The following is a 144,179-nucleotide window of genomic DNA, read 5'->3' as shown; positions in this document are numbered from 1 at the left end:
GAATAAGATTTAATCTTATTTCAAATCTAAGCAAGATGCTTAAAATGAAAATAACTGGGTTAAATTAGATAATGAGAACTGAATAGAAAAACTTGCACCTCCCATCAGATCCAAACAGTTCTATTAGCACAGAACATAGTCAGATGGAAGATTCTCTGTCAACGGAGTTCTTTTTTAAAAAGTTCCTTCCCTCATTGTGCCTATATTTTGAAATGTATAGATTAATTAAAATAATAACTATCTAATGAAAGCTTGTGATGGTTTGCCATGGGCTGGAGCTCTGATTATATAAAAATGCATAAGTCATAGGTATTCCCTCAGGGGATGTTCAAAGTAGTCATGCAGTAGATGAGTAAAATGGTAACACTATGGGAAGTTTCTAGCTGAAAAAGTTTCAAAATATATGCATTTATCTTCACTCCCAATTAAAACCCTAATAAAATTACAGTAAAGGATAAAGGAAAATTTAATTTAAAAAATTGAAAGGTATAAACCTACATGGAAAGTATAACAGAAGAAGAAATTATGGCAATAAAATTTATAAAGATGAAACACAGACAGATGAGTAATGAATAATTCTGCAAACCTAAAGTATCATAAATTAAAGATTACTCCAAAAGTTACCATGTTGTTGAACAGTTTCAGAACTCCCTGTTCAATCTGTCAAGGCTGCAATGTTGAAAGCTGACAAGACACACGCCGCTCAATACTTGAAGGAGTCTTTTGGGCCTAGAAAAGAGAACAACAGTCTCAAAGGCCCCTTGCTGAATCATCTAACTTAGGAGAAAACAAAGCATAACTTTAGTTCCATCCTGATGCTCCAGGCCAGCTGCATCTATCTGGGACTTATCACCCCCTGTCCGGAAACCTACCACCCCCTACACCCGCCCAGAAGACTTATCACCCCCTGCCCAACTACAAGTGTCATCTCAACAAAAGAATACTCAAAATATCCCGCCTGATTGACGTTTCCCTTATCGCTTCCACAAACCTCCCTATAAGTATGAAGCTTCCCTGATCCCTTTCGGCGCTCAGCCTGGTCGTTAGGCCGACTGTCGCCCCTCCTTACCTGAATAAAGGTAACCTACTTCTGTTGAGGTCGTCTTTCCTTTTCTGCCTCGCCGGAACCATGCCTTACAATACTCCTTTTTAGAGATACTTCTTTTGACATTTAACTTAATTTTTTCAATTGAGAAGTATTTTTCACTAAAATATTTTAATGTCTGCATACACCTTTTCTGGTTGAGTAGGTGCATATTTAGGAGTGAAGACTAGCATAATAATTGACAGCAAGAGACATTTAGAGTCTTCATTCTTAGGTTTGTAATATCTTTGCCTCCTACCAGAATCAGGGCATGTATTTCATAAACTGTATTTTATATGCACCTTGAAAAATTCCAAAGATTCAACAATATCTCATCTGCCCACATCTCTCAGAACTATTGGTGGAAATAGGTCAAAATATGATTGTGAAAAGTGAACTCATTACGACTATATAGAAACCAGACATAATGCCTGTGGCTCATATGAGCATGAAATTATCTCTCAGAAAAAAATGTTCATGAACAGGCCCATGAAACTCTGTTTATATAAAATGATGAGCCTGGTTGGAATTAGCCCATGCCATGAACAGATGGACAGGAAATGGTACAGAGAAGAAAAAGTTCCTACATTTTAAGTTTGACTGTTCCTTGTCTGTAGTCTGCATCTGTAAATAATTAATCACAAATCTGGTTTAAACAAGCTGCAGCCAATCAATCAATCACACATCTGGTTTGGTACTCCCACTCTGAAAATCAGCCAATCACTAAACTCCACACTAAACATCATCCAATTCTTAAGAAAATATCACTTCTGAAAATAAGCCAACCCCTACCCTTCATGTTGTCCCAAATTCTTTAAAGTTCCTTTTTTGTTTTGTTCAGAAAGACAATGGCCTAAAAACATATCTCTATCTTCTTCAGCAAGTAATAAATTTAACCTAGTTTCAGATATATTAGTGATCTTTGCTGTTGAAAGAACAGAGTAGAAAGTTCAAAAACAGAGCAAAATTCACACTTAGACTTAATATGTCATAAAAGTTGTATATCAAAAGCCCCAAATTGGACTTTTTAATATGTGATGTTTGAATAATTAGAACCCTATAGGAAAAAATAAAACTAGATCTATCCCATCAACTAAACATGAGTAAATTCTAAATGACTCAAATATATAAATATAAAACATGAAAAGCACAAGAAAGAATTCCTTTATAACCCTGGACTTGGAAAGGCCTTTCTAAGACAACATTTAGAAGCCATAAAAGAACAACTAAGTTAAGAAGAAACAATCTCCTCACTGGCAAATATATACCACAAGGAAAACTTAAGCAAATGACAAACACTGAGAAAAATAAATATTTGCACCTCATAGCACAAGATCCAATCTCTCTGATTATAAACATTTATCAAATATAAATTTAAAAATTAAATAAATTTATAGAAAAATAGGTAAAAGGCAACAAGAGTTCACAAAAATTAACAATTATAATACATGAGAAATTGTTAAACTGACTCATAAATGAAAAACTATACATGAAACTGCACTAAACTATCACTTTATTATAGTGTCAAAAATCCAAATTTTCAAACACATGTAAAATTGTGCTGTAAAAAACACTTGTGGCAAAGCTAGAGGCAAAAGCATTCTATTTCTTAGGAGGAAGAAATTGTACAATCTATCTTGAAATAAATCTGATGATATCTGTCAAAATTACAAATGCATTTACCCTTTGACCTATTAGTTACACTTCTGGGAACTTATACTGCAACTAAACCAATATGTATACCAAGTAAAGGATCTATAAGTTTCTTCATTGGAACACCATTATAATAACAAAAGATGTGAAATAACCCAAGTATTCATCAAGAGGTGACTGGTTAAATAAACTATGACATATTCATATAAAGAAATACTACTTAATACTATATCAATGTTCAGGTGAAAAGATCTCAAGGCTATATTATTAGGGTTTGTTTACTTTTTTAAAAAGCAAAACGAAGGGCATTCTACACATTGTGCTAACATTTACATTAAAAAGGAGGGAGTAAAAATCACATTTACAGATTTGCTTTTGTTTACCTTATAAAAAGCACTTGAAAGATTACACAGGAAACTAGGAGAGGGGAAGAGTGAACATGAGTGTTGGCTGAGAAGAGAGCAATTATTGCAATCATTTTCTTTTCTTTTTTTTTTCATTTTCAACATATACTTTTTGTATCATTTTGATGTTGAACTATGATAATATTCAAAAATTATTCAGTGTTTAAAAAATTCAGAAAACTATGGGCCTGTGCCTAGTTTTATTACTATGCCTCCTTTTCTTGGTTCTTTACACTGCAACAAAACTAAACAAATCATTCTCTGAGCTATCAAAAAAAATGTGTAAAACGCTTACATTTCAAAAGTTAAGTGACATACATCTTAGAACACTGATGAAAAGCCCCTATGACGTTAAGGCTTCACAGCTGAGAAAATACTCGGAAGAGCTGGAGGCCCTTGCTGTAGAGGCCTCATAGGACTGACTTTTCCCTTCACGTCAGTGAGGCAAGCACAGAGAGGCCTGTCTTCTCTCAGCAGCTGGCGTGCTTGGACTAAGGCTCTGTGTCAGCAGTGGCACTCTGTCCCTAAAGCAAGCACAAATTCCTTCGCCCATGCTAAAACTGTGAACTTTGTAGGTCCTAAAGCCACTTTGATTCTGAGAAAACTTACAGTTTTAGAAAAAGAAAATACGACACCCACAGGAACCCTTTTTATTTGCAGAACCCATGCACAGCCATGACTGCCTTGAGATGGACTGGGCTTCTGCTACTTGAATTATCTGCCCCCACTGTGTCATATTCCCTAAATGAAAGCACTGCTGCATTTGGAATTGAAGCACATTAACATGGAGGATATAATGATCCCTACACGCGTGGTTGAAAGCCCTTCGAGATAAAGAATCTTAAGAACACGACTGTTTCCCCAAACCTGCCCATAGCTGCGATTGCGGTCATCAGCTTGCTAAAAAGTTGCACTAGAATTTCCAGGAAGAGTTTACACTCTTAACAGCAAAGATTTCTGTGCCTACATACCTGAAAAGTCAGACTCTTTCCCTGATTTACTGAATTATACACAAAAGAAAATAAAAATATTGGACCTATTTACATGGACAGATAGCCTTTCAAGGAATTAAAGAAGAAAAATTATATATTTACTAATTTGGAGAAGAGTTATTTATTTAGTTAGGATGAAAATACATATAAAAGTATAAAGTTGTAACCTTAAATAAGCATACCACGAGCCTTTTCACCTGAGGCATGGAGTGCATACTTTGTGTGGTATTTAGGAGAAGTCTGAGAAATGAAGTCTGAAGGATAAGAAGTAAGGAATCCTATGCTGGAAAGCATTTCCAGCGTGCCACGCAGAGAGGGAAATCAGTGACTTCAGCAGTCTTGTTGAGTTGAGGGGATGGGGTTGGAAATTCAAAGGCCGAGGCAGCTAGAATTTGGGTTGGGGGAGGGACAGAAAGGAGCTTCATAGAGAGAGACCTCAAGATCTCCCAAGGGGTTCCCTTGGGTCTTTGGATGAGTATTGATTAATGCATGCATGTGAAGAAGCCACCTAAGTCTGAAGAAAAGGGCTGGAATTTCTACCAATCAGGATGAAAAGATTTCCTAATACATGGGTCAGCTGAATAGAATCATCAGAAATTTATCACTTTAGTAGTGAGGCTAAATTAGCCCTAGACTAATCTTGCTCTGGACTCAGCTTAACCAAGCTTTAAAGCAAGCCTCAAAACAAGCCAACTCTTTCCAAATAACCTAACTGGCCCAGGTTAAAGTTCAAACATATTTAAAGATATAATTTTTTAAAACTTCATCAACCAACAATGTAAAATTAAAATGCCTGGTATCCAATCTAAAATTGTCAGGCATGAAAAGAGGGAAGAAAATAATGTCCCAGAAAAAGGAGTGAGCTTAGTAGTAAAAACAGGCACATAAACTAAAAAGATGATAAAATTAGGAGAAAAGTACATTAAAATAGCTACTATATATAATACATGCTTGAAAGATATAAGAAAACATAAACATTATACAGAGAGAAGTGAAAGATTTTTTTAAAAAATAAAATAAATAATATAAAAATAAAATAAAAAATAAAAATTTTTACTGAAAAACAAAATACCTGAAATAAAAATTTCACTGGATAGGATTAATAACAGAGTAGACACAGAAGAATAAAAATACTGCTAAAATACATCAATTTACCAAGAGGCCATAATCCTGAATATGTGTACCTAATACAAGAGGCAAAAAACAGATGAAGGTGGAAAAAGAAATAGACAAACCCACAATAGTTAGAGACTTTAACACCCTCTTTTCAATAATTTATGGACAAGAAGAAAACATCAGTACATATATATTTTAAAAACATTATCAAGCAACATCAGCTAACTAAAACAATAAAACACCTAAAATCAAGAGTGGAACAGGGTTTTCCTGGTGAGTCAGTGGTAAAGAACTCACCTTCCAACACGGGAGGGACTTCCCTGATAGCTCAGTGGGGGAGACACAGGTTTGATTCTTGCTCCAGGAAGATCCCACATGCTGCGGAGCAACACAGCCTGAGTGTCAAGAGAAGCCACTGCTAGGAGAAACGTGTGAACTGCAACTAGAGAGAAGCCTCCACTTGCCACAGCTAAAGAAAAGCCTGCACAGCAACAAAGATCCAGCAGAGCCTCCCAGAAAATAAATAAACAAAAATTTTTAAAAATTAGTTACTTAAAAAATATTTTAGGAGTGGAACAAAACAAACGGGAAGGGCATAATCAAATTTAAAAGCCTTCGCACAGTGAAGGAAGTCATCAACAAAACAAAAAGGTAATCTGGATGGGAGAAAATATTTGCAATGTCCAATAAGGGGCTAAATCCAAAATATATAAAGAACTCAGAAAATCAATATCAAAAAACACAGCTCCATTAAAAATGGGCAGAGGACATGAATAGGCATTTTTCCAGAGAAGACAAACAGATGGCCAGCAGGCTCATGAAAGGATGCTCTAATCAGTAATTATCAGGGAAATGCCAATCAAAACAGCAATATTATTACCTCATAGCTGCAAGAATGGAGAAAAGGAAACCTTAGCTCATTGTTGGTAGAAATGTAGATTAGTACAGCCACCAAGGAAAACAGTATGTAGATTCCTCAAAAAATTAAAAAAAAACTACCATTCAGTTCAGTTCACTCAGTAGCTCAGTTCTGTTTGACCCTTTGTGACCCCATAGACGGCAGCTCACCAGCCCCTCCTGTCCCTCACCAACTCCTGGAGTTTACTCAAACTCATGTCCATTGAGTCAGTGATGCCATCCAACCATCTCATCCTCTGTCATCCCCTTTTCCTCCTGCCTTCAGTCTTTCCCACCATCAGGGTCTTTTCCAATGAGTCAGCCCTTCGCATCAGGTGGCCAAAGTATTGGAGTTTCAGCTTCAACATCAGACCTTCCAGTAAATATTCAGGGCTGATCTCCTTTAGGATGGACTGGTTGGATCTCCTTGCAGTCCAAGGGACTCTCAAGAGTCTTCTCCAACACCACAGTTCAAAACCATCAATTCTTTGGCGCTCAGCTTTCTTTATAGTCCAACTCTCACATGACTCATGACTACTGGAAAAACCATAGCTTTGACTAGATGGACCTTTGTCAGCAAAGCAATGTCTCTGCTTTTTAATATGCTGTCTAGGTTGGTCATAACTTCTCTTCCAAGGACCAAGCATCTTTTAATTTCATGGCTGCAGTCACCATCTGCAGTCATTTTGGAGCCCAAGCAAATAAAGTCAGCCACTGTTTCCCCATCTATTTGCCATGAAGTGATGGGACCAGATGCCATGATCTTAGTTTTCTGAATGTTGAGCTTTAAGCCAGCTTTTTCACTTTCATCCAGAGGCTCTTTAGTTCCTCTTTCCTTTCTGCCATTAGGGTGGTTTCATCTGCTGATCTGAGGCTATTGATATTTCTCCTGGCAATCTTGATTCCAGCTTGTGCTTCCTCCAGCCCAGCGTTTCTCATGATGTACTCTTCGTGTACGTTAAATAAGCAGGGTGACAAAATACAGCCTTTATGTACTTCTCTTCCTATTTGGAACCAGCCTGTTGTTCCATGTCCAGTTCTAACTGTTGCTTCCTGACCTGCATGCAGGTTTCTCAGGATGTAGGTCAGGTGGTCTGGTATTCCCATCTCTTTCATAATTTTCCATAGTTTATTGTGATCCACACAGTCAAAGGCTTTGGCATAATCAATAAAGCAGAAATAGATGTTTTTCTGGAACTCTCTTGCTTTTTCTATGATCCAACGGATGTTGGCAATTTGATCTCTGGTTTCTCTGCCTTTTCTAAAACCAACTTGAACATCTAGAAGTTCACAGTTCATGTATTGCTAAAGCCTGGCTTGGAGAAATTTTGAACATTACTTTACTAGCATGTGAGATGAGTGCAATTGTGTGGTAGTATATATATACACACACACACACATACATACATATACATACATAATGAAATATTAACCATAAAAAGAATGAAATTTTGCCAGTTGCAACAATATGAATGGACCTAGAGGATATTATGCTTATTGAAATAATTCAGAGAAATATTGTATGTTTTTACTCCTATTTAGACTCTAAAAAACAAGACAAATGAACAAACATAACAAAACAGCAACAGACTCACAGATACAAACAAGTGGTCACCAGAGGAGATGCGGGTGGAGAGAAGAGCAGAATAGGTGAAGGGGATCGAGCAGCACAGAGCACAGGCAGAAAACACACTAGATGGATGCAACATACAGCAGAGGGGCAAGGGCAATATCTACACTCGCTCTGTGCGATACGTTAAGTCGCTTCAGTTGTGTGCAACTCTTTGGGACCCTCTAGACTCTGCAGCCCTTCAGGCTCCTGGTCCATGGGATTCTCCAGGCAAGAACACTTGGGTGAGTCACTGTTTCCTTCTCCAGGGGATCGAACCTGTGGTTCTTATGTCTCCTCCAAGCACCACCTGGGAAGCCAACTTTATATAGAGGAGTATAATCTATGAAAAATATCAAATCATTATGTTGTACACTTGAAAGTAATATAATATTGTAAGTCAACTACACAAATAAAAATTTGTTTTTCTAAAAAAGGCATGGAAAAAAAAATCATCAGGAGGAAAGGGCCTGGCAATTCCAAATATTCCAATATTTGTGGAGATTTTCCTTCTCATTCTAAATATTCACTTTTATTCTTTAAAAAAAGATGTGAATAAAAACATTTTCAGACTTTCAAGGTCTCACATGAATCTCTCCATACTCACCCTTTCTTAGGAAGCTTTGAAAGGAGATGTTCATTACCAGAAAATAAACTAAGAAAGGAGAAAACATAGGACACGTAAAATACAGAATCCAACACAATGAGAGAGATGGGAATCCACAGAACCTAGAACAGCAGCTGAGCTCCTGACAGAGAGAATCACTTAAGAGCCCAGTGGGCTCCAGGAGAGGGGAATAAACAGAGATGAAATTCACTGAAATGTCTATTGTTTAAATAACGGACAGAAATTTTTTAAGGTAGGTAGAGAGTGTACAGACAATTTAGTAATAGCTACACAGAAAAACTAAGACAAGAAAATAAAACATTTATTATCTTCTCCAAGAAAAACAGAAGATTATACAAGAAAAGAAATGCAATCATAGTGTATTATGTGCTCAGTTGTGAGACACTGTGTCATATTTGTATCAGAAGGATTGTGGAAGATATGTGCGTGTGTGTGTCTTTATTTGGTGGGCTGTGGAGAGAGCAAGAAAAAGAAAAAAAAAATTAAATTCTTATTTTCCACAGAGAGAGAGGTGAAAAATTAAGAAATGGCAGTATGAGCAATAAAATCTTGTCATGTGGATATATGGAGTTAGAACCAAAAGACGAAGTCGTAAGGTTTGAAAGTAGTTGATTTAGACAGTGGGACATTATTTTTCATAATAAAACTTGTGAAACTTTTTGTTTAAATCATATGCATGTATAACCTTGATGAAATTTTAATAATTTTACATAATAAATAGACCTTATTTGAGACGTTCTATAAGAAAGAGCAACACTGTAGTTCAGCAAAGAGTTGGGGCAGAGTTCAGGGAAATCTTTTCAGAGAAAATAATTCTTTATATTCTTTACCTCATTATAAACTGGAGTTAATGACCAGTTGAGGGACAGAAAGTCCTGTTGGGCAGAGGAACACTCCTGGGCAGCAGCCTGTGAGGCTGCCAGGGTTAATACCATGACGGGCGGCCTGGACCTAAGTTTTAGCTTCCCCCGAAATGGTAAGATTCCCTACCCCCATCAGGTAACCTGGAGCCAGCCAATCAATATGCGCCCAGTAAGAACAAAGGGAGAGCTGAAAAGCCCGCGAAAGTCTGTACCGATAGAATTACTTTGCAAACATGTAACCAATCCGCTTAAGCCAGCTACTAACCGCTTTTGCATATCTTATAAATTTGTGTACCAAGCTTGAGCTCGGCGCTTTCTGACCCTGCACCACTGTGATGTTTGTGGCAGAAAGCCCTGGCTCGAGACAGTAATAAACTTCCCTTTTTGCGAGTTGCATTGTCTTGGAAGCCTTCTCTCTTCCCGCTCGGGGATTCGGACATCGGGCATAACATTTGGGGGCTCGTCCGGGATCCCTTGACAGGGAGAAGAGAACGCTTACAGGACAAAGGGGAAGGATAAATAATAACACCGGTGCTCAGGAAGCAGGGGGAGCAAGCCGGCGTAAGGCCGGGGCCAGCGGACGCGCTGGGCAGCAGCCGACTCCGCGAGAAGGCTTTTTATAAAGGGGGAGCCAAGCCGGCGTAAGGCCGGGGCCAGCGGACGCGCTGGGCGGCAGCCGACTCCGCGAGAAGGCTTTTTATAAAGGGGGAGCAAGCCGGCGTAAGGCCGGGGCCAGCGGACGCGCTGGGCGGCAGCCGACTCCGGGGGAAGGAAAGTTCCTCTCCCGACCCCGAGCCTGGTGAACAGCAGACGTCATTCGGTAAAGTGAATCTGCTACCGGGAGGCAAGAAAATTCAGGGGGCCCGAAAACCCAGCGCTGTGTCGTCGGCCGACGTTTGTTTGTCCGTGTGTTTGTCTTTGGCTCTCCGTGTTTTTGTGTGTGTGTGCCGGCATTGTCTCTAGTCTCGTTCTCTTCTGGTGCATCGTTCTTTCTCACTTCTGACTTATTCTCTCTCTTCCTTACCGTTTATTCTTTGACCATGGGGCAGGGAGAATCTACCCCACTTTCTCTCATGACTGACCATTTTTCGGATGTCAGGGCCAGGGCCCATGACTTGTCTTTGCTAGTCAAAAAAGGTAAATTAATAACTCTTTGTTCTGCAGAGTGGCCCGCCTTTCAGGTTGGATGGCCTCCGGAAGGCACCTTTCAACCGTCCATCATACAGGCTGTGAAGGAGAAGATTATGGCTCCTGATCCCTGGGGCCATCCGAGTCAAGTCCCCTATGTCATGGTCTGGCAGGATCTAGTGGAAAATCCGCCTAAATGGTTAAAACCTTTTGTTTACAAACTTCCTAGTTCCTCCAGTTCACAGGTCCTGGTGATGGAGACCCCCCCGGAGGAAACCAAAAAGAAAGAGGACCCAAAACCAGTCCTTCAGGAATCATCTTATCCAAACCTGATAGATCTAGAAACGGAGATAAGGCCTCCGCCATATGTGCCCTCCTTGCAATCCCCTCCGAGGAGAGAAGCTCCCACAGGTGAACCAAGAGGATTAAGAGGGCCAACAGGAACCGACCATGAGGGGGGACCGGCATTGGGGACCCGGGGGAAAACTAAGGGAGATAAGGGTAAGCAAGACCCTGGGGACCCAGAGTTACCTTCATCCACTGTTCAGGCGCTCCCCGTCCGAGTGGGACCAACTAACCCGGACGGAGAGCGAACCTATCAGTACTGGCCCTTTTCCACGAGTGACCTCTACAATTGGAAGACCCAAAACCCTCCTTTCTCAGAGAAGCCCCAAGGCCTCATTGACCTCTTAGATTCCATTTTGTTTACTCATAATCCCACCTGGGATGATTGTCAGCAGCTGTTGCAGGTGCTCTTCACCACGGAAGAACGGGAGCGAATTCTGGCAGAGGCGCGGAAACGGGTACCAGGGGTCGACGGGAGGCCAACCGCCCAGCCTCATCTTGTGGACGAGGGGTTTCCTCTGTTGCGGCCTAACTGGGATTTTGAGCGGGTGGAAGGTAGGGAGCGTCTCCGAGTGTACCGCCAGACTCTAATGGCTGGCCTGCGGGCTGCAGCAAGAAAGCCGACAAATCTGGCAAAGGTAAATTTAGTAAGGCAAGAGCCCACTGAAAGCCTGGCAGCCTTCCTAGAGAGGCTGATGGAAGCTTTCAGGCAATATACACCTATGGACCCCCAGGCTGAGGAGTCACGCGCTGCAGTTTTGTTAGCGTTTGTGAATCAGGCAGCCCCAGATATTAGGAAGAAATTACAAAAGGTAGAGGGATTAGGAGAACAGACAATACAGGATTTACTGAAAGTAGCTGAAAAGGTATTTAATAATAGGGAGACCCCAGAGGAAAGGGAAGAGCGAATTCGGCGGGAGGAAAGGGAATTAGCGGAAAAGATCAGGAAAGAAGAGAGGGAACATAGGGCGAGGGAAAACCGGAAGAACCAGAAGGAGCTAGCCCAGATTCTTTTTGCGGGGTTAAAGGCCGGAACAGAATTGAGGGAACCTCGAGACCCCCGGACGGGAGAAAAAGAAAAACCAAAAAGGCAGGCCCTAAAGAAGGATCAGTGCGCCTACTGCAAAGAACAGGGGCACTGGAAAAACGAGTGCCCTAAGAGGGACTCAAGGAGAGGAATGACCCAGAGAGAGAAAACCCCCCCTGGAACTCGAGTTCTGTGTGCGGGGGAAGACAGTGACTAGGGGAGTCGAGACTCGGCACCCCTCCCCGAGTCCTGGGTAACCATACATGTGGAGGGGAAACCCGTTGGCTTCATGGTAGATACTGGCGCCCAACACTCTGTTTTAAATCAAAAACTGGGACCAATGTCTAAGAAAGCCAGCTTAGTGCAAGGAGCCACGGGGACAAAAAGATATTGTTGGACCACAGAACGGAAAGTAAATCTAGGGACCCACCAGGTGTCCCATTCGTTTTTGGTGATACCAGAATGCCCAGCCCCTCTACTTGGAAGAGACTTGTTGACTAAAGTTAATGCTCAGATCCATTTTGACCCCGGGGGAATGTCAGTCACGGATGGACTTGGACAACCGATACATGTCTTGTCCCTAGCCTTAAGGGATGAATACAGACTTTTTGCGCCTAAGCCCTCAGAGACCATAGCACTAGATGTACAACCGTGGGTCCATAAATATCCATTGGCCTGGGCAGAAACAGCAGGAGTGGGACTAGCTAAACAGAGACATCCGGTCGTCATCGAGCTAAAGGCCGAGGCAGTTCCTGTGAGGGTGAGACAGTACCCTATGAGCCAAGAAGCTCGGCGGGGGATCACTCCCCACATTCGATGGCTCATGGAGGCCGGAATTCTCAGGCGATGCCGATCCCCTTGGAACACCCCCTTACTGCCGGTGAAGAAGCTAGGGGGGACAGATTACAGACCTGTCCAAGACCTGCGAGAAGTCAACAAACGGGTGAGTGACATACACCCAACTGTCCCTAACCCGTATACCCTCCTGAGCAGTTTACTGCCTGAGTACACTTGGTACACTGTGCTGGACTTGAAGGATGCCTTTTTCAGCCTACCCCTGGCAGTCCAGAGCCAAGAGATATTTGCCTTTGAGTGGACTGAGGAGGAGGGCCAACCAGTAGTACAATTAACTTGGACCCGCCTCCCACAGGGGTTCAAGAACTCCCCTACCTTGTTTAATGAAGCTCTGAGTGAGGACCTCTACGAATATCGGGCTTGCCACCCAGAGGTCATTCTGCTACAATATGTAGATGACCTTATGTTGGCTGGAACCACAGAGGAAGCTTGCAGCCGTGCCACTGGGGACCTATTACAGACCCTAGGCATCTTGGGGTATCACGCTAGCGCAAAGAAGGCACAAATAGCCCGGCAAGAGGTCACCTATTTGGGGTATAAGATCAGGCAGGGGCAAAGGTGGCTAACCCAGGCCATGAAAGAAACAATATTGCAGATACCAGAGCCCAAAAACCCCCGCCAGGTGGGAGAGTTTCTAGGGACTGTTGGATATTGCAGGCTGTGGATTATGGGGTTTGCTGAGAAGGCCCGGCCTTTATATGAGGGAAGTAAAGAGACCCCAAAGTGGACTTGGACTGAGCCAATGAAACAGGCTTTCCAGACACTCAGACGGGCCCTACTAGAAGCCCCAGCCCTTGCCCTGCCTAACCCAAATAAGCCATTCCAGCTGTTTGTAGATGAAAAGCAAGGAATAGGAAAGGGGGTCTTGACTCAACAATGGGGACCATGGAAGCGGCCGGTAGCATACCTTTCGAAGCGATTAGACCCGGTGGCCGCTGGGTGGCCCCCTTGCCTTCGCATCATTGCAGCTACAGCCCTCCTCGTCCGCGACGCTGACAAGTTGACGTATGGACAGCAACTCTCGGTTTACACCCCCCACGCCGTGGAAGGGGTTTTAAAGCAGCCGCCGGGTAAGTGGATCTCCAATGCCCGCTTGACACACTACCAGGCCTTGCTGCTCGATGCCCCACGGGTGCGTTTTCAGACCCCTTGCTTCCTAAATCCGGCCACACTCCTACCCAACCCAGAGAAGGACAGCCCTCTCCATGATTGCAGTGAGATACTGGCTGAGGCCCTGGCGGCACGAAAAGACTTAACTGATGTACCCCTAAGCAACAGTGAGCTAGTATGGTTCACCGATGGGAGCAGTTATGTAAAAGATGGGCAAAGGAAGGCGGGAGCAGCCATAGTTGATGATTCAGAGCAGACGATATGGGCTGAGACACTACCCCCAAACACTTCTGCACAAAAAGCAGAATTGATTGCCCTAATACAGGCTCTGGAGCAAGCCAAAGGGAAGAGAGTCACCATTTTTACTGACAGCCGATATGCTTTCAGCACTGCCCATATTCAAGGTCCCGTATACCAAGAAAGGGGATTTCGGACAGCTGAGGGAAAAGAGGTCAAAAATCTGCCTGAGATTCGCAGGCTCTTGGAAGCTGTCCAGCTGCCCCGGGCAGTAGCTATAGTACATGTCCCCGGTCACCAGAAGGGAGAAGACCCTAAGGCGCGGGGCAATCATGCCGCTGATGCGGCCGCTTGAGAAGCGGCTAGCTGGGACTACGCCGCCCCCATATTAGCCGTGGGACTTCCACCCCCTGGTATGGGGACCTTGCCACCAGTTCCCGAATATTCCCTCCCTGATCTCGCCTGGATCAACAAGGATACCACCCTCCAGAAAGATGACCAAGATGGATGGTACCGAGACCAAAACAACAACCTGATCTTGCCTGCCACCCTGGGTCGTCACCTGTGTGAACACCTGCACACAACTACACACTTGGGAGAAAAAAAGACCCTAACACTTCTCCAGACGGCCTGCCTGAGGTTCCCTCGACAAAATGCAACTGTACGAGAGATAATTCAAGCCTGCGAAGCGTGCCAGCTGATGAGGGCAGAGAAGAAGCAGCACTCGGGAACGAGGTACCGAGGGGAAAAGCCAGGGCAACATTGGGAGATAGATTTCACCGAGGTAAGGCCAGGCAAGTATGGGTACCGCTATCTGTTGGTACTGGTAGATACCTTCTCGGGGTGGGTGGAAGCTTTCCCCACTAAGGGAGAGACAGCAATAGTGGTTGCTAAAAAGATCTTAGAGGAGATAGTGCCTAGGTATGGGCTGCCAGTGACTATGGGCTCTGATAATGGACCTGCCTTTGTGAGCCAGATTGTACAAGGGCTGGCCCAAGCTCTGGGGACGAAATGGAAGTTACATTGCGAATATAATCCCCAGAGCTCAGGACAGGTTGAGAGAATGAATCAGACCCTAAAAGAAACTTTGGCAAAGTTGGCAATAGAGACTGGCGGGGACTGGGTGACCCTCCTTCCCTTTGCACTCTTTCGGGCACGTAACACCCCTTATAAGCTGAATCTTACTCCTTTTGAGATTCTGTATGGAAGACCCCCTCCTGTGTATCCTATTTTCGAAGGAAAATATCTGCCACCCCCTACTTTGGGACAATTCCAGCAAACTCTGATAGCATTAAGTAAGGTGCATAACCATGTTTGGAAATTGATTCGAGAGATACATGAGGGCCAAAACAAGAGGGCCCTCCCCTCACATAATATTGGCCCAGGTGATTGGGTTTGGGTAAAACGACACCAATCTAAAGTATTAGAACCTAGATGGAAAGGCCCTTATGTTGTTCTTCTTACCACTCCTACCGCTGTCAAGGTCGAAGGGATTGGACCCTGGGTTCATTGCAATCACGTGCGGCAAGCCACATCGGAAGAACAGGAAAAAGCGCGAGCAGAATGGAAGGCGAGTCCTCACCCGTCAAATCCTTTGAAACTGAAACTCGTCCGCTGGGAGACCTCCTAATTCTCCTGCTGATGGCAGCTCTCATTGACCCAGGAGCGACCAGTCATAACCCCCATCAACCTGCTAAGATCACATGGAAACTCAACGACGGGCAAACTCATGAGCTGCTCAATGAGACCTCAGGAATCCACCCTCCAAACACCTGGTGGCCGGACCTGAACTTCGACCTCTCAAGCCTCTTCGCAAAGCAGGACGGTCTCTATGATAAGTACTATAGGGATGGGATAAAAAACCATAGGTTGGGGTTTTGGGCTTGCCCGGGCTATGTAAAAAATAACTGGAAAACCTGTGGTGGCATAGAAAGCTATTATTGCAGGAGCTGGAGTTGTGTGACCTCTTGTGATGGACCCCAGAGGTGGGATGTTGGAAACAGAGATCTAGTTAGCTTCACCTTCAAGGACCGTAGACACCAGGGGCCTCAGGTACGAGTACGATTTAACCAGGAACGGGCGAAGAAAGAAAACCGCTGGACCTCAGGACTGACTTGGGGTTTTCAGCTCCACGTAAATTGGCCCGGCCCCTACCCAGGCGAGCTTTTAATCATTAAACAGGTTATTGAGCCGGTGCAGGTACATAGTTTAGGTCCCAATCTGGTCAAAGCATTACAGGGGCACAAGGCGACCCCCAAGCCAACCCCCTTCAGACCAAGCTTTCCAGGAACATTTAACATCTCCTCTACCCCGAGCCTCAGAGGCAAACTGACAGAAACCCCTGGCCCTCTGGCTGTTACCATTAGCTCAGCAATTCAGGACCCCCTATGGGCCTTAGTGAATGCAGCCTTTACGGTCTTAAACCATACCAACCCTAATGCAACCCAGTCCTGTTGGCTTTGTTATAATCTTCACCCCCCCTTCTATGAGGCCATAGGCCTCAATGTCTCTTACCACTTATCTTCAGGCCAGAACCCACCCCCATGCCGATGGGAAGAACGCAAGGTTGGCCTCACAATGAATGAAGTTTGGGGACAGGGACTCTGTTTGGGCACAGTGCCACGTGATAAAACTTCCCTCTGTGCCCGGACTATTAGTAACCTACGCTTATATGGCAAAAATTGGATTGTGCCAGAGGTTGGGGGCTGGTGGATTTGTTCACATACTGGGCTAACCCCATGTTTAAATGTGAAGGTTTTTAACCAGAGTCAAGAATTCTGTGTTCTGGTTGCTGTAATGCCAAAAATCTTATACCACTCTGAAGAGGTTATGTACTCACATTGGGACCGAGAATTGCCAAGACAAAAGAGAGAGCCAATCAGTGCAATCACCATGGCAGCCTTGTTCAGTCTTGGGCTGGCAGGAGCAGGGACAGGAATAGCTTCACTATCTCTGCAAGGCCAAGGGTTTTCTTCCCTACGAGCCGCCATAGATGAAGATATAACTCGCATAGAAGAATCAATCAGCCACTTAGAGAAGTCTCTGACTTCCTTGTCTGAGGTGGTCTTGCAGAATAGGAGAGGATTGGACTTGATTTTTCTCCAACAGGGTGGGGTCTGCGCGGCTCTGGGAGAAGAATGTTGTTTCTATGCAGACCATACAGGAGTGGTAAGAGAATCTATGGCAAAAGTGAGAGAAGGGCTGGCGCAACGAAAGAGGGAACGGGAGGCCCAACAGGGATGGTTTGAGTCTTGGTTTCAACGCTCCCCCTGGCTGACCACCTTAGTTTCCACCCTCCTGGGCCCGCTTATAGTGCTATTATTAACACTCACGTTTGGCCCTTGCATTTTAAACCGGCTAATGTCATTTATTAAAGAACGTCTAAATACCATTCAGATTATGGTATTGAGGCAGCAATATCAGATGGTAGCCCAGGATGAAGAGAAGGATTCCTCTACAGGAACAAGAAGACGGGGGGGAATGTGAGGCTGCCAGGGTTAATACCATGACGGGCGGCCTGGACCTAAGTTTTAGCTTCCCCCGAAATGGTAAGATTCCCTACCCCCATCAGGTAACCTGGAGCCAGCCAATCAATATGCGCCCAGTAAGAACAAAGGGAGAGCTGAAAAGCCCGCGAAAGTCTGTACCGATAGAATTACTTTGCAAACATGTAACCAATCCGCTTAAGCCAGCTACTAACCGCTTTTGCATATCTTATAAATTTGTGTACCAAGCTTGAGCTCGGCGCTTTCTGACCCTGCACCACTGTGATGTTTGTGGCAGAAAGCCCTGGCTCGAGACAGTAATAAACTTCCCTTTTTGCGAGTTGCATTGTCTTGGAAGCCTTCTCTCTTCCCGCTCGGGGATTCGGACATCAGGCATAACACAGCCCAGCGGGATCCGCAGAGACGCTCCCCCGGGGACCCCGGCGGTCAGCGGGAGGATCCCCGCGGTCAGCGGGAGGACCCCGGCGGTCAGCGGGAGCGCCGCGGAGCGCGGCGGGAGGGGCTGGAGGCACGCACCCGCCCGGCTCAGACGAGGCTGGGAAGCGGACTGACAGGGCCGGTTTGCGTTCCTGAGGCAGGAATGATCTTTCGAAGGGGCCGTGTGCTGGGAACTGAAAGCACTGTGGACACACAGGTCTCTTCTGAGGCTGGTGCGCTACCTCAGTGCCGAGGGCGGAGCGGAGGGGCGGCCCGCGGGGCTGGAGGAACCCGGGAGAGCGGCGTCTCAGAAATCCGAGGAGTACGTTCAAGACACAGGAAGCAGCAGACTGTGAGAAACGCCACAAAAATAAGACGAGGACAAAAAATCTGTTTCTTGGCTTTCACAGGAATAAAATAAAGGCCGACTTCGGCGAGGACAGCCACTGCCTCTCAGCAACGACAGTGGAACCTCCGCTACAGAGAACTGGAGGGAGGAGGTGGATGGAGTAAGGGCGCTCTTCTTCTGACTGGACACAGCCCACGGAGACCCAGGTGATGCTGGCCCTTCTGACAGCCCACTGTATGTTCTTAATACTCAAAGATTAATAGAAAGATTAAACTATGGACAGAGGTTCCTGACATTGTACAGGAGGCAGTGATAAAGACTATCTCAAAGAAGAAGTGAATTCACTCAGTCGTGTCTGACTCTTTGCGACCCCATGGACTGTAGCCTACCAGGCTCCTCAGTCCATGGAATTTTTCAGGCAAGAGTACTGGAGTGGGTTGCCATTTCCTTCTCCAGGGGATCTTCCCGACCCAGGGATCGAACCCAGGTCTCCTGCATTGTAGGCAGACGCTTTACAATCTGAGCCACCAGGGAACTCATCTCAAAGAAAAGGAAATGCAAAAGGCAAAATGGCTGTCTGAGGAGGCCTTACAAATAGCTGAGAGAAGAGAGGCAAAAAGCAAAGGAGAAAAGGAAAGATATTCCCGTTGGAATGCAGAGTTCCAAAGAATAGCAAGGAGAGATAAGAAAGCCTTCCTCAGAGATCAATGCAAAGAAATAGAGGAAAACAACAGAATGGGAAAGACTAGAAATCTCTTCAAGAAAATTAGAGATACCAAGGAAACATTTCATGCAAAAATGGGCTCAATAAAGGACAGAAATGGTATGGACCTAACAGAAGCAGAAGATATTAAGAAGAGGTGGCAAGAATACACAGAAGAACTGTACAAAAGACATCTTCATGACCCAGATAATCACAATGGTGTGATCACTCACCTAGAGTCAGACATCCTGGAATGTGAAGTCAAGTGGGCCTTAGGAAGCATCACTATAAACAAAGCTAGTGAAGGTGATGGAATTTCAGTTGAGCCACTTCAAATCCTGAAAGATGATGCTGTGAAGGTGCTGCACTCAATATGCCAGCAAATTTGGAAAACTCAGCAGTGGCCACAGGACTGGAAAAGGTCAATTTTCATTCCAATCTCAAAGAAAGGCAATGCCAAAGAATGCTCAAACTACCACACAACTGCACTCATCTCACACTCTAGTAAAGTAATGCTCAAAATTCTCCAAGCCAGGCTTCAGCAATACGTGAACCGAGAACTTACAGATGTTCAACCTGGTTTTAGAAAGGCGGAGGAACCAGAGATCAAATTGCCAACATCTGCTGGATCATAAAAAAGTGAGAGAGTTCCAGGAAAACATCTATTTCTGCTTTATTGACTATGCCAAAGCCTTTGACTGTGTGGATCACAACAAACTATGGAAAATTCTTTAAGAGATGGGAATACCAGGCCACCGACCTGCCTCTTGAGAAGTCTGTATGCAGGTCCGTAAGCAACAGTTAGAACTGGACATGGAACAACAGACTCGTCCCAAATAGGAAAAGAAGTACATCAAGGCTGTATATTGTCACCCTGCTTACTTAACTTATATGCAGAGTACATCATGAGAAACACTGGGCTGGAGGAAGCACAAGCTGGAATCAAGATTGCCAGGAGAAATGACAATAACCTCAGATATGCAGATGACAGCACACTTATGGCAGGAAGTGAAGAACTAAAGAGCCTCTTGAAGAAAGTGAAAGAGGAGAGTGAAAAAGCTGGCTTAAAGCTCAACGTTCAGAAAATTAAGATCATGGCATCTGGTCCCATCACTTCATGGCAAATAGCTGAGGGGAACTAATTCAGTTAGTATACACTCTCAGTTGAACCAAGAAGGTTAGGTGAGTTGCCCAAAGCCACAGAACTACTAAACTTGAGGCCTGAGTGTGCAAGTCCTACTCCTTGCCTCTCAGTCAGTTCAACATACTTCTTAAGCAACGATATTCAAAACAGTCCAATGCATAGAACACACAGCTTTTCTTGTCTGAAAGAGCCAGAGCATTCCAACTAATCAGATGTATTATCCAACCTTGTTTTAATACAACATACTCCCAAAGTTAAAAAATTAAATTACTTTGATCTGAAATAACTTCTTGGACCATACACATCTCCAAATCAGATTCTCCTAGGAAGAATGACAAAGATCCTAATATACTATGCCAATTTCCCTTGTTTAAAGCTGGAAAGGCTAGCCAAGGATAGAGCTGGGGATTATATTATAAAATAGTCCAATTCTTTCTATTCTGGAAATTATATAAGGCAGCCTAGGCTAACGAGCAGACAAACCTGCATGTGGAACTGGGTGAGAATACAGTTCTCACCTCTGGACGTTCTTCCTTCTCCCCCCATTTCCCCCTCCTGCTCCTGCCTGTCTCATCCTCTCTCTCCCCTCCTGCTCCTCCCTCTCCCCCCTCCTCTGAGCTCTCCTCCTGCTCCTCCCTCTCTCTCCTCCTCTGAGCTCTCCTCCTGCTCTCCTTCCTTCTCTCCTCCTCTGAGCTCCCCTCCTGCTCCTCCCTCTCTCTCCTCCTCTGAGCTCCCCTCCTGCTCCTCCCTCTCTCTCCTCCTCTGAGCTCCCCTCCTGCTCCTCCCTCTCTCTCCTCCTCTGAGCTCTCCTCCTGCTCTCCTTCCTTCTCTCCTCCTCTGAGCTCCCCTCCTGCTCCTCCCTCTCTCTCCTCCTCTGCGCTCCCCTCCTGCTCCTCCCTCTCTCTCCTCCTCTGAGCTCCCCTCCTGCTCCTCCCTCTCTCTCCTCCTCTGAGCTCTCCTCCTGCTCTCCTTCCTTCTCTCCTCCTCTGAGCTCTCCTCCTGCTCTCCTTCCTTCTCTCCTCCTCTGAGCTCCCCTCCTGCTCCTCCCTCTCTCTCCTCCTCTGAGCTCCCCTCCTGCTCCTCCCTCTCTCTCCTCCTCTGAGCTCCCCTCCTGCTCCTCCCTCTCTCTCCTCCTCTGAGCTCCCCTCCTGCTCCTCCCTCTCTCTCTCCTCCTCTGAGTCTCCTTCTATTTTCAGTCTTTTCTTCTTCTCACCCTCCCTCCCTTTAATTTGTCTTTCCTTTCCTTCTATTTCTCATTATCTTCTTAATTCTTATCAAAAATAACATGGTGTTTTAACAACACTGAATTATGATCCTGAATGTCATCAGCAATGGCACAATCTAGAAAAAACAAAAACAAAATACCCAGCCCATCAGTCCTATCTGGAGATTCCAGCTCTGAGATAGGAAGCTTAAAGTCCCTGTTGGTATTGTCAGGCGAGTGTATGCTCCTCGGTTCTGTCTCGTCACAACAAAGATTTGGAGTGAGGGACATTCAAGCCCTTGGCATGTCACAGCTCTCGGGTCTTGGATAGACTGTGTTATAGCTCTCAGGTCTAGAACGGACCCTGTTATAGCTCTTAGACAAATCAGTGCTACAGCTCTGTGTTACAGCTCTATTTTATTTAGATAATAGCAGGAAAATCCATCCTCAAGGCGTGAGGGCTTGTTGACCCAAAGACTTGAAGAGAAGAGAGCACCAGGGTGCGGGAGAGAGGGAGAGATCCCCAGCCCTTTGGCTCCTCTGTTTATATGTTTTTCCTCCCCCCGGGCCTGCCCTATGTAAATGGGGCTAGCCAGGAGTGCTGTTTGTTCTACCTGAGATCCTCACTCTGGTCCTCGGACCTTCCTTTGTTCTATTTCCACAGGCTTTTCCCTTCCTTGTCTTTTAGCCACTGCCATTCTGGACTCCTGTTTCCTATTCTAACTACCTAACAGTATCAACTTATTTCCCTAGGCAGTCCACCTGTATACTGGCTTTTAAATAAGTTCACATTATTTATAAGATTATTATTATTATAAGATTTTTTTTTTTTTGCCTACTGTGTTGATGAGTTTTACAGAGTCTATGCTTTGATTCTGCCAGCAAGTTCACCAGATAAACGTAATAAGTTCTTTAACAGGATGGAGACAAACCACCAGGTGCCTGTCTCTATTTTCAAAAGCTCTTTTCTGTTGTCTTTAGATAATGAAAATAAACACTAGAAAGAACTGCATAGACCATAAAGTTTTAGGGATAGCCAATAATAAAACACATTTTTCTTTCCAGTAAAACTTCAAGACACAGAAATGTTTAACAAAAAAAAAAAAAAAGAACTAAAGTGTGAACTAAAGACTCAAAACAGCAATATAGTTCTAAGTACCATTCATGGAGGCTGCCACATGTTCGAACTCCACTCCAAGGCTCAGAGAACAGAACCAATGTGTGGGGTGGAAAGGTGGGGGAGTACTAAAAGCTATGTGACTCATCAAAATGCATAAAAGACCTAAATGTAAGGCCAGAAACTATAAAACTCTTAGTGGGGGACACAGGCAGAACACTCTGACATAAATGGCAGCAAGATTCTCTTTGACACACCTCCTAGAGTAAGGGAAATAAAAACAAAAATAACACATGGGGCCCAATTAAACTTAAAAGTTTTTGCACAGCAAAGGAAACTATAAACAAGGTGAAAAGACAACCCTCAGAATAGGAGAAAATAATGGCAAATGAAGCAAATGACAAAGGATTAATCTCCAAAATATACAAGCACCACATGCAACTCAACATCAGAAAAACAAGCAACCCAATCAAAAAATGGGCACAAGACCTAAACAGACAGTTCTCCAAAGAAGACGTAGTGGTCATTTAGTCGCTAAGTTGTGTTTGACTTTGCGGCCCCGTGGACCGCAGCCTGCAGGGCTCCTCTGTCCATGGGATTCTCCAGGCAAGAATGCTGGAGTGGGTTGCCAACTCTTTCTCCAAGAGATCTTCCCGACCCAGGGATCAAACTCGGTCTCCTGCAATGCAGGCAGATTCTGTACCGACTGAACTACAAGGGAAGCCCAGAAAGAAGACGTACAGATGGCCGATAAACACCGGAAAAATTCTCAACATCACTTATTCTTAGACAAATGCAACTCAAAACCACAAAGAGATAACACCTCACACCAGTCAGAATGGCCATCATTAAAAAATCTACAAACAATGAATGCATGCTGGAGAGGATGTGGAGAAAGGGGAATGTAAACTGATACAGCCATTATGGAGAACAGTATAGAGGTTCCTTAAAAAAACTAGGAATAAAAAAAAAAAACAAAAAAAAAAACTAGGAATAAAACTACCATATGACTCAGCAATCCCACTACTGGGCATATACCCTGAGAAAACCATAATTCAGAAAGATACCTGTACCCCAGTGTTCACTGCAGCACTACTTACAATAGCCAGGACAGAGAAGCAACCTAGATGTCCATCAACAGATGAATGGATAAAGAAGTTGTGGTATACACACACACACACACACACACACACACACACACACATCTATAACATGGAATACTGCTGCTGTTGAGTTGCTAAGTTGTGTCTTACTCTTTGCAACCCGTGGCAGGCTCCTCTGTCCATGGGATTCTCCAGCTAAGAACACTGGAGTGGGCTGCCAATACTGGAGTGGTTGCCGGGGCACCTCGGGACTGAAACCCTGCCCCTTGTGGCTCTTGCACTGCAGGTGGGTTCTTTACCACGAGCGCCACCTGGGAGTCTCCCAGAGTTTGCGCAAATGCATGTCCATTGAGTCGGTAATGCCATCTAACCATCCCATCCTCTGCTGCCCTCGTCCTGCTCTGCCCTCAATCTTTCCCAGCATCAGGGTCTTTTCCAATGAGTCAACTCTTCGCATCAGGTGGCCAAAGTATGGGAGTTTCAGCTTCAGCATCAGTCCTTCCAATGAACACCCAGGACTGATTTTCTTCAGGATCCATTAGATTTGTGCTCCTTGCAGTCCAAGGGACTCTCAAGAGTCTTCTCCAACACCACAGTTCAAAAGCATCCATTCTTCGGCACTTAGCCTTCTTTATGGCCCAACTCTCATATCCATACATGACTACTGGGAAAACCATAGCTTTGCCTAGATGGACCTTTGTCAGAAAAGCAATGTCTTTGCTTTTTAATATGCTGTCTACATTTGTCATAGGTTTTCTTTCAGGGAGCAAGCGTCTTCTACTTTTGTGGCTGCAGTCACTGTCCACAGTGATTTTGGAGCCCAAGAAAATAAAGTCTGCCACTGTTTCTACTTTTTCCCCTTCTATTTGCCATGAAGTGATGGGACCAGATGCCATGATCTTTGTTTTCTGAATGCTGAGTTTTAAGCCAACTTTTCCACTCTCCTCTTTCACACTCATCAAAAGGCTTTTTAGTTCCTTTCACTTCTGCCACTGGAGTGGTATCATCTGCATATGTGATGCTGTTGGTACTTCTTCTGGCAATCTTGATTCTAGCTTGAGATTCACCCAGCCCAGCGTTTCGCATCATGTACTCTGCATAGAAGTTAAGTAATCAGGGTGACAACATACAACCTTGTTGTACTCCTTTCCAATTTTGAAACAGTCAGTAGCTCCATGTAAAGTTCTAACTGTTGCTTCTTGACTTGCATACAATTTTCTCAGGAGACAGGTAAGATGGTCTAGTATTCCCATCTATTTAAGAATTTTCCACGGTTTGTTGTGATCCATACAATCAAAGGGTTTCACAGAGTCAATGAAGCAGAAGTAGATGCTTTTCGGGAATTCCCTTGCTTTCTCTATGATCCAATGAATGTTGGTAATTTGATCTCTGATTCCTCTGCCTTTTCTAAACCCAGCTTGCCAGCTTGTGCATCTGCAAGTTCTTGGTTCATGTACTGCTGAAGCCTACCTTGAAGAATTTTGAGCACAACCTTACTAGTCAAAGAAAGTACAACTGGCTGGTAGCTTGAACACTCTTTGGCATTGCCTTTCTTTGGGATTGGATTGAAAACTGACATTTTCCAGTCCTGTGGCCACTGCAGAGGTTTCCAAATTAGCTGACGTATTGAGTGCAGCACTTTATGGAATACAACCCAGCCATAAATGGAACAAATGTGATTCAGTTCTAGTGAGATGGATGAACCTAGAGCCTGTTACACAGAGTGAAGTAAGTCAAAAAGAGAAAAATAAACATTGTAAGTTAATGAAAATACATGGAATCTAGAAAAACGGTACTGATGAGCCTATTTGCAGGGCATGAATAGAGACTCGGACACAGAGAAGAGGCTTGTGGACACACTTGGGGAAGGAGTGAAAGTGAAAGTGAAGTCGCTCAGTCGTGTCCCACTCTTTGGGACCCCATGGACTGTAGCCCACCAGGCTCCTCTATCCATGGGATTTTCCAGGCAAGAGTACTAGAGTGGGGTGCCATTGCCTTCTCCAGGGGATCTTCCTGACCCAGGGATTGAACCTGGGTCTTCCGCCTTACAGGCAGACGCTTTACCGTCTGAGCCACCAGGGAAGTTCGGGCACAAACTGAGAGAGGAGCATTGAAACATACACGTGACCGCGAGTAGGACAGCCAGCCGGCGGAGAGCGGCCCACAGTGCCGCGCTCAGCCAGGTAACAGCTCGGAGGGGAGGAGGGGGAGCGGGGCTGAGGGCTGGGGGTTCACGGGGCAAAGGCCATATGTGCACCCATGGCTGGTTCCTGCTGCCGCGTGGCAGAAACCAACACAACGTCGTAAAGCAATTATCCTCCAATTAAAAACAAATGAAAACAGAAAGGCTGTGAGACTGGTGTGCAGCAGGGACTCTTTCAGTAAGCATTACATCCCAAAAATAATATTCTCATTTCCACATAAGAGAAGCAATAATTAGGTAAATTCAGCCCAGAAATTCATAGACACAGGGTAGCAATGGCTGAAACAAAAGATTAAAAAAAAAAATTCTGTCTAGTTGCAGTGTTAGCCACTCATTCCAGGAAACAAACTCACTCAGAAGGACAATGGAGATAGTGGAGTGCAGTTTATTATTACACCAGCGGGCCCCAGGCAGAGTCTCCTCTTAGCCAAGGACCCCGACCAGTTTTTGTGAAAACCTTATACACCCTAAGTGTACGTGCACAAACCCACCTCCCCAAATTCCCTGACAATCAAAGTTAACCCGTGATTCACATGCCTTAAGCCTGGGTAGTTAACAGTGGACAGTTATCAATAAGCATAATAGAACTTATGATTCTGTTTGGTTACGCAGATAATCAGGGTATTCTTTTAGCCACAGAGAGCCCTGGGGCTCTTCCATCCGGGGACCTGGTTTTCCCGTTGATATGTCGTTTCCATAGATACTGGGCATAGAGCTCGAAGTCCACAGTCCAGCCCAAGATGGAGTCCTGCTTTCAAGATGGAGCCTGTTCTGTTTCTTCCTTCAGCAGGATCGTATACTTGGACCTCATCCATGTCTTATGGTTGTCTAGTTCACCTAGCCAATCAGTCATTCAAAACCAAAGCTTATTAAAGAACGGCTAGACTCACAACAAAGACTGCCTTGTAGAGTAAATAAACATATACATAACCCCCCCCCACACACACACACACATGATTCTGGTTTTTTAAGTGAAAATGGAAGAGGATGGCTGGATAACTTAGAAAGGACCAGTAATGGGAATGAGAAATAGAGAAGTCATTGTCCACTTAAGAAGTTCTCAGTAAAAGGAGAAAGAAAAGAGACTTAAAACAAAGAAAGGAATGGGACAACATAAAGAATAGACTTTTAGGGGCTTCCCTGGTGGCTCAGTGGTAAAGCATCTGCCTGCCAGTGCAGGAGACACAGGTTCGATCCCTGGTCCAGGAAGATCCCATGGGCCGCAGGGCCCAGGAGCCACAACTGCCGGGCCTGGGCTCTGGAGCCTGGAGCCACAGCCGCAAGCCTCTCGCCGCAGCTCCTAATCCTGTGTGCCCTGGAGCCCACACTCACAATGAGAAGAGCCAACGCCATGAGAAGCCGAGGACCACAACTGGAGAAAAGCCCCTGCAGCAACAAAGTCCAGCAGACCAATAAACAAAGAAGTACTGTTAAAAATTATAAAACAAGAATAGATTTTTAAAAAATAATCATGATGCCTCAATAGTGCTGTAAGACTTCTTGTTTTGATGGAATAATCAGCAACCTTACATCTCCATTTAAATCTGTGTCTGTCTAATCAGAAAAAATAGTTTATCTTAAGAGATAACCCAGAGGTGGATTAAAAAAATACAGAATCTGAAGTTATAAAATATATGACTTATTCCCATAAGGCATAATTAACTTATAGAACCTTCAACTGACAGGGAAAATAAATTTTAAATCATGTTTGAAGTTTGCTTCATGAGGTAACCTGTAACAGTAGCAGCCTAGCCTCCCTTCTGCACGTCCCGTCACTCACTACTGAAAGTACACGCCCCGCTTCCCTTGTGATCTAAATCAATGTTCATGCAGTTTCATAAAACTACCAGTCTTATATTACTCAAAAAAAATCCTAGAACCTTTTCTAAGTCATAATGATTCCTGAGTTTGTCTGCCCAAACAGGACAAGGCTTTCTGTAACCAACCACAGTCTACATCTCAAGACCTACATTATGCAGATGCATGCTTTTCTAGAGAAATTTAGATCCTAAATTTTTTTGAAAAATGCTTTCCTTTTTAGATAATTTTCTGAAATGTATTCACTTTTAAGAACAAATCACAAATATACATTAAAAAAATGTATGGCCATAGCTCTTAATTATGAGCAAGGGATTCTCTTTTAAGGAAAGAAAAAGGAACTTACTGTAGTGAGATTTCATCGATCTAAGAATCTCAGAATTGGATGGAGAAGGTGGATATAGGCCATGCAGATGGGACCAATACTTAGAATCACTCACAGAAGCACTGCTGAAGCTGCTAACGCCGTCAGTGCTCTGGCAGACACCGAGCCTGCAGCTCCCGCCGCCAGCATCGCGGGCCCTGGGGCCCCGACGGCCTCTCGCTGCACCACCTCTGCTGCCCGCGCTACCAGCCAGAGCGGGCAGACGGGTCGGGTGCATCTGACTGGCAGAGCTGGGCCGCACGTTCACGTTCTTGCTACAGGGAGGCTGGGAGGGAAATACATGGTACCTTCAACCTCTGTATTTGAAGGTCAGTTCTCCTCATAGCAAAATTCATCAGGTAGGAAGTTCCTCAATCATAGAAAGAGGGCTGAGATACTTGGTAGGCTGAAGAATGATAAATGCCTATCCCTGTAGTTATGAACGTACTCCTATATTCATGCCAAGTTATTCCCGACCTCCTTCACAGGCCCCTGTTCCAAACGCTGGCATTTCCTTCTCTGCATGTTTTCATCTGCACACATTCTCCTGAGATTTCACCTGTGTCATAGTTTTATGGCTCCTAAATGTACCTCTTTAGCCTCATTCACATCATCACTGTGGTCAAGTCTGCTTAAGGTTTGCCAAAATCCATTACCCTTTTCTTCTGGAGAAAGATAATTTTAGCTTGGCATGAAGCTTTCCGAACATACAAAATTTCCTAGTCTTTCTTGAAGTTAGTTCTGACTACACTGCTAATTCCTCTTTAAAGGAATGTGAACAAATGCGATGAGTACCACTTCCAGCTCTGAGACTTCAGATGTTCACATCTGTTTACTCCATGTTTCATCTCCCTTCCCTTTTGCAAACTCTGCAGTCTGTGGAAAGCCCACCTCAGCCATGCAAGTGACAACAAAAGGCAGCCGAGGAACCTGGATCACTGAGGAGCAGAGCTGCCCACAGTTTGAAGCGCTGAGATTGAACTGATAAATGAGACAGAAATAAAGGTTTATATTTTGTAAGCCACAAAAATTTTGGGAGGTGCGTAGCTTTTTTAATAGCTTCTGAGCCTTTTGCTAACTTAGACACACACACACACACACACACACACACACACACACACACTCCCAAGTTTCCCAACTTGCATTAGAAATCTTGGGGCTGGCTTAGATTTCTCCTTCTCCCTTATTCCCCCAATTCAGGAGATCACTAAATTATTTATAGTTCATTTATTTGTCTCTTTCTCTAAACCCAAAGTGACCACCTCAGTTTGGGTTCTTGGTTTCTCTCTTGATGTGAGTTCATTGCTATATGAGCTCAGGCTACCAAAACAAAACACCATAGACTGGGTGGCTTAAACAACAGAAATTTATTTTCTTACAGTTTTGGGGGCTATAAGTCCCACTTTCTCCTCCTCATCTCTTCTTGACCTAACCGTCTGCAGCTAATGCCCCCATAAGTTTCAACAGAAACCATGACATTTAAAACAGAACAACTAAGTTTCCTCAAGGAGAGTTTCCTGAGTATTGAAGCTAGTCCCCTGGGGAAAATGCTAATGGAAAAGATCCTGGTTACAGCAAAGATATCTGTGGACTTCACACAAGACAATCACTCCTAGAAATGGCCCTACAGTTGGGATTAAAAAGTAAGAGGAAAACAAAATTTAGATCAATTTTCTTGAGTTTTCCATGTCTGCCCTCAATTAAAATTTGTCAGATAGCCAGGTGACGGAAGACTTTAGTATGTGGCTTCCTTGCTTTTGGTATACACGTTTAAAGCCCTGGCCCAGCACATAGAAACAATAGAAAATTCCCATACGATGCTTCTGACTGGAAGGAATCAGCCTTGTAAATACTAAGTAATGCAGCTCCTAGAGGACTGACTGATTTTTGTGATCTTTCCAGGTTATCACCATTGACCATGGCTAAACTTTTTCATGGAAGTCATGGTGGTTATCAAATTATAGAAAATAACAGACAATAATGTCTCCTGTGGCCACACTGACCCAACTGTCTCATTTTACTTAAATTTTAACTTCCGGTCTTTTTTAAATGTGTGTCGACTTCAACCTAATATAAAAAAAGAAAACTAAAGTCTATCAAAAATTGAGCAATTTCTCCATAATCACCCTATTTAGTTGGATAGTGGCAGGATTTACTAGAACCGAGATTTCACTTACCAATCTCTATGACTCCCTTTCAATTCTGTTTCCTTTTACCATTAACCAACATTTTACAGTAGTTAGCTAAAAAAAGCAGAAAGTTTGAAGTTCAGGGTAAGTTTAGAACATGGTATTTCAAGTCATTTAAGCTCAGTTTTTTACCTGTAGAATGGAATAATAAATCTGAATCCATAAGGATGTTGTGTGTAAGCATCTAGATTACTGCTGCTGCTGCTGCTGAGTCGCTTCAGTCGTGTCCGACTCTGTGCGACCCCATAGACGGCAGCCCACCAGGCTCCCCCATCCCTGGGATTCTCCAGGCAAGAACGCTGGAGTGGGTTGCCATTTCCTGCTCCAATGCATGAAAATGAAAGGTGAAAGTGAAGTCCCTCAGTCATGTCCGACTCTTAGCGGCCCCATGGACTGCAGCCCACCAGGCTCCTCCGTCCATGGGATTTTCCAGGCAAGAGTGCTGGAGTGGGTTGCCATTGCCTTTTCCGATCTAGATTACAGCAGGTACTAAATAAATATAAATCATCTTTACACCAATCAAACAGTTATGGTTTCTATTTAGCCAACAATTTACTGGCCAATTGTTAATAAAATATTTTGGAGTAACAAACAAGAAAATTAAAAAAAATCTGATTTCCTTTCTACTCTTTCCCTCCTAATCTGCACACACACACACAGACACACACACATGAGTACTTGCAAACACACTAATCCCTTCCTCTGAAAAACATCTGTGAAGCAACTCTACAGTCATTCTTCCAACACGAATATGATTACTCATGCAGAGGCTACGTCTAGGTAGGGTGGTGGCTACAAACATAGAGTATTCTTTGGCATCCCAGGAGGAAATCTCCCAAATACACCATTAAGTGCTCTCCACCCCACATCCATTACCTCCCCAGCCTGCTTGCTTACTTCTGGGATATAAAACATTGTATATTGTGATTTCTTGCTTGTTAAAGTAGCCTTACTTGGGAGGGGTTTTGCATTTGCCCATTTTGGTTGGTACCAAAGTAACTGCAGTTTCAGACCATGAATTTTAAATCATATAACTAGGCTCAAACACATCTTTATTAACCAAAATAGGAACCATTACAATCAACACATTTTTGCCAATGAGAAATAAGTTTGCTTATTCCCATAGAGTAAAAATCCGTGTTTTAGCATTCGAAGAACTCTTGGAAAGCATTTTCTGCTTCCTGCTGGTTGTGAAAGTGTTTTGCCTACAAAAAGTTGTAGAGATGCTTGAACAAGTGGTAGTTGGTTCACCAGAGGTCAGGTGAACGTGGCAAATGAGGCACAACCTGTCCAACTTTTGAAGTGCTGGCTGCGTGACGTCAGCTGGGGGTCTTCAGGCAGAAGGCCTGGGCCCCCTCTGTGGTCCAGCGCTGGCCACAGGCGCTGCAGTTTTCCATGACCTGCATCACTCTGCTGAACACACTTCCCAGATGCAACGCTTTCGCTGGGATCCAGAAAGCTATAGTGCATCAGACCAGGAGCAGACCACCAACAGTGATGATGACCTTTTTTTGGTGCAAGTTTGGCTCTGGGAAGTGTTTTGGAACTTCTTCTCCGTTCAACCACTGAGCTGGTCATCGCCGGCTGTCGTATAAAATCCACTTTCTGTCGCGCATCACACTCTGATGGAGAAACGGCTGGTTGTTGTAGCAAGCAGTGAGAGAAGACAACACTTCAAAATGACGATTTTTTTTTTTTTTTTGGTCCGCTCAGGAGGCACTCATTTATTGAGCTTTTTCATCTTCCAATTTGCATCAAATGCCGAATGGGCTGTAAAACGTCGAGTGAAGAATGGCCGACACTTCAGTTCTTCAGCAGCTTCTCGCGTCGCCGTAAGCGGATCAGCTGTGACGGCTGCTCTCCTTCTGTCACGGTCACCTTCCGACGGCTGGTCACTGTGCTCCTCGTCCTCAAGGCTCTCGTCTCCTTTGCAAAACTTCTTGAACCACCACTGCACTGTACCTTCGTTAGCAGCTCCTAGGCCAAATGCGTTGCTGATGTCTCGAGTTATCCCCACTGCTTTACGACCCATCTGACTCAAATTAAAAAATCACTCAAATTTTCTTTTTGTCTAACATCATTTCTATAGTCTAAAATATAAAATAAACAGCAAGCAATGTTATCAGCAAAAAAATAAAGAGAGAAATGTGTATTAAAATGATGTATAACATAACCACATTTATTTAAAAATGTATTCCAAAGGTTATGACAAAGGTCAACAATGCAAAACCACAATTACTTTTGGACCAACCTAATAGTTCAATCTATTGGCTCACTCAGCAATCAACTCGGTCAGAAAGTTGGTCCAGGTGTACTAGAGTCTTAAAGGAAAAATGGGAGAGCTAATAATGACTATTGGTTAGTACAGTTATCAACTTAGTAGCGTATGTCATAGAGTTCAAATAATAAAGAAATTAAGTAAGTGACCAAAGTCTTAAAAGATACCAACTCACACAAATATACAAATGGTGAAATGCAGTAAGACTTCAGAGATGTATGAGAATATGTTTATCAGTTACAATTTGCAAATAACAGAGAACAACTGTGCTTCCTTAAGCAGGAAGAGAGTGTATTGAAGGAATAACAAGTGGTTAGGGAAGAGACAAGACGCTGGAGAACCTAGTCTGGGTGTGAGAGGGACGAGGCAGGGCTGAGAGCGCTCCGGCCTGCAGACGCAGCTGTCCTTTCCGTCTGCACGCCTCCCTGCGTAAGTCCAGGGAGAAATTAACCCACTGGCCTAGTTTGGAGCAAGTGCACAAAGAATAAAATGCCTAATTTACAGCCCCACCAAAGCTACAGAGGCTAAATGACTCTTCCACAGGAAGTGAGGTGGTTCCCAGGAAGATGGAGTGCTCAACAGTGTGCTTCTGCTAGAGCAGAACACAGGGCCAGCTGGTCTGGTGGGAAGGGAAAGAGACTAATTTAGGGAAGACTTTCTTTATCAGGTACTGTGCGGTTTCACACACTGTGTCATTTAATTCTTATACCAATCTTGTAAATCAAATACTATTTTCGCCACTTTCTATCTGAGAAAACTATAGCCAGGTTAAGGAGACGGCTCCAGATCAAAAACCAACAAGCATGTGGGCCAGGACCTGAATTCATGTCTGCAAGCTCTACAGCTGTCCTGTTTTGAGTTGGAAGATAAGACAAGACGTGGGCGCCGCTAGCCTCCGGGAAGAGCAGGCCGTTTAGATGACACTCAGGGGGCCCGGCAGGATGGTGGTCCTCCGAAACGAGAGCAGGAGAGCAAATAGGCGCCACGACGGAACTGGCTCCTGCAGGGAAGCCCCTTCCGGGGGGTCTCAGAGGAAGGGCAGCAGCTACAGAAACCTCCTGCTCTGCGGGGCGGTGATTAGCCTTTGGTTTGTTTTTAAAAATAAATAATAAACACACAAAAATATACCTGACCTCCAGTTTGGCAGGATAAAAGGAGGGCAAACGGTGGATATAAAGGTGGAAAGGGGTCCCAGAGCATGAGCACAGTTGAGGGTCTGACTTCGCCCAGTGTCTGCGGTCTCGATACTTCTTGTGGATAGGCAGACACTTTGTCTTCTAATAACTTGCCACTGAAAAATGCTTACAGACTATATGCTCTACAAACTACAGTGATAAAGACTGCTGTAAATTGAGGTTTGAGAAACAGGCAGGAAATCAAATGGGCCTGGTATAACATGGCAAGGAGATGGAGACTACTGAAGGACTTCAAACAGGGGAGTGACATGATCCCATTTTATCAAAATTACCCTGGCTGCTGGGTGGCCAATAGAACTAAACAGGGAAAAAATGACAGCAGAATATTTCGTTATTCTCACTTAGTCACTTCCTGAGTGAAAGAGAAAGGCTTCCTTAATGGAACTCTGTCCTTTTGCTGTGTTCAGGGCAAAATTGTGTAATGGGCTTTCTGGCCCTAGTACCCTGCTCTCTGTTAATGTCCTTCTTCCCTCTTCAGTCCCCATTTATATCTACAAATCAGGGGCTGCCACTTTCTTTATTTCTGCTCCCCACTCAACCACCGGACTAGGAAGGCACTGCTATACCAAAGGCTGCCGACGTTTCAAGGTGATGCTTCACTTCTGGGACTGATGTTCACATTTTAATCAGTGCTGTTCATTGAACCAACAAGAGCATTAATGCTAAAGCTTCAGTAAACGAATGGGCCTATTAAAATATCTGGATTGGGAATTTCTCTTAGCACTCAAATCCATCACCAAGTATGAAAGTTCTATGATGGTGTCTGGCCTCCAGTGAAAGGTTATTTTTGATGTTGAAAAGCACCTTTTCATGAAGAGAAGTGAAAGGCAAAGCAGAAAAGGAAAGATATACCCATTTGAATGCAGACTTCCAAAGAATATCAAGGAGATATAAGAAAGCCTTCCTCAGTGATCAGTGCAAAGAAATAGAGGAAAATAGAACGGGAAAGACTAGAGTCTCTGCAAGAAAATTAGAGATACCAAGGGAACATTTCATGCAAAGACGGGCTCAGTAAAGGACAGAAATGGTATGGACCTAACAGAAGCAGAAGATATTAAGAAGAGGTGACAAGAATACACAGAAGAACTATACAAAACAGATCTTCACAACCCAGATAATCATGAAGGTGTGATCACTCACACTCACCTAGAGCCAGACATCCTGGAATGTGAAGTTAAGTGGGCCTTAGGAAGCATCACTATGAACAAAGCTAGAGAAGGTGGTGGAATTCCAGCTGAGCTCTTTCAAATCCTCAAAGATGATGCTGTGGAAGTGCTGCACTCAATATGCCAGCAAATTGGGAAACCTCAGCAGTGGCCACAGGACTGGAAAAGGTCAGTTTTCATTCCAATCCCAAAGAAAGGCAATGCCAAAGGATGCTCAAACTACCACACAACTGCACTCATCTCACACGCTAGCAAAGTAATGCTCAAAATTTTCCAAGCCAGGTTTCAACAGTATGTGAACCGTGCACTTCCAGATGTTCAAGCTGGATTTAGAAAAGGCAGAGAAACCAGAGATCAACTTGCCAACATCCGTTGGATCATAGAAAAAGCAAGGAAATTCCAGAAAAACACCTAGTTCTGCTTAATTGACTACAATAAAAGCTTTGACTCTGTGGATCACAACAAACTGTGGAAAATTCTTAAAGAGATGGGAATATCAGACCACCTTAGCTGCCTCCTAAGAAATCTGTATGTAGGTCAAGAAGCAATGATTAGAACCAGATATGGAACAATGAACTGGTTCCAAATTGGGAAAGGAATACATTGAGGCTGTATATTGTCACCCTGCTTATTTAACTTAGATGCAGAGTACATCATGAGAAATGCCGGACAGGATGAAGCACAAGCTGGAATCAAGATTGCCGGGAGAAATATCAATAACCTCAGATATGCAGATGACACCACTCTTATGGCAGAAAGCAAAGAGAAACTAAAGAGACTCTTGATGAAAGCGAAAGAGTTGGCTTAAAGCTCAACATTCAGCAAACTAAGATCATGGCATCTGGTTCCATCACTTCATGGCAAATAGATGGGGAAACAATGGAAACAGTGACAGACTTTATTTTCTTGGACTCCAAAATGACTGCAAATTGTGACTGCAGCCATGAAATTAAAAGATGCTTGGTCCTTGGAAGAAAAGCTATGACCAGCCTAGACAGTTTGTTAAAAAGCAGAGACATTACTTTACCAACAAAGGTCCATCTAGTCAAAACTATGGTTTTTCCAGGAGTCATGCATGGATGTGAGAGTTAGACCATAAAGAAAGCTGAGTACTAAAGAACTGATGCTTTTGAACTGTGGTGCTGGAGAAGACTCTTGAGAGTACCTTGGACTGCAAGAAGATCAAACCAGTCATTCCTAAAGGAAATCAGTCCTGAATATTCATTGGAAGGACTGATACTGAAGCCGAAGCTCCAATACTTTGGCCACCTGATGCGAAGAACTGATTCACTGGAAAAGACCCTGATGCTGGGAAAGACTGAAGGCGGGAGGAGAAAGGGACGACAGAAGATGAGATGGTTGGATGGCATCACCAACTCAATGGACATGAGTTTGAGCAAGTTTCAGGACTTGGTGATGGACAGGGAGGCCTGGTGTGCTGCAGTCCACAGGGTCACAGAGTTTGACACGACTGAGCAACTGGACTGGACTGAACTGAATTCATGACCTTTATGATCTGGTGCATAAATGACGCACCATCTAAGCTGCATGTTTTGAAGCATGAAGGGGCTCCCCAGGCTGCAGCATTCCTTTTTGCCATTGATCACATGTGGATGAAGAGAGATCAGTGCAAGTGAAATAGTGAGATCCAGTATTCATGTTACACAGTGTCAATACACAAGTGTTGGAGGGGTCTAGGCGTGAGAATGGGCGTTTATTTCAGGCCGCGTCCTTTATGAACCTCACAACGTGCCCTCTCAGTCTTCCTTAGATGCGTGTCTTCAGGTTCTGGAATCAGACTGTCTGAGTCCAGACCTTGGTTCTTCCTTTATGGGATGTGAGACCTTGAGCAAGCTATGTCACTTTTCTGGGCCTTAGTTTCCTCATCTACACATGGATATATTACTAACACCTACCTCATATGTACCTCCTAAGGAATTTTTAAGGATTAATTCAAAGTCAAAAAGCACTGAGCACAAAAGCAAGCACAGAGCGCTCAGCAGACATGAGGGACTGTGAGTTATATTACTGGCATAGCAGAGGAGTTACTGTTTTACACCACTGTTCTGCAGCCATGACGCAGGTCTTTGGGCTCCTTCAAAGTGTGATTCATGGCTCATTTAACTTGACATCCTCAGTGGAATAGCTGGCACTTGGTAATTGGTCAGCAAATAACTGCTCAGGGAATGAATGGATTTTTTTTGGACTTTGTGCTTGTACATGTCTCTGTTTAAAAGTCATATTATCAAAGTGGTTTGAAATTTTTGGAGGCTTCGTGGGACTAAAGAGGCAGACTAAGTGTCAGAACGATCATTAGAGTGTATCCGACAGCGGGGTCTGGATTGTGCAGGCTTCCGCGCTGCGCTGTCAGGCTTCTGAGAGCTCTCTCCTACAGTCTATCCTGTACTCCTCAGTACAGCCCTAAGAGAGAACACTTCCAGATAATGCACAAGAATACAGACGTGGAGCCAGCTAAGTTGCTGAAGGCATTGCACTCCTAAGGGGAATAGATATAAACGAGAAGGGAAGTGCAGTAGTCACAGCGCAAATAGTTCGGTCCCACGCCTCATCGGCCGGGTAACCTTGGGGAGTCACTGAAGCACAGCGCTCAGCTGCCTCGCGTGCAGAATGACAACGCGAGCGCTCTCTCACTGGCTGTTGTGAACACTAACTGAGGAAAAGCCCGTTCAGCCTCCCTGTCTGCACCCAGCATAACTCACCTCCACACCGCAGGCCGCTGGGGCCCCGACCCCGAGCTCACGGCCACGGCGCCCAAGGCCACAGCCCTTGGTCACTCCGTCCCCGATATGCGCGAAGCCCAAAACTTTCGTGTCCCTCTTACACAAAGAATACTTACCGGAAAATGACTAACATAACAAACAGCAAAGTTGAATCAAGCGTCAAGTCTGATTTTTGTGAGTTTATTGTTTAAAATATTTCTCTCTGCAGTGGTGAAATGTGTCCGTCACGGAGACACGCACACGCAGAAGCTTCTCTGCAGCGCAGAGCCGCAGCCCGCCTGGTTCCACGGACACCGCCCAGCGGGTGACCGCGCGCTCGGCACCGGGGCAGCCCGGTCCGCTCAGGCGGCTGACCGCGGCCCGAACTAGTGACGGCCACAGGCCGGCGGGGCGCCCTCACGCTGGCTGCCGACAGAATCGCCCGTGAAACTTAAAATAGCTGATGCTTAGGTTACACCTCAGACTAATTAAATCAGAAGCTCCTGGATAAGGCTAAGGCATCAGTAATTTTTTTAACTGCCTTAACGATTACTACGTACAGCCAAGATTGGAAACTTGGCTGAAAGTTTTGTGGCCACAGCAGCTAAACTCACCTAATCAGTTTTCCACTGGTTCCTCTACAAGATACCTTGTTTATCTGGGAAATTTTTCTCATTTATAATTTTTATGTATATTCTTAACTCATATATATAAATCATTCGCATTGTCTTTAATATTTTCTTGCAATATTAATTACCACTAATGAAAAATTGAGTATATGCAACTAAACACTGATGCTTGTATTACTATTCAAACATGTATATCTCACTGTAAGTAAAATCAACTAGTAAAGGGTCCAAATAACAATTGATGACAGAAAATACTGATTCCTATTCCATTCGCAAACTTCAGGGATTTCTGGTCAGGAATCCCCACCGGCTAGACAGGTGTCGCCATCTACTGGCAGTGTGTGATATCGCGCCTGATTCCCTGCATCCAGAGGAGACTGCCTCCGTCTGTAACAGGCAGTGTTACCTCCACAAGGAACCAATGCAGAGGAAGGAACCTTATTATCAGCCTGGAAGGACACTGTAAGAAACACTGAGTCCCGCCTTCACCATTTCTATTCGCCTTTTCTCACTGTAGAACTCCAGCTTTGTTCCAAGCTACAAAACTCAACGTCTAGCACTTCCCCTCAGCTGGGGTCTCCACACGACACGATTCCCACCAACAGGGTGTAAGGAACACTGTCTAGTTTTCTACTCAATAACCTCACTCCTTACCACCAGAAGCCAGTTCTGTTCACACTAGCAGTATGCCCAAGAGCTGGGAATACTGGTCAGTTTCCCCATTCACGTTAACTTCTAGGAGACTGAGCCACGTGTGTGGCTCTTCTCTAATGAGGAGGGCTCTGCAGAGTGCAGTATTTCTACTTTGACTTTCTACCTCCACCCGAGATTTCCATTTATCTTTTTCACCTACTTTCACACATACTATCTTGTTGCCCTTCTCCCATGAAACCACCCTAAAATCTTTCTAAAGTAAACCATGTAGAAGCCGCAGCAAGGACAGTCAAGAGAAGCAGAAAAAGAAGAGAGGGAAAGAGAAAGAGAAGAAGGGACAGGCCAGGAAACAGGAAAGAAAGGGAGGGGAGGGGGAAGATGAAAAGGGAGGAGGGAAGGGAAGGTGGGAAGGAGAAAGGGCAGATCATGCAGACAGCGAGAAAGGCAGAGGAAAGCCAGGGAAGAGGAGAGACGGCGGGGCGGAGCGGAGCGAGCAGGACAAACACGACGGGTGAAGCGGAGCCGTGCCGGCCCAGACGGGTGAAGGGACAGTGGCCGCCACGACCATCGGTGACTCCCTGTGAGTCAGACAGGCTGATCAAAGGTGGGGGCTGATAACGGGATACCAACAGAAAACCAGCTGCCTGTGGGGTGTGAGTCTAGTCCCAAGCTTCTGAAACGTGTTTCTCTCCATTCCTGTTGTCAGGTGAGCAGTTAGCTCGATACAAAGGTTCCCGTGTGTTCACTACCCAGGGGCAAGTGCCTCGGCCGCAGTGTAGCGCGACAGTCGGCTTGATGAGCAGCGCTGGGTTCTTATCCGGCACTCATGAGCAGCTGGTCTCGGCTCTCACAAACACTGAGCTTCCCAGGCTCAGCTGTGCCGTGTGTACGCAGTCGCTCAGTCGTGTCCGACTCTGCGATCCCACGGACGGCAGCCCACCAGGCTCCCCTGGCCATGGGGATTCTCCAGGCAGGAATGCTGGAGTGGGTTGCCATGCCCTCCTCCAGGGGATTTTCCTGACCCAGGGACTGAACCCAGGTCTCCCACATTGCAGGCAGATTCTTTACCAGCTAAGCTACCAGGGAAGCCCAAGAATACTGGAGTGGGAAGCCTTTCTCTTCTCCAGGGGATCTTTCCAACCCAGAAATCGAACTGGGGTCTCTGGCATTGTGGGCAGATTCTTTACCAGCTAAGCTACCAGGGCAGGCCGTGTACAGCTAGCACATGATAAATATTTAGAGACTATTTGTTCCTTCCCTTTCTGTGTTGACACACAATCTTTCTACTTCCTTTATTTGTCTAACATATCTCTTGGGTCACCAACCTACTTATTGCTTAACAAAGACAAGCTTCTTCCATCAGTTTTTTAATCTCATTCTCTACGGCAAAATTTAATATCCTCAAATAAAGGGTAAAACTCGTATTATATCTGGCATTTTTTTTTAATCTTAACAATGCTCCTTTCTACATTCTGATGTCAAAAGAGGGAAATGTCTAGCTTTGAATTTAGCTTAATGTAGGTCACTAAAATAACTACATAAAACAATTTTAACAGAAGCCTAGCACACATAATACATATAAATGTCCCTCTAAACCTTTATTTGGGGCTTTCCTGGTGGCTCAGTGGTAAAGAATCCGCCTGCAGGAGATGTGTGTTACATCAGTGGGTCGGGAAGATCCTCGGGAGAAAGAAATGCCAACTCACTCCAGTGTTCTCGGCCTGGGAAATCCCACGGACAGAGGAGCCTGGCGGGCTACAGTCTATGGGGTTGCAAAGAGTTGGACATCACTTAGCAACTAAACAATAACAACAATACTTTATTTGGCTTCTCGACCTATTTTGCTATGCAATAATTCTCTTTTTTCAAAGAGGAAGCACTGAATTTCTCTAGGTAGCTCCTTGTAAATCTATACCAATTTTATACACAAATGGCTATAGTTCAACTTTCTCAACTGAGTATTTTGTGAAAGTACAAGATGATCTTGGATGAAAAAAACTGAACTTTTACAATTCAGTAAATTCTTAAGAATTATTTAAGTCTTTCTTCACTGTTTTGAATCATAATACAGTTTCTGATCATATCCCTGCTATCAATTTCTGATCCTATAAAAAGAAACAATGGGATAGACAACCTATTTCATCTATAAATAGATATCAGATTATTTCTGCTCCCTCAGAATTTCTGTTTTCCAACAGATAATTGTAATTCTCAGTTACTAGGGCTAGGCAGGTGACAGAGCACATTCCACTACAAAACAGCGTGGAATGGTTTTATGTCCTAGTTCCATTTTTCTGTGGTCAAAATGATAATATATTTTTTAGAAGAACTAGCTTCTTAGCTTCCAGCCATGGCTAAGTAGACAAATGCTCTGTTCTATGTTTATGTCATAGAAACCAAGTGTGGTTTCAAGAAGAAACAAACTTTCCAGTCAATTGTTGTTGGAAGAGATAACTATCAATAATTCACAATAAAACCATGGCTGATATCAGACACTTAGGATTCACATGGGCAATAAAAGTAAAGGTTAACACTATGTAAACTGCATGCTATGCTCCAGGCAGTAAATTCAGTTCAGTTCAGTTCAGTTCAGTCGCTCAGTCGTGTCTGACTCTTTGCGACTCCATGAATAGCAGCACACCAGGCCTCCCTGTCCATCACCAGCTCCTGGAGTCTACCCAAACCCATGTCCACCGAGTCGGTGATGCCATCCAACCATCTCATCCTCTGTAGTCCCCTTCTGCTCCTGCCCCCAATCCCTCCCAGCATCAGGGTGTTTTCCAATGAGTCAACTCTTTGCATGAGGTGGCCAAAGTATTGGAGTTTCAGCTTCAGCATCAGTCCTTCCAACGAACATTCAGGACTGATCTCCTTTAGGATGGACTGGTTGAATTTCCTTGCAGTCCAAGGGACTCTCAAGAGTCTTCTCCAACACCACAGTTCAAAAGCATCAATTCTTTGGCACTCAGCTTTCTTCACAGTCCAACTCTCACATCCAGACATGACCACTGGAAAAACCATAGCCTTGACTAGATGAACCTTTGTTGGCAAAGTTATGTCTCTGCTTTTTAATATGCTATCTAGGTTGTACATAACTTTCCTTCCAAGGAGTAAGCATCTTTTAATTTCATGGCTGAAATCACCATCTGCAGTGATTTTGGAGCCCCCCCAAAATAAACTCAGCCACTGTTTCCACTGTTTCCCCATCTATTTGCCATGAAGTGATGGGACCAGATGCCATGATCTTAGTTTTCTGAATGTTGAGCTTTAAGCCAACTTTTTCACTCTCCTCTTTCACTTTCATCAAGAGGCTTTCTAGTTCCTCTTCACTTTCTGCCATAAGGGTGGTGTCATCTGCATATTTGAGGTTATTGATATTTCTCCCAGCAATCTTGATTCCAGCTTGTGTTTCCTCCAGCCCAGCATTTCTCATGATGTACTCTGCATATAAGTTAAATAAGAACTCTATTAAACAGGTCAAATGTGAAGGCACATTTGACAATTTACTCATCTGAAGGTAAAGATTTCTGTCCAAAATCGATCACTATATAGATACTGTCTTAATCTGGGTTGCTATTAATAGAATATCATAGATGGGGTGGCTTAATAATAGACATTTATTCCTCACAGTGCTTTAGGCTGGAAGTCCAAGGTAGAGCAAGCAGATCTGGTATCTGGTGAAGACTCTCTTCCTTTTTCACAGGTGGCTGTCTTCCCTTGTATCCACCATGGCAGAGAGTAAAGAGAGAGGAAACTAGCTCTCTCTTGTCTCTTCTTAGAGACTAACCCCATTAAGAAGGCCCAGTGATCAGTGCAAAGAAATAGAGGAAAACAACAGAATGGGAAAGACTAGAGTCTCTTCAAGAAAATTAGAGATACCAAGGGAACATTTCATGCAAAGATGGGCCCAATAAAGGACAGAAATGGTATGAACCTAACAGAAGCAGAAGATATTAAGAAGAGGTGGCAAGAATACACAGAAGAACTGTACAAAAAAGATCTTCATGACACAGATAATCATGAAGGTGTGATCACTCACACTCACCTAGAGCCAGACATCCTGGAATGTGAAGTCAAGTGGGCCTTAGGAAGCATCACTATGAACAAAGCTAGTGGAGGTGATGAAATTCTAGTTGAGCTATTTCAAATTCTAAAAGATGACGCTGTGAAAGTGCTGCACTCAATATGCCAGCAAATTGGGAAAACTCAGCAGTGGCCACAGGACTGGAAAAGGTCAGTTTTCATTCCAATCCCAAAGCAAGGCAATCCCAAAGAATGCTCAAACTACTGCACAACTGCACTCATCTCACACACTAGCAAAGTAATGCCCAAGATTCTCCAAGCCAGGCTTCAGCAATACATGAACTGTGTGTGAACTTCCAGATGTTCAAGCTGGCTTTAGAAAAGGCAGAGGAACCAGAGATCAAATTGCCAACATCCACTGGATCATTGAAAAAACAAGAGAGTTCCAGAAAAACATCTATTTCTGCTTTATTGACTATGCCAAAGCCTTTGACTGGGTGGATCACAATAAACTGTGGAAAATTCTGAAAGAGACGGGAATACCAGACCACCTGACCTGCCTCTTGAGAAATCTGTATGCAGGTCAGGAAGCAACAGTTAAAACTGGACATAGAACAACAGACTGGTTCCAAATAGGAAAAGGAGTACGTCAAGGCTGTACATTGTCACCCTGCTTATTTAACTTATATGCAGAGTACATCATGAGAAACACTGGGCTGGATGAAGCACAAGCTGCAATCACGATTGCCGGGAGAAATATCAATAACCTCGGATATGCAGATGACACCACCCTTATGGCAGAAAGTGAAGAGGAACTAAAGAGCCTCTTGATGAAAGTGAAAGAGGAGAGTGAAAACATTGGCTTAAAGCTCAACATTCAGAAAACTAAGATCGTGGCATCTGGTCCCATCACTTCATGGGAAATAGATGGGGAGACAGTGTCAGACTTTATTTTTTTGGTCTCCAAAATCACTGCAGATGGTGATTTCAGCCATGAAATTAAAAGATGCTTACTCCTTGGAAGGAAAGTTATGTACAACCTAGAGAGCATATTAAAAACCAGAGACATTAGTTTGCCAACAAAGGTCCATCTAGTCAAGGCTATGGTTTTTCCAGTGGTCATGCATGGATGTGAGAGTTGGACCATAAAGAAAGCTAAGTACTGAAGAATTGATGCTTTTGAACTGTGGTGTTGGAGAAGACTCTTGAGAGTCCCTTGGACTGCAAGGAGATCCAACCAGTCCATCCTAAAGGAGATCAGTCCTGGGTGTTCATTGGAAGGACTGATGCTGAAGCTGAAACTCCAATACTTTGGCCACCTGATGTGAAGAGCTGACTCAGTTGAAAAGACCCTGATGCTGGGAGGGATTGGGGGCAGGAGGAGAAGGGGACGACAGAGGATGAGATGGTTGGATGGCATCACTGACTCAATGGACATGAGTTTGAGTAAACTCCGGGAGTTGGTGATGGACAGGGAGGCCCGGCGTGCTGTGGTCCATTGGGTTGCAAAGAGTCGGACACAACTGAGCGACTGAACTGAACTGAATCATTTAAGGCTCCATCCCTTGACACCATCACACTGGCGGAGGTGTTGGGGGGTGGTTTAGGATTTCATCACATGTATTTGGGGGAAACACAACTATTCAGTCCATAACAGTTGCTCTAGGGCATGGATTGGCTTCAGGAATGTTATTTGTGGTGTCACGTGAAGGTGCCCAGTTAGTGACAACTGACTTCAGCTGGCCATATTCCAGGCCTGAGTGTTTTCTTTTCTATTGCATGGATGCTTGTTTTTTTTAGGATTTTTGGTGTCCTGATAAACAATAACTGTTAAGAAGAGTACCCACACTTGCAAATAGAGCAAAAAAAAAAAAAAAAAAAATCACTTCATGCCTTTTGAAAGCTTTCTGTCTAAGAAGCTATGATATCTAACAAGGGTAATCTGATATATGGAAAGATGACTTGGACATGTTATCTACTTTTGATTAATGCCCTGATTCTGTAAAGCTATTTATTTACTTGGAAAAGATAAGTTACATTTTTTTTTTTGTCCTGTAGAGATGCAAGTAATTTCTTTTCAGAAGAAATGATATCCCAAAGTTTGAAATTTATTGCTCTATAGAACATTGGCTAGTTTTGTATCTAGCTGAGAAACTGGTCTTAGCTGTCTTTTACTTTCTTCAGTCTCTTACATCCTCTTTGAACCAGCTTTACTTTCCTGGTATTTCCATCATTAATTAGTGAACTGTATCTTTCCTGTGTATTCATCACATATTTGTATGAATTACATATATTTTAAAATTATATTTTATCATACCTCTCTTCCCCACCCTACTGCAAATTAGGAAACATAAAAGTTTAGCAAAACTGATATGCTTAAAGATAATACACTCAAAATATCTACTTTCTTTACTGGAAAATTTGACTGTATAACATAGCTTTAGAGCGGAAGCCAAACAGTCTTGTCATTATTTCACTGGTGAATTTAACTCACTTATTCATGCACTTCCTGGCAGAACTGGACAGCTTCAGCCCTCTGTCTCACCTCTCCAAAGGCAGGTCACTTTTACTATGTGGCAGACTGTAGATAGTAACACCCTCTAAAGGCTGAGGAATGGAAAGAAAAGCTGAGCTGAATATGCACAACATCTCCTCCCATATCCATCAACCAAGTAAGTCGTTCATCCTTCCCTGGGGAGGAGTTAAAGAACAGAAGTTCGATGCATGAGACAGGGTGCTCGGGGTTGGTGCACTGGGATGACCCAGAGGGATGGGATGGGGAGGGAGGTCGGGGCGGGGATTGGGATGGGGAACACATGTACACCCATGGCGGATTCAAGTCAATGTATGGCAAAACCAATACAATATTGTAAAGTAAAACAATAAATAAATAAATAAATAAAAAAGAACAGGAGAGAAGAGGCCAGAAATGAGGACAGAAAGTTAAATCACTGCTGCCACAGTTCAGTGCCTCTGATTACCCTATTCCTCTGGGGAAATAGAGTGACCCTCCAGTTTGGAAAAAGCACAACCGGGTCTTTGCCGTAACGAATCAAGTGACTGCTACCTGCATGTTTAGCATCTTAACTCTAAACCAAGCAATAACAGAGAATACTTTCTATTGGGCCCTTGTAAGAGACATCAACCAATTCATATAATATCAAAAGAAGTAAGTTTTATTCAACTTTAACTTCAAGCAAAGTTGGTACACAAGACTGTGTTAAATGAACAAATAACTGAATAATGAGGCATAGGGTGCTATTTCAGCATATCAAGGGAAGCCAAAGTTTTTCTTAAAAGTAAAGTAGAGAGTCTAGTCGAAGAGCAGAGCACATGTCCGCACCATGGCAGCTAAGGAAGTAGTTTTTTGAAAGAATGGTGGCGAAATCAGCGTGGGGCTAAAAATTACGTCTGAAATATACTGATTTGATCCTTCCCTGCGCCTCTGAATTTCATCTAAATTATCCCAAATCAATCAGAATGAGTATCATTAAGGTCCTTCAGTAAAGGAGATGCCGCATGATCTCTTGGAATACAATTCCGTGTTCCCCAGATCTTACAGCTGAGAATATTTAGAAGTCCATGTGAAATCCTCTCTGCTCCAAAACAAATGCAATTTTATTTTCTCTTCAGAAAAGGAAAGAAGCTTTGTTAGAGAAATCTCCTCTTTATAAAATATATTCTTCTCTTTTACAATTTTGCATGAAATCTACCCCAGATAATCTGAATCGTTTTAAAAAAGAAAATCTAAACAAGCCCAAACTAGAAACAACCATAAAGTCTATAAGTGGAAAAATAGTAGAATCATATGAAGGAATATCAGGTAGCAATACAAAGAAAAAACTACCGATATACACAAAAACACAGATAAATCTCAACACATTAGTTTAGTGAAAGACAGACATAAAGCAGCACACAATGCCTGATTTTATGTCCATGAAATCTAAGAACAAGTAACAGTGACCTGTAGTTACAGAAATCAAGACAGTAATTGTTTCTGAGATGAGTGTGTATTGGAGAAGGGAACTGACTGCAAAGGGACAAAAGATACCGTTTCTGGGGTGATGGAAGTGTTCTGTATTTCATTTTGTTTAGTAGTTTTGTGAATTTGTATAATTGTCAAAATTTACTGAACTGAGTACTTAATATCTGTGCATTTGAATTTATGTAAATTAAAACCCACAAAAGGAAATATAGGCTGTCACAGATATTGCCAACAGTCTTGCCAGCACTTTCCGTAAACCCAAGGGCCCTGAAGTTTCAACTGCATTCTTGAAAGTGGAGATTATAGCTGAACAAAAACCATTTTCTGGCTGGCTGTGCTTTTTCTCCTCTGTAAATAGTGAGCTTTACCCGTATAGGTAAAGTCAGGAAGTCAGTTTCCAGATAATTCCATATTCCAGGGTGTGCTAGGCTCTGAAGGGGACCAAAGCCAGTAATTAATGAAGTCTTCTCTTTATTAGCCAGGGTGCCTTTCTGATCTACTTCCCAAACAAACAGATCTAGAGGGCTGTTGGGTATGAAGTTTTCACATCTGTTCAGGTACCAGATAAGTAAAATGGTTCTGTGTTGATAATAAAACAAATAGATCATTTTTTAAAATATCTGCACAGGCACAGTTCTTTCCCCAAGGTGAAGAGGAGGAGGTTGCCAGCGCTAATTAATCCCAGCCAGGACACCCCAGGATTTACAGGATGTGCAAAAAGACTATTCAATCTAAATGACACTGCACCAGTTTCCTTAAACGGAATAGGCTGTAGAGACTGGGACTGGTTTTCTAACTATAGAGTGATCTTGGCCAAACGACTCCAAATGAGCAGGTACCAGGAGGATGAAACAGGGTGATTTATTTGGATGATCAAATGAGGTCAACAATTATAAACTGAGATGAGAGTCCTTCTCAGCCTCCTCTCAGAAATCTGCATGACACATATGTAACTTGATTTCCTTTTGAGAAAAACACTTCCTCAGAAACAGTCTTTAATAAGCTAGTCCATCATTTTATTAGGCCACTTGCTTCTGGGGTACTATAACTGCTATAGAAAATATCAAAATATTTGTAAGCATTAGGGAAGAATAAGGAAGTCAATCATGTGGATGATTCTTAATTACTACTGAGGTTCCCCTCCACCCTTTTTAGAAGTTTATGCCTCTTGACCAATGGCAGTAATGACATATAGCCCTTTTGAAGTACTGAGGAGGGTAAGGGGAGGTGGGTGGAGAGGGGTTGCATACCAAAGGGGTCCTTGGGCTACAAGGGTAGAGACACAGATCATGACATTAGGTGACTGGTGGACAAGGAAGTTGGACATGTTAGCAGATCTGAGATACCTTTAGCATGATAGTTTCCTAGACTGCATTATCTATTAGCTCCTGTCAAGGATTTTATACATGTGAAAGCTGAGGTCTCTGATAGAATATGATGATCCGAGCTTCCTCCATGCTGGTATCAGTCGATAAAACCCATAAAAAATCATGATGCATCACTCTGGAAGAATAAAATAGCTAAAGTAATGCTCAAGGGCTACTGCATCTACTCCCAAACAAGAACTCCCCTGGGTTTAATCCATTTGGCTAATTAGTATGTTGGGCTCTTCTATCCAGACAACATATGTCAATTTTAGCCACCTGCACAACTTGAGAGCAATGACTCTCAGACTGGGTAAAAGTAAAGGTATTTTGTGTCCTATATGAATATCACCAAAGGGCATCTACTACAGAGGGAGCTTTCAATAATCCAGCAGACAAGAAGACACATTCTGTGGATATCAGTGTGCCTCCTTCCCCAGCTACCCTAGTGCCTGTTTAAAGTGCCCGTGGGCAATGGCCATGGTGGCAGGGATGAAGGCAGTGCCCGGCTTCCAAGAGCACACAGGCTGAGGCAATTGCTGCTGCTGCGTGCCGGGGCTGTGCCCAGCAGAGATGTGCGCTGAGCTCCCGTACATGTGCTTCCTGAGATCCAGCCAGTCACCCAGTGGCAGGTTAGTTATACTGGACTTCTTCCATCACGGAGGAGACAGCAATTTGTCCTCATGCATTTGTGTTCCTTGCTTTCAATACCTCTGCCAGCACCACCATGCATGAACTTAAGGAGTGCCTTACTCACCACCACGGCATTCCCACAACACTATTTCAGATCAAGAAACTCCTGCCATGGCAAAAGGAGTACACCAAAGCGCTCGAACTTATGAAATTCACTGGTCTTTCCATGACCCTGAAACTGCAGAAGGCCGTGACCTGAGAGATGAGTAAGGCAGCTTACTGAAGGCTGCATTATGACGACAGTTCAGAGATAATGCCTTCAAAGGACAGGCATATCGGGCAAAAGGCAGTGCATGTTTTGATTCAACAACGAACACATGGTACTGATTCTCTCATAATCAGAATGCCTGAATCTGAATTACGTGGTGGAAGTGGCAGTAACCTATTACACTGAATAACCCTCTCTCAGACTGCTTGGTTCCCTTCCCCTCAACTCTGGGTATTTCTGGTTTGGAAATCTTGGTTCTTAAGGGAAGAATGCTTCCACCAGGGAAAAAAGCAAATTGAATTGGAAAGTGAGGAACAACCAGGCAAAAGGAGAGAAAGGAGAGCCTCTACAGTCTGGGTGACTTCTCCTGATTATCACAGGAAAATTGCTGCTGCTGCTGCTAAGTTGCTTCCGTCGTGTCTGACTCTGTGCAACCCCATACATGGCAGCCCACCAGGCTCCTGTCCCTGGGATTCTCCAGGCAAGAATACTGGAGTGGGTTGCCATTTCCTTCTCCAATGCATGAAAGTGAAAAGTGAGAGTGAAGTCACTCAGTCGTGTCCGACTCTTAGCGACCCCATGGACTACAGCCTACCAGGCTCCTCCGTCCATGGGATTTTCCAGGCAAGAGTACTGGAGTGGGTTGCCATTGACTTCTCCGCACAGGGAAATGGCATTGCTGCTAATTTCTAGGGAGTAGGAAGAACTGAGATCCTCTCCCGAGTCCTGTCAGGGTCCACTAGTGACAGGCCGCTGCAGGACAATGAGCTGCAGCGCAAGAGGAGACACGCTCTTGCTGCCTCCTGCTCTAGTCAGCAGTCCTCCAGCAACCCCACTCTGATCCAGCAATTTACTCTAAAAGCAAGGGTGATTCCAGCTGGCAGTTTTTCCAGACCACTAGGACCTCAGCACCTCGTAGTACTCACTCAGAGGTGCCAGCAACAGTTGGCCAACGCAGCTTCCTTAGAGATCTGTTTTATCTCCGTTTAGCAATCCTCCAAGGTCCTGAGGCATGAGCAGCAGTGAAGCTGCACCACTGTCCTGAGCTCTGAATTCCGGGTCCAGGGCGCCAGCAGTGTTTGGACAGGAAGCACGCCTCAGAGCTCTACGAATCCTCTGCTTCAGGCTTCTCAGTTTTAATAATTTCAGTCTTTCTTCCCTGTTTCTCTGCTCCTATATGTGGAGAGACTCAGGCTGAATTGCTTGTCCGTAGTTGCTAAGGAAGCCTCTAATAATGAACAGTATTTTCTAAAATCTGTTTCCATCAAAACCTTTCAGATATTAAGGGCCGACCTTTGCATCAGATCCCGATGCTATATGCTATTTCAGACTTTTCACACAAAATTTTCATTGCTGGGGGAAAAAATTAATTAAATTAGCTGAAAATACTTGTTCATGTGTTCAAATTAAGCAGTAGTTTTAGAAATAAGTAGACAACCTGAGGATAAAGTCCTGCACAAAACAAATAAACAATGAAAAAACGTCAAGGACTGACAAAATACAGGCAGATAAACTGGTGTTGATGACTGTTGTCTGTATCTAGGGCATAATGGAAGGAAAATCTCTGGTTCTTTGTATGTGACAAAAAAGTAATGTGGTTGGTCTATAGTGAATAGAGTATCAAGAATAAGTAAAGATAACTCCAAGGAAAGACAGTGCAGGTGCAACAAAGACTAAGAACCAGACTCCCCTATACATTACAAAGACAGATGCACACAGAGGCAGACGCACAGAGTGTGCACAAAAGGGGCAGATGCACACAGCTCACTGGGTACTCTGGTGGAAAGACCGCCTCGAGGGAGGCATTAGGTAGGCACCTGGGTGAAATAAGAACCAAAGGAAGAGGGGGTTTACAACTGTGAGAAATTCTGTAAATCCAGTCTTGTATGTTCGGTAACTTTTGGGGCACTGCAGACTTGCTATTTCTCTCTCTCTGAAGAAAGGGGAAGGCTCACTCAGTGATGCCAGTGTGGCTCAGTCAGCAATTGAGATCACCTGTTTCTCAGATTGCTCCCCAATCCAGGAGGATTAGGCCTCTCAGAGCCCAGAACTGCACATGGAATAAACTCTCAAAATAACCTTACGAGGCAGAATTACTTTTATCCTCACTCTGCAGATGAGGAAATTGAGACTCAAAGAAACTAAGATTTCCTAGCTGGCAAGTGGCAGAGCTAGAAGCCAGGTGCTTCCATCTCCAAAGTCTCCTAATGCCATGCTTTGTGCCCAGCTGTAAGTTCAGAGTGGAGAGAGTTTAGTCACTGAAGCATGGCCCAGTTATGCTATTTGGGTATCAGGATTATTTTGAGCTAAAGACTTGACAGCAGGTATAAGAAAGCTTTTCACCTTGAAAGTAGGCAGTAAAACTCCCACATGAACTATGTCCTTCTTATTCTGGAGGAAAGAAATGCTATCACCATCTGGGAGTCAAGGCTGAGAGAATTCTGCACAAGCAAACCTTGTTAAAATACTTCTCATCTTCCTTAGCCTCCCCATATATTTAGTTATTCTCCCACAATTGCCTCTCTTTGTTCAACCTAATATAAAAGCATTTAGGTTTTGCCACTTCTTTGGGTTTTCATTTTCTTATGAGGATTCCCATGACACATAAAAAGTTCCATGGAATAAATCTGAATGCTTTTCTTCTGGTTTTATGTCAATTTAATTCTCAGGCCAGCCAGAAACCCTACGAGTGGAGTACTAACTACAATTGGCAATCCAGTTTTCACAGACAATTATTTTCTTGCCACTGAAAAGTGCCAAATGATGTGAATTTTTAAGCAGGTAGTTTTCTGGTTTTTGAAGGATGGAGAAGGAAGAGATAAATTTGTAAGTTGCTATGATAAGTTTAATGAAGCATGGAACACTCTATGTTATTTACATTTGTTTTCTTTAGAATTGACTTAAAAATGTAGCATCAGTTGTTCCTGGAAAGTAACAGGGCATGTTTTTATCCCCTTAAAACATGTCATTTCCCTTTTTGTCACTTCTTCTTAATGGAAAGTAAAATTCATAGTAATAGAAATGTCTTTATTTTTAAAAGTAAACATTCTTTTTTCTGAATACAGCATATTGTCACACAGTTGCTATTGAGATGATTTTGAATTCAATATAAACCCCTGGAAAATGTTCTAAAATCTTCCCTAGTATCTTCTTTCTGATATTGTTACCTAACATTTTTAGATGAGATAGAACCAGCTCTATTTCCCATACCTTGACTGAAATGTCCTTTCAATCATTAATTTTCACAAGGTGTTCCTGCTTACAGATGAGGTGCTGAGAAGACTGACTCATCAGTGTTTTGCCTGCACACACTGGACTAGACCTGCCTCAGTTAGTGCTGACTGAGCAAGAGACTCCAGGCATCAGCAGAGGGCACTCTGATCCAGCCAAGGTATGGTGATGCCATCACAGCTCTCTGGGTGTGCACCAAACTCATCAAAATATATACATTACAATTTTTTATATCAATTATTGTTGCTGTTGTTGAGTAACTAAGTAGTGTCTGACTCTTTAGTAACTCCATGGACTGTAGCCCTCTAGGCTCCTCTGTCCATGGGATTTCCCAGGCAAGAATGCTGGAGTGAGTTGCCATTTCCTTCTCCAGGGGATCTTCCTGACCCAGGGATCGAACCCGCATCTCCTGCATTGCAGGTGGATTCTTTACCACTGAGCCACCTGGGAAGCCCATATCAATTAAACTTCAGTAAAAAATAATCATGTGAGCAGCTACTCTACTCATAATGACCTAGCGGAGTGAGGACATGAGGGGGATGGGGAAACTGAGAACGATGACATCACCTGACACCAGACCGTAATGTGAAGGAGTCTGGAATTGAGGCTTGCTTAAACGCAAATTTATACAGAACATGGTCAGGTCTTGGCACAAGTGTCACCTTTGGCTTTAAATCTCCCCTTCTAGACTGTTTCCTAAGAGCCATTCTGCTGCCAATTCTAGAAATGCTGTGTTCATCACTCATAGCTACTCAGAAATGGTGAGTCAAGCTCACAAGGGAGAATAAGTGGGACTTATTTGGACCATTTTCATCTCTTAACATCCATTCACTTTGATTTCATACTGAAATATTTGATCACTGTTAAATTATACATCAAACATCTTTCATTGAAATCATATTTAACCCATTGTTGATGTTCAGTCGCTCAGTCACATCCAACTCTTTGTGACCCCAAGCACTGCAGCACACCAGGCTTCCCTGTCCTTCATTATTTCCCGGAGTCTCATGTCCACTGAGACTATGATGCCATCCAACCATCTCAGCCTCTGTCATTCTCTTTTCCTCCTGCTCTCAATCTTTCCCAGCATCAGGGTCTTTTCCAACAAGTCAGCTCTTCACATCCAGTGGCAAAATTATTGGAGCTTAAGCTTCCTCATTAGTCCTTCCAATGAATATTCAGGATTGATTTCCTTTAGGACTGACTGGTTTGATCGCCTTGCAGTCCAAGGGACTATCAAGAGTCTTTTCCAACACCACAGTTCAAAACCATCAATTCTTTGGCATTCAGCTTTCTTTATACTACAACTCTCACATCCATACATGACAACTGGAAAAACCATAGCTTTGACTAGACAGACCTTTGTCAGCAAAGTAATGTCTCTGCTTTTTAATATGCTGTCTAGGTTTGTCATAGCTTTTCTTCCAAGGAGCAAGTGTCTTTTAATTTCATGGCTTTAGTCACTGTCCACAGTGATTCTGGAGCCCAAGAAAATAAAGTCTGTCACTGTTTCCACTGCTTCCCCATCCATTTGCCATGAAGTGATTGGACTGGAAGCCATGATCTTTATTTTCTGAATGTTGAGTTTTAAGCCAATCTTTTCATCCTCCTTTCACCTTCATCAAGAGGCTCTTTAGTTACTCTTCACTTTCTGCCATAAGGGTGGTGTCATCTTCGTACCTGAATATCCTACAAATCAATAAAAACAATCTCCAGTAGAAAAGGATGTAGCTTTTGTTTGTTTTTGGTATTATAAACCAAAGATGGTATCTATTGCCAATATAACAGCAATGCCTGCCATTTCTTCCCTTCTAATAGCATCCCAATTTCATGTTTGTATAGTGCTCACTGCTCTCTTTCCCAGCCCTTGGGGATGAATCATGTTTGTGTGCTGCACGCATGCTAAGTCACTTCAGTCATGTCCAACTCTTTGAGACCTTATGGACTGTAGCCTCCTAGGCTCCTCTGTCCATGAGATTCTTCAGGCAAGAATACAGGAGTGGGTTGTCAAGCCCTCCTCCAGAATATCTTCCTGATTCAGGGATCTAACCCATGACTCCTGCATTGCAGGTAGATTTTTTACCACTGAGCAACCGGGGAAGCCCAAATCATGTTCAGTCTAAGTTAATAATTTCTCTATCAGTGATGGGCCAAGTGGTAGTTATGTAAGCCAGTTCTATCCAGTGATACTTAGGGAGAATCTGTTTGAGTGGTGTGATTGGGGTCTTTCCTATTAAAAGAACAAAACCTCAACAGGATAAATAATTTTGCTTATCTTCCTTCTTTCATGCTTGGTAAGGTCTGATGTCTACAGTTGTTGGCAGCCACCTTGAAACCACAAAATGAAGACATGAGGAATTTTAAAATGAAACAGGGAAAGCAGCGGGGGAGAATCCCTTTGTCCTTGGGGTTTTTTTAAGTATGTTAAATATTAATTTCTCATTTAAATACTTTCTTCTCTGCAATCACTCTCGGTGTTTTGTTTTGTTTTACCTGTCTTCTAGCTTTATTGAGGCTTTCAATGGCTTAGTCAAATATTTCTCTTGGTAAATGTCACACTGCACTTGAAAATATGTCTTTTGATATTGATTTTTAACATAATTCCATAGTGATAAGAAAATAGACACCATATGATTTCAATACTTTAAGGTCATGAATTTTTGCAACTTATTTTATGTCCCTGGCTATACTCCAGTGTCTCCTGGTTTATAGTCTATGGGAACTTAGAATAGAATTTGTTTCCTACTGTTCTGTGAAAATTGTATGAACCTTAATTATGTTGAATTGGTCCAAGGTGCCTTTCACTTCTACTGTGTGCTGTGCTTAGTCACTCAGTTGTGTCTGACTGTGCAACCTCATGGACTGTAGCCCACCAGGCTCCTCTGTCTATGAGGATTCTCCAGGCAGGAATACTGAAGGGGGTTGCCATGCCCTCCTCCAGGGTATCTTCCCAACCCAGGAATTGAAACCAGGTCTCCAGCATTGCAGGCAAATTCTTTACTGCCTGAACCACCAGGGAAGCCCTCAATTCTGTGTATTCATTCTATTAAATTTTGAGAGCTTGATATTGGGGGAAAAAACACATTATATCCTTTACAGCATCACTGAATAATTGAACCAATGTGGAAAAACTGTCTATCTCTAGACATCTTGATGTATGAGAAAAGTCCCCATTTATTCCTAATCATGGTTAGTTGGGATTTTCTGTTGCTTAATCCTAAAGTCATTTTTAACTGATAGATAATTATTTCTCTACTTAGGGGAAAGGATGAGTGTGTTTTTATCTGCATGAAAGACAGTATTTTGTTATTGTTGCTAGGAGTAAGGGTGTGTGTTGGACAGCCAAGGGAAGAACTATGGGAATATCATTCCTACTTTTCACTCCAATTATTGCCTGAAAACTCTATGTTTGGAAGATTTCCCACTTAAAATTCTCTGCATTCTCAACACAGACTCCAAAACCTCACTCTCTTGGCCTCTCTTGTGACTTGGGTACAGGCATGAGCCTTAGACTGTTCCAACTGGATGTGCCCACATAGTATGTGCCTACAATATGAATTGTAAGTCACTGCTGTGGAGGAGGTACTGTACAGAAGCCGTTCCAGTAAGAGTGGTGGCCAAGATCCATAGTCTTCAGTGGTGTCAGAGAAACCCAACGCCCAGGGCTGGCCATGCAAGTGACTTGGGGTGATCTGGACATCTTCTTAACCACACAGGCCACATAAGATTTGTAAAGATTGTTTTTTTCTATTGAAAATAGCTGAAACTGATTCTAAACACCTGGACTGATACATTTCATTATCTTAACAGTTTAAGCATTCTTGATTTATCACTTCATCATCTTAGCTTAAAGTCTACCATCTAGTCCTCACTGAATTCAACAGACCACCAATTCCAACTAAATCTGACATTGAACGGGCCCTCAAAATGTGAGTGCCGCCCTGGCCCCACTGGCCCTCTCAGAGAATCTAAGAATAGTATTGACTTATATTCCGTATCTTGGAAAATCAGGTTTTAAGGTATTTTCAGATATGAGCATAGTTTATTGCATAGTATATGCTACCATCTCTTGGTGAGATTATGTATTTCTTTAGTCAATTAATTAGGGCAGTAATTTTCAGCATTTTTGGTCTCGGGACTTCCTCACTCTGAAAAATTTTTAGCCCCACCCCAAGATTTGGTTATATAGATCATATCTATTAATATTTCCTGTATTTGAAATGCTGAGATCAAAAAGAGTCAATTAACTTCTGAGTCTTATTATGAAAATAGTTTTTCATAATATTTTGCTGATCCTTCTGAAAGGATTTCAGGAACCCCCAGGCAACTGTATCACTCTATGAAAAGCATGGAGTTAGGTGTTTACTGTACACCTGCTGTGTGCACAACACTGAAAGAGACTTTATACCCAATCTGGAAGTTCAGCTGAAGGCAACAGCACGGAGGCAGAGCCACGAGAACGGGACTGGCCTGTGAGCAGAAGAGGAGGAAACCAACCAGGGGAACACTCCAAAGATAAGGGAAAACAATGAGAGACATTTTCCCATATTATCTAAATTTACCCTAAGTGTCTCTGGGTAATGTTATTTGTTCAGTGGTCTTAATACTTAAGAACTGTTAAAAAAAAAAACAAAACAGCTTTTGTTTCAAAAAAGAGTAATCTTTTTAGGCTCAGTATCTTTTGAAGATAAAATTAGTTTCAAATTAGTTATTGAAACTAATTAGTTTCAATTAGTTTAAAATTAGTTTGTTGTTCAGTCGCTAAGTCGTGGCCAACTCTTTGCAACCCCATGAACTGCAGCACACTGGGCTTCCCTGTCCTTCACTATCTCCCTGAGTTTGCTCAAACGAAATTCCACTCAGTCAGCGATGCCATCCAACCATTTCATCCTCTGTCGCCCCCTTCTCCCCTTGCCGTCAATTTTTCCCAGCATCAGGGTCTTTTCCAATGACTAGGTATGGCATATTTGTTGAGAGATTGTTATTTCCCAGCAGGAAAGGTAATGGTAATTTCCTTGTGGGCTCTGGTAAAGGGCAAAGAGATAAGCTAATATGATACTGTCTTTTTTGCTATTTAGTTCATGAGGAATCAAGTGAGTTGTTTCTGCTTATCACTGAAAGAGAGTGAAACTCTCCACGCCAATACTCCTCAAGCTTCCTGGGAAATTTGAGGCACACACTATACCACTTATTTAGGTGAGGACCTTTGTGTTAGTTGCCCTTCCCACCACTTCCTGAAAAAGCTCCAGGCTCAGCCCAGTGCCAGGTGAGTCACGGCCATTTCCACGGGTCTACTACATCCCAGCTCTTCTTAGCCAAGTGTAGAAGGAAACGAGACTTGGTGAGTATCACTTCCTATTAAAGAGCCAATACTAGAGACCTGCATTCCTCAAGCGAGTGTCATCAGTCAAGTTTGGAGGTTTAGGGGAAGGTCCAGTGCTTGGGCAGAAAGCACAGTTGTAGCTACAGGGGTCGTTTCCAGAATGAAATGCAATTCTGGCCAGTCACATAGGATATATGAACATAATAGGGTGTTTGGACGGATGGATGACAAGCTATCTATCTACATGTATGTGTGTATATATGTGTGTGTATATATATAAATTTTATTTGAAAAACTAAATGAAAAATAAAAAAGTAAAAAAAAAAAACTAAATATAAAGAATACTGAAATGCAAACCAACACACAGAATCAAGTTAATTTTTTACCCAGTTTTGTCTAGTTTTAAGTTAAATACATAAAACATCACAAAAAACTTCGCTTCCTTTACACCCAGATCAAGGACCAGTGGCCTCCACACTCGCCGGAGGTAACAGATAGTATGCATTCAGTCATCCCTGACTTTCCCCTGCCTTTTTCTCTGCCCCGGGTTCCCGAATTCTTGCCTCTCTCTACCCACCACCCTCCTGGCCACCCACCTGTCTCCTGAGCTCTCCTGACAGCTGTTCTCTCCACGCAGTCTCTCCTGGCTCCACAGAGGCAGAGGCGCTCCTCCTGTGTTGGCTCATCTCGCCAGAGTTTTGGGTTCGGGCACCTTGTCTCATTTGCGTCGGTATCCCCAACACTCTGTCGAACCCCACACAGGATTCTGTAAGAACCACTGAGGAGAGGGAACAGGGCGGACTGAGGGAAGCACATGTGCCCACGTACGTCTGTCTTCTCACTGGTTACAGCCCCGGCTGTCGCAGCAACCTTCACCTCACTTCAGGCCCCGCAGCAGCGGGCATCCTGTCCCCGCCTCTACCTTCCCGTCGGCCAGAACGTGTCCACTGTGCCAGGAGCTAGCACGGGCACCCCATCCCCCGGAGCCCGGCCCTCAGATCCAGGAGCCCCACCGGGCGTCTGACGCCTTGCTTCTGCTCCCCCAAAGGTGGTCATCTAGCACCAACCCGTTGCCTCCCTTCAGAGAACCTACAGGTGGGGCTTTCTGAGGAAAAAAGTGTTTTTTTTTTTTCTTTCACTTGTCTTGCTTTTCTAAGTTATAACCAAATTCTCTCAGAAAAGAATGGCAGGCAAACAACAAGCACGCGATTCCTCACACCGTACTTCCTCTCACGCGGGCACGGCGCACGTTTAGAAGGTACTAGAGACCTCCTGTCGGCAGGCACGTACGCAGTGTACGCAGGCACGCACCCAGGGACATATGCAGCGTGCACGCACGCACATGCGCATTCAAAACAAATCCGTTGGTACTGGTTTTGTGAAGTGTGAGGGTGTGGAAATGGTCTCGTGTGTGTTTGCACTAAAGAAGAGCATAAGAAAATGGCCACTAACAGAGTATGAAAGGATGAGTTTTAAAACAGCTCCACAAGAGTCCATGTATGTTTTGTTTTCTATAGTATTTCAAGAGCATAAAACGGCACCTCAGAGCGTAGGCGCTAAGGAGCATTCGATGAAGCAGGATGAGTAAGTCAATGACCGGAGAAAGGACTGAAACACTGCTGAATGGGAGACTGTCACCTTTTCGTGTATTATACTGTTTAGAGACTCAGTTCAGACAGTGAACTCAATTCAGGCTGGAAAATGCTCTCAGCTTCCACTAATTTGGCCGCTGTGCTTGCATATTTGCTCTACAGAGCAGGGTGTGGTCGCAAATGAGGAAACAAAGCCAGAGTTAAGGCATAGAGGCCAGACTTGGAAAGTTCAGATAGGGAAAAAGAGCCAAAATAAATGAGTTGTAAAGACTGGTTAGTCAGAGACAGTGGAAAAAATTAAAACAGTAACAAAACCTTTTGATTTGAAATATACATTCCTGGCTGCAATTGCAAATAGATGCTATTGCTAACAATTATTTGTCTAGGATTTGTACCGTTATTTTTTCCCTTGAACACTAAATCAGCTATCTGCATGTCTTTGGTGTAGATGAAAACTAAATACTGAATATTCTGTGTACTTCTTTAGAGATATTTAGTAGAATTTAGCTGGAATTGGAAATTAGCATAATTGGAATTGGAAATTCAGCCTACAGTACACACACACACACACACACACACACACACACACACAAATCCCTACAGAATTTTTTATATAAGTGACTGCTGCTGCTGCTGCTCTTGCTGCTGCTGCTAAGTCACCTCAGTCATGTCCGACTCTACGTGACCCCATAGACGGTAGCCCGCCAGGCTCCCCCATCCCTGGGATTCTCCAGGAAAGAACAATGGAGTGGTTGCCATTTCCTTCTCCAATGCATGAAAGTGAAAAGTGAAAGTGAAGTCGCTCAGTCATGTCCAACTCTTCCTGACCCCATGGACTGCGGCCCACCAGGCTCCTCCACCCATGGGATTTTCCAGGCAAGAGTAGTGGAGTGGGGTGCCATTGCCTTCTCCAATGTAACGGACTAATTCATCCTAAACCCTCATGCCACTGATTTGGGGGATGGGGGAAACAAATTTTTCAAATAAAAAGTATCTCTGTCTCTTCTGCATTCAGTTCAGTTCAGTCACTCAGTTGTGTCTGACTCTTTGCAATCCCATGAATTGCAGCATGCCAGGCCTCCCTGTCCATCACTAACTTCCGGAGTTTACTCAAACGCATGTCCATTGAGTCGGTGATGCCATCCAACCATCTCATCCTCTTTTGTCCCCTTCTCCTCCTGCCCCCAGTCCCTCCCAGCATCAGGGTCTTTTCCAATGAGTCAACTCTTCGCATGAGGTGGCCAAAGTATTGGAGTTTTAGCTTCAGCGTCAGTCCTTCCAGTGAACACCCAGTACTGATCTCCTTTAGGATGGACTGGCTGGATCTCCTTGCAGTCCAAGGGACTCTCAAGAGTCTTCTCCAACACCACAGTTCAAAAGCATCAATTCTTCGGTGCTCAGTTTTCTTCACAGCCCAACTCACATCCATACATGACCACTAGAAAAACCATAGCCTTGACTAGATGGACCTTTGTTGGCAAAGTTATGTCTCTGCTTTTTAATATGCTATCTAGGTTGGTCATAACTTTCCTTCCAAGGAGTAAGCTTTTAATTTCATGGCTGCAATCACCATGTGCAGTGATTTTGGAGCCTCAAAAAATGAAGTCTGACACTGTTTCCCCATCTAGTTCCCATGAAGTGGTGGGACCAGATGCCATGATCTTAGTTTTCTGAATGTTGAGCTTTAAGTCAACTTTTTCACTCTCCTCTTTCACTTTCATCAGGAGACATTTTAGTTCTCCTTCACTTTCTGTCATAAGGGTGGTTTCATCTGCATATCTGAGGTTATTGATATTTCTCCTGGGAATCTTTGATTCAAGCTTGTGCTTCTTCCAGCCCAGCGTTTCTCATGATGTATTCTGCATATAAGTTAAATAAGCAGGGTGACAATATACAGCCTTGACGTACTCCTTTTCCTATTTGGAACCAATCTGTTGTTCCATGTCCAGTTCAAACTGTTGCTTCCTGACCTGCATATAGGTTTCTCAAGATAGATGTTCAGTGGAATTAAATGTTCAAATTTTCTACCAAGTCTATTTCTTTCTTAGTGGTTCAGTCCACTCCCTTCTTTCCAAGATTGCATATGGATAAGAGAAAGCCTTCTGTGTTGCCAGTTCCTTCTCTCCTCCTCCCCCCACCCACCACCACTATTCCATTTGGCACCTGCCTCAGTTAGCCTTCCAACTGAGCTGTGGGCTAGGATGGTGCAGCCACACACTGCTGTGGGGTCATGGCTCACTTTGTCACAGTGGCTTGGCAGCCAGCCTTTGAATAGTATACACTCAGCTCTCCCTAGTTGCCCTAATGAAGCCGGTGGAAAATTCAGCTCTCCAGATGTCACCCACAGCTGTGGAAAACTGAGCTGTCACAGGCCTCTCCCTCTGCCAAAATATATCACCAAACTGTGACCCTCACTATTATTCAGTTTCTGTGGAAAATACATAAATTCAGAGATTTTTTTCAAGTTTTGATCACTTAGACTCCCAAAACAAATAAGATGCTGGCACATAGTAAGTTCTCAATAAATATCTGACAACTCAGAGAATGAAGAGATATCGTGACTGAACAGTTAACTAAAAATGAGAACAACAGAAAGGAGATGGAGAAAAGGACTAATTCTTGTGGAATCCATGGATCTAGCAGTAGGTAAAGCCAATTTTTATTCCTGGACATTGTACATACTCATGTATTTGGGTTAGGTTTTGGTCACTTATAACCTAGCAATTAAAAAAAGGCATAATCCTAATATAATATTTCAAAATCTAGATTTACAAAGTCATAATTTGTAAGGAAAACATAGTAATCCAGCACTGGACTGAGAAGAGACAGAAAGTCCAATTACTTTAGTAACAATAGAAAAAATTAAGTAGTTAAAAATCACCATGTAATAAAGACTTTATGTAAGCCTTTTCTCCCCTTGAGTAGACAAGTTCAAAAAATGTATCAACAATAAATGAATTTCATGAAACAAATATATGTCAATTTCACCTCACAAAAAGTTCTACTACAGAAGTGAAACTGACTCAGTGTTAGAAATCTTTGACTAAAATTCACCAATTACACCAAAATATTGATTTTCTAATATATGCTGAAAACAATCACTTGACAAAATTCTTTTTTCTTTGAAAAACAACTTTTATTGAAATATGCAATAGAAACCCATGTAACCAACACCCATAATTTTTTCCAAAAAACAAGGGAAAGACCATTCCAGCATCCAAGAAACCCCGTATTTGCTCCACTCCAGTCCCTACTCCCCAAGGAGTATCTTGACTTCTAAAAGCACAGATTAATTTTACTTGGTTTTGCACTCCGACAAAATTCTATCAGTTCGGTTCAGTCTCTCAGTCATGTCCAACTCTTTTCAACCCCATGGACTGCAGCACACTGGGCTTCCCTGTCCATCAACAACTCCCAAAGCTTGCTCAAACTCATGTGCATTGAGCCAGTGAAGCCATCCAACAATCTCATCCTCTGTTGTCCCCTTCTCCTCCTGCCTTCAATCCTTCCCAGCATCAGGGTCTTTACCAATGAGTTAGTTCTTCAGATCAGGTGGCCAAAACATTGGAGCTTCAGCTTCAGCCTCAGTCCTCCCAGTGAAAATTTAGGACTGATTTCCATTAAAATTGACTGGTTTGATGTCCTTGCAGCCCAAAGGACTGTCAAGAATCTTCTCCAACACCACAGTTCAAAAGCACCAATTCTTCAGCGCTCAGCTTTCTTTGTGGTCCTACTCTCACATCCACACATGACTACTGAATAAACCATAGCTTTGACTAGACACACCTTTGTCAGTAAAGTAACGTATGTGCTTTTTAATATGCTGTCTAGGTTGGTCATAACTTTTCTTCCAAGGAGCAAGCATCTTTTAATTTCATGGCTGCCTCACCATCTGCAGTGATTTTGAAGCCCAAACAAATAAAGTCTGTCGCTGTTTCCACTATTTCTCCATCTATTTGTCATGAAGTGATGGGACCAGATGCCATGATCTTAGTTTTTTGAATGTTGAGTTTTAAGCAAGCTTTTTCACTCTCTTCTTTCACCCTCATCAAGCAGCTCTTTGGTTCCTCTTCATTTTCTGCCATAAGGATGGTGTCATCTGCTTGTCTGAGGTTATTGATATTTCTCCTGGCAATCTTGATTCCAGCTTGTGCTTCATCTGGCTCAGAATTTTGCATGATATACTCTGCATATAAGTTAAATAAGCAGGATGACAATATACAGTCTTGATGTACTCCTTTCCCAATTTGGAACCAGTCTGCTGTTCCATGTCCAAATCTAACAGTTGCTTCTTGACCTGAATACAGATTTCTCATGAAGCAGGTAAGATGGTCTAGTATTTCCATCTCTTGAAAAATTTTCCACACTTTGTTGTGGTCCACACAAAGGCTTTAGAATACAAGTCAATAAAGCAGAAGTAGATGTTTTTCTGAACTCTCTTCCTTTTTCTATGATCCAACTGATGTTGGCTTTTCGACCTCTGGTTTCTCTGCCTTTTCTAAATCCATCTTGAACATCTGGAAGTTCTTAGTTCATATACTGTTGAAGCTTGGCTTGGGCAATTTTGAGCGTTACTTTGCTAGCATGTGAGATGAGTGCAATGGTGCAGTAGTTTGAACATTTTTTGGCATTTCACTGCTTTGGGATTGTAATCAAAACTGACCTTTTCAGTGGTCCTGGGCCACTGCCGAGTTTTCCAAATTTGCCAGTATCTTGAGTGCAGCACTTTAACAGCATCATCTTTTACGATTTGAATCACTCAACTGGAATTCCATCACCTCCATTAGCTTTGCTCGTAGTGATGCCTCCCTCCTAAGGACCACTTGACTTCACACTCCAGTCTGTCTTTTTCTAGGTGAGTGATCACAACATTGTGGTTATCTGGGTCGTAAAAATCTTTTTTGTATAAGTTCAGGTCAGTCGCTCAGTTGTGTCCGAATCTCTGCAACCCCATGGACTGCAGCACACCAAGCCTCCCTGTGCATCACCAACTCCCTGAGTTTACCCAAACTCATGTCCACTGAGTCAGTAATGCCATTCAACCATCTCATCCTCTGTGGTCCCCATCTTCTCCTGCCTTCAATCTTCCCCAGCATCAGGGACTTTTCAAATGAGCCAGCTCTTCGCATCAGGTGGCCAAAGTTTTGGAATTTCAGCTTCAACATCAGTCTTTCCAGTAAACACCCAGGACTGATCTCCTTTAGGAAGGACTGATTGGATCTCCTTGCAGTCCAAGGGGCTCTCAAGAGTCTTCTCCAACACCACAGTTCAAAAGCATCAATTCTTCGGTGCTCAGCCTTCTTCAAAGTCCTACTCTCACATCCATACATGACCACTGGAAAAACCATAGCCTTGACTAGACAGACCTTTGTTGACAAAGTAATGTCTATGCTTTTTAACAAGCTGTCTAGGTTGGTAATAACTTTCCTTCCAAGAGCAAGCATCTTAATTTCATGGCTGCTGTCACCATCTGCAGTCATTTTGGAGCCCCCCAAAATAAAGTCAGTCACTGTTTCCCCATCTATTTCCCACGAAGTGATGGGAGTGGATGCCAATCTTAGTTATCTGAATGTTGAGCTTTAAGTCAACATTTTCACTCTCCTCTTTCACTTTCATCAAGAGGCTCTTTAGTTCATCTTCACTTTCTGCCATAAGGGTGGCATCAACTGCATGCCTGAGGTTATTGATATTTCTCCCAGCAATCTTGATTCCAGCTTGTGCTTCTTCCAGCCCAGCGTTTCTCATGATGTACTCTGCATATAAGTTAAATAAGCAAGGTGACAATATACAGCCTTGACGTACTCCTTTTCCTATTTGGAACCAGTCTGTTGCTCCATGTCCAGGTCTAACTGTTGCTTCCTGACATGCATACAGATTTCTCTGGAGGCAGGTCAGGTGGTCTGGTTATTCCCACAGCTTTCAGAATTTTCCACAGTTTGTTGTAGTCCACACAGTCAAAGGCTTTGGCATAGTCAATAAAGCAGAAAGAGATGTTTTTCTGGAACTCTCTTGCTTTTTCGATGATCCAGCAGATGTTGGCAATTTGATCTCTGGTTCCTCTGCCTTTTCTAAAACCATCTTGAACATCTGGAAGTTCGTGGTTCACATATTGTTGAAGCCTGTCTTGGAGAATTTTGAGCATTACTTTGCTAGCATGTGAGATGAGTGCAATTGTGTGGTAGTTTGAGCATTCTTTGACATTGCCTTTCTTTGGGATTACAACAAAAACCAACCTTTTCCAGTTCTGTGGCCACTGCTGAGTTTTCCAAATTTGCTGGCATATTGAGTGCATCACTTTCACAGCATCAGCTTTTAGGATTTGAAATAGCTCAAGTGGAATTCAATCACCTCCATTAGCTTTGTTTGTAGTGATGCTTTCTAAGGCCCACTTGACTTCACATTCCAGGATGTCTGGCTCTGGGTGAGTGATCACACCATCATGATTACCTGGGTCATGAAGATCTTTTTTGTACAGTTCTTCTGTGTATTCTTGCCACGTCTTCTTAATATCTTCTTAAATGTTAGGTCCATACCATTTCTGTCCTTTATTGTGCCCATCTTTGCATGAAATGTTCCCTTGGTATCTCTAATTTTCTTGAAGAGATCTCTAGTCTTTCCCATTCTAGTATTTTCCTCTATTTCTTTGCATTGACCACTGAAGAAGGCTTTCTATCTCTCCTTGCTATTCTTTGGAACTCTGCATTTAATGAGTATATCTTTCCTTTTCTCCTTTGCCTTTAGCTTCTTAGCTTCTCTTCTTTTCTCAGCTATTTGTAAGGCCTCCTCAGACAACCATTTTGCCTTTTTGTACTTCTTTTGCTTGGGGATGGTCTTGATCACTGCCTTGGGTACAATGTCATGAACCTCCGTCCATCGTTCTTGAGGCACTCTGTCTATCGTATCTAATCCCTTGAATCTATCTGTCATTTCTACTGTATATTCATATAATATTTACCTCTAGTCTAAATATTTTTAAGTAGCAGAACTTAACCAAGGCTATCTACCAGAAATTCAGAGCATACATTATCCTTAATGGTGGAACATAAAAGCATTTCCACTTGTCAACAACCACACAAACGCAAACATCTCTAAGCACTGCTAGTCTCCAACATTCTGTGCTGGATTGCTAAAGCAATTCTAACTAAACACAACTACGTGAAATAGGAATGTTTGTGTGTGCTCAGTCATGTCGAACTCTTCGTGATCCCACGGACTGCAGCCCATCAGGCTCCTCTGCCTGTGAATTTTCCAGGCAAGAATACTGGAGTAGGTTACCATTTCCGACACCAGGGTATCTTCCTGACACAGGGATGGAACCCATGTCTCTTGCACCTCCTGCACTGGCAAGCAAATTCTTCACTACTGTACTATCTGGCAAGACCTGAAATATGAATACTGGATTAAAAAACAAAGGCTCATCAATTGCAGAAGATGGGATTCTCTTGGATTTCCTAAATCTATACTGACAAACTTTTAAGAGTTCTGCAGTGTCATAAAAGATCACCTTGTAAAAAGCAAATTGCTTTTACCAGGACAGCAATAATCAATTATAAGATACAGTAGAAAAAAGACATATTTCACTATAGCAATGAAAATAAAATCCCCAGAATTAAATCTGTCAAAAAGTGTATAATTATATAAAGAAATCTTATTAAATTAAGAGAATACCACTCCTGGTTTAATGAAAATACAGATTGTTTTCAAGTGAAAACTGAAAGTTGCTCAGTCGTGTCCGACTCTTTGTGACCCCATGGACTATACAATCCATGTAATTCTCCAGGTCAGAATACTGGAGTAGGTAGCCTTTCCCTTCTCCAGGGGATTTTCCCAACCCAGAGATCGAACCCAGATCTCCCACATTGCAGGCGGATTCTTTACCAGTTGAGCCACAATGGAAGCCCAAGAATAAGTGGACCACACAGTTCAAACCTGTGTTTTTTAAGGGCCACCTCTGCAACAGTAGAGAAATAGTAGAGAAATACTATTGCAGGGTTGACCCTTACACAACACAACAGAGGTTTGAACTGTGTGGTCCACTTATACATTTTTTTCCCCAAGTATGTACAGTTAGTTGAATTCAGATCATATAGTACAGATGCAGAACCACAGATATGGAGGAACCACAAGTATGGAGAGCCAACCATAAATTATACTCAGATTTGACTACATGAAAGGTGGCACCCCTAACTTCTTGCTTAGGGTCAACTGTAATTCTCTTCAAATCAATACTATAAATGTACTGTGACTAAAATCAAAACCTCAAAAATATGCTCACCAACAGCCAAGAAACTTCTGAAAAACATTAGGAATGTATCACTCCCACCATTTCTGAAAACATACCAGAAAACTGTAATTTAAACAATGCATTATTAGGAAAATTAAATGCCTTAATTAGAGAATTTAACACATAATAAAACAGCACCCCAAATCAGGAAGAATGGATTTCAACAAATAGTTTTTGGACTTTTGAATAAAAGTAGCTCTGTACCTTGCACTCTTCACAGAAATTAATTCCAAATGGAGATCTGGATGCATACATAATTAACTTAGAAGAAAATACAGAACATGCTCTATCTATATTTTGAAATAAAAGTCATAAAAATATTTATCAATTTGACTATATATAAATATAAAACATCTGTTTAAAAAAGATACCAAAAGTAAAACTAAAAGACAAGTGACCAGCTGGGAGAAAATACTGAAACAGATGTAAAAGAGTAATATCTATATGCAAACTACATGAAAAACTCCTAACTAATCCATGAGATAAAAAGACAAATCATTCACAGAAAAATGAGCAGTGTTGGCAAAAGGCAATTCACATGTCGAAAGCAAATATATGAAAAGATGTCCATCAATATTTGAAGATGTCCATCTTTACCTTTACCTACTAGTAAAGGTTTTTCCTAAATAATAAAAATGACAATTTTTCACCTATAAATTAAAAAAAAATTTAATAAAAAATCAAATGTCCTTAATTATATGGAAATCAGGTACTCATTCACTGTTGAGGAGAAACTTTAAACAGCTAACAGCCATTCTGGAAGCCAAATGAAGTATCTCTTTAAAACTGCCTAACTCTGGCTCAGCAAGTCAAAGCTTAAGCATACAATAGAGAAACCCTTACATGCCCATACAGTCATACAGGATGATACTCTTTTAGCATTGTTTGAAAATAGAAAAAAAAAGCAGTAAACTACCCTAGTGTCCATTATAGGCTAAGTAGGTTGTGGAACACTATACAAAAATCAACAGGTAAGATTAGGTGTGATTATACTCAGAGACCACATAGAAAAGTTGCAGAATGATATACATATATCTATGTAAAAACTGAAGCTATACATTTCTTGTAGCAATTACATATATACACATTCACAGAAAACATGGAAGTGACTAAATGGAAAGTTAACAATTGTTACTTCTAGGGAAGGTATTGGGATTGAATGTTAATCAAAAGTAGATTGATGTTTTTACAAGTAAAATGCAGTCATACGCTACATTTGCAATTTAAACGGTAAAGAAAAAACAGCATGAAAAAAAAAAAAAAAAAAAACAGCATGCACAAACTGATACATTTTAAGAAAAAATATACCCCAAAAATTTTCCTTTGATGGCAAACATACAGGAAAAATTCTGGAAGATTACCTACCAAAATGATGCTTTAATATTATCTAAAACTATCTCCAATAAAAACAATATACTGAACTCCTGTATTTTCATTTGAAAAAGAAAGTTCAAGATTTGTCATAGTAATACAATTGCAGTTTAGAACTCTTATTATTGTTTAAGATATTTACAATCTTCACATTGTACGTAGCTGTATACTGAAATTTTTTCATATCTTTAGAATATAGTATTTGGGGCAAGGGGAAACAGTTTTTAAAGTTAGAACTTAAGTGATAATTAGGGCTTCCTGGTAGCTCAGCTGGTAATGAATCTGCCTGCAATGCAGGAGACCCCAGTTCAATCCTTGGATCAGGAAGATTCCCTGGAGAAGGGATAGGCTATCCATTCCAGTATTCTTGGGCTTCCCTAGTAGCTCAGACAATAAAGAATCCGCCTGCAATGCAGGAGACCTGTACAATCTTCACATTGTACATAACTGTACACTGAAATTTTGCCATATCTTTAGAATATAGTATTTGGGGCAAGGGGAAATAGAGTTTTTAAAGTTAGAACTTAAGTCATTATTAACATTTAAGTCAATGGCTTTATTAAGTTTATATACATTTCTAAAAGAACAAAGTACAAAACAATACTGGCTTATTTCTTTAGCAGTTTACTATTAATAATTCTACCTTTAAAACACTTCACCATTAAACAAAAAAACTTTGATAATTAAAGTTATCATTGATCAGCTTCTTGTGAGGACTATTCCTTCAGAGATTATTCTGTGAATGGTACTGGCATTCAGATACAACCAGCTGAATTTTATGAATGACACTACTTTTGACTATAAAAAGTTTGAACTTTTTATATTCTTATTTTATTCTTTTTTTTAAAATTTTTTATAAACAGGGCCTCTGACCCTTTCATTTTATTAAAATGGCACGTAAATATTAGAACAGCATACTGATCCCTTCCTACATCCCTGCGCCCCCGGCGTGTTGATCTGGAGCCCCTCCTGGGCCCCCTCCCAGACGGTGGCAGCAGACTCATGCACTGAGCGATTCATGTTCTTTATCGGTTTTCCCAATAGCATCGGGATTTGATAATGGGTCGAGATCAGCAAAAAGGCTGAACCAGGCAGTCAGGTCGGAGGCCTTGGCAGGCTCTTCCAGCGAGGCCTGTAAGTCTTTTATGTTTTGGTCTAGAAGCTGTGAAGGAAGGAATCCTGAGCCTGCCTGGGGCCTGGGGTCCGGCTCTCCTGGGGCCACAGCGGGCGCTGGCTCCTTCAGCCGACCGTCTCCAAACACAGCGGCCCGCTCTTTGCTGAACTCGCTCTCCTCCAGGGAGAAAGCGTTGAAGATTTCACTCAACAGCAGCAGGTTGTCTTCAGGTTCTGGGGTCCCTGCCACTGGGCCCAGGCAAGCACCTTCCTCGGGTTTCATGTCTAAAAGTTCATCTGAGCATGCATTATGTGTAGAGCTTTTGTCTAAGGCAGATAAAACACTTTTTCTATCTTCGGTTTTAAAATAGAGGATTCCTTGTGCTGGTTTTCATCCTCTAGTGAAATTAACTGACTTGGCCGCCATGGCCTCTGCACTTTCCTGCTGGGCGATCCTCTTCTTTTCTTCTTTCTCCACCAGTTTTCTCATAGGGTCTTGTAAGCTCTTTAATGTGGTAAATTCATATGGCTGATAACCCCTGAAGCTCTCATGGATGGCTGCCATAGTGTGAGAAGTTTCCTCCGAAAAATGAAGCAGAGCGGTCTGGTATGTTGCTAGCATATGAGACAAAAGATTGCATCTGCTCGCTCCAAGAAGATCCACTTTTTGACACACATTCATCTTCAATTTGTCAAAGCTTTTTTTGGCAAGGCGAACTTGTGTTTGCACCTTCCTGAACTTCTCCATTTGCTTGATGAGGTCTGGATCAAGCGCCTGGGACACATCCTTCATCCACAGTAACGCCCCTCGGTATTCAGTCCGGCACTGCTCCATGCGGTTCACCGTCAGCCAAGTGTCGGAGATGGCCCTATGCCGGAAAGTCTCCACTTCTTGGTGAAAGCAGCACAGAGGGTTTCTCAGAGCCAACCTTTGCTGGGAAGAAAAGCAGAGGGCCTTTCCTGTCGCTTGCATCATTTTTCCTGCTCTGGTTTTATCTTGGAAGCCTTGGGACCGGAGAAATTTTCCCAGTTCGTTTTCTTCTTGAAACAAGAAACATATTTTCTTTTGATAGAGTACAATTGCTTTAGACAAGTCCAGACAGGTTCTCTGAATTGAGTGAAACAGCTCTAGCTGGGCATCCAGGTCTGCATCCGAGGCAACGACGTGCTCTTCTTTCTTCCCCGTGGCTTTAATAAAGGCCTGCTTCGTTTCCCAATACTTCTGCTGCATCTTATTTACAACTTACTTGTCTTGGGGATATCGACTGTTTAAGTCCCACGGATAACTGCATTTTGTGTCCTGACATGGTTCCTCCTTCTTTTTTCTACTCGGAGCCCTGGCCCCCGGAAGCCCCCCGGCCGCGTCTGCTCCCTCATCCGAGCTCAGCGTCAGCAGAAGGTGAGGGAAGGCGGCGGAGGGAGCACAGGAACCGCTCCTTCCCGCCACGGTCGCCGCAGGAAGAGCAGCCGGCGGAGCCGTGCGCACCGCAGCGCAGCGCAGCGGTGGGGGGAGCGGGCGCCCTCGCCTCCCCGCGAGCTCCTGGGCTGCGACCCCGCCGTCGCCTCCCCTCTGTTTCTCCTCCTCTGAGGACGCCCAGCGGGCGACCCCTCTCAGCAGGACCCCGGGACCCAGAGGAGGGCAGGCCGATGGCCTCACCTCACTTGGGGCGGGCCCGGGATGGGGGGAGTGAGTCTCCTTCTCTCTACTCCCTCGGGTCCTTCCTCGACCCCCATCTCCTGGGGTGCCCCCTGCTCGGATCTACAGCCCCTTATTTTATTCTTAAAATAAGCTTTTAAGAATTGCTTATTATTAATTGACATACTGCTGAAGCCTTGAACCACAGAAACAACAATGATGGGAAAAGGGAAACGTGCCAGAGCTGTCTGGTTTCACAATGGTTATGACAGAAAAATGTAGTCAGCATTCTTTCCAAATAAAAAGGTCATCAGTGGGGAAGAGAGACCTTTCAAGGCTATCTTCAATGGAATTTGGAATTTCCCTCACCCATTCCAGGTATCTATTCAACTGCCTCCTACAGCAAGCTTGTGAAAGCACCTCTCATAGTAAAAAAAAAAAAAAAAAAGTTCCTGTAGAAAGGGTACAATGGAGAGAGGACTAGGCCAGTGCTAGAAAAATCCGGATCTGTCAGAGATCCTGGGTGGAACTCAGCAGTTTCCTCTTCTGCAATGCAAGAGGGTGGCACCGACACGCCTTCCAGCTCTAACTGTGTTTTCATCCAAGGCCACCAAGGAAAGACACATGCCTTTTTACCTCATAACATGAAGGTATTTTAAACTATGTATCACTTTTAACTTCAGTTTAACTTGGCAATATTTTATATGAGAGACCCAGCGTACCTCAGCATGTTACAAACATTCAAAAAACACAAGCTTGGTGACGACAATTCAAAAGAAGTCATATCCAAGTAGCTGATGAAGAAACTAAAAAAATGTATCATTTGAGAAGACGCTTTACATCTTTAAAACAAAAGATAGGTATAATTTTATTTCAAGAAAATATTCAGCATTTAAAGTGGAGTCACAGTGACTGACTAGCCAGTAGTGCTGGCATTTATCTTCCTTTCACATTGAAACTTGGAAAACAAGGGAATGAGTTAAATTGAACCTCTTTAATATAAAAGTCTTTGATTTAGTTACATAACTATTTTTATAACAAAGCACTTTTAATATAATTTAAAACACACATGCTTTGATTAAAGAGTGACTGTAAATGGATCCAGCTTTCTTCCAACTGTGATGACAACTTTGTCATTTCTTCCAGAAGTACTGGCTCTGAAGGAAGCATTTTCAGGTGCAACTGAAAAGAAAAATGATAGCTGAACCTTTAAGAAATCTAAAATTTTGTTTATTCTGGATTTAACTGTTTTACAAGGAACCTCAGACGACACTATTCTTGATTTTTTTCCTTAAAGGCTGGTTTATTACAATCTCACATCTTCCTCTCCTCTATTATAAGTCTTCATGGTTCTGTCACTCTCTCAGTAAAATTGAAGTAATGACTCTCCTCTATGTAAGGAGAGTCCTGATACACATCAAGAAGCAAGGTCCTAGTTCTAAATTTACAACTGTGGTAAATTTGGGAAAAAATACAGGAACAATTTGCAGCATTTCTAATTTTTTATCCTACATACTACCATCTGTAAATCTACTTTTTAAATAATTTCAAATAATTAAGTCAAGTGAAAACTTTTTTAGATATTTATGAGATAAATAATCCATCTGCTATTACTGAAAATCTACCACCTTCAATATGTCAGAGCAGTGAGATAACATGAGTTCTCCATTATATTTGTCATAAAAGCAACTCTGTTATTATCAAATCGTTTGAAACTCCTTCAATCAGGACAGAAGTAAACCTTAATTTTTTCATGACCATTAAAAAAAATCCCTGCCAAAATGTAACTAAATACAAATGTTAATAGGTTAATATACTGATCAAATGGATGACACAGAAGTCAGGAGGTTGAGTCAAAATTGTGCTGAGCTAAAAAACAGGAGTCAACAAAGAACATTTACAAGCTGTTGCCCCATCCAGCTATCCAGTACGGTAGTCACTAGGCACAGAAAGCTGTTGAAATTAATTAATTTCTATAAAATGAAAAACTCAGGTTCTCAGTCACATCAGCCATGATTTAAGTGTTCAGCAGCCACATGCAGTGAAGTGTGGATTAGAATGTTTGCATCTCTGCAGACACTTCCATCAGACAACACTACTCTGGAGGAGGGCAAGCTGTGAAGTGCTATCTCACATCTTAGACTTACCTTCAGAAACAGGGCGAGGTATGCCTGGGCCAACTCAAAATCACGCTTTCTGTCCAACATCATCCCAATCATCTTCAAGAAGCTTTTCATAACGTCTATTGAACCACCACAATCAGGAGACAAACTTCGAAGCTCTGTTTCAATTCCTGACGGGCCTAATTCTTTCAGAAGGTTAACAGCAGCTTCATCTACATTGTTTTAATAAGAATCTAGTTATTACCGACAATCATTTCATTTAAGAAACTAGTTTTCATTTCAAACCCAACATATATTTAAATTTGCATTTTTAGCAATTTCTTTCTATTAAGGCTGTTAAAATCTAATTAACACTTAGCACCAGACATTTTAACATGCTTATAAATCAGTCAGAACAAATCCAATATAAGAAGGCTACTAAGTTATTAATATACACCATTATTAATAGTATTTGCTAGTGAGAATAAGATGAGGTGAGGGAATTTATTTTTGTATTGTTTATAAAAATTATAAAAGTATCACTTGTTAATTAACAAACATTAATACTACAGAAATATACGTGGGGAAAGACTCCACCTTATTCACCACAAATCTACTTTTCCCTAGAAGTAAGCACTCTTGTTTCATATACATCCCATGAAAACATATTCTATACTTATATAAGGCATTTGATATTACAATGGCAATGCCTATGCTTTTAGCTTTTTGCAAAAGAACAATACCATTGACAAGAGCCTAATACATTTTATTTTGTTTTTCAGTGGATATTAAATAATAGTGCCTCTCTTCTTTGTTCCCTCATAAATATAACAAGTTACTCCTTTTATAATCCTGCTACTCTTTAGCTATCAGTACAAGTACCATTCTTTGACTTTTGCCAATGTGCACTCGAGTGATACTGGCATGAAAACACAAAGCAACTGGGTCAGAAGACAAGAGGGTAAGTCAAACAGGAGAATGACTGTAATTCTGTTAATTGCTTACAGCTCTCATTATCATTATTAGCTACGGATTCTAGCTTTCAAATTTAAAACACTCAATTTTTTAAAAAAGCCTTTTTGTGTGATAATTTGGTAATATCTGCAATTACCGAAAACAAAAGTCTATTGCAAAGTACACTGCAAATTGCACTTGTAAATAAAAAGAAGAGCAAAAAAGAAAAAAATTCCAATTTTCCATACAGAAAGAGAGGTTCTCAAAAGATTATTATAATCTTAACATCTGAGTGTAGTGTCACTCATCTACTGTAAACAAAGCAAAAATTACTTCAGATTAAAACCAAGATTTCAATCCTTTTGGCTTTTACTTTCAACTACTGAGAAATCTGCTAATATTTCACTCAATTCTCTTCATAAAAAGTAACATAATAAGCTGAAATACTTGGTAAAATATTTTATAATTTAACTTACATTTATTATTTACCAGTCCTTCCTCAAGCTTCAAGCAGAAATCTGATTTTTGAGCCAAAATCCCAAGATTTACCACTTTAGACTTAAACAAAAACAAATATACATTATTCAAAAACCACAAATATAACAAAAAATGTAAAGTTTATAATTAAACACTAGCATTAATTTACTCTGTATCTGTAAAGCTGGGTCTTGGTTAAAACTACAAACACACAACATACAACACACACCCCGTGTCCCTAGAATGCCCCCTCTAGCCTGGCTCTCACCTGCTGAGGGTCACTGTTCTGCTCAGGAGCAGCGTATCTGGGCACAAGGCCAGGAACAGTTGGAATGAAAAATGGTGCTGATCTGGGCACTGTGGGTGGCTCCTTTGGTTTGTTCTTTTTCTAAGAAAAATGAGAAAAGCAAAAAAAGACTAGTAATTATCTTGCCAACAGTTTCTAACATTTAATTCCCACTTAATTTTTAAAAAGCCCCAAAGGTAAAAAAATAAAAAGAATGAAATTTAGATTAGGATACTGAAATGAAATCCCAAACAACCAATATACCACAGATATCCTTAAACTGGGCTTCCCAATGCAAACCTCTAGTACTCTTGCTAATAACGCAAAAGGAAAATGACAGGGTTCAGAAGAAGCTCTGAGGCAAAAACAGCTCATTTTCCTGAAACATGAATATTTAGGTGAAGAAGTACAAGCAATTTTGAACTTCTTTTATACTGAAATACAAGATGGGCTAGAAAGCAAAATTTACATAAATGCTCAACAGTTTTTCAAATGTCTCTTCTCCAAAAGAAATCTAGAGCCAGAGGGAGTCTCTGCCATTAAAAGTAATTTAGTAAATTTTGTGTGTAGGTGTGAAGCATGGCCCTAATTCTTCTATTTTATTGGAATTTTTATTTTTCCTTAGTACTCTGTGTTTTTAAAAAGCAAAAGAATACTATCGCTCCTTCATAAACTATTTCAAGTGTCAGCAAAATTCTATCACAAAAATTCCATTGGAATTCCCACTGACAGAATTCAGTTTTGGTGACTACATTGTTACGTTATCACTATCTCAAGAGAATTTGATGGACTCTTAAGAAGTCTCACAATTTTACCTTATACTACTAGTCTTCCATTCTTTAGGAACCGTGGGGAGATTTGCTTTTTGAAAGAAAGTCAGGGATATCTGTGGCCTCTTGGAGCCACAGCATAAAACAAAGTCGAACAAAGTACAGCCCATAGCAATGTAAGCACAACCTTCTCTGTGACGGGGAAACTGCAGTTAGAGTCAGTCACCCTTCCTAACTCACTGTTCTTGAATTAGAAGGCAATCACTGAGTTGTAAATAAAAACAAAAGGCTTTGGAGAAGTTCCACAGGGCTCTGGAAATTACCTAATTTCATAAAGGAAACCATAAATATAAAAGTTAACCACAGGACAAAAATAAAAATTCTAATTTCTTTCACTCAGAAGGAAATTAAAATATTGGAGGTGTTATAAAGAGCATCCATTCACATTTTTCTATATTTTTATGCAGAACAAACTGTATCTTGGCAAGAAGAGTGCCCACCAAATTTAGCTCAATTAACTGGGCATTATTCTAATTGCTCCCCTCACACTCATCTACTTGTAATTTTTAAAGTCATTCCATAAACTACTTCCTTTACAGTTGACAGACTAGACAATATAACTATGTACCTAAACAACATACCTTTATGCTGAAGCCCAATCTTTCAAAAGGTGAGCAACTAAATAAGAGCACTTTTTTTTTTTTTTAAAGGAGCACTTTCAAATTTTGAGTCAAACGAACATGTGAAAACTTCTCTTTTCTTACCCAAGACATGTATGTCTTTTCTGGTGCTAATTTACTAGCTACAAAAATAGTTAGGACAGCGCGTCATAGTTATCTCTGTCAGTGTTCCTTACACGTTTTTTATGCCAGCCCATAATGTGCCTTAGTCCACACACAACCTCTAGTGACTGTATGTATGCTCAGTGCTGTGCTAAGTCACTCAGTGGTGTCCAACTCTGCAACCCTATGGACTGCAGCCCGCCAGGCTCCTCTGTCCATGAGATTCTCCAGGAAAGAATACTCAAGTGGGTTGCCATGCCCTCCCCCAGGGGATCTTCCCAGCCTAGTGATTGAACCCAGGTCTCCGGCACTGCAGGCAGATTCTTTACCATCTGAACCATCAGAGAAGACCATGATTACCCAAGTGGGTAGCCTATCTCTCATCCAGGGGATCTTCCCAAGCCAAGAATTGCACCAGACTGCAGGGAGCTTCTTTACCAGCTGAGCTACCAGGAATGCCTGACTGTATGTATACATCTAACCAAGTTGAGTTGCATAAAACAAAACTCACCCTAATTCTCAGAAGATAATCTCTGAAATTTTCTAGTCTGTACCTTTCAGTTGCTTTTGATACTCACAAATAGGGGTCATGAAACATGCTTTGAAACACATTAATTCATACCATAACTGTCCATGTCTCATGTAAAACTATAAACTCCTCAAGGACAAAGGGCTAAGTTATTTTCCACTGCTATTATCTCAGGATGCTATATACTACCTAGTTCATATTAATTTATGTGTCTGAACCCAAAAGCAAACCTTCCTGTAGCAGACAGAGCAGGGTGTGGTATGATAAAGTGTGACTGAAGTTTAATTTTAAAAAGACCAGTGAAAATATTCTAGTTGAATGTCTAGAAACAGAAACATCACACATTATGACAACTTTTTTCCCACCTCATTTCAGAAATTAAGTGAGATTAGGCTAGGCTTAAAACACCCAATTTCCAATAGCTCAGTAGTTGCAGTCTATACTATTGCTATATTTGAAGGTCCCTGAGTGCTCTCAAAGTAGATATATATACATGGAAAAGGTCTTGTAATAATACTAGACTAAATAGTATTCAGCTAAATGGTATTTGCTTTACTATCTTAGGCATTAACTACTCCACCTAAAGACCTCCAAGAAAGGGAAGCTATCTTTATTAAAGAAAATACTTTTGGAATATGTCTTCAGGGGCCAATATTAAGTGTACTATAGTATTACCTTAATAACATCAAGATTAAGAAGGTTTTTCCACCGGGATTCAGGAAGGAGTGACAGAGTTACCAACTGCTCATTCAGCTGTTCTGGGGAGTCATACTCTATCATTTCATCACTCGGTTCCACGGTTTCTTCTGATAATTCTACATCTTAAAAAATTTTCAGGTAAGACAAATTAATGCTGAATGAAATTTTTATCATATAAAAGTAACTTAATTAACTTCAAGTCCATTAGTATTTCATAACATGTTCACTCAATATAACCTTGTAAACTCTTTTTCTCATATTAAGTACAATTTCCATCGCTAGACTCAAAACATTTCTCTACTGTTTCAAATGAATACTCCATCAATTATGTCTTTGTTTATACAAAGATTCATGAAGTCATTCAAAATACTACATTAAGATAAAAAAATATTGTGACTGAATGCATTAAACTTTGCCTTCAGTGGCAATATCCTGCAGGTTAGGTTTATTATATTACGCTTCAAAAATTACTTTTGATTACCTTGGGTTTGACAAGTACCAGGAAGCATCACTACCGAAGGAACATAATCTGTGGGAAGTGGCCGTAATGAAACAACTGAATACAGGGAAATATTGGACCTGAGACATAAAAAACATAAGCAATATTGTAAAATTTATAAAAAATATTTTCAGAGAAGCTTTGATTACTGGTAACAATCTCCATGATCTTGAATTTGGCTACAAATTCCAATCACCTGTTAAAAAAAGCAAACTCAAAAATAGATAGTATTAATTTCAAAATGCTTTGACTCATGTCACAGATGTCATCACAAGAAAGTTGTCCATAATTATTATGAACAGAGACTTTATTTTTAATGTAGCACAAAAAAGTACTTGAGAGATCAGTAGTGCATGCTATTTTTATAAGGTAACATAACATCCATTTATTTATACTGCTTTGACAAATGGCAACCTTCATCTAAGGAGACTACAATTGAAGGAAAGACGGACTCAGAGCAATAAGTCAGACGGTGATTACATGGATCGGATCTTTGGGGGTGCTGAACAGTCATGGGTTCCCCTGTCTCTAGAAAGGTCCTTTAAGTGCTACTTGACCCTGCGTCATGATTTTGGATCTGACTGACTAATCTGATCCACATCTGACTAATCAAGATGTGGATATCTGTCCCAAAGTGGGCTAATCATATTATTTCCTGTACATAATGAATTGGAATGGAAAATAAAAACTGGAAATACCAGGTTCTGAGTTATATTAACAGCTGCACTATATACTTTGTTGCTGAGGTACCACATCACTGTTCTTCTCTTATCCTGACTGTTCAAGACTCAAAGATTCCAGGAGATACTCCATTCTGCTTATTAAGGTGACCAGAGTCTATTTCTACTATATATTAAATTTATTTTCACATCCTAAAAAACTCAATTAGAAAATCTTGTAAGTAGAAAAGGAATTCATTTTTTTCTCTTCCTCAATAATAAGAGTTAAATTTTAAACTCACTTATCCTTTCTGCAAATAGAAGTCAAGTAGGGTAACAAATAAATATCAGACATGGCCAACTCTTTGCAACCCCATGAACTATACACATACAGTCCATGGAATTCTCCAGGCCAGAATACTGGAGTGGGTAGCCTTTCCCTTCTCCAAGTGATCTTCCCAACACAGGGATCAAACCCAGGTCTCTCGCACTGCAGGCAGATTCTTTATCAGCTCAGCCAGCAGGGAAGCCCAAGAATACTGGAGTGGGTCAGTTCAGTTCAGTCGCTCAGTCGTGTCCAATTCTTTGTGACCCCATGAGCAGCAGCACGCCAGGCCTCCCTGTCCATCACAAACTCCCGGAATTTACTCAAACTCATGCCCATCGAGTCGGTGATGTCATCCAGCCATCTCATCCTCTGTCGCCCCCTTCTCTTCCTGCATCAGGGTCTTTTCCAATGAGTCAACTCTTCACATGAGGTGGCCAAAGTATTGGAGTTTCAGCTTCAGCATCAGTCCTTCCAATGAACACCCAGGACTGATCTCCTTCAGGATGGACTGGTTGGATCTCCTTGCAGTCCAAGGGACTCTCAAGAGTCTTCTCCAACACCACAGTTCAAAAGCATCAATTTTTCAGCGCTCAGCTTTCTTCACAGTCCAACTCTCACATCAACACATGACCACTGGAAAAACCATAGCCTTGACCAGACGGACCTTTGTTGGCAAAGTAATGTCTCTGCTTTTCAATATGCTGTCTAGGTTGGTCATAACTTTCCTTCCAAGGAGTAAGCGTCTTTTACTTTCATGGCTGCAATCACCATCTGCAGTGATTTTGGAGCCCAGAAAAATAAAGTCAGCCACTGTTTCCCCACCTATTTCCATGAGGTGACGGGACCAGATGCCATGATCTTAGTTTTCTGAATGTTAAGCTTTAAGTAAACTTTTTCAAACTCTCCTCTTTCACTTTCATCAAGAGGCTCTTTAGTTCCTCTTCACTTTCTGCCATGCGGGTCGTGTCATCTGCATATCTGAGGTTATTGATATTTCTCCTGGCAATCTTAATTCCAGCTTGTGCTTCTTCCAGCCTAGCATTTCTCATGATGTACTCTGCATATAAGTTAGAATAAGCAGAATGACAATATATAGCCTTGATGTACTCCTTTTCCTATTTGGAACCAGTCTGTTGTTCCATGTCCAGTTCTAATTGTTGCTTCCTGACCTGCATACAGGTTTCTCAAGAGGCAGGTTAGGTGGTCTGGTATTCCCATCTCCTTCAGAATTTTCCACAGTTTATTGTGATCCACACAGTCGAAGGCTTTGGCATAGTCAATAAAGCAGAAATCGACGTTTTTCTGGAACTTTCTTGCTTTTTCTATGATCCAGCGGATACTGGCAATTTGATCTCTGGTTCCTCTGCCTTTTCTAAAACCAGCTTGAACATCTGGACGTTCTCAGTTCACGTATTGCTGAAGCCTGGCTTGGAGAATTTTGAGCATTATGTTACTGGCGTGTGAGATAAGTGCAGTTGTGCGGTAGTTTGAGCATTCTTTGGCATTGCCTTTCTTAGGGATCGGAATGAAAACTGACCTTTTCCAGTCCTGTGGCCACTGCTGAGTTTTCCAAATTTGCTGGCATATTGTGTGCAGCACTTTCACAGCATCATCTTTCAGGATTTGAAGTGGCTCAACTGGAATTCCATCACATCCACTAGCTTTGTTCATAGTGATGCTTTCTAAGGCCCACTTGACTTCACATTCCAGGATGTCTGGCTCTAGGTGAATGATCACACCATTGTGATTATCTGGGTCATGAAGATCTTTTTTGTACAGTTCTTCTGTGTATTCTTGCCACCTCTTCTTAATATCTTCTGCTTCTGTTAGGTTCATACCATTTCTGTCCTTTATTGAGCCCATTTTTGCATGAAATGTTTCCTTGGTATCTCTAATTTTCTTGAAGAGATCTCTAGTCTTTCCCATTCTGTTGTTTTCCTCTATTTCTTTCCATTGATCGCTGAGGAAGGCTTTCTTCTCTCTCCTGGCTATTCTTTGGAACTCTGCATTCAAATGGGAATATCTTCCCTTTTCTCCTTTGCTTTTCGCTTCTCTTCTTTTCACAGCTATTTGTAAGGCCTCCTCAGACAAACATTTTGCCTTTTTGAATTTTTTTTCCATGGGGATGGTCTTGATCCCTTCTTCTGTACAATGTCATGAACCTCCATCCATAGTTTATCAGGCACTCTGTCTATCAGATCTAGTCCCTTAAATCTATTTCTCACTTCCCCTGTATAGTCATAAGGGATTTGATTTAGGTCATACCTGAATGGTCTAGTGGTTTTCCCTACTCTCTTCAGTTTAAGTCTGAATTTGGCAATAAGGAGTTCATGATCTGAGCCATAGTCAGCTCCTGGTCTTGTTTTTGCTGACTGTATAGAGCTTCTCCATCTTTGGCTGCAAAGAATATAATCAATCTGATTTCAGTGTTGGCCATCTGGTGATGTCCATGTGTTGAGTCTTCTCTTGTGTTGTTGGAACAGAGTGTTTGCTATGACCAGTGCGTTCTCCTGGCAAAACTCTATTAGCCTTTGCCCTGCTTCATTCCGTACTCCAAGGCCAAATCTGCCTGTTACTTCAGGTGTTTCTTGACTTCCTACTTTTGCATTCCAGTCCCCTATAATGAAAAGGACATCTTTTTTGGGTGTTAGTTCTAAAAGGTCTTGTAGGTCTTCATAGAAGCGTTCAACTTCGGCTTCTTCAGCGTTACTGCTTGGGGCATAGGCTTGGATTACCGTGATATGAATGGTTTGCCTTGGAAACGAACAGAGATCATTCTGTCGTTTTTGAGATTGCATCCAAGTACTGCATTTCAGACTCTTTTGTTGACTATGATGGCTACTCCGTTTCTTCTTAGGGATTCCTGCCCACAGGAGTAGATATAATGGTCAGCCTATCCCTTCTCCAGGGGATCTTCCCAACCCAGGAATCACACCAGGGTCTCCTGCACTGCAGGCAGATTCTTTACCGACTGAGCTACAGGAAAGCCCTACTGCTATCCTTTCTGCAAATAAAAGTCAGATAAAAATCAAACATGTAGCTTAGAACATACACTTGAGCAAAGCTACCTAAATTATCAAGCAGAAGTTGAATCAACTGTAGACTTAAGGTGAACGATGTGACACTTCCATTTTTTGTTAAAAAATCCCCAAAACCTGATGGGCAATCTTAGCAACTATGATTGTCTGACAATATCATCTTCCTTTTTCTTCTTACCCCAGAAAGAACTGTATGAGAGAACTTACCACAGATAAATTCCAAGGTGGTCGACATGGGAAGTGGCCAGAAAGTCTCCAGTTGGGGACATAGTAACATTAAGAGGAGCCGAGTCCAACAAAAAGCTGTCTATAAGACTAGAAACAGAATCAAGATGTTAAAGTACTTCAACTCTATTAAAAAGGACATAATTCACAAAATATCATTTTGCTAAAAGAACAAAGGGTAAGAGATGCAGAAAATTTTTGCTTTTCACTTTTAAATCACCAACAGCAAAAAGTCATCACTAACAAAGAGCATTGTCAACTAAGTTACGATGGGAAAATAATCTCCTCAATGAGAAAGACCCAGAACACTAAAGAGATCAATTAATTGGAGAGAGAGTTTCAATAACAGGGAGAATACAGGAGACAATGCTGTTTTTCCGGAATGCCATTTTGTTAGGTTCAGAAACAATTCTAAAGATGTCACACATTTAAGATAAATTATCAGCACTCTCCTGTATTTGTTATGCCAGTGAAAATAACAAAAGGGGTAGGCAACAGAAGAAAGTAATAAAATGGCCATGGGAGAATGGTAGTGGCGAGAAAAAGTTTGAGCAATTCTGTTTTTCAAATAGGTAACTGTATGCTATACAGCAAACAGGAACTTCAGTCTATACAGCATCACCATAAGGCACTAGTCCACATGGATCCTTCAGAAAGCTGGGAGCAGGGGCTGTGAAAAGTTGGGGAGGAAAAGGGAGCGATGGCACCCCAGAAGAAGACACACAGCAGGCTCCTCAGAGAGCAGTGTGTGCGATGAACGTGAACCTCACAGTGGGCAGGAATTCAACGACGCTGATGGCCAAGGAAGCACCTCTGCGAGAAGGGCTGCGGAAGGCAAGGCAGGCGGAACTGTGTCCAGTGAGGAATGCAGTTTGGTCGTGAATACCACACATCTGAGTGTGTTTTATCTTTTAACCAATGGAAAGCCACTACGGGCTTTTGAGCAGATGGCAGTATAATCTCTACTCTGATAAGAAAATCTGGCAGCAGAATGTAGAATATATTTGAACAGGAAGAACAGTGAGATTATAGTCATCTAACAAGCAGGGAAGACCTGAACTAGGATGGTGGCAGCAGGAAGCGAAATGAGGCGAATTGAAGGAGCGAACAGAAAGGCCTAACACGCAGGCCCGTTGGAGACGAGGCTTCCTGGGCTGGCTGAGAGTGCGAGTGCTCTGTGCACTGAAGAGGAGCACGCTGGCTTTAGTAAGAGCTGCTTTAAAAACTGCTTTGTTCACTGACGCCATTACGTTATCCACGGGAAGGCATGGCAAAATGACTGAGGTTCAGAATCTTCAGTAATTACATTATTTCAGTAAAGAAATTAACAGGAGTTAACACTTTTTTCAGTGTTCCATGCTAGGACATATTCCAAGCACTTGTGACTACTAATTAAATCCTCACAACCCCATGAGGCAGATCCATCCTTACCATATCCATTAGAAAAAATGAGGCCCAGTCATACTTGCTCAAGGTAGAAAGTAACAGAGACATACCTGTCACCAAGCAGTCTGTACACTTAATCACCAAAAGCTCAGTAACACCACTACTGAAACTCCAGGTGCAGCAGTCTGACAGAGCACACACACCCAGAAGATGACTACCGCGGTGACTCAGATGTAACATGGAGGCAGTGACTAAAGGACCTGTCCATAACGAAATCTCTCTCAATTTGTTCACAGAGTGAGTAACAATTATAAACTTTAACTAATGAATACAAAATACTACGACACGACTAAAATAAGCAGCACTACAAACAAACTAAAGTGGGCTCAGGATAATGACTGATGTTTAAATTCTCGCTTATGGGAAAAAAATCTGATTAATAATCTGTCTGATTTCTGTTCAACCATTCCTTGGAAACTCACAAGAATAGCTGCTTGGGGGATCAAACGAATTGGGGAAAAGGACGTTTGCTAAACACTTATTATATACCAGAGACTGTCAAATTATTTAATTCATTTAATGCAAACAACCCAGAGAAGAACCACTATCTCAATGTACACTGATAACTAAGCCTAAACTCAGGAATTTTAGATCTCACCATCTATTCCTTGTCTTAATACTTGCTCACTAAAGTGTGTGTGAGGGATCAAACTCCCTGACACGTTCAGAATCTATCTGTTAAAGAGGAATCTACTGCTTGAGCAAATTTATTTTATTTGATATTATAATTATTTTGGCAAATTCACTGTGCAACGTGGTTTCCACAGCTGTTGTGTGTGGGTAGACTGGCTTTCCATTATGTAAAAGCATCAAATTGAGGAAGTGGTTTCTACATACACAGCATGTTTTACATGGCCACATTAGCTCATAAAGCCTAAGTGTACAGGTTTAATCCCAGACCTAACTACCATACTGTCACCTGCTAATCCTACAAAATGAAAAGTTCCAGGTAAATTATAAGCTTTTTGAGAGAATCTTAAAAAATCCTCATTGTAAGGGGTCAGATTTTTAAGCACTGAGTTCTATGCATACAGGTAACATTAACTCACTTCTGATTATATTCTAAACCAATGTGGACAATGTCTAGATGTTCAATCTCCAAAGTGATGGAATCCTCAATGAATAGAACGAATAGTTTTGCCTCAGTAGGAAATGCAAAGCAAAATTCTATTCCAATTATTCTCACATAATGCCCCTCAGAAAGCAGGGGTTGGGTGGATGAGACAGAACAAAATGCAAAATTCTATTAAAACTATTTAATTCTTTATTTTTCTCACCCTGAAAAGCATTTAATCTAAACTTTTAGGAGATTAAAAGTAACCATAAATAAAAGGTGGTAGCAGATGACAGATAATTTCAAGGTCAAAAATTTCAACCCTACTTCTGAGAACCCTACAAACAGAAGAAAATTTTCTGCACTTAAAAAAACTACTTTACAGGAAACAGTTCAGTACCTATGCAATTTGTTTTATATAGGCACAATTAATTCCAGATGGCTCCATCTGCATGTTAGCACACCAAAGGTCTACTTATACACGGCTTCACATTTTAGCCTTTGAAATGACTGTATTCATTCTTTACATATTTAACATGTTATGTAAATGATAAAACTGCTTACTGAAGAAAAAACTAGGAATCCCCAAAGCTTGTCATACTAATTATGTTTAAGAAAAGAAGTGAAATAAAAAAAGCCCATGATTACCTACAGCTGTATGGTCCTTACTATATCTTCTACATCAAGAAAACCAAATCATCCTTAGAACATACCCAAGCAAGGCTGGCACCACAACTGCTGGGGAATCTTCCTTTCTCTTATGCTCACTACAGCGAAATCTCACTGACAAACTATGCTGCCATGGGCAAATCACTTAACTTCTGAGCCTCCATTTCCTCATTTGTGAAACGGGACTAAATCCAGTACCTCCCTAACAGAATATGAGACAAGATGAAAACTAGAGGCACTCAAAATGCTCAGAAGTCCACGGAAAAAGTCAACTGCAACTAGGCAGCAGCAGTTGCCTAGGAGAAGGGAGACTTCTCATTTGCTCCACTTCAAATCTTAACCAAAGAGGTAGTTATTTGTGTCTTTATTAAAAACATACTTTAGTCCAATCAGTGTACATATTATTATCTTTTCTATGTGACTCATCTCTTGCTCTTGTGTTCCCCCAGCTTAGTTTCTTTGTATTCACTTAAAACTGCCTGTGTTCACTGAAAAATAAGATACTAGAGGTGAAAGCATGTCAGATTTAAATGTGTTCATCTTTTTACTAAAATAAGAAATTCAGCAAAAAGCCTTATGCTGAGTCAAAGATTGGTGGCTCTGAATGCTACTTTCAGATCCTAATTTTTCCATTCCCAAAAAACCTTGCACTTTTAAAAAACATTCTGACTATTTAGTACTATTGAACATTAACCTCCCTCTCTCATCTGATGTGAACTAAAACTACTACAAAGGAAAATGAAAAGGGCAAAGTGTCAACTCTATTTCCTACACAACTTTCCTACTACAAAGCAATTCAAATTATAATGTTTACTTTTATAAAACAGAAATCCAAGAAGCAAAAGACTAATCAAAATTTCTAATGATACCTTAAAAAAAGGTTTGTCTTTTTTTTGTTTTTTTTGTTTTGTTTTGTTTTAATTAAGGAAGTACTGACTTGAGTGAACTTTTTGAAGCTGCAGGACAGTCAACTAATTATTTATTTTGCTTGACTTGACTTTAAGTGAAAAAGAGACACACCTGTGGACAAAACTGCCTAGTTATTAGAGATGGACCATCATCTATCTAGTTATTACGGATGGCACTTCTGCTGTGCATATTCCAAATCCTGTACATAAGCTGTATAGACAGCTGTATCTCATTCCTGAATCAAACTTGAAGGGAAGTAAGGACATAAGGGTTTTTCCTTTCTAAAGGTCAAACTGCTTTCAGGTATGAGCTTATCTAATTCCTGAGAAACAAGAGGAGCAGAACTGGACAGATCTTAACTTAGCAATATTCCTGAAGACTGAACTACTTTCCCACTCATCTTTCTCACCTCTCTCTTTCCTCATAGGTATGTTCCGTTCCCATCACTCCTTTCACACTCCACCTAAGCAATTCTTTGGTGAGTGATATGACTGCAAATTGTGTCTACTCCTACGTAATTTTTAGTAACAAATTACTCTCTGTAGGTTTCTACTGTTCAAATTATTTAAAAGAATTAATGTTTTCTCTTCAAGTGCTGATTTAGTAGCAAGTTTTAACCTATGACAGGTTTCTTAACACTGTTGGGTTTTATCCAAATCTTAAGACACACATTTCCATTATGTTAAGGTACCTAAATGTCTTCTTTCAAGAATTATGTTAGAGACAGAAAATATATATTATACACAAAGTTAAGGGTTCTGACCTCTTAATTCAGTATCAACAACAACAACAAAATATAAAAAAATGCTCAGAATAAAAGTTTGCAGTTCTAAAGTATGATCTCTACTCTGGAGTATCAAAAAGGCCAAATGAGCTTTCTTAAGTGAGTTTATGCAACTCACTTCTACTTCTCAATTTTGCAGGAATAGCAAACCTAAGAGATTGCAATTTCCTCACTATTATCTCTTTCAGTACTAATCTCTGTGTTTGAGATCAAACACACTTCAAGGATAAAATATAAGTCAGGTTAGAAAAATCCCCAAATACAGTCACAGTCAAAAAGTACGTCATTTATTAACAACAGGTAAAAGTCACATGTGAAGACAATGACTGAGAAAACTTCTGATAAGGTTAGGGATTTAAAAACTCACCATCCAGATGGAAGGTCCCAAGTTCTAATAGAGCAATCCATTGAAGCAGTTATTAACCAACGACCATCAGGACTGAAAGTCTTTAAATTAAAAGAAAAACATAAATAATACAGGTGTGTATACATGTATGTATGTATGTATATCTGTATCTGTATATTTAACAGTCAAAGAATGTAAGAAATGAAAAGATAATGCACATTTCATTAAAAAATGTTTGATGCATAAAATGTAGACAGCCTCATCTTATATAAAAGAAAATACCATTTCTTATATACCCCTGAGGATACTGCTAAGGATTAGGCTTTTACATGAATTATAAAACTTTTAAAAATGAATAGCAGTACATAATTTTTAATTTTTACTCCATAATCTATTTATAGACAATTAACAAATGTTTGACTACTGTTTTTAACATAAACCTGTGCTGACAACATTCAATTAGAAATATTTTATTAGCCTAATTTCATTTATAAAGTATCTATGAAGCTTTGAACAAAGCTACATTTCCAAGAGTCTATTCCAAAATGATTTTAAAGAATGCAAATTCTCTTAATGTAGGTAAGTTACTGAAAAAGTCCTTCTTACTTGTAGATTCAGTTAAAAATCTTTTCTTCCTTAATGATGTTTTAAATATAATTTAAAACCACAATAATCATATTTTCAAAATAAATTTAAACAGTAAACTACTTGTGTCACCATAAAGAAGTTGTATCTTCTCTATAGATAAAAATGGAAAAGTAACATGAGGTTTAAACCAGGTCAGAGGTGAAGGAAGACCTACAAGGAAAAACTCTGAAGTTCACGTTGAAGTCGAGTGTTCACCCAGGAGACTAAACGCCACAGGGGTGACGACCCCGGTTTACGGGCCGTCACCACTCATCTAGCGAGGACAGTCGGAGTGAGCGGCTCTACCCTGGCCATCGGGCTGCAGTGACACTATGGAAACTTAAACCTTAAAGTAGAGAGAACTCAATTTGCAGAAGGACAGTGTAGACAATGAGGAACGGGAAAACGACTCTGACAGCTAAAGTCATGTTATAAAGGCTCATAGATTTAATTGAACAGGAGTACTTTATTCTTGACTAGGAGAAACTCCACACACAACTCAAAAGGAAACAAACAGGAAGAACAAGTTGGCCCTGACAGATGTTTTCAAAAATGAAACTTCATCAAAATTACTTCACTTCCACCCTCATTGCTATAGATGCTGTCACAACAAATTCTGTTGATGAGTAGTTATGCCAATTTCTTATCTACAGAACAACATAATCTCTTGGCCATTTCACCCCTATTTTTAAGGAAATGGGTACACATTGCAAATTCAGATTTTTGGTGTGAGAAATGATAAGTAAATGCAGCTTGTGGGGGTGCCACTAAATAGCTAGGAATTTTATTTCTGTTTCAAGTAAATCAAGATATCTGCAACTGATGTAAAGTCTTCAACATACACTGTTTAAACTGAGTACTTCTTACCATATTTCCCACCATAAGAACATAACAGTAAGATAAAATACATATTCACTAAACTCTTTTGAAATTAAGATAAACATTAGAAATAACACTAAACTAGAATAAACCAAGTATCAGATATGCCAGGTCTCCTACTATTAATTCATTATGCATGCAGAAAACAGAAATGAGTTCTCTCAGCTTAGTTTAATACTATGTCAAAAATGATTTACTTATGTTTCAATGAATCATTCTGGCCTTGTTTAGAGTTACAGAGAAAAAGATGAACTCTTGGATGAATGCTTTAATCTAATGGCATTATCCTGAGAAATAGTAAAACTTCTTTTCATTCTAAATTTTCCTTAAAAAAACCTGCTTTGAAAGTTAGTCTCCAAATTATTTACTTTGAACATCTCGTATGATGAGTTTCATGCTATTAAAAGATAGCAGTTTCAATTCTTATGACATTTTTAAGCTAAACAGAAATAGAAATGAATCAAGTTCTATTTAAACATCTAAAGTCTGTTTTACCATGTCATTTATTTGGCCTTGGTGTCCAGAAAACTCTCTGACAATCTTCCTAGTTTCTATGTCCAAAACACTAATGGAGAAGTCGTCCAAGGCAAGTCCCAGAATGCCACTAGCAAGACAAATGCATTAGCTTTAATAAACGAACAAAAACAACCTCTTGAAATTAAAATCTCACAGTTATTTAAGTTTTGTTAATCAAGTATACCTTTGGGGGAAGTTAAGCTAAGTGTTCTTTCACATGAAAAGTTTGGTTTTTGTTAAATTACATGCAGCTGACCGCTTTACAAGAGCGTTTCGGCACTAACCCTCCACAGTCACAAGTCTGCATGTAAGTTTACAGTTGGCCCTCCACCTCCACGTTCTGCATCTGGGACTCAACCAACAGTGGATTATGTAGTGCTATCCTGAAGTATTAAGTGAAAGAAAGTTGTGCCTAGGTGGACCCGCACAGTCCAAACTTGTGACGTTCAAGGGACTACTGTACTTTACTTAAATTAAAAACTTTTTCTAAAAACATCAAGAAGAAAGTCCATCACCATTAAACGAAAAACTTTACCTGTCTCTATGTAGCAGCATCGAATTTGGAGATGAATCGAGGCTCATAGAATGAATTAAAACTTTGTTTTTAAAGTTCCAGAACTTGAGTACTCCTTCACTACCAGCTGTAATTGTCAACTGGTTTAATCCATCCACTGCAACACCTCTAACAGATCCTTTATGGGCTTTAAAGCATATGTTAAAAGAAAAAAGAAATAAGAATTGCAATGGCCTCTCTGAACACTACACAAAGAGTGATTACTTTATTTAAACATCTAAGTTCCCACTATTCAACTTCCCTAAAATCTTTAACATGGCTTTTAGGGAACAGAGGGAAAATTATTCTATTACGTGATTAATAACAAAATCCACCATCAGGCTGATGCCATGGAAGGTTTCAAAAAATAGTTAAGATATTCAGTTTAAAGCAAGGAGAAGGAACCAAAAACTTTAATTTCTATAATATCCACTTTCCCTTAATAAAACTATGACTTTATTCTCTTTGAGTATTTCAATATGGTGTTCTGCCACAAAGGGCTGACAATACCTCATATGCAACTTTAGCAAAATGCCTGGAACTCAAGAATTTAATAAATGCCAGTGACAGTCATTAGCCTTTTATCTATCTATAATACTTTTTTAAAAAAATAAGAAAAAGAAAAAAACGGCCAATACCTTGATCCCTGCCGAAACTTCCTCGGTGTATACCTGACTGCATGTTATACACATCAACAGCTCCCGATGAGAGACCAATTACAGCAAAGTTTCCACAGGAAGTTATATCTACTGCCTTAGGAAAAAAAAATTAACACAGAAGACAAAGAAAGTAACTAATATTTTTATTGTACTTTATGGTTTCCAAAGTATTTATCAATTGTATCATTTTTTAAAAAAGATAATAAATGCATCACTTGATTAATTTTCTTAAACATGATTATTTTGGGGTATATTAAAAATATCTGTTTGATTCTGCCTCCATCCTCTAAGTATGGAGAAATCCATACTTCCAAGACGGCAAAACATAACCAAAATTAACTCGACTGAAATTTATAAAGTCAGAAGAATGGTATATCAACTGGTATTTGATTTTTAATTTACTCACAACAGTGCTAAAGTCAAAGCATTCCACTGCCTAATTTCTTATTACCTTACTTTACTTTTGTAATTGCTTCTACAGCAGATACAAAACGGAAACCATATTAGCTTCAGTTCAAGGGAAAAGTCCCAAGTATTTTAATTACAACTTTTTTTTTAGGAAGGAAATATACAGTAACTGGAGAAGGAAATGGCAATCCACTCCAGTATTCTTGCCTGGAACATTCCATGGATGGGGAGCCTGGTGGGCTTCAGTCCATGGGGTCGCAAAGAGTCGGACACGACTAAGCACACAGTACATACAAGATAATGCATGGAAAACATTTAGTTTATAAAGTTTCTGTAAAATAAACTCCTATTTCAACACTTAGAGCAGCAATATTATATTAAAAAGATGACTTTTTTTTCTGTTAAAAACATGAGACTGGCCACATGGTGGGTCATGGCCAGAGAAATCCTTGCCTGCCACTGTGTGTTAGTCAGACGCCACCCACCCGGAAGTTCATTCAAGACTGCTGAGTTTATGCCTAAAGAAAGAGATGACTTCTAAGACCTAAAAGAAAATACTTACTATAGGATATCTGCTCAAAACAGTAAGACTGATACACCACTGAGTCAAGACATATTTACATAGCATCCACATTTGACTGTGCTCAACTTATATATATTTTTCTGGATAATTATAGCTTATTTCTTAAAAAATGTTTTTAGGTGGGAAATCATGCACTAATCTTAAAAAAGTATTCTGTCTTCCTAAACAGAACACTAACATAATTTTTCCTATTTTGAATAATTCAAAAATTTATGCTACGTTGTCTAGTTATGGTCTTAGGAACTAATGAAGATACTAGGCTATATTGTTGTAGTTGTTTAGTCGCTAAGTCGTGTCTGACTCTGCAACCCCACAGACAGTAGTCCACCAGGCTCCTCAGTCCATGGGATTCTCTAGGCAAGAACACTGGGATGGGTTGCCATTTCCTTCTCCAAGGGGATCTTCTTGACCCAGGGATCGAATTCACGTCTCTTGCATTAGGCAGGCAGATTCATTACCATTCAGTCACAGCCTGTAAGTAATGATGGTCCTGAAGGCACTACTATACATTAGTCCCCCATATCCACAGAGAATACGTTACAAGACCCTCAGTGGATGCCTTTAGTAGTGGATAGCACCAAGTCCTAGATATACATGCTTTTTCCTATACTAATGGGCAGGCAGTGTATAGAGCATGGACATGTTAGATAAAAAGATGATATTAGAGTGGGACAGTGCTGCTCAGATGGCATACAATTTAAAATTTATAAATTGTGTAATTCTGGAATTTTCTATTCAGTATTTTCAGACTAATGTTGAATAACTGAAACCATGGATGGGGGGACTGCTATACTTTTTGGAACTTGAGTTTATTTTAATAGGCTTTATTGTTGTTAACAGGATGGCTTCTAACCTATTTTTTTAAGGCAGCACAACAGGGAAAATGAATAAGGTGAGAGGGTTACCTGTGAGTGACAAATTGTACTCTGGTGCATTGGCTATCTAGTAAACACTGGTTTATTGTATACTGGTTACCACCTTTGCTCCAGACAGCTAACTCTGCCAGACAATTGATGCAGCACCAGCTAAGTATCACTGTGTTTGTGTCTGTGTATATATATATTGTGTGTACACACACACACACACACATACACACACACATACACAATGTTCTAGGGGTGATCACTATAGGCTAAGAATTAAAAATACAGGTTCTAGAAGGAGTGGTCTGAGGTTCAAATCCCAGCTTTCCACTCAGTACTAGTTTTACTAATCTTGGGCATATTACTTATTATATTAAACCTCAACCTCAGTTTTACTGTCTATAAAAAGAGGCTAACAATATTCCATATCATAAGACTGTTGTGAGAATAATATAAAATAGCATGTGCCAGGCAGAGAGCCTGAACAAAGTAAGCACACAAAAAATGTTAGCTGTAATTGTTAATTATACTACTATTATTATAATAGCTACTCAACTGTTCAGGTAAACTTGAGAAGTTTAAGACAGAATCTCTATGGCTTAGAAATAAAAGTTTAAGAGTGGAGTTTTGTACTATGGAGAACAGAGTATACACACTGACAAAAAAAACGTACAAAATAGGATCAAATCAATTATATTTCCATACACTAGCAAAAAACAATCCAAAATGAAATTAAGAAATCTATTTACAATAGTATTGAAAAGAACAAAATACTAGGAAAAATTTAACCGAAAAAGTATGAGACTTGAATACTGACAACTATAAAAAATTGGTAACGGAAATTTAAAATCTAATTAAATGGAAAGCCATCTTATGTTTATGGATCAGAAGTAATATTAAGACGGTAATACTCCTCAAATTGAGGTGTGTAACCAGTAAGATCTCCATCAAAAACTCAGCTGCCTTCTTTGCAAAAACTGACAAGCTGATCATACTGAAATGCAATAGACCAGAAGAGCCAAAACAATCTTGAAGAAGAACAAACTTGGAAGATTCAATCATCCTGATTTTAAAAAACTTTACTACAGAGTGACCATACTCAAGACAGTGTCATACTGGCATTAAAAAAGACACAGACTCACTGAACAGAAAAATCAAAGAGAACTGTGAATCAGAAAAAAGCCCTCATTCATATCAAACAAATTTTGGCAAAGGTACCAAGACCATTCAATGGGGAAAGAACAGTGTTTTGGGCAAATAACACTGACATAACTAGACATCCAAATGCAAAAGAATGAATTTGGACCCCTATATAATATTGTACACAAAAATTAACCTTAGAAGGGTTACAGATCTAAATTTAAGAGCTAAAATTATGAAACTCTCAGAAGAAATTACAGGAGTAAATCTTCATGACCTTGGGCTAGGCAATGTTTTTCGGAAAATCGCAAAAATGGCTGGACTTCAAAATTAAAACCCCTTTATGCTGAAATGACACCAACAAGAAAAGGAAATGAGAGCCCATAGAATGTGTATGCTTAGTCGCTCAGTCGTGTCCGACTTTTTGCGGCCCTTTGGACTGTAGCCTGCCAGGCTCCTCTGTCCATGGGATTTTCCAGGCAAGAATACTGGAGTGTGTTGCCATTTCCTTCTCCAGGGGATCTTTCCGACCCAGGGATCAAACCTGCATCTCCTCCATCCCCTGCACTGCAGGTGGATTCTCCACCCACTGAGCATCAGCCCACAGAACAGGAAAAACTATTTGTAAATCATATATCTGATAAGGGACCTGTATCCAAAATATATAAGGAGCTATTACAATTCAAGAGTAAAAAAATAAGTAACTCCATTAGACAATGGGCAAGTCCTATGAACAGATATTTCTCCAAAGACACAGAAGTGGCCACTGAGCCACCGTGAAAGAGAAGACCCTGATGCCAGGAATGACTGAGGTGGGAGGGGAAGGGCGGCAGAGGAGGACACGGCGGGATGGCACCACCGACTCGACGTGTGTGCAAAGATGCCCAACACTGTCAGATTGCCGGGAAAACATGGAACAGAAGACACAGGGATAAACTACTCTATACCTACTAGGACAACTCCAAAATCACCGCAGATGGTGACTGCAGCCATGAAATTAAAAGACACTTGCTCCTTGGAAGAGAAGCTATGACCAACCTAGACAGCATATTACAAAGCAGAGACATCACTTTGCCAACAAAGGTATGTATAGTCAAAGCTATAGTTTTCCAGCAGTCACATATGGATGTGAGAGTTGGACCATAAAAAGGCTGAGCATGGAAGAATTGATGGTTTTGAACTGTGGTGTTGGAGAAGACTCTTGAGAGCTCCTTGGACTGCAAGGAGATCCAACCAGTCCATCCTAAAGGAAATCGTCGGAAGGTCTGATGCCAAAACTGAAGCTCCAATAACTTTTGCCACCAGTGTGAAGAGCCAACTCACTGGAAAAGCCCCTGATGCTGGGAGAGACGGAAGGCAGGAGGAGAAGGGGACAGCAGAGGATGTGATGGTTGGATGGCATCACCGACTTGATGGACATGCGTTCGAGTAAACTCTGGGAGATGGTGATAAACAGGGGAAGCCTGGCGTGCTGCAGTCCATGGGGTTGCAAAGAGTTGGACATGACTGAAGTGACTGAACAAGGACAGCAACGATCAAAAGGAACAGACAAACACAGTGTTGCCGAGGACACACAGAAACGGAACTCTTACACACTACTGGTGGGGATATAAGACTGTGCAGCCACTTTGGAAAACAGGTTGTCAGTTCCTCAAAAACACTAAACAGTTACATTATGTTAGGTGATCTAACAAGGTATAAACACAGAGACTACAAAAACACATGTCCACACAAAAGCGTGTCAGGAGCGTTATTTATAACACCCCAAACTAGAAACAAGACAAATGTCTATCAACTATCAATGGCTAAACAAAATGTGGTTTTATCCATGAAATATTATTCATAAAAGGAATAAAGTACGGATACATCCTACAACATGGATGAATCTTAAAACATGCTAACTGAAAGAAGCCAGTCATGGAGGCTGTGTATTATATGATTCTGTCCGTGTGAAATGCCCAGAGCAGGCATTGAGGTTGCCTGGGTTGGGGAGATGGAGGGAAAAGTGAGAGAATGACCATTATTGTTAGTGGGTATAGGGTTTCTTTTTTAGTGATGAGAATGTTCTAAAATTAGACTGATTAGATTTTGTGATAACAGCAAAATTCTATGAATACACTAAAACCCACTAAAGTAAACATTTTAAATGAGTGAATTTCATGGTAAATAAATTTTATATCAGTAAAACTTATTTTGAAAAAGCAGAGGCAACAACTCTGCAAACCAAATTTGACAGTTTCTGTATACCCTAAAACCTGAACTCAGTGGAAGTGAAGTCGCTCAGTTGTGTCCAACTCTTTGTGACCCCATGGACTGTAGCCCTACCAGGCTTCTCTGTCCATGGGATTTTCCAGGCAAGAATACTGGAGTGGGTTGCCATTTCCTTCTCCAGGAGAACTCAATAGAAGACTTATGTTGTTATCAAAAGAAAACAAAATAAAATATTAATAGAGTAAGAAGTTACAAGTTAACAGTGGCATTTAGAAAACTATATTTAAAAAAGGCTTAGACAGTACTCAATCAGACAAATATAAGAAATAAAGAATTTAAATAACTCCTACATCTTTAACTCACTAAAGATTTAGCTGAATCTTACTCCTACATTCAAAGAGAAAAGGAAGGCAGAAACCTTAAGATTCACGTTCACTGAATATAATACTATATACGCAACATAGTTCAGGTAACAAAGTATATTAATAAATGCTGAAATCCCCCTCAAAGGGTATTCTGAGTAATCCTATATTAAACAGAAAATTTAAGTAACCAATATACTACATTTAGTTTAGCAAAGCTTAACTTAAACCTTTAATAAGGTAAAATCTTACAGATTTTAAAATTTTACAATAAGTTTTAAATATTTACTTTAAAATAAATAAGTTAAAATCTTAAAGATTTTAATAAAATTACAATAAAATTTTATTGAAATTCTAATAATTTTAAATCTTAAAATCTGTAATAAAATTATATATAAATCTATATATATATAATTTCCAGCTTCTTTCCAAGCTGGAAAACTTTAACACTAGTAGGGAATAATTTCAAAATGTTAAACTATGTTCCTTGTTCTTTCAACGAATATTGCCAGCAATACACCTGAGTATAACCAGACCACCACAGGGCAGTCTCACAGGAGGACACGCCCTCGCAAACACGCCGCTTACTGTTGCAGTGGTGTTGTCTGTCTTCAGCCCTTCTGGTCTGAGAAAGTGAGCGCCTATGGTGGATCTCTGGTAGTTCCAGGTGGAGCACGAGAGCTTACCCTGATGGCAGGCAATGATCCCATCCCAGTCACTTTCACGAGCTTCCTCTAAAACATAATTAAAATCACTCATTCATTCACCTGTTTTATTTAATAAGCATTTAATACTCTATGTTATAATTCAGCACTAAGATATAGTATGGTAAACAGGTAATTCCTGCTAACAATGAGTTTCCAATTGAACAAGAGATTTTGATTGGAAGAAATTACAGTAAGATTAAGTGTCTTCTAAGAGCATTCAGGAGTTTACTAAGAAATCTGGGGAGAGTAATAAATGGCTCCTTGAAAGAAGTAAAACAGGTAGAAATGAATGGAGTGGGGGGTGTGGAGAGGAGAGGGACTGAGACACACACACACGGGCCCAAGTGTAACTTGAACAAAATTAAGCACAACAAGTAAATGCAGTTATTTTCCCGAGAGGGGTGGGAGGAGGGCAAAGCCACTGGGCCACATTACCAACAGTCTTAAAAGCCATGTTAAGGAGAGAAGACTCCACCCAAAAAGGTAATTAAGGGGTCACTGAAAGATTTTTGAGCATATGACATGAGGGTACTTAAAGTAAAAAAAAAAAAAAAAAATATATATATATATATATATATAATTACTCAGGTTGTTATAAATGGAAATGGTGCATAAACAATTATTTCTATGATAGTTTTCACTCAACAATCTTATCATCTATCTACATTTTTCTTAAAATTATTTCTTGGAATGATGCACTGCTCAAATGACACAGTTCACTAAGACCTCAGTGTGTTTAGATCTTAATTAAATTAGCCAAAGCTCTATGTTATCAGTTCTCACCTTTTTACATTAGTGACTTTCTTATACCAGGCTTATAATAGAATAAATTAAAAGAGTTACAAAATAAAATAGCAAATATTGTTTATTATAGTTTAGAGAGAACAAAGCCTAGAACAGAAAATTTCCAATTATAAGTAAGTCACTTTCAGTCTCCACACAAGACGTGCATGCATTTGGGATGCATCCTGGATTCAATTGTTTGCTAAAACATTTATTAAAATGGAATAAATAAAGAGATTAATATTAGATGGGCCCTCCAGATGCTTATTAGTATTTGTAAAAACATTTACTAAAATGGAGAAAATAAAGAAACACACAGAAGGAAATAAATGACAGGGCAGAATTCGAAACACAGCACAAAGCTTCTTACCAGCTGCAAACTCAGTGACAGGTGGAAGTCTCACTGACATGGTATTCTGAAGTCCTTTACGTTTGACTCGCTTTTTATTTATTAATCCTGGGTTTAGGTGAGAGGGGAATATAGCTATGAATTCTTCTTAATGAAAAATGTATATAAAAGAAAAGCTAATTCATTGAACTTTATATGTAAAGTTCAAGACATTCCCATTTAATTGAGGTACAAAATAAATATGATGTTATTACTATCTTAGTGGTATTAAAAACTGCATTAGAATATAAATGAAGAGACTTGCATTTACAATATTAGCAAAAAAAATTAGCAAATTATATTAAAATATATAAAATACCACTGAGTAATTGTAAATATGCAGGACCAATAAGAGAAAAACTAAAAGCCTTCACTGAGGAACATTAAAGACAACTTGAATGCTGGGGATATATCATATTCCTAGATGAGACAATTCTTAAAGATATCAAAATTCTCCAATTTGATTCTAAGAATTATAATTGTGGATATTGATTTAAAATTGATTCTGAAATTCATCTGGAAGTATATACATGTATGAATAGCCAGGATATTAACTTACAAAGAAGTTTAATTAAAAATAAGCCTGAATATTTTTGTTTAACAAACAAAATCTTTCAAATGATAAAAACCATGAGCATGAATAGAGAATTAAAAAATCCCTTCTGGTAGAAAGATGGGACTCTTCTTTGATGCTTTCTGTAAGCTCCTTTCCATCTTTAGATTCTGCATTCCACAGATGACACCACCCTTATGGCAGAAAGTGAACAAGAACTAAATAGCCTCTTGATGAAAGTGAAAGAGGAGAGTGAAAAAGTCGGCTTAAACCTCAATGTTCAGAAAACTAAGATCATGGCATGCGGTCCATGCCATGCCAAAACTAAGTTCATGGCAAATAGATAGGGAAACAGTGGAAACAGTGGCTGACTATTTTTGGGGGCTCCAAAATCACTGCAGATGGTGATTGCAGCCATGAAATTAAAAGACACTTACTCCTTGGAAGGAAAGTTATGACCAACCTATACAGCATATTAAAAAGCAAGAGACATTACTTTGCCAACAAAGGTCTGTCTAGTCAAGGCTATGGTTTTTCCAGTGGTCACGTATGGATGTGAGCTGGACCAAGAATTGATGCTTTTGAACTGCGGTTGGAGAAGACTCTTGAGAGTCCCCTGGACTGCGAGGAGATCCAACCAGTCCATCCTAAAGGAGGTCAGTCCTGAGTGTTCATTGGAAGGACTGATGTTGAAGCTGAAACTCTGATACTTTGGCCACCTGATGGGAAGAACTGACTCATTGGAAAAGACTCTGATGCTGGGAAAGATTGAAGGTGAGAGAAGGGGACAACAGAGGATAAGATGGTTGGATGGCATCACCAACTCAATGGACATGAGTTTGGGTGAACTCTGGGAGTTGGTGATGGACAGGGAGGCCTGGCGTGCTGCTGTCCATGGGGTGGCAAAGAGTCGGATACAACTGAGCGGCAGGACTGAACTGAGCAGATGGCCCCCGTTGCGTTATCAATGTCTTCTGGGTGGTAGCGTTATGTTCTTACCACCTAAGACACCTAACTCGTCAATCTCACAGCAGCACTTCAACCACTTCTACAGCAATACTGACTTACAATCTTACTACTGCTCTTTCATAGAAGGGAATTTTATTTTATCCTACGAAAGAGGAAATTTAATAATGAAACCTCCTCTGGTTATCTCCCAGACTCTTTGAGATGATTTTTTTTTTAGACCAATAGCTTTTTTTCCATTTTGCAAAAGACCTACCATGTCCCAAGCTCTTGTTAAATTTTTCATGTACCGTGGAAAATGACTGAAGTGTTCCATCCTGACCTGTTGATATACACAGAATATGTCTAATCAAGCTTCATCAAAACAATGGACCACTTGAATCATGACGTTTATAAAATTAGATTCTATAAAAAGCTTGAAGTTAGTTGGCAGCACTTTAATAGGAAGCTGATTGTAACTACCTCATTTATAATATTCAACTGCCCATGGAATGCCATTTAGTAAAAACAAAGGATAAAATGAGGTGCTAATAAATGCCAGCAGATTATCTGAAGAGGCAAGGGCCACATTTCTGGAATCTGTCCATTCTGACTCCAACGATTACTAAATAGAATGACATTCCAAATAAAAGTAATATCAGCTAGTGTTTCCTGAAGTATTCAAAAACAATCACCTCATTTTACTCAGATTTTCAAGTCACTCAAAGGGACATCTGAATCTAAAAATGTATAAATACCAAAACTAATAAATATCAAACACTTTGTTCTCATTACTTGCTGAATTAAACTAACAGCACAAAGCAGAAACTTACTTGCACTAAGAATTTGTTGTCCATTTTGTCCATAATATCTTATTTTGGTAAGAGGAGCACTATGCCCCATTCTGAATCTCAAAAGCCGGCCTTCACCTGCGGGACCATCAAATATCCATATCTGCCAAGAAATTAAAAAAAGGTAAGGTTTTTCCCACAATGTGTCAAGTGATCTGCAAGCAGTCAAACCATCTTCTACATAAATCTAGTGGCACTGGGTAATGCCTGCAGACCACTGATCCTGGAGTGCAGGTTAGGGAAAAGATAAGCTGTCCAACTCTCTCCAACTCCAATAATCTTGCCTGGAAAATCCCATGGACAGAGCCTGGTGAGTGACAGTTCATGGGGTCACAAAGAGTCGGACATGACTGAGCGACTGAGCACAGCACAACTCTCTCACTTCGTGAAAATCCGGCAATCTGCTACGCCTTCTATTTCAGCTGTATCCATGTCTTATCCCATGTTCCTTTCACCCTCTAGGTTTCAGGCTGGTACATCAGAGCAGGCTTATAATAACCCAAAGTAAGGTGGTAATAACCACAGTACCCTGAGAGCGTTGTCAGCACCATTTGTGACCAGAAGCGGCTCTCTGTGGAGAAACGTCAGTCCGGCAATCGCTGTAGAATGTGCGTTTCTCATTTGATTGATTAACTTTTTGTCTTCTAGATCCCAGAGTCCAATATGGCCACATGGGCTTCCAGCTGCCATCACTGGGTGACCATCTGTTGTTAAAATAGAATAAACTAATAAAAACATGCACCATCAAACAATTAAACTTAATAATTCTTCTCTCCACTCTTTTAATCCATAAATATAAATTTAAAATAAAAGACTATATACCAATAATCTACTAATATTCCTTTGGCTCTTTATATTCCAGTATTTCATTCATTTCTATTAGATTAAATTATAAGCAAATATTAAGAAAATTTCTATGAACTTAAAAGTAATACATCTGAAGTGTTCTTAATTTTCATCCATAAACAAGTTGAGAGTTACCTGTGCGAAATGAAATTGAAGTAATAGGTCCCCAGTCTTGACGAAATTTCATTAAAGTTTCATCAAATTTAATGTTGTGAATGATAATCTGACCCGACATGAGACCAACAGCCACAACATCCACAGCCGGGGCCTGAAAATTAAATGACTCAACTTTTCATTTTTTTAATCAAATAGCTTTAATAATACTGATGATCGCATCATTATTTGTTACCAAAATAAGTATTGATAATGGAATATCTTTCCGGAGATGGCAAAAACAATGAATATTGGCATTCTGGCATACTTTAATTGATATCTGGCATGGAAGTATTTAGGAATGATTTTTCCAAATTACTTCCCAGCTTCAGTCTGGTAGTCATCATCACTTCCCCACCCACAGACATAGTTAACTTGCTAAGAAAACAGCCGTAATACATAGGAGCTGATATGTGAAATCAATACAGATCATTATTGCCTGAACGGAAACAAAGAAGAGACAACTCTTAGACAACATATAAAGGTTCACCGTATGCATGGCAACATAAAACGCCAACTACAAAGGAAGTGAAGAATGGTCTATCCAAAGAATACAAGGAAAACCTATAACCCATGTTAAAAGGCAAATAGGTTATACAATTAGTCTGTTCCAGCTCTAATAGTCTATGATTTTAATCTTCATTTTATACAACAGTATTACATACAGACTCTATACTACGTTTCTGTATTTAAGAACAGAAAATCAATGTCCAGTACCATTACAAAATGGAATCAGGCTAAACATGTAATTAATTTGCCATCAAGTAACTAGTATGCATGAGACCCTGTGTAGAAGCTGGTGATACTAAAACAAATATGATGGCTAGCCCTCAAAGAACCTAATCATCCACCTTTGGGATTTTCTGGGTAGGTAAAAGCAGAGCAAGGTGATGGAAGTGAGAGAATGAGAAATGTGTATAAACTGAGCAGGTATAGGCAATGGATATTTGGAAAGATAAAGTACATGGCCTGTATGCATGTCCAACATGTAAGGTTCTTTGCAGCAATACAGCCATTCGGAAATACAGTTCTACAAACTCATAAAGACAAAAACAGTTATTTCTGGAAGAGTCCAGCATCTAATAAACAATTAATACTGGGCACTGATTGAAGGTAGGAGGAGAAGGGGATGACAGAGGATGAGATGGTTGGATGGCATCACTGACTCAATGGAGATGAGTTTGAATAAACTCCAGGAGTTGGTGATGGACAGGGAGGCCTGGCGTACTGTGGTCCATGAGGTCACGAAGAGTCAGACACGACTGAGTGACTCAACTGAACTGAACCGACCGATTAACTCAAGCTACAAATCTCAACACACTGACAAAGTTCTCTGTATGACCTACAAACTCCCTTGCTTCACTGAAAAACCTTATCTCCACTCTGACCAAGGCACTGGACTCTATATGCTTACAAAATGATTGGTAAACATGGATTCAGCCAACCACAGAATTAAGAGACTAATTCCAGGCAAACAGGTTTCCACAAATATTTATAGATAAAGGCATTGTTTTCAATTCTATTTCTAAAACATTGTTTTTCAGGGTAATATTTATTAAAAAACTAGACTATACATTATTTTGTCTTTAGGTCCACAAATGTGGTTGGTTGGCCCCTGAAACTGAAAGATCCGACTACTGCCTTCATTTCTTATCTAACTTAACAGAAAAATACTAACCTGCTGAAGCGCTGTCACTCCAACTTTCCATCCCGCAAATGTATATAGAAGTTTACTACAAAAGGAAAAATAGTGAAAGCCATTTTTGGGGGGGGAGAAAAATAAAAATTAACTACATATTTAAAAATGATATAGTAGCTATTAATTAAATTCTTACTCTGCCCCACATTGTTCCAAGTAGGTATATTAATCTATTTAATACTCAAAATAATGCTATGAGGTAAACAGCACCATTTTTCAGATTAAGAAACTAAGAAACTTAATTACATGAAAAAATTAAGTTAAGATTACAAGGCTAATATTGACAGAGCCCAGACTCAGATCCTAAACTGCTAAGAACTATGATACTATGCAGCCTCTTAGAGAAATTAAAAAGAGAAAGAAAAAAAATACATAAAAACTATTTTATATGACAAATACAATTTAAAATAAAATCTTAGAATACAGGCAGATCTCACTTTTTACCACAGTGTGATACCAGAAACGTAATACAAAAAAGGAGTACTACTTGGTGATAGACAGGGAGGCCCGGCATGCTGCAGTTCATGGGGTCACAGAGTGTCGGACATGACTGAGCGACTGAACTGAACTGAACTGACAATACTACTTGTATGTTACATGAAAACAGTGATGCTGCTCTGAATTTCAGAATCAAGCCATGAATGATAGTTTATAGAGCAGAGATACCTGAGATTGTTATAATGACAATAAAATATTTATTCATATTTTAAATTCTTTAGGCACAGATTAGGTCACTCTCACACAAAACCTAAAGAGATAACCCTGGGGCAGAGAATATTCCCATCATTATTTCCCAGCCTATTACAGAATAGGTAGTCAATGAAATTTGTTAAGCTGAACAGAAACACTGATTTAAAACTAATAACTAATAGGATAAACATTAAACCTCTGAAAATCTTATTTTCCCTTTCGAATTTGTAAGGGCTTTGGAAAGGAAAATCTGGATGGTCAAACATTTCTGATTGCTCTTTTAATGATTATACAAAGAAAACTGAGCTACCACTCTTTTCGCTGGATAAGTGTGCAGATAACAGGCAGAGGTGCTCACCGTCATTTATCTAGCCCCCTAACTATACTAACAGTGTTACAAACATTCATCATGTTTATGCTTGAAGATGAATATGCTTTTACCCTGAAAACCATACCTAAATGCTAGCACTAAATAAACACTGATTTGTGTCGCCATCTAATGTTTATTGAGAACTAGAAGCTGTTTAGTGACGATTTCAATGATCTTGTGTACTAAAGCCTTCATTACAGTTTTATTAATTCTTTAGTGACTAAGGTTATTAGTATATAGTTTTTAATGAGCATTTATGAAGCTGCCTACCATGTTCCAGGACCATATCCCAGCTTTCACATATGTGATTCCATGAGTAACAACCCCAGGAACAGGTATATTTACTGAAAACCCTCCAAAAAAGATATAAAGGAAAGGAGAATTGAGAGACTTAAGAATGCTTTAGGAGTAATAGATGAGGATAAGGTAGGAATCACTTATGTTCTAAATACAGAGCTTACTTGGATTTTACATTCCATAACTGGAGGCTTCCTTGTTCACTGCCAAGAAGTATTTTATTCAAGTAGGTACTTGGGTGCAAAATTGCAGAAATTTTAAATACTGATTTATCAAAAGACAACTGCAGGTATTCTTCTACAAAAGTAAAGGTTATAGATAATAAATAAAACAGTTTATTTATAAATATTTTTCATACACCCATGTATTTAGCACTTAAAATCTACCATATCAAAGATTTATGTACTAATATAAATCAAAGACATATACTAACTAATAAACATTCCCTGAGAAATTAAACAAATGTGATGAGGGGTGACTTGCAAATTTACTTAGATTGTTAAGAATTTCCTAAAACTTCTAATATCAATCCTACTTAAAATTTTACTCACTGCCAAACTGGTTTATGGGGTGAAAATGAAAGAGTTAAAAAAAAAAAAAAATGACACTAAGGGATCAGACTTAGTATTTTATAATTTAATCAAGAGGCAGCTAATGTTCCGAATGAAGTGCATGGGAGGGAAGGAGCAAATATCTGAAGAGCTTGATCAGCTCCTCAAATGTAAAAAGTCAGAGGCAAACTTAAATGAAACTAAAAACAGGCCTTCTCACATTTACACAGGAGACCCTCAAACAGAGGAGGGGAAAAGAACTTGCAGCCCTGTTGAGTGGAAAATGGCACAACCTGCTGTCTTTTGCTGCAAGATCAAAACATTTTTTGAAATATCACATGCTTAAAATTCCTACGTGTGAATTTTGTTTTCTACTTCACAGTTCATCTATGATGAAAACACTTTCTCACTTAATTTCCCAATGAACTTGAGTATCAGAGAACAAATACTTCTCTTAAACTTTAGTTTCATTCCATCTGGCTGCTGCACACTCCAGGAGTATGTGTACCGCAATTTAAAGAACATAGATAACAGACGAGAATTACAGAATCTTTTACTTAAATATTATTTTAAAAGACTCTTGCCTCTATATGTAACTAGCAGTCTTACTTAAGATCACTACAAACAGCTCCCTGAAGACACTGTGCTGCTGCAAGAGTCTTTTTATTAAAGCTGGGTATCAGTGTCAACAGAAAGCTGGCTGAACTCCTGTTATTAGAATCTCACTTGTTAGAGTCAGATTCTCTAACTTCATAAAAGGTCTTTTAATATCCATCTGCATGGGGACTATGTTTGAAATTCTGTTCCCTCCACTTAAGCAAAGAAAAAACAAGAGTGGCTAATCTAAGAAGAACATGGAATGACTGCCAGGACGGCAATCCCTAAGACTTTTACTAAAAATAAACATACTACCTTAAAAAAATGAGTTAATCAAGAGGTAACAAATGCTAAAAATGCACACAGACCAAAAAACTTAAAAGCTTTAATTCATGACAGACCCCACAGTCTTTTACCTGATGAAAGCTGGGGTTATTCTGGTGATACATTTCTAAGCTTTGGTGATAACACGGCCCTATAAACATAGCTCAATGACACTGTTTAAGAAAATCACAATTAAAGGACACTGACTCATATTCTTAGAAAAAGGATGTTTATTTTCCTTCAGATGACTGGATCTTCAAGTTTACTATTACAATCTCACTTACAAAAGTTGCAAATACAAGCCAAGTATTACTCAGGTGTAAATATACACCAAAATTCACCCCACAGAGAAAATATCACATGTCATTAAACTTGGAGAACTATAATGCAAAGCATTATAAACAGCTCAACTAGCTAACTAAAACTGCTTAGCAATTTTTTTTACTTAGAACCCTTTTCCTTATACACATTAAAGATTCTTAAAATTTTTTTTACTGCTTACATGTGAAATCTCTGGTATAGAAGTCATCCTTACAGAGATATTTTAGCTACACACATACTGTTCCAAGATAAAGCAATAAATTGGTTAAATCTTACCTTCTGAATATATGTGCCAAATAATAAGAACGCTGTCAGTATCAACAGAGATAACATGATCCCCAAAGGGTTGCAAAAGACAGATTTCCGCCTTATGACCTTTAAAGGTATGTACTACCTGCAATGTCAAAATTCAAAAGAATTTCAAATTATTCATTCATCATGTAATATTATTCATATTAACAACAACAAAAAAAAACCCCACGCAAATTCTGAAGATGCTCACATTAAGAAATGTCCAACTTTCAATTACCCAAGGTTAGATCAACAAATAGCAAGTGTCAGGGAATGTTTGACGGGAGGATTCCTAAGTGCTGTCTCTCATGAGTCCTTTGTCCCTCTTCAAGTGGAACAGCACGCCGCTCCCAGGGACTGAGGTCATTGTGTGAGGCAGGCTTGGGTCTCCTTTAGTAAACATTCTCTTTAGGACAAAACTGCTTAGTCTCGTTCCCCTTTCTTGAGATATGGATTGTGTCCTGACCTTGTGACTAACATTACCCCTTGTTCCCTTGGTAACGGTTGCTGTATGTTTGGTTTTCTGATCTCTATCATTCCCGAAAGAAGTTTCTTGTACCACAGCCTATATATACTCATAGGAAAATCATTAAAGCACCTTTGCTCCACCAGAGCTTAGGTCCCCGGGTCTTTTTTGTCTCTTTCTCTCTCTCTCTTTCTCTCTTTCACTTTCTTATCGTCAACTCCGTACCACAAGGTTCTGGTCCATTAAAGGACCCCAACAAATGGCGCCCGAACAGGGACACTGGTATACATGGCATATTGGGTGGAGTGACTCAGGGACCTATTGAGGTCGGTAAGTACTAAGGCATGGGTTAAACGGCTGGCCAGCCCCATTATTTTTCTACTTTACTTCACCATTTGTTTAAATTTCAGGGACTTCTGGCTTCACGGCAATGAATAGAGGCTTGCCTTCAAACAGTAGTTGAACATAATCCTTAGTTTCCTGATAAATGCAGTTTTGATTTAAAAATTTGGCTCCAGGTCAAAGAAAATGTTAAATGAACAAGGAAAAAATATTCCAATTGATCTCTAGCCCCTATGGGCTCTTAAAGCTGTAATTCTGCCATTTCAAGGTACATTCTAGCCCTTCCAATATTCAGCAACAGATAGAACACTTATTACATAAATATAAATTAAATGATTAAACTTTACAAAAGGCCTAATTAAAACAATACAAAATATCTCAAAATTTTCTTACTAGCCCCGCCCCGGCTGCTCCAAATGCTTCTCCTCTGCCAACAGTCGCAACTCCAAAAGTCTCTCATTTGTTGGAACCTAATGAAAAGTTATGCTAATTTTTAAACTAGATTAGAAGCTGCTATTTCCCATACTGTAATCGGAGAAGAAACCAAAAAACAGCTAGAGAAATTACTTGCTTATGAGAATGCAAATCAGAAATGTCAAAGAGCTATAGCTGCAATTTCTGAGACTAAAATTATTATTGATTATTTAAAAGCTTATCACAATCTAAGATCAGAAACTCAAAAGATGCAAATACTGATTGAGGCAATGGCTACTACCTTTAAAAAGGGAAATGAAGGATGCTTTAATTGTGGAAATAAAAATCATTTAAAAAGGGACTGCCCTAAAAAGGCTAATACCAAAAAATTTGCCCTCGCTGCCGTAGAAGAATGCACTGGGCCAAAAGCTGTAAATTTAAATTTGATATTGATGGAAAACCTATTCCAGGAAACTCCAAACAGGAACAAATTCTATCTTTTCCCTCAAACCCTCAACATCCGGCAGTGCTGCCGTCAATATACCAGCCCTAAATGATTTTTTCCTATACCCTCAAACAGTCCCTACTAGAGTGCCTACTGGACCTTTTAGACCCCTGCCCCCACAAACTTTTGGTCTTTTGCTTGGCTGATCTAGTCTGACTTCTAAAGGAATTACTGTTCACCCTAGAATAATTGATTCAGATTATAAAGGAGAGATTCAAATTCTGATGTCATCTCAGATTCTATGGCAATTCATAAAGGGGGACAAAATTGCTCAATTACTTCTTTTACCTTACATTTCTATTAATTCCTCTAATAATGTACGGACAGATGGGTTTGACAGTACAGATCAAAAACAATCTTTGTGGACATCATTAGTATCTGAGTATGCCTGACCAAATATAAATATCAAAATTAATAGTAAAAGATTTTCTGGTCTCCTTGACACTGGATCTGATATTACTATTATTTCCAAACATTTATGGCCCAAATCCTGGCCTGTACAAAAGGTCTCCTGCCAAATTGCAAGAATTTCTCAAACTAAAGTACAAGAAGTTTATCAGAGTGTTCAAATATACTCATGTGAGGGACCAGAAGGCCAACCTGCAACATTAAAACCTTATGTGATAAATGTACCCTTTAATCTAATAGGAAGGGACTTATTTATACAATGGCAAACTCAGATATACATTCCACATTTTTCCTAGGGGCCACTGCTCATTTAACAAACAAAACAATTATTAAAATAACTAAGAAAAATTATGAGCCTATTTAGACAAAGCAATGGCCCCTTACGAAAGAAAAATTACAAGCTACTAAAGAACTTATAAACACACAATTAAAATTGAAACATATTGAAGAATCTTGCTCTTTTTGGAACTCTATTTTTGTTATAAAAAAGAAACATAACAAATGGTGTCTCTTAACAGAGTTTAGAAAAGTTAATTCTTTTATGAAACCTATGGGTACATTGCAACCAGAGATCCCATCACCTATTACTATTCCTCAAAATTGGCACATTATTACTACTGATTCACAAGATTGCTTTTTAAATATACCTTTACACCCTTTAGACCGGGAGAGATTCACTTTCTCTCTCCCTTATCCTAATCATATCGGGCCTCATAAAAGATTTCAGTAGACTATGTTACCTCAAGGTATGCTTAAAAGTCCTGCTACTGCTGCTGCTAAGTCACTTCGGTCGTGTCCTACTCCATGCGACCCCATAGATGTCAGCCTGCCAGGCTCCCCCGTCCTTGGGATTCTCCAGACAAGAGTACTGAAATAGGGTGCCATTGCCGTCTCCATAACAGTCCTAGTATTTGTCAAAATTTTGTAGCCAAGGCTTTACTTCCTATGTGACAGCAATTCCCTCATGAATATATCATTAATAATATACTATAGCTACAAAAAGGAGAAATGATATTTTTGACACTGAATGGCTATGATATTCTTTAGACTCCGGAGAAAACTGATTAAAATAAAATCTTTTTTGAAATTGCAAAACCGGTTCTTCTTGCACGTGCAGTTAGGAAAAGGTTAACTTGTTAAAATATTTTTTTTTTTTTTTTGAGCTCCAGTTCTGCCTGGGAAACAAAAATAGGCCTAAAAAAAACCTTAAGTTAACTCTTATCATGTCCTTGGGATACACAGCCCACTCTATCTAGGACTCCAGCCATTAACAAATTGGTGGAGCTCAAAACAAATAAATAAAACAAAAAGATATTTTAAATTTCAAACAGAAAACTATGCCTATGTATCTAAAATTATCTATGTCTCAATGTATGTCTTTGTTTTTGGATAGTGTGGAATTAATGAGCTCTATTTGGATTCAGCTTTACATGAACTGAAGGGTGTTCAATGTTGGGTATAATGTTTATTTAAATGTGAATGTGATTTAAATATAATTATTTGTTAATCTAGTTGGGACATGTCTTGAGTCATCAACATTATATAATACTTTTATTATGCCTTGGTTTAAGGTAAACTAAGTTTGTCAACAAAAAGGTAACTCTTTATATATATATATACACAAATATATAGATGAGATAAAAACTTTTAGATAAGTTCTATTAGAAATAATTGTATTTTTGATAGAATGATCTATTATCTATAATCTGGAGCCATCTCTTGAGATTGGAGTGACTTAGGTTTCTAGAGTTGTGCTGAACTAAGTAGTAGAAGTTTGTTAAATGGCTGGGTCATTTCCAAATGAAGTAGGATTTTGAAGCGTTAATTGCTGAACATTGGCTTACTCTTACAAGGGGTTTTTCTTGCAGAAGAGCTGAAGAGATTTTGAGCTGTTAATGAATATAAATATATATTTATATAGAAATGGATATATATATAATATGATTTGAGAAATATGTTCATCGGTCTATAAAATGCTAACATAAAAGACATTTCATGGTTGCTATGGAAAGTAAAATATATGCTTTTAATAGAAAGATATAAGAAATGGCAAATAAAATGATGAATACAAAAATATTTTTTTAATTCTTGAAACATTTATTATAGAATAAAGTGGTATTTACATAAACTTTACTAGACTAGTTTTTCATTGTCGTTCTAGCTACAGCAAATGTTCTTTCTCCAAAGTAAACCAAATTAGAAACAAGAGAAAAATTCTGGAAAAACAATATTTAACAGAATTAACTTTGGTCAGCAGATACATTCAGACTGCAAATATATTAGAAAATGCAGTTGAAATGCTTGGGTGGATCACAATGAAAACCACAAAGTATGGTATGTTTATTTGAAATAAACATTGCATTTGTTTATTATGCTATCATACTTTGTTTTGGCCTTTTAACTTTTAAAGATATTTAGTGCTAGAATTTTTAAAAGGCTTATGACAAATGAAGGAAAATTTTATGGCAAATTGATGTAACTCACTGTCCTGAACTTTCTTCCTCTTCCTTCTTCCATGTCTCAATCAATACAAATTCTTCTTTTCTAGGGGCAACACCTCTCTAAGGTAAGACTACACAACATGTTATAACCCACCTATCAACTTACTTCACGATAATGAGAACACCTAATTCTATAAAAACAGACAATGACTCTGCCTATATTTCTAAGCAGTTCAAACAATTTTTACATTCATTCTCTATTAAACAGATTGTAGACATTCCTTATAGTCCACAAACACAAAACATGATTGGACAAACACATTACACACTGTAACTGCAAATAAAAAATTAAATAAGAGGAAATACACAGGAACACTTTTGTCTTCCTTGTCCAGAGCAAACTTTACTAGATTCTGATGTAGTGTAGTCTTTAAGCCTATAACTATTGTTGGTGTGACTATTTCTGTTCCCAATGTGTAGGATTCTTAAAGCAGGGCGAAAATGGCATAAAAAAAAAGACACCATTTCCCGAATGGATTATTTGTTCCTAAGAATATCAGAAATGTGGAATGTTTGCCTTCTTTTCAGGTCTGTCTTGGAAGTGTAGTCATCCTCTTTAACACACTGAACAGTGAGATTCAACAGTTGCTAAGCTGCATTTCTTTCTCAAGGACAAGGTCAAATATATTTGGATGTGAGCAACATTTCATTTGTCAAGTTGTTCTGCATCACCTTTTCAATAATTTCACTTAGGAAAAAATATTTGAATGGTTACTCCTAATCCTTTGCCCCAAATAACATAAACCACAGCCCAGTCCCAAACAGATTTCTGAATGATTTTTTTCTTTTGGACTAAAATATTTCCTAAGAATGTTTTCATCATTATTGCTTTCCTCTCTTTTTATAACTATTGTTAATATAGCCTTATTTGTTTTAAAGTTTTTAAACTTACCACAAAGAGATGTTTTGACAAAAACAAAAAACAAACAAAAAAAGAAGTCTTAAAACATTATAGGACACCTCCTTTCCTTTGCCCATTTGATATCAAGACGGGTTAACTAATCAATAGAAATCTAAGAAACTAATCTTACAGGAAAAGGATATGCTTCTATTTCTCCAGATAGATCCAACAAGCTCACATGACTTCCTCTTCAGAAGATTCAACCTAAGGGGGCCCCCAGCATTCAGACTAGAGATGAAACAACAAAAAACCCAGGAAAAAAAAATTCCAATATAAGCCATGGCAACATTAAAAATTTCCAAAAAACGCCGCACTTGACGTTATCAACCTTATGATCTCCCTACTTGGGGACAGATAAAAACCCTTACTAATTAAACTGAAAACCTGATTTCTCAACAGGGAATGCCTCGAAATCCTAAAAATATTTTTCTTCGCTATGCTTGCTTTGCTTGCTTTTGCTTCCCCCGCTCAGGCTGACTTGATTGATCACACTTACTGGGCTTATATACCTAACCCCCCTTTTTTATTGTAGGTTGTAAAATGGACAGATATAGAACCAATCACATCCACTAATGAGTCAACACATATGCCCCCTCCTTGGAACTGGAGGGGCCCTCTCATCCTGAAGAAAAAGAAAGACTAATTAATATCGTTCTAGGTTATGAAGTCCTTCCTTTATGTATGGGCCCAGCAGAATTATGTATAAACGTTAGTCGACAAACTTGGGCTTTTGTCCTGCCTCCAGAAAAGGATTTTCGGACACTACTTAGATTATTTACTGCCCTTTCTTTGTCAGTGAGCCATGTTTATACTACTAAAACTTTAGAGAAAGAATTAAGAAAAGAACAAAGAACAACATGCAAAGGGTTTACTAATAAGAACTTTAAATATATTCCCGTTCATTAGGACAAATGTCAGGCCAAACCAGGAAAATTAATGTTTATAGCTAATCATACAATTGTCAATTGGGGACCCCACAGTATGTGGTTATTGAACTGCTCAGATGATATTAACAATACTATGTATGATTATATTACTCAAGTAACATGGAAGGTTACTAATACTACAATGGAACATTACCATGACAGAGGACTTCTTGGCTAGCTTGATGATGGAATGGCCCCCACCTCGTCCTCGAATCATCTTTGATAAACAGATTGGGCCTAAACAATGGGACATCTAAAAACTTGCTGCAAACACCGAAGAACTTGGGACCTGGACTAGACATTCCACAGGGACCAATCATAGCTATAGCAATTATTTCTTTCACTATAATCAATCATATTTTATACAAGCCTATGTTCCACTTCCTTTTGTTGTAGCTATAAGAAATTTACAATTCAATAAGACTTTACATTCTGTAACTTGCATAAATTGTAAATTATATACTTGTCTTAACTCCTCTATTTCCTTAAAAAATGACTCCCTTTTGATTCTTCGATCTCGACATAATCTATGGCTACCAATAAATCTCCAATGACCCTGGAAAGGTCCCAAGGCTAGACTTGCTTCCCAGTTATTTACTAAATTGCTCTAATGATCTAAACGATTCATTAGATGGCTGATTTTTGACATTATAGGATTAATAGCTATTTGCACCATTGCTGTCATCACTAGCGTTACTTTACAAACCTCAATTCAAACACATAATTTTATCCAAAACTAGACTAAAGATGCTCATACTATGTGGGCCACTCAGGCTCAAATAGATGAGGATATTCAAAAAGAAATACAGGAACTGAGAACAGCCATCAAATGGGTTGGAGATCAATGAACAGATGTACAAAAACAGATGATGCTAAAATATGATTAAAATTCTACTCAATTTCATGTTACTCCTGTTCATTTCTATAATAGTGGCTACAACTGGAAACAAATCAAGTTTCATTTTTAAAAAACATATATGATAATGCCTTTCTGAATGTACAGTTATTACAAAAAAGAAATATGTGAAACCTTTTCTAATAATCTGCCCTCTTCTACTAGTATGGGAACTTTAGCTAAACAATTGGCTGATCAATTATCTGGGCTAGACCCACATAGATGGTTTCAAAGCCTTAATCATAACATTGGGTCTAGAACTATAATTTTGGTGATTGTCTTAACAATTATATTTGCTGTCTACTGTTGCCTTCATGCAAAGATTGTCAAAACTGAACAAACTCTGATGGTCAGAACTCTTCTTGCAAATATTATAAATAAATAAGGGGGAATTGTCAGGGAATGTTTGACGGGAGGATTCCTAAGTGCTGTCTCTCATGAGTCCTTTGTCCCTCTTCAAGTGGAACAGCACGCTGCTCCCAGGGACTGAGGTCATTGTGTGAGGCAGGCTTGGGTCTCCTTTAGTAAACATTCTCTTTAGGACAAAACTGCTTAGTCTTGTTCCCCTTTCTTGAGATATGGATTGTGTCCTGACCTTGTGACTAACATTACCCCTTGTTCCCTTGGTAACGGTTGCTGTATGTTTGGTTTTCTGATCTCTATCATTCCCGAAAGAAGTTTCTTGTACCACAGCCTATATATACTCATAGGAAAATCATTAAAGCACCTTTGCTCCACCAGAGCTTAGGTCCCCGGGTCTTTTTTGTCTCTTTCTCTCTCTCTCTCTCTTTCACTTTCTTATCGTCGACTCCGTACCACAAGGTTCTGGTCCATTAAAGCACCCCAACAAGCAAGGAATCACACGTTTTCACCTGCTCCCCCAGCAAGTCCAATTACGAAACATGGGTTAAGAACACAGAAATGAGATCTTTGAGGCTCAGCTTTTCAACCAAGCTTAGGGAGAAGGCATGCAAAGAGCTGGGTCCCTCAGCCAACCCAACCAGCACAACTCCATGCATTCTAGAAACGCGGGATGTTCTAGAAGGCTGACCTCTACAGCCACCACCAGCTGGCTTCCACAGAAGACAAGGGAGGGCGATATACGATACTTCTTCCCTACAGCTTTCTGTCTGGACACAGATATTTTTACCCTGACAGCAGTAGCTGCACCCTCACTAATTACAGTCTCTTCCCCCATGGTTTCAGTTCTCACCAGGCTCCAGGAACGCTATTTCTTCTCCTCCTCCCTCTGGCCCTAGGGATGGTAACAGTTTCCTACAGTTCATAGTCTCTGATACCTTTCTACTCCTAATTTGTACATTTATCTCCCAGGAAAACCTACAAACTGCAATATTTTGAACAAAAAAAGGACCCAGACTCTGTAAAAAGAAAAAAACTTTTACTGACTGTCAAAACAAAAATTCCCATTAAAGAACTTTAAGTTGCCTTCCTCTGCCATGGGTAGAGATGATGGAAAACACTGGGAACAAACATCATTAGCCTGAGTCAGACTTTGAGAAGTACAGTAATTCCATCACCTGGCTATCTAGCCATCCCCATGGCCACATTCCCTTTCACTCTGGACCACTAGCACCAGGTCATCTCTCAAATTAGTCATCCCAGGACAAACTTAGAAACCAATGAGTAGATTAAGACAAAAAGATCCTCCCTTAGTAGAGACAGCAGAGGATCTAGCCTGTTCTGTAGGCAACAAGCACCTGGGTCTTAGAAAATGAGTCATGGGCTATGATGTTCATAACGAAAAAATCAATCCACATAAAGCAATGGTACAGATGTGAATCTCTTAGGAAAATATTTTCAAAATACTCTTGACTGAATCCTACCCCAACCAAATAAACAAAGTGGACAACTCCAGAGATGGGACCTGGTTGGAAACAAAAAAGCTGTAGTAGTTAGCTGCCCAAATGATTCTAAGGTTGATCCCAGGCAAAGAAAACTGAACTAAAGCATCACTTTTAACTGATTATGAAAATTTGATGAAATCAACTTTCTCTTCCTCCAGCAGAGTGAATATACATTAAAAAATTTAAAAAAATACGTCGAGAGTGTCTCAGACGAAGAAGAGCAACATTAAAGTTCCCTCCCACTACCATGACAATCGATCACTGACTGCAAAAGACAAAATAGTTCAAAGATACAAACCTCTTTATTACGGGCGAATGCAGAGAAAACATTCCCATAAGCAGCAAAGACTAACCTCCCATCAGCTGCCATACAGCAGATGTCCTGTGGGACAGAGTTACCTGGAAAAAAAGAAATATAAAATGAAAAAATTAAACATATTTTTTAAGAAATAATGATATTTAAGATTGTGGAACAAATACAAACTTTAATTATGCCATGTAACATCTTTCATTTCTTATAATTTAAAAATATATAAGTATGACAATCAGAGCATAAAATTTAGACTTCAGTGTTATTTTAGACATCTAATAACAACAATCACATTGAAAATATGACATCACCTTGACTTTCCCTAAGAGAATTAATGTCCAGTATCTGCAGACACAAGAACATAATCCTAAAGAATTGAGAAGCTTTTTGAGGTTATTTGGGGGAAAAAAATCCTCGCTAAATACACAAAACTCTGGCAGATGGTCATCTAATCTCCATGTGAATGCCTTCAGAAACATCAAGCTCCTAACAACTTCAGAATATTTTAATAGTAGGTCAAAACTGAGAACTCTTAACTCCACCGTTTGGAGTAACTTAAAAAAAAATCCCATATGATATTCTACCTTTCATGAATAATATGGTTTCCACTTAATCTTCTCCAAGGTAAACATGCCTATCACCTCCAGCCATTTCTCATGACAGGATTTCTTGATTCCTCTCTCACTACCATGGTCACATGGGCTTTTACTTTTTATTTCCCATTTTGGGGGCAGGACCGTTAAAATATAGAGAATTGTTTTAAGTATCTTTCCTGCTGTTATTCTATTTTTATAGGTTTATCATTCACTTTAATATTGCCCTTCTACAGCCTTCTATAATCTTTTTAAAAAATTAAATTTATTGGACATACACTCTAAATCCATATAGCTCTGTTTTTCTTACAAAGATCACATTTGATGGTGAAACTAGAATCTCTCAGTCCTGGCAAGCTCTTCATTCTATAAAAGAGTTAAAAAAAAAATATTCTTCCATTGCAAAAAAACATCAAAATGTAGGAAAAAGGAAAACTCTTTCTTACAATGGAATGATAGAATCAGAAAATCACTATTTGATAATCATCCTAATAACTCAGGTGAGAATCACCACTAAATGATAGTCAGCAGTACATGAAACTTTGAACAGTAAAGACTAGTTAAAGTGAAAGTGAAGTTGTTCAGTCATGTCTGACTCTTTGCGACCCCATGAACTGCAGCACGCCAGGCCTCCCTGTCCATCACCAACTCCCTGAGTTTACTCAAACTCATGTCCATTGAGTTGGTGATGCCACCCAACCATCTCATCCTCTGTGGTCCCTTTCTCATCCTGCCCTCAATCTTTCCCACCACCAGGGTCTTTTCCAATGAGTCAGCTCTTCGCATCAGGTGGCCAAAGTATTGGAGCTTCAGCTTCAACATCAGTCCTTCTAATGAACACCCAGGACTGATTTCCTTTAGGATGGACTGGTTGGATCTCCTTGCAGTCCAAGGGACTCTCAAGAGTCTTCTCCAACACCACAGTTCAAAAGCATCAATTCTTCGGTACTCAGCTTTCTTTATAGTCCGATTCTCACATCCATACATGACCACTGGAAAACCCACAGCCTTGACTAGACGGACCTTTGTTGGCAAAGTAATGTCTCTGTTTTTTAATATACTGTCTAGGTTGGTCATAACTTTCCTTCCAAGGAGTAAACATTGTAGGCAGATGCTTTACTGTCTGAGACATCTGAGACTGAGACAACTGAGACGGTAAAGCGTCTACCTACAATGAGGAAGACCCGGGTTTGATCCCTGGGTCATGCAGATCCTCTGGAGAAGGAAATGGCAATCCACTCCAGCATCCTTCTTTGGGAAATCCCATGGACGGAGGAGCAAGGTAGGCTACAATCCATGGGGTCGCAAAGAGTCGGACATGACTGAGTGACTTCACTTTCACTTTCAATGTATCTTACCACATGTACTTACTACATTTATTAGCTACAAAGGGCAAGTCTTTAAAAGGAGCTGCTTGATAAATGTCACCTTAACCAAATGATCAAAGTTTTCACTGCCAGGAAAAAGACTAACCAATAGCATGTGCCTCCTGATATGGTTCACTGAGAATTTAGCATCATTTCTTTGTTACACTTGCAACACTGCAGAACCTGAATCTAATCATAAGCATCAGAAAAAGTTAAATTGAAGAATATTCTTTTAAAAAGACTAGCCTACACTACTCTAAAAATATCAATGTTGTAAACCACAAAGAAAGCAATGAACTAGTTTAAAGAAGACCTAAGAGAAATGACAACTGTAAGTGACAAACAATCCTGTCCTGGACGTTTTTGTTAGCTATGTACGTTTACCATAAATACATGCCTAAGTCTTTATATGTTTCACAATTCTTAAATTTAAGTCAAAATTTTAAAAGAATGTTAAAATATACTAAACACGCACAAATTCAGGATAAAGACTATACTTACTTACTGCAACCAGACTAAGTTTCTGAACCTGTTTTTAAAAAAGAGAACAAATGATTAAATTGCTACTAACAAAAAAATTATTATAATAATCTAGCACTTAAAGATAAAGCTCTAACCTCATACATAAATTTGCTATGTGGTCCTTCCTTAAAAAGACACTTACTGATGATACTAATTTTCATTATTAGCCAATTTTCGCTCAGTTCAGTCGCTCAATCGTGTCCAACTGTTTGAGGCCCCATAGACTGTAGCCCGCCAGGCTCCTCTGTCCATGGAATTCTCCAGGTAAGAATACTGGAGTGGGTAGCCATGCCCTTCTCCAAGGGATCTTCCTGACCCAGGGCTCAAACTTGGGTCTCCTGCATTGCAGGCAGATTCTTTTACAGTCTGAGCCACCAGGGAAGCCCATTCTCATTATTAGGAAAGCTTATATTTTCTACTATTTCATCAGTGATGGAAGAGTAGGCATCGTGTATAGTTTTGTATATGGGTCATGTAATACATATTTTAGGAGAAGGCAATGGCAACCCACTCTAGTACTCTTGCCTGGAAAATCCCATGGACAAGAGGAGCCTGGTATGCTGCAGTCCATGGGGTCGGGAAGAGTCGGACACAACTGAGGGGCTTCACTTTCACTTTTCACTTTCATGCATTGGAGAAGGAAATGGCAACCCACTCCAGTGTTCTTGCCTAGAGAATCCCAGGGACGGCGGAGCCTGGTAGGCTGCCATCTATGGGGTCGCACAGAGTTGGACATGACTGAAGCGACTTAGCAGCAGCAGCAGCAATACATGTTTTAAGGCTTTGCAATCTGTGTGGTCTTTGTTGCAATCACTCAACTGATAATATATCACAGAAGCAGCCACATATGGTAAAAAAAAAAATGTTCATGACTGTATTCCAATAAATTTATGGATATATAATTATAATCTTTAAAACTGTCACATGCTGTGAAATATTCTTCTTCGATTATTTCCTGGCCATTTAAAAACATCAAAACCATCTAGCTCAGAAGTATAGAGCACAGAAGGGTATAAGGAGGAATTCAAGAAAGTGACAGCATAAGACTAAAAGTGCCCTTGAAGATGAATTAAATAATCTATGTTTCTTAATTGAGAGTAGAAGGATGTCTCCATCCCACTCAAAATCTGACTGTACTACATCCCACTACTATGCAAATTTTATTTGGAGACTATGCTAATATTAAAATAAACACAGACAGAAAAAAACAAATAAAAATGTCATTGGTCGTACAAAAACAAAATGTTGGCAGAATTGGCTTGCAGGCTGTAATTTGTGGGCCCCAACCTATGGTTACTGATCCAGCCATGAGAAAGTTACTCAACCGCTCGTGCTTCAAATTCCTCACCTATAAATTAAGGATTAAAATAGGTCCCTAATTTTATGGGATTATTGTGAGGATTCAATGAGTAAAATTTGTGTGAAGAGTTAGAATGGAGTCAGTCATACAGTAAATGGTCAATAAGTGTTAGGTGCTGTCACCAACACCGTCTCCATCTTGGAGACGGCCTTCCCTTTCCGTTCCTCACTTGCTCTTCCACTAATTCTACCTGCTACCAACAACCAGTTCTTCTTGCTAACAATCCATCTGATTTTCACAGTCCTTCAAGGAAAGCTTATATTTTCTAGAAGTACAACTTTACATCAGTTCAGTTCAGTCGCTCAGTTGTGTCTGACTCTTTGTGACCCCATGAATCGCAGCACGCCAGGCCTCCCTGTCCATCACCAAGTCCCGGAGTCTACCCAAACCCATGTTCCAGGAAAAGTGCTTAATTAACACCAACTAGTCTTAACCTCCTCCGCAAGTAAGGCCCCACCTTTCACAGAGCATACCTTCATCTGGAGAAGACAAAAGAAACAAGGAAACAGCAACAAAAGGCATTTCAAAGGTTGATAACGTATTTTAGAGGAAAACCCATCAGTTATAAGCAGGAAGGCCTTGGGCAAGTAACAGTTTTTTCTGACATTTAGTCTCCTAGTCCATGTAAGGGTGCTACAAAATAACGAACATTCTTCTTAGAAAGAAATGCTGCAAGGGTTAGAGGATGTGGCACCTCTGAACTTTGTCATGGTGGCAGATGCTCAGGGGAAGTTTAGGGAAATTAGTCTGCTATCCAATGTGGACAGTCGCCTAAACCGTAACTAATCTCACCCTCCCCAGTTATCCCAGTGTATTTTAGCCCGCATCTCTAACGCGGTTCCCGTCAGGAACTGCACAATGAGATGGCTTACAGCTCTTTCTAATTAAAAGGGGGCGGGGGAGCAGTTTCCTTCACCGCATTTATTTCCAACCAACACTCTGCCGCTGAACTCCGATGTTCTCCGGGACCTCCCCCAGCCGGACCGCCGCCGGGGCTCGTCGCAGTCGGACGGCCAGCGCGGAGGGCGGCGCGACCCCGGGTCACTCACGTCGTAGGTGTGGAAGCTCTTGCCCACGCACGTGGTCACGTAGAACCGGCGCTTCAGCGCACTGAACCGCACCACGTGGGGAATGTCGCTGCTGAAGAGCCCCAAGGCCCGGAACCCCGCGAAAAGGGCGCTGGCGGTACGTTCGCCCGGTCCCTGCTCCATCGCGGCCGCCAGTGGCTGCCTCGCGCCTCCAGTCCCTGGGAGACCGCGCGCCCGGGCCGGTCAGAGCGTCTCGCGCGGTACAACCGTCGGCCGGCGCTTCCGGCGCCCTAGCGCTTCCGGTGCTCGTTGCCAATCGAGCGAACGGAGGCTGTCTTCGGTGCAGCTGAAAAGTAGCTCCCTGCGGGACGCGAAGGGGAGTCACCACTTGGGTTCCGCGGCCCCAGTCAAGCGCAATTGAGGGCGTTCCCCGCCGTCCCGGACTCTCACACACTGCTGCAGATTTCCCGCGGGCCTGGAGGGGCGGGGCCGAGGGGAAAGCCCGGCGGGCGGGAGAGTGAGGGGACGTGGAAGTCATAGTCCAGGCTTTCCGGACGGACACGTCTAATCTGACTGCGGCTGGGGCACGTTTCTAAATGCCCGGGGCCTCCCGGTGGCTCGGCGTGAAGAGTCCGCCGGCAGCGCGGGAGACGCGGGCTCGATCCCTAGGTCTGGAAGATCCGCGGGCGGAGGGACCGGCTGCCCCCTCCAGTGTTCTGGAGAACAGGGATTGTGTCGTTCATGCGGTCGCAAAGAGCTGGACACGACTGAGCGACGCTCACTTTTTTAAACGCCTTTATCTTGTGGAGGTAAGTGTTTATGGATAAAATTATACATCTGGCAATTTGCTTTCAAAATAATTGGAGATGCGGTGCAGGATTTATATGACCTGCATGTTTTTTTATACGTTTATATTAAAGACTGATAATTGTTGAATCTGGGGAATGGCTGCTTGCGAGATCATAATGCTGCTCTTATGCTTCCGTATGAAATTGAAATTTGCCATAGTAAAAAATTTTCTTGTTTGTATTCGACAGAGTTAAGGTAAAATATAAATTGGAATATTAATGGATTAATTTTTTACCTATGAGCCATAGAAATATGTACAAATGGTTTTAATTATCAGGTAAACATTAAGAATGTTCTAAATTGTGTACAATGCAGATGCTGTATTTATCATTGCAAAAAAAAATCTTCTGTCCATATTGGCAATTTGGGGGGAAAATGGAAAAAGTTTCCTGGTCAGGACTTTACAGTTCATAAAGCCTTTGATAATACCCATGGCTGATAATTTGAATGCGGAATTGATGCTTGTGAACTGTGGTGTGGGAGAAGACTCTTGAGAATCCCTTGGACTGCCAGGAGATCCAACCAGTTCATCCTAAAAGAAATCAGTCTTGAATATTCATTGGAAGGACTGATGCTGAAGCTGCAATACTCCTGATGCGAAGAGCCGACTCATTGGAAAATATTTCCCTGATAATGGGAAAGAGAGAAGGCAGGAGAAGAAGGGGACAACAGAGGATGAGATGGTTGGATGGCATCATAGACTGGATGGACATGAGTTTGAGCGAGCTCTGGGTAATGGTGATGGACAGGGAAGCCTGGCGTGCTGCAGTCCATGACGTCACAAAGAGTCAGACACAACTGAGCCACTGAACAATGATTATCTTAATGTAATCCTCAAATAAAGACAGTTATGGCAAAAATTATTGTTTTACACCTAAGGAAATCAACTCGTTGAGGATAAATGATTTGTCCAGTTCCCAGTGTATTTAGTGCCAAATCCAGGCTAGAACAAGGTTTAGAAAAGGTTAGGGAAATATCTTTGGTATTGCCTTTCTTTGGGATTGGAATGAAAACTGATCTTTCCAGTCCTGTGGCCACTGCTGAGTTTTCCAAATTTGCCGGCATATTGAGTGCAACACTTTCACAGCATCATCTTTGAGGATTTGAAATAGCTCAACTGGAATTCCATCACCTCCACTAGCTTTGTTCGTAGTGATGGCTCCTAATTGACTTCACATTCCATGATGTCTGGCTCTAGGTGAGTGATCACACCATCGTGATTATCTGGGTTGTGAAGATCTTTTTTTGTACAGTTCTTCTGTGTATTCTTGCCACCTCTTCTTAATATCTTCTGTTTCTGTTGGGTCCATACCATTTTTGTCTTTATTGAGCCCATCTTGGCATGAAATGTTCCCTTCTGATCTCTAATTTTCTTGAAGAGATCTCTAGTCTTTCCCATTCTATTGTTTTCCTCTATTTCTTTGCACTGATCACTGAGGAAGGCTTTCTTGTCTCTCCTTGCTATTCTTGGGAACTCTGCATTCAAATGGGTATATCATTCCTTTTCTCCTTTGCTTTTTGCTTCTCTTCTTTTCGCAGCTATTTGTAAGGCCTCCTCAGACAGCCATTTTGCTTTTTTGCGTCTCTTTTTCTTGGGGATGGTCTTGCTCCTTGTGTCCTGTACAATGTCATGAACCTCTATCCAAAGTGCATCAAGCACTCTGTCTATCAGATCTACTCCATTAATCTATTTCTCACTTTCACTGTATAATCATAAGGGAGTTGATTTAGGTCATACCTGAATGCTCTAGTGGTTTTCCCTACTTTCTTCAATTTAAGTCTGAATTTGGCAATAAGAAGTTCATGATCTGAGCCACAGTCAGGTCCCAGTCTTGTTTTTGCTGACTGTACTGCAAAGAATATAATCAATCTGATTTCAGTGTTGGCCATCTGGTGATATCCTTGTGTAGAGTCTTTTCTTGTGTTGTTGGAAGAGGGTGTTTGCTGTGACCAGTACGTTCTTTTGGCAAAACTCTGTTAGCCTTTGCCCTGCTTCATTCTATACTCCAAGGCCAAATTTGCCTGTTACTTCAGGTGTTTCTTGACTTCCTGCTTTTGCATTCAGTTCCCTATAATGAAAAGGACGTCTCTTTTGGGTGTTAGTTCTAAAAGGTCTTGTAGGTCTTCATACGGTTGTTCAACTTCAGCTTCTTCAGCATTACTGGTCAGGGCATAGACTTTGATTACTGTGATATTGAATGGTTTGCCTTGGAAACGAACACAGATCATTCTGTCGTTTTTGAGATTGCATCCAAGTACTGCATTTTAGTCTCTTATTGACTATGATGGCCACTGCATTTCTTCTAAGGGATTCCTGCCCACAGTAGTAGATGTAATGGTCAATTCAGTTCAGTTCAGTTGCTTAGTCGTGTCCGACTCTTTACAACCCCATGAACCGCAGCACAGCAGGCCTCCCTGTCCATCACCAACTCCCGGAGTTTACCCAAACTAATGTGCACTGAGTCAGTGACGCCATCCAGCCATCTCATCCTCCATCATCCCCTTCTCTTCCTGCCCTCAATCTTTCCCAGCATCAGGGTCTTATTTCTAATGAGTCAGCTCTTTGCATCAGGTGGCCAAAGTATTGGAGTTTCAGCTTCAGCATCAGTCCTTCTAATGAACACCCAGGACTGATCTCCTTTAGGATGGACTGGTTGGATCTCCTTGCAGTCCAAGGGACTCTCAAGAGTCTTCTCCAACACCACAGTTCAAAAGCATCAATTCTTCGGTGCTCAGTTTTCTTTATAGTCCAACTCTCACATCTACACATGACCACTGGAAAACCCATAGCCTTGACTAGACGGACCTTTGTTGGCAAGGTAATGTCTCTGCTTTTTAATATGCTGTCTAGGTTGGTCACAACTTTCCTTCCAAGGAGTAAGCGTCTTTTAATTTCATGGCTGCAATCACCATCTGCAGTGATTTTTTAGCCCCCCAAAATAGATTCAGCCACTGTTGCCCTGTTTCCCCATCTATTTGCCATGAAGTGATGGGACCAGATGCCATGATCTTAGTTTTCTGAATGTTGAGCTTTAAGCCAACTTTTTCCCTCTCCTCTTTCACTTTCATCAAGAGGCTCTTTAGTTCTTCACTTTCTGCCATAAGGATGGTGTCATCTGCGTATCTGAGATTATTGATATTTCTCCCAGCAATCTTCATTCCAGCTTGTGCTTCATCCAGCCCAGTGTTTCTCATGATGTACTCTGCATATAAGTTAAATAAGCAGCGTGGCAATATACAGCCTTGATCAAGTACTCCTTTTCCTATTTGGAACCAGTCTTGTTCGATGTCCAATTCTAACTGTTGCTTCCTGACCTGCATACAGGTTTCTCAAGAGGCAAGTCAGGTGGTCTGGTATTCCCATCTCTCAGAATTGTCCACAGTTTATTGTGATCCACACAGTCAAAGGCTTTGGCATAGTCAGTAAAGCAGAAATAGATGTTTTTCTGGAACTCTCTTGCTTTTTTGATGATCCAGCAGATTTTGGCAATTTGATCTCTGGTTCTTCTGCCTTTTCTAAAACCAGCTTGAACGTTTGGAAGTTCTTGGTTCATGTATTGCTGAAGCCTCGCTTGGAGACTTTTGAGCGTTACTTTACTGGCGTGTGAGATGAGTGCAATTGTGCGGTAGTTTGAGCATTCTTTGGCATTGCCTTTCTTTGGGATTGGAGTGAAAACTGACCTTTTCAGTCGCATGGCCACTGCTGAATTTTCCCAATTTGTTGGCATATTGAGTGCAGCACTTTCACAGCATCATCTCTGAGGATTTGAAATAGCTCAACTGGAGTTCCGTCACCTCCACTAACTGTTTGTAGTGATGCTTCCTAAGGCCCACTTGACTTCACATTCCATGATGTCTGGCTCTAGGTGAGTGATCACACCATCGTGATTATCTGGGTTGTGAAGATCTTTTTTTACCTAACTTTTCAAGTAGTGTAGCAATTTGAATTTAGGTGTATCTGACAATTAGATTTATGTTTTAACCTACATCTGGGCAGTGAGACAAAAATTTAAAACTTAGAACTGTCATGGAAGATTTGGTCTTACGGTATCAATTAGACATGCATTTTAGCTGTTTTACTGTGATCTTGTAAAGGCACTATGTTATGGGCTGATTGTGAATTGCCTAGTTTTAACATCATCAGTGTACATTTCTCCCTATCAGCTGCCTCCCTGAGTTTCTTGCTATTCGATTCATTACATTGGTGCTTCACAAAATTCAGGTAAATTAAAAATAAATGTAGCTATGTCAAATTGTCATTTCTAACTTTTAAAAAAAGGGTTAAATGTGACTTTTTCTGAGTAGTTTATATAATAAAGGCCGTTTCTTTTTTGTTACCAGCTGCATGTGCCGTGTTTACCAGCCTCCAGGATGCCCTCAATGGCGTTCATGCCCTAGTGTAGTCCCCTCTCACACTGAGTAGCGTTGACCTGTAACAAGGCTAGACAACAAAAAAAGCTGAGGATTTTGCCTTGCTCCTCTTGGGTCATTTGCCCTGCAGAAAGTCAATGGCCACATTGGGAAGGTACTCCGGCAGTCCTATGGGGTGTTTCATGTGACAAGGAAAGTGAAAGTGAAAGTTGCTTAGTTGTGTCTGACTTTGCGACTCCATGGACTGTACAGTCCATGGAATTCTCCAGGCCAGAATACTGGAGTGGGTTGCCATGCCCTTCTCCAGGGGATCTTCCTAACCTAGGTCGAACCAGGTCTCCCGCATTGCAGGTGGGTTCTTTACCAGCTAAGCCACAAGGGAAGCCCAAGAATACTGGAGTGATTAGCCTATCCCTTCTCCAGCAGATCTCCCCAACCCAGGAAGCGACTGGGGTCTCCTGCATTGCAGGTGGGTTCTTTACCAGCTGAGCTATCAGGAAGCCCAGACATGTGAGTAAAGCATCTTGAAAGCGCATTCTCCAGCCCTAATAGAGCCTTCAGATGCCTGTGGCCATGCAGACATCTTGACTACAACTTCATCCAAGACCTTCAGCCAGAATCACTCTCCAGCCACCCCTGGATTCTTAAGTCTCAGCTGTTTAACATAATAAATGTTAACTGCTGTTTTAGGCCACTTAGTTTGGGGGTAATTTGTTACACAGTAATACATAACCAGTATCCTTATACTTACCTTACTAATCACATTTAGAAATGGGTATGGTTCATTTCATTGTATTGGCAGAACCATGTCAGAAACCCAAGGAGGTTTCAAGATGGTGCTTGTCCACTCCTTTACTTCACAGATGAGTGAGCTACGAAGCACTACAACTGTGGAATTAGGTGGTAAAAAGGACAAGTAGTGTATATCAATACTCTTTATTCTCAAGCTAAGACTCTCTACCTTGGGGAGCTGTTCATTCTGGCTGCCCCCGTTTTTCCTCTGCTGGTGGAAAACGTATAAGAACATGTCTGTTGCTGGTTGAATAGAACCATGTTGCACTGAGATATTGTTAGCCACGTAGAAATAAGAGATTGGCTGAATATGTCAGGTCTATCTTTTCCACAGGTTAGCGTGTACCTTTCTCTCGAATCTTGTGATGGCAATCCTGATCTAGAGTTTGGAGATGATAGGAAATGTTTGTTTAGTCAGCCTCCTTGAGAAATGTCACTTAAATGTTGCAGCATAGAGAAAACTCTTTAGCAACAAACCCTTTATGTCTACTTTTTTCATGTATATATATATATATATATATTTTTTGTATCAAGTACTACTCTGCTTTCAAGGTAATAAAGAAATTTAGGCTGCATCATAGTTTTGCCTGTGGCCAGATCTGGCTGCTTTTCTCATCGTCTTCTTTGAGAATGCTGCACTAGCCACAGAACTGCAGTGAGTGCAGGAGACCCGAGTTCAGTCCCTGGGTCGGGAAGATCCCCTGGAGGAGGAAATGGCAACCCACTCCAGGATTCTTGCCTGGAAAATCCCATGGACAGGGTAGTCTGGGGGGCTACAGTCCATGGGATCGCAAAGGGTCGGACATGACTGAGCAAATAACATTTTCACTTTTCAGCCACAGAACCAGTCCTGAGAATCCTCAATGTTGCTGCATTTATGAAAGCATACCATGGAAATGGATAGTGGCTCCCTTTCCCAAACTTGGAACAAGCTTTTGCCTAATTAGACAACAACAAATGAAACAGTTCTTTGTTGTACCTGTGCTAGCACTGAGCCTGCAAGAAGAGTCAGCTCTCTGGAAGGAGTATGTTTAGGATTTGGGATCATTATATACACTCATGTAACATTCTCCTCTTCCATAGTTAGGCTGGAGCAGTTCTCTTTATTTTAAATATTCTTCCATTTCATTTTTCAGTCATAGCGGGAACTTGAAGCTGAAGTTCTCCACAGTGATAAGTTAGGATAATAGGATACATGGGCTGTCAGAATCAGGTGACAATTTTGTAGAAACATCCTTCAATGTTCTGCTATTCTCTCCAGGGTGTTTCTAACCTGAGTGCCAGGATTTCAGGCTCCGCAATGACTTCCCAAATGACATTGCCTTTCACATAACAGCTTTTCCTAAGTATTCCATGCAGTCTTTTCCCTGAATAGAATATCTGGTATGAGGCTGGACCCATGCAGGCCCACTCACAGTAAGGTTACTGTCTTTCTTTTAGCTTCATTTTTAAAAAATCCTTTGCTATACTGATAGTAATAGAGACTTTTCTTCTCCATTCTTTACCAGACATTCCTGACCCTGAGGTACTAAGAGAACCAGGGGAAAAAAAAAAAAAATGGAAGAATGAATAGGAGGATTAACCATCAATTAGCACAGAGGTTCTTAGCTTGCGTTAGTTCTTCATACTATAATTATCTTATCCAGAGGGCACTGTGAGCATGTTTTGCTATCTAGTAAATTTGAGCAAATTTTAGGTACATAATAAACACATATCAATAACCTCAGATATGCAGATGACACCACCCTTATGGCAGAAAGTGAGGAAGAACCAAAGAGCCGCTTGATGAAAGTGAAGTAGGACAGTGAAAAAGTTGGCTTAAAGCTCAACATTCAGAAAACTAAGATCATGGCATCCAGTCCTATCACTTCATGGCAAATAGATGGAGAAACAGTAGCAGACTTTATTTTGGGGGGCTCCAAAATCACTGCAGATGGTTACTGCAGCCATGAAATTGAAAGATGCTTACTCCTTGGGAGAAAAGTTATGACCAACCTAAAAAATTATGACCAATTAAAAAGCAGAGACATTACTTTGCCAACAAAGTTCCTTCTGGTCAGGTCTATGGTTTTCCCAGTAGTCAAGTATGGATGTGAGAGTTGGACTATAAAGAAAACTGAGCACCGAAGAATTGATGCTTTTGAACTGTGGTGTTGGAGAAGACTCTTGAGGGTCCCTTGGACTGCAAGGAGATCCAACCAGTCCATCCTGAAGGAGATTAGTCCTGGGTGTTCATTGGAAGGACTGATGTTGAAGCTGAAACTCCAGTACTTTGGCCACCTGATGCAAAGAGCTGACTCATTAGAAAAGACCCTGATGGTGGGAAAGATTGAGGGCAGGAGGAGAAGGGGACGACAGAGGATGAGATGGTTGGATGGCATCACCGACTCAATGGACATGAGTTTGAGTAAACTCTGGGAGTTGGCGATGGACAGGGAGGCCTGGTGTGCTGCAGTCCATGGGATCACAAAGAATCGGACATGACTGAGCGACTGAACTGAAGTGAATAAGCACAAAATGAGGTGTCCACCAACCTAGAGAGTTGTTCAGGAGAATTGTGAGGGAATAATTTCCCATGCTTATCTTATTTTTACAGAATCAGCATCCATGGGTACAAAAATGGCTTCTCCAGAAGCAGCACCGTGCCAACCAAAGACCTCTCCAAAGCTAGAAATTTTGGATTCTTGTGGCCCTGTTCCTTACCTTTTAAATTTTATCCTGCCATAAATCTCAGTAGGCCCATATAGAACTGTATTTATGGGTCAGTTTAGAATTCTAAATAACAGTACGTGGCTGAATGTCTGGCTAAATCATTGTCACTGGTGGTGGGCAGTATACTGAAATATCACTGAGGCCCTACCACTCAATATTCAGATAAGAAGGAGAGGGGTGGACTACAGGAATCTGTATTTAATAAGCTTCCCAGATTCTGATACCAGTCCACAAGTCCCTTGGAAATCTATTGATCATTGAGGAAATGATTGGAGAGAAAGTACTAAGAAAAAGTGATGCTGTTGGATATTGGAAATGGATGAGATCATGGAGTGTGTGCTTCTAATTCTTGTTATCAAGGCTTCAAACTCTCTGGCACCAGTTAAGAAAGGGCTTTACTGAAATTACATGATCTTGCATGATGGAAAACCTTAGTCATATATGATCCTGAAACTGGTTACATTCACCCTGAAGTCTTCAAGGAAGTTCCAGGGAGAGGAATAACTAAATCTCAGTTAAAAATTATCTGCAGCCCTTCAAGAATGATGAGGCTGTTATTCTACTCTTCTAGAGACGAGCTTTTATTTTCTAGAGAAATGAACCCTTAGTAATCCTGATTTGGACAGCAGGCACAGAAGCACATTGCAGCTGAGACTGGCAGGTAAAGCTGAACATCACAGGCTGACCAGGGGGTCTCCCAGTGCCTTCCATACCCAGCTCCCAGAAAGGCAACTTTCAGACCCATGTACGTCTCCACACAGAAGACTGCAGGAAAACCCAGGGAAACTGAATAGTTCCAAAGAAAAGACTTAACAGATGCTTCTGTTTGGTGATCTCATGCCAAAAATGCCTGCCACTTAAATAAGCTACATTTTATTCAGGAAGTATTCAGGAAGTAACAGGTAATAAATGCCAGGCACTTCTAGATGCTTCTGATATCACAATAATCAAAGAGATATACAAAACTTTTTTTCAGACATACATGTAGTCAAAACATGCAGAAGCCTGTTCTCATGAAGTCTGTCTTCTATAAAAGAGAGACAGACAACAAGAAAAGAAATGAATAATAACTTTGAAGTATGTTGATAAAGGTCCTGTGGTGGGGGGGAAGTATAGAGAGCAATAAATAGTGTTAGAGTTGTAATTTTCAATAGAGTTTGCTAGGTAAATTCTCATAGAAAAGGTAATCTCTGAACAACATATCAGAATCACAAAATATATTTTCTGTGTCCTACATACATTATGAATATATAGGACACACACATATATTAAACTCATAACTAAATATGACAATATTATTTAATACTTCATATAACATATCGATTTCAAATAATGTTAATAAACAAATGTCCATGTAACCACCATTCACATAAAGAAAATAAACATTGGAATTCCCTGGTGGTCTAGTGATCCCCAGTGGGGGAACTGAGATCCCACATTCCGTGGAGCAAGTAGGCCCAAGCCCTGCAACTGCTAAGCCTGGGCACCGCGACTGGAGAGTCTCTGTGCTGCAGTGAAAGGTCCTGCGCGACAGCGATGGTCTCGCATGCCACAACTAAGACCTCATGCAGCCAAATTAATTAATCAAAAAAGAAATCAGTGATACTTAGAAGTTTCCCAAGTAACTTTCCAATATTACATACCCAATGCTTTCTATTCATAAATAATTGTTCCTAATTTTTGTGATAAGCGTCTTTGTTTTTTCATTTATTCATATACCATAGTTTATTTAATCAGGTCTTATTATACAACTGGCTTTCCAGGTGGCTCAGTGGTAAGGAATCCACCTGCCAAGCAGGAGATTCGAGTTTGATCTTTGGGTCAGGAAGATCCCCTGGAGAAGGGAATGGCAACCCACTCCAGTACTCCTGCCTGGGATATTCCACGGACAGAGTTGCCAAGTGGGCTACAGTCCATGAAGTCGCAAAAGATTCAGATGCAACTTAGTGACTAAACAACAATTATACAACAACTAATATTTTACTGTTATGAATTGGATCCCTGGATTGTAATTCTAGTTAAGCTACTGTTTCTCTGGGTAACTATTACTCTCCAATTTTCCCATGAATCAGATACTTGCCCATTACATACCAAGAAATTACCAAGAGAGTAATAAATGAATGAATGTATGACTGTGAGTAAATATATTAGTGTGTGTTAATCATTCAAGTGAGTCCAACTCTTTGTGACCCCATGGACTGCAGCCCACCAGGCTCCTCTGTCCATGGGATTCTCCAGGCAAGAATACTGGAGTGGGTAACCATTCCCTTCTCCAGGGGATCTTCCTGACCCAGGGATCGAACCCAGGTCTCCTGCATTGAAGGCAGAGTCTTCACTGGCTGAGCCACCAGAGAAGCCCAGTAAGCAGGTTATATTCTCAAGTAAGTCATCCTTTTAACCTCAAGAAGATGTTGGTTGTGACGTTACATGATATCTGGTCCTTAAGAAACACAACAAAAGTTATCCTGTGGTAAGTCCTCAAACTACCTGAAAAATCTGATTCCGATGAGAGGAGAATGTGATAACCATTCCACTCTCTATGCTCCAAGGGACTGAAAATGAGAGATTCTTATAAACTCCTTTTTAAAAGGGAAATTATAATGATAATAATAGAGAGGTCAGCTCTATTCCAAAAAGCTTGGATGGAGAAGCTAAGGTTAAAAAAAAAAAACAACAGAATACTATAGGAGAGATTATCTTTCAAGATAAAGCTTTTATCAGAGTATTTCAAAAATAAGAAACTTAAAAAAAAAAACCCTCTTGTTTTGCTCTTACCCCTCCCTTAATCCCCCTAATACACTTTATTTCTGTTTTTATTAGACACATCTGTGTTGGATGTACAAAGAAACAAACTGGAAAACAAAATGATCTGCCTAGTTTTGGGGGGGAAAGAATGGGAGCTTCTAGAACTAAAGGAAAAGTTAGAGAATCATGCTTCAAATAGGACAATAGCCAGACCAGTTCCTACCTTTAATTTTTATTTGTCTATTTTTTCTCCCCTTGCCCCTGCCCTTGCATCTGCTCCTTTGGGGTCAGGGAATGAAGCGGACGTGAAGAAAACGTCCTATTCAGATAGTATTCTTGGTCTACTTCTTAAACTTTCCAGTGTCCTCTGTCTCATGCAGGTGGACCGACTCCCAATTCCTCCCAAGATCCTGGTAATTACAGGTTATTCTAATCTCCCTACCTCAGGTTTCTCCCGGGGAAAGGTGGGCATTATTTTCAATACACTCTGCCTCATCTGCAAAGACTCTAAGAGGATCTTCCAAGGATTGGCTTGTATTTCATTCAGGTGAGCATGGAGTTGAGTCTCCAACATTGTGCAGTTCAGCAAACTGATAGTAAATGTTCAGCCATGTGTGTACTTACCCCTAGTCTCCATAATTGGGGTGTTTTGGGGGGAACCACAAACTTAGCTTGAGAATTGAAAGTGTTAGGGAACTCCCCGTCTTCTTGGTGAGATTGGTGGGAAAATCATAGCTCTCTCTACATCTAAAAATTCTCTTTAAAGAATCTTCTAATTACTATCTGGTTTTCTCTTACTTTGGTTGTGATCCAGTTATAGTCTGGCTGGCAATATCTTAAGCAAGTCCTTAAAGAATGTCTTGCAAGTTGTCTTAAGAAGGTTCATGAGGAGAGGAGAGTTGTTTATCATTTACTGTGCTCAGCTTTGACTTTAGACAAAGTTTCATTCTGTAGTAGACTGTTTTCAAAAAATAGTCATGACAATATTGCCCACCCCAAGTTCTTGGCATCGGGTGACCTTGACCTTGCTCCCGTTGAGTCTTGAGATCACTCTCTCCTCCTCTTGAAATTGGCAGGACCTTTGACTGCTTCAGAAAGGAAAGTATGGTGAGCATGGTACTGTGCAATTCTCAAGACAGGATCATAAAAATTACTGGCATTGCCACCTTGCTTTCTGGGAAAGCTAACTGTTGCAGTCAGCCTCCATTCAGAGAGAAGGTCTGGAATAGTTCATGTGGGGAGACCATGGGGAGTGTTTCAGTCTGTCACTCAGTCGTGTTCTCAGTTGTTAGCCAGTATGAACCACCAGGCATGCGAGTAAAAATGCCTCTAGAATATTTCAGCCCACAGCTATTGAGTCACTCCCAGATTTCAATTCTGACAGCTAACACTATCCTAGCTGGGCCCTTCCTGAATCCTAGACCAAGAGAACCCACAGAATAGTACAATGTTTATTTAGGTGACTTAAGTTTTCAGTGATTTATTGCTCAGCAACAGTAACTTCAACAATTAAATATCTTCCTATAATAGTTATGCCATTACTAAAACTCTGTTCTCTGCACTGTGTCCTCTGGCTTCCTTCTGGCTGACAAGCATTCTTCCTTTCACCCTGGCCCGGTCCAAGTTCTCCTGATGCTGCTCTTCAGTTGCTAAGTCACGTGCGACCCTGCGGCTCCATGGATTGCCCCCTCCAGGCTCCTCTGTCCATGAGTCCTCCAGGCAAGAACACTGGAGTGGGTTGCCATTTCCTCCTCCAGGGGATCTTCCTGACCCAGGGATCGAACCCCCGTCTCCTGCATTGGTAAGCAGATTCTCTACCATTGAGCCACCAGGGAAGCCAATTCAAGTTCTATCTCCTCTACAAACCCTTCTCTGACTTTTCCAGTCCACAAGGAACTCTCTCTTTTCTGAATTCCTGAGTATTACTTCACTTACTGGATGTTTCCTGTGGTGCATACACACTCTCTTTTCATTCTTAATTAACAGAATTCCCATTATGTCCACACAGAAGAGGATCTTATGGTTCAGGAGGGATTAATCCTCTCCTGTAGGTGAATATTAATTTGTCTAATATAATTATGATAATTAATATTTTTCTCACCAGAGATTAGGTTAGACAATGGTTTGAGTCCTAATTCTAGCAATGAAATTTGAAGAGAAGTCTTTTGGGAGGTTTTTAGGGAAAGGTATGTCTGTTTAAATAAATAGTGGGGAGGAGACATAATTGAAAATGGCTTTCTTCTGCTTAAAGTTATTGCAACTGCATATAAAACCTAAAACTTCTACAATCACCTTACAACCATGGAGAGAAAATCCTGAGGAAAAGACAACATGATGAAAAAGCAGAGCAGAAGACAAAAAGAATCTGAATCTTTGATGATATGTTTAAACTACTAAGTCACCAAACCCTGAAACCATCTTTTCTCTCATACTATTATATGAGGTAGTATATTTTTTTCTTGTTATTTAAGCCAGCTGAATGGAAACTCTCTTATCAAGGTGGATTCTGTTTTCTCCTGAACATGTTAAAGCACTCAGTTAAATGTGGCTTAAAGAATAAAACTATTTATAATCTCATGTTTCAAGAAATTTACAGGTCCTATGACTCCAAAGTTGGTTCACTAACTCAAGGATCTCATCACTGACCAAGATACTTTTCAACTTCCTACATTGCCATTGTCAGTAAGTCAGTGATATTTTCCCTTCATGGTTACAAGGTGGATACAGTCATTGTAAACATAATAAGTGTTAGCTGCTAAGTCGTGTCTGACTCTGCGACCCCATGGACTGTAGCCCACCAGGCTCCTCTGTCCATGGAATTATCCAGGCCAGAGTACTGGAGTGCATAGCCTTTCCCTTCTCTGGGGGATCTTCCCAACCCAGGGATCGAACCCAGGTCTCCCTCATTGTTGGCCGATTCTTCACCATCTGAGCCACCAGGGAAGCCCTAAGAATAAAGAAGGAAAACTTTTCCAGATGCCCCACAGCAGACTTGCCTTGGGTGCTATTGACTAAAACTACATTTTACACTCAAGTTTTAGTGTCACGGGAGGCTGAGAAAACAACTATTTGGCATTTTTCAACATCTGTCAAAGGAGGCAGTCTCTGCCACCAGCTATAGCAGCAGCCTTGAAGCATAAATAAGATTGTTTTCTTGTATTCTGGCAAATTCAAGTCCAAAGAACCTAAAAATTTCCAACTTAGAGCTGCCATTCATAATAGGTAAACATCAAAGTCGAGCTGTGTATCTTTTACAGGACGAGATCTTAGGGGAAGAATTTTTTTGTTCTGGTTTTTCCTACATTCTCCTCTCAGGAAATTAAAACTAAAATGCCAGATTACAATACTTTAACAATAATTAATTTAAAATCCCCCTAAATTTTTCCATGTCTTGTTCTATCCAAACCTTAATGAATGTTAATTGATTTTCCTTCCTGGTATCTGCCACTCCTCTTTCATCAGAATGGCACCAATCAGAATTACAGGTTACTTGAAGAAATTATAATCATAGAATTGGCAACAGTATCTAAAACCTTACAAGAACCCTCAGACCAAAAAACTGTTCCAAAATCAGAATTTATAAGAAGAGACAAAAAAAGGAATTGATAAAATCTGTGATTATTTAAGTTCAAAGATTTCCTAGGAAAACCAGATTATATTTGTGAAAATTTGCAATGTGATGTTTTATCAAATCACATTCTTTGGAATAGCTTATGACCAAGAGTGATCTCTCTTCCTCTGTGGGTTGCCATTTCCTTCTCCAATGCATGCATGCATGCTAAGTCACTTCAGTTGTGTCTGACTCTTTGCGACCCATGGACAGCAGCCTACCCAGCTCCTCTGTCCACTGGATTCTCCAGGCAAGAACACTGGAGTGGGTTGCCATTTCCTTCTCCAGCATTTTAAGGCTAGACTGTGAGATTTCATGGGTTTCCCAGGTGGCTCACTGGTAAAGAATCTACCTGCCATGAAGGAGACGCAAAAGATGCTGGTTTGATCCTTGGGTTGGAATCCCCCTGGAGATGGGAATGGCAACCCACTCCAGTATTCTTGCCTGGGAAATCCCCTGGACAGAGGGGCCTGGTGAGCTGCAGTGGGTGGGTGAGCTGAAGTTCATGGATTGGTAAAGAGTCAGACATGATTTAGTTACTAAAGAGCTGACAACTGAAATCTCATTGGTCAGCATTAGCAGCACAAAGATATTTTATGCAACTTAATTTCACTTGTAGAAATGGAGAGTTTGATATGATTTATCTTTCCCCTTTCCTCTTTCTAGTAAAAAAAATGTTATATTAATTCTACCTGTGGAAAAGTTAAAAATACTTTCCAGTTGGCCTTCTTTTTCACACCAAAAATTCAATAAAGAATAAGACATTATTTTATTTTGCAGATTTGGGGTTCAGTTCTGACTCACAGTACCAAGAAAGCATCATTACCTATTAAAGAAAAATTATTTGTAACCCCAAATTTCATTGACAATATTAGTCTTCATTCACTAGCACTAATAATCAGTTTAAACTGCAGGCTTGAGATAACTATAAGAAAAATGATAAGCATGGTCAGCTCTGTATCTTAATTTAAATAAAAATGTATCTTTATAGGAACAAGAATTTTGCATTTTTAAAAACTCATCATACCAAGGCCGCTTAAACAACTTTCTGGGTTTTTTCCTTTCTGCCAGTTTAGAAAAAAAATTGAATAACAACATAATAGAAAAATTGAGGATAGGCTTTAGTCTTAATAATTACAATAATCGCTTAAAGTAACTACATTTAAATTTGTAGTACCATAATTTCTCAATTTTAAATTGCTAAGTTTTCTGCATTTTAATTTTTTGGAGCTTGCAATATATTGTACAATTGATTAGGTTAGTGCAGATTTACATTGCTGTGTTTATGATGACAGTATTTTCTTCTCTTTTCTTTCTTAATTTAGTTGAAAAACTGTAAATGCATGTTGTGCCTTGCAAGGAACTGAGCAAAGACAGGTGTCAAATGATAACTATCCAATAAAGTTTGGCACTTATTATTTTGAGTATTCAAAATGACACCCCTATCCTATCCTTTGACTTTATAAGAAGTTTCTAGAAAATGCCTTGGTTCTCAGTCCAGAGATATTTTAGGAGAATTTCTCAGTCAAAGATTAAGATAATGAGATATACTATTTCTTCTCATTTTCTTTTTCTTTGGAATATAGGAATAGGAAAGGATGAAGCATGAATAGATAAGCGTATAGGAAGATATTAGCAGACCAGACATACTTTTATGACAGTTGTCATGAATGTGCTTGACTGTGTAGTTAAAAGGCAGTAATGATTAACGTAATTTGGGTAAAAGGCCAAACCCTAACTTTTTATAATTAACTGTTACAAGTGTTACAATTTAAGGTAGAAACTAACAAACCAAATAAAAAGAGGAATTTAATATTCACTAAAGCTACAGTTTAGAGTGAAGATTTAATCTCCATAAACTTTTCTGTGTTCAGTATAAAACATAAAAATAGATAAAAATAGCATTAAAATAGATAAAAGGGATACATGTTAACGAGGAAACTGATGAGCACAATTATGAAAAATTTTAGCATTGATTTTGAATTCTAAAGAAGAGAAGCAAAAATTTGGAGAATTTTAACAAAAATATTGAGTTTAAGATAGTTATACACAGAATACATATTTGCTAAATGCCTTTGAACATTTACAAAAAATAATTAAACAGAAGTGATAAGAAAAATCATAATATATTTCCAAAGGTTTCAGGAAGTTGTAGCAAAAACAAAAACAAACAAATAAAAAAACTTACATAGATTTCATAATTGAGAGTAAAATCTTTGGAGGAAGGATTATTTTAATTTCCATTTTCCAACCTTTTCCTGTAATGAGCATTGAGGTATATTCATGGATATTATTTTTCTTCTTTCCACATCTAATTAGACATTTGCCTGGATCTCTTGAACATTGAAAAGAACTTGATCATTCCACCATCTCTGTTGGTAATCTTGCAAATAGATCACTTAACCACATAGGCAGGAATCTTGGGTGGCTTCCTACAGTACTCCTTGACTGGGAGAGGGCAGTGGGGTTGGTAAGGAAATTTCGTTAGTGATTTTTACCAAAACAAGGAAGGGGTGGGAACAACTGAATCCTAAATTTTGAGAGATGGCTTTGGTTCTTATGAATTATTTATCTAAGCTGGCTTATATTATCTAAATTGGCTATCATTTACAAGACATAAACTTGAGTATGGAGTGAAAGCTACATGTTTGATCCTGTGTGGAAATCAATTTCCTGGTCCTGAATAGGGTGTCTCAGGAAAAGTAGAAGAGAATAACACCAAAAACAATGTCCGAACAACATACCTCTGTGTTATGGAATGCTTAGCTAGTTCAAAACACTTGTCTAGAAGAAAGGTCAACAATATATTTCTCAGACACTTCTTAGGAATATGTTAAATATATTTAAACATTCAGTATCAACTCCATTCTATCAATTTCTCTTTTTAAAATAACTTTTTCCTTTTTTTAAAATAATTTTTTCTATCAATTTCTGTTCCTTACCTTTCCCTTTCCAGAAATGTGTTTCTATGTAAAAGCTAATTGCTTTTGTTTTATGAAATGTATACATTAAAGATGCAAAATTATCATAGCTTTTCTTTTTTACTTTACTACATAGACATTCTCGCTTTTTGTTAAAGTCTACTTCTGCATTATGAAAATAGATGTTGCGGTATCATGGTAATTTAAATCTTTCACCTATGGTCTACATTATATAACTGATGACTCTAGTTCTCTAAGATGAATTAGTGTGTGGACACAGGAAACAGAAGCAAACTTGGAGTCCCAGATGCTTCAGTCCTAGTCACTAGGAAAGAGGGTATGTGAGAGGTACAAATAATCTGTTTGCGTGGGGGATGCTCCCACTAACAGCAATGCAGGCCATTACATCATGTAATTCTCACAAACCATCTGATGAATGTAGGGCATACGCAGGGAATAACCTGTGTTGAGTCAAGATCCTCATATTAGAACCTAGACTTCTTGAGGGCAGAGAACCAGGTAGAGGCGTGATCTTCCCTGCAGACACGTGGCAGCCACAGAATGAAGGAAACACTTGACGGCGGGTGTTAACGCGGACCTCACCACGCGCTGCCGCAGCGGCATCGGCGTGGCCTGCCTGTGCCAGCGGTCTTGCTGCCGTGGTGACTCCTCACGGCGGCCACGGGCAGCCCGGCTTTGCCTGTCCCGGCCTGCGTGGGAGAGCCTCAGGTGCACAGACGTGGGCACACACCGTTGGACGGGATGGATCAACACTAAGGTCCTCCTGTGTAGCTACAGGGAACTGTATTCAATAGGCTGTGATAAACCATAACGGAAAAGAAAAGAAGATGGACCTCTGAATCCCAGGAGAAGGGCAGCGCAGGCACCTCTACAAAGGAGACTGAAAAAAGCGTGGCCCTCTATCTGCCATTTGACCCACATCACTTAAATTCTCTACGCCTGGGTTTCCTCTTTAATTGGTGCTCCTGGCTTTGCTTTCTACTGAAGGAGACAGTGAATATCCTTGAAACAGGTTTTCATCATTACAATAAAAAATAGTCTCGAATGGACTGCTGCTAAGTCGCTCAGTCGTGTCCGACTCTGTGCGACCCCATAGACTGCAGCCCACCAGGCTCCCCGGTCCCTGGGATTCTCCAGGCAAGAACACTGGAGTGGGTTGCCGTTTCCTTCTCCAGTGCATGAAAGTGAGAAGTGAGAGGGAAGTCGCTCAGTCGTGTCTGACTCTTAGCGACCGCATGGACTGCAACCCACCAGGCTCCCCCGCCCATGGGATTTTGCAGGCAAGAGTACTGGAGTGGGTTGAATGGACTAGTTGAGCAATGTAGTGGGGAGGCCACTCTGATTGCCCTGGAGGGAAACTGCAAAGGGGTATTTCAGACTCCACAAAGGGGAGCCCTCACAGATTCCTGGTGAGTAGAACTGATGACCTGGGGGAGGAAACTTATTACACTTGGGTATCATCGATGGGTGCAAATGCGTCCTTGGGGAAAAAATAAAGAATCCAAGTTAAATGCTATTAGGCCCCCTAGATTGAAATGGTACTCTCCGAAAGTGAAAGTGAGAGTCACTCAGTCCTGTCCGACTCTTCGAGACCCCATGGACTCTACAGTCCATAGAATTGTCCAGGACAGAATCCTGGAGTGGGTAGCCTTTCCCTTCTCCAGGGGACCTTTTCCAACCCAGGGATCAAACCCAGGTCTCCTGCAATGTGAGTGGATTCTTTACCATCTGAGCCTCCAGGGAAGCTCAAGAATACTGGAGTGGGTAGCCTATCCCTTCCCCAGGGGATCTTCCTGTCCCAGGAATCGAACCGTGTCTCCAGCATCGCAGGCAAATTCTTTACCACCTGAGCTATGAGGGAAGCCCTGAGGTACTCTCTGAGGTCACTGTCAAAAGCAGACACTAAGAGCTCTAAAGAGGATCCCATCACGATGGGAAGGGGAGTCGGGCAAACGATGAGAGCTGAGAAGAACCTGGGAAGGCTGGTGGCGGCGGTTCCGGTGTGGAGAGTCATAGAAACTCCTCCTGGCAGAAGTCAGCTGCCCTAATAAGACACAGGTTTGGGGAACAAGCGCTGAGCATGTGAAGATGAACCAAAACAGGGTCCCAAGATCAGAGTTCAACACACACAAGAACCTCTTGTTCTTATGATTTTATTTCCATATGCATTTCATTTATGAAAAAAGGTGTTGACACTGTAGTAAAATTTGGATCAAGAGACTAATATAACAAGTAAGAATGCTCATGACTGTATTTGTGCTTAACAGTGGTGAAGAGGTCTTACCAATTACGTCCAATGAACCTGGCTCTGAGTAGGTAAGCTCTTAGGTTTCTTCCAGTTCTAGAATATTACTATTTTATCATGAAAATGAGAATAATTTGTCAGCTAATTTGAACATCTGACTCAAACATCCTTGAACAAGAAATTCTTGATTTATAGTACTTGGCACAAAACACTTGGGATATATGGGTAATTAAACAGCAGATGCTAACAGATTGATAGCTGTTATTTGGTTCTAGAACATGTTGTACTTACTCTAACTTTCATTTTCAGCCAAGATTTCTCAACAGCAGTGCCCATTTCTACTCATATTTGAGGTTTGCCTTGACTGTGACCAAGATGTTAATTATATTTAAATATTTATTAAAATTCAAAAATAGAACAGCTTCTTATTATATTATCAGCTTATTTACTTTTATTTTATTTTAAATTTTATTTCATTTTATTTTAAATTTTACTGTGAGAGCTATATAAATTCTGGAGAAATGTGTGAATGTTAGCATATATAGTTAAAGTTTTTTAAAGTATATTACACTTTTCTTTGTGGAAGTATTAAAGCTGCACTGCAGAAGGTGAACAACACAAGGTTCACAAATCATAAATATCCTCTGGTATGATTTTAAGCTTTTCAAATTATTCATGTTTTCAGCTGTGTACCCAGAGATGACAGAGAATAAAGGCTCAATGGATGTTTGATGCTTGAATAGATGCAAGTTTAATTTTTATTTTGCATTTGAGGGGCAGAGTGGGTAGAGGAGTGTTGTTAAGAGAGAAGCCTGTGGTGAATAATAGCAGATTGCAACAACACTGATTAATTTGGGGAGTTGTAATTGTTTTCTTTTTACATACCTACAAATGGAATGCAGGAGAGAAAGCAGGTGGCAGATATCAGACAGCTTATCTGATAGTTGCTGCTGCCAATTTCTGACTCATGATGGTCTTAAAAGAACAGCTTATTCTTGTGAAACATGGATTTAACTTTTAATACATGGATTTAACTTTTAATTTCATTTTAATTCATTTACTCAGAACACTTACTGAGAATGCACTATGTGTTAGATATTAAACTAGGATAAAACATGAGCTGTATTTGTCAGATTGCACCAGGTCTTCCTCAAACTCCACATCCATGTGATCTATTTACCTCAAGCTATTCTGCCAATTTTCATATCGATGACATCTGCTCCAAAATCAGTCTTAACTCACCCTCGATGAAAATACACTTTGCATTTCCTCCCACCCCACCGGCTCCAGCACAGAAGCATATTAGAGGGAGTGAGAGAGGAAGGGGAGGGAGCAAGGTCATCAAAACTGTGCATCCGTGAGCACATGCTTAGACAGGGGCATCTCAGCTGCAATTGCCAAGGCACTAAGATGCTGACAGGAAAGTTATTTAGAGGAAGCAATGTGAACTCTGCCTAAGAGTGGCATCCCTGTTACACACCCAGTTCGTCTATACTCCCACCATCCCAGGTGACAATTTTAGTTTTGTTCCCCATGATAATTAAAACCTGGGTCACTTTACTACCTCCTACCTCCCAACCACACTTCAAATTATTCCTTAAACCTTATCTCCTGTTGGCATTCAGATAAATTGCAGCTTTCAGCAATAAGTAACAACTACTCACACAGAAAAAAATAGAAACAAACAGAACAAAACTTTTACTCAACTAGCTCACAAAAAAGGAACTGAAGAGATGGGTGGGCTTTGAGGGTGGTCGGTCTACCCACTCAGTTACGTCTTTTATTTATTTATTTTTTCATTTATTAATATTAGCTGGAGGCTTATTACTTTACAATATTGTAGTGGTTTTTGCCATACATCAACATGAATCAGCCATGGATCTACATGTGTTCCCCATCCTGAACCCTCCTCCCATCTCCCTCCCCATCCCATCCCACTGGGTCATCCCAGTGCACCAGCCCTGAGCACTTGTCTCATGCATCCAACCTGGGCTGGTGATCTGTTTCACAATTGGTAATATACATGTTTCAATGATCTCTTCTCACAGATCATCCCACCCTCACCTTCTCCCACAGAGTTCAAAAGTCTGTTCTACACATCTGTGTCTCTTTTTCTGTCTTGCATGTAGGGTTATCATTACCATCTTTCTAAATTCCATATATATATGCATTAGTATACTGTATTGGTATTTTTCTTTCTGGATTACTTCACTCTGCATAATAGGCTCCAGTTTCATCCACCTCATTAGAACTGAT

The 144,179-nt window shown here is 40.7% G+C and overlaps 1 protein-coding gene, 1 non-coding gene and 1 pseudogene across 3 annotated transcripts; 1 reads left to right on the top strand and 2 right to left on the bottom strand.

Moving 5' to 3' along the window:
- The first annotated feature begins 26,831 nt into the window (after window positions 1–26,831).
- TRNAG-GCC lies at window positions 26,832–26,904 on the top strand. The gene has a single exon. It is a non-coding gene; the product is annotated as a tRNA-Gly (tRNA).
- A 42,724-nt stretch (window positions 26,905–69,628) lies between these two features.
- Window positions 69,629–72,240, bottom strand: LOC122700690 (annotated as a pseudogene).
- Window positions 72,241–72,374: 134 nt separating this feature from the next.
- Window positions 72,375–121,991, bottom strand: WDR36 (WD repeat domain 36). 2 transcript variants are annotated; one of them, XM_043913773.1, is made up of 24 exons: window positions 121,679–121,789; window positions 119,249–119,276; window positions 117,659–117,746; window positions 116,776–116,876; window positions 107,240–107,357; window positions 105,335–105,467; window positions 103,793–103,847; window positions 102,097–102,229; window positions 101,644–101,819; window positions 101,098–101,218; window positions 100,542–100,607; window positions 98,749–98,835; window positions 97,477–97,622; window positions 91,301–91,415; window positions 90,645–90,810; window positions 90,089–90,197; window positions 88,109–88,188; window positions 82,862–82,969; window positions 78,612–78,709; window positions 78,107–78,252; window positions 75,333–75,452; window positions 75,064–75,145; window positions 73,679–73,866; window positions 72,375–72,713 (listed from the first exon to the last, which is right to left on the bottom strand). In XM_043913773.1, exons 3-24 carry the CDS (start codon window positions 117,669–117,671, stop codon window positions 72,564–72,566), a joined length of 2,511 nt encoding a protein of 836 aa, XP_043769708.1. In that variant the 5' UTR covers window positions 117,672–117,746; window positions 119,249–119,276; window positions 121,679–121,789; the 3' UTR covers window positions 72,375–72,563. The 2 variants fall into 2 exon arrangements, with proteins under 2 accessions (XP_043769708.1, XP_043769707.1); XM_043913772.1 differs by lacking the exon at window positions 117,659–117,746 and having other exon boundaries at window positions 121,679–121,991.
- Window positions 121,992–144,179: the final 22,188 nt, after the last annotated feature.

This window comes from Cervus elaphus, chromosome 9, assembly GCF_910594005.1.
Source record: "Cervus elaphus chromosome 9, mCerEla1.1, whole genome shotgun sequence".
In the NCBI taxonomy this organism is placed as follows: Eukaryota; Metazoa; Chordata; class Mammalia; order Artiodactyla; family Cervidae; genus Cervus; species Cervus elaphus.
This window is presented reverse-complemented; position numbering and strand designations above follow the sequence as displayed.

Bases quoted from the DNA above. Each gene is read 5' to 3' on its own strand.
- WDR36 (XM_043913772.1), bottom strand. From the start codon at position 121,840: ATGGAGCAGGGACCGGGCGAACGTACCGCCAGCGCCCTTTTCGCGGGG. The intron at 78,253-78,611 runs GTAATCAAAAGT...AAATTTTTTAAG, and splicing joins TGGTACTTGTCAAACCCAAG to ATGTAGAATTATCAGAAGAA. The intron at 72,714-73,678 runs GTAAGTCTAAGA...TTTTCTTTTCAG, and splicing joins ACCTCGCCCTGTTTCTGAAG to TTGCACCTGAAAATGCTTCC.